The sequence below is a fragment of the Bombina bombina genome, chromosome 3 (genome assembly GCF_027579735.1).
Source record: "Bombina bombina isolate aBomBom1 chromosome 3, aBomBom1.pri, whole genome shotgun sequence".
Lineage (NCBI taxonomy): Eukaryota > Metazoa > Chordata > Amphibia > Anura > Bombinatoridae > Bombina > Bombina bombina.
The window spans coordinates 538,562,626-538,699,540 of NC_069501.1; the positions used below are offsets into that span (position 1 = coordinate 538,562,626).

General features: G+C 38.3%; 1 protein-coding gene across 1 annotated transcript; it reads left to right on the forward strand.

Annotated features, from left to right (window-relative positions):
* The first annotated feature begins 17,904 nt into the window (after positions 1-17,904).
* Positions 17,905-121,459, forward strand: TEKT2 (tektin 2). The gene is made up of 9 exons (XM_053707009.1): positions 17,905-18,061; positions 22,521-22,646; positions 52,127-52,332; positions 59,264-59,407; positions 68,048-68,162; positions 73,575-73,682; positions 113,523-113,666; positions 113,765-113,844; positions 121,158-121,459. Exons 1-9 carry the CDS (start codon positions 17,906-17,908, stop codon positions 121,369-121,371), a joined length of 1,293 nt encoding a protein of 430 aa, XP_053562984.1. The 5' UTR covers position 17,905; the 3' UTR covers positions 121,372-121,459.
* The last annotated feature ends 15,456 nt before the right edge of the window (positions 121,460-136,915 follow it).

Sequence of the window (136,915 nt, forward strand, 5' to 3'; positions counted from 1 at the left end):
GTCTAGAGATGCCTGACACACTGAATGGGTTGATGAAATTAAGCACCACCTTGGACCGAAGGTTACGTGAAAGAAAGGCTGAAAAAGCTTCCTATGAAGTGGTACCCAGACGTTCATATCCCTGTTTTACAACCATGGAAAAAGCTGTTTCAAACCAGGTTCCTATGGAAATTGGAACTATAAGGGGTCCTCTAACCCCAGAGGAAAAAATTAGACGTAGATTAGAAAATCTCTGTCTTTATTGTGGACAAAAAGACCACTCCGTCACAAATTGTCCATCTCTATTGAGACAGAAAAAGGGTAAGGGTAGTTTCAAAAACAATATTTTTCACATTTCTCAAAACCCCCATCTCACTCTCACTTTTTCTTTACAGTGGGATCAGAAAAACGTGCGCTCTAACGCTTTGATTGATTCTGGGGCGTCAGGAAACTATATAGACATAGCATATGTTAAGCTCAATAAAATTCCAACTGTTGTCAAGACACATCCTGTTTCTGTTAAACTTATTGATGGTTCTATTATACAACAGGGCCCCATTACTCATCAGACAATCCCTTTACTCATAACAACTGACCAAGGACATTCTGAATATATTACTTTTGACCTCATACCTATCTACATGCATATTATTATCTTAGGTTTCAACTGGTTACAAATACATAATCCTCATTTTGACTGGTCATCACAACAAATAAAATTTGACTCTGATTATTGTATAAAGACTTGTTTTCCCTATCAGGTAATCTCTACTATAGAACATGAGCTACCACAAATTTATCAGGACCTGGCAGAGGTATTTGACCTCAAGGAGGCAGAAAACCTCCCACCACATAGGGAATTTGACTGTCCCATTGATTTAATACCGGGATCTCAGATACCACATGGTAAGATTTACCCTCTTTCGCAAGAAGAATTGGTATATCTAAGATCATATTTAGATGAAAACTTGCGAAAAGGGTTCATCTCACACTCAACATCCCCTGCTGCTGCAGGATTATTTTTAGTACGCAACAAAGATGGGACAATAAGACCCATTATAGACTACAGGGCATTGAATGAAATAACAATTAAAAATAGGTATCCTTTACCTCTCATACCAGAGTTACTCGAAAGATTAAATGAGGCCACGATCTACTCGAAATTAGATCTAAAGGGCGCTTATAATCTTATTCGCATAAAGGAAGGGCACGAATGGAAAACCGCGTTCAGAACCCGCTATGGTCTTTTCCAGTATAACGTAATGCCCTTTGGTTTGAGCAATGCTCCCGCAACCTTCCAACATTTTATCAACGAGATTTTTCATGATCTAATGGATATCTGTGTCATCATATATCTAGATGATATTCTGATTTATTCGAAATCTCCCATAGAACATGAAAAACATGTTAGGTGGGTTCTTACTCGACTCAAGGAGCATAAGTTATATGCTAAGCTAGAAAAATGTGTTTTTCATGTCTCAAAAATAAAATTTTTGGGTTATATAATTACCCCAAACAAAATAGAAATGGATCCTGAAAAAGTATCCGCTATTAAAGATTGGCCTAAACCCACTACAGTAAAAGCATTACAGCGATTTATTGGTTTCGCAAATTATTACCGTAAATTTATAAAAAACTTCTCCTCAGTGATAAAACCATTAACACAATTAACTAGCATAAAACAGCGATTTAAGTGGTCTGAACAAGCCCAGAAGACTTTTGATAGTCTTAAGGAAATGTTCACAACAGCTCCAATACTAACACTGCCTAAATTTGATCAACAGTTCCTGTTGGAAGTTGATGCATCTAATACAGGCATAGGGGCTGTTCTTTCCCAACAAAATAAGGAGACAGGTGAAGTTCATCCCATTGCGTTCTATTCAAGAACGTTAAATTGTGCTGAAGCTAACTATAGTGTTGGAGACAAAGAACTCCTTGCTATTAAGTGTTCTCTAGAACAATGGAGACACCTACTAGAAGGATCAGTAATTCCATTCCTTATATATACTGATCATAAAAATTTAGAATACTTAAAAAAGAATAAGACTTTAACAGCAAGGCAAGCAAGATGGTCACTCTTTCTAGATCGCTTTAACTTTCTAATAACTTATAAACCTGGGAGTCAAAACACAAAGGCAGATGCACTTTCACGTATTTATGAGTTACTTCCACATGAACAACCTAACTTCACTATTCCACCAGAAAAGATAATAGGTACTTTAACACCTTTAGAAGAAGAGATTTACAACGCTCTAAAACATGATTCAATACCATTACAAAATTGTTCCAAAGATCCTACTACAGGTCTTTTTTATCATGAAGAAAAGTTATACATACCTGAGAAAATAAGATCTTCCATTCTCACACATACCCATGATGACACCATATCTGGTCACCCAGGGATACAGAAAACCATTGAACTTACCCGTCGTAAGTTTTGGTGGCCAGGAATGAATAAATACATTTATGATTATGTCTCTAGGTGTGAGAATTGTGCTAGAAATAAAATTGAACATAAAAAACCCATAGGGTTACTTAGGCCTCTGCCCATTCCAGATAAACCATGGAGTACTATTGCCATGGATTTTATAGTTGAGTTACCTGCATCACAACAATATAACACTATCATGGTAGTAGTCGACCATTTAACAAGACTGGCTCATTTTATTCCACTTAAGGGATTACCAACTGCCATGACTACAGCTAAAGTATTTCTTGATCAGGTTGTAAGACTACATGGTTTACCCTCTAATATTATTACTGACAGGGGTACCCAATTCACCTCTTCGTTCTGGAGATCTTTGTGTAAATTACTGAAAATTGATCATCGCTACACTACTGCTTTTCATCCTCAGACAAATGGCTTGACAGAAAGACTCAACCAGACTATTGAACACTTTTTACGTTCTTATATTTCACATTTACAAGATGACTGGCTAATTTACCTTCCTATGGCTGAATTTACTCATAATAATTCATTCTGTTCCTCAACCAAAACATCCCCCTTCTTCGCAACTTATGGGTACCATCCTAATACTATAACCTTGTCCCACAAAACAGTAAATTCCCCTTCAGCTTTAGATTTTTCTTCCAAGCTTCAAGATCGATTAAGAGTATTGAAAAAACATCTAGCTGAAGCTAAGGAATACCAAAAGAAATACTATGATCGGAAACATTCAATTGGACCTGAATATAAAATAGGTGACCTAGTATTACTCTCTACTAAAAACCTCAAACTTCAGGTCCCTAGCAAGAAATTGGCTAACCAATTTCTGGGACCTTACCCTGTGGAGCAGGTAATAAATCCCAATGTGGTCAAACTCACGTTACCCAAGGACTACAAGTTTCATCCCACTTTTCATATTTCATTACTAAAACCTTTTGATTCAATGACACGTACGACAGTTGATCTTCCACCTCCTATCTCAGTGGATCTTCCAGAGGAATTTGAAGTTGAATCTATATTGGATTCTAGGATTCGACGACAAAGATTAGAATATCTTATCAGATGGAAGGGTTATGGTCCAGAGGATGATTCCTGGCATCTTCATTCGGAAGTTCATGCCCCTCGTCTGGTGAAGTCATTCCATCATCGTTACCCCCTTAAACCTGGTCTGGAATCCCCGGGGGTGATTCCCTGAGAAGGGGGGATGTGATATCCCTTTAAGACTTTCTGACTATCAGCACTTCCTCCTATTTAAGGAAGTGCTTCTCCATTACTCAGTGCCTGAAAATTAAAGTGGATTCTCTCATCCTTTGCTATTGCTCATTTCAAGCAATTTATTTTCCCTTTCAGGTCTAAAGTATTTAATAATTTTTGAAAGCTGTTTGTACTCAAAGTTTGCTGCACTTCTTTCCTGATTCCTTTTTTGGGACCGTTACTTCTAATCATATTCCTACGCTTCCGGAACTCTATCACAGCTGAAGCCGCACTCACACATGCTGCTACCGGACGCCGCTTTCTAATATTCTCCGGTTTAGTATATACTCTGCTGCTAATACCGCTCTCCACGCTTCACCATCGTTTCTGGGGAAATCTGGTCTTATCACCACGCTGGTATTGGTATCGTATTGTATACAAAGTTTAAGGTTTACAAATATAACGCTAAGTGTCATTACTTACCTGAGCTGTATTTTCACTGAATTAACCTCCTCCTTGCTGCTCAATATTGCGTGTGTGTTGGATCATTGTATATATATTTTAGAGTGTTTGTGTGAGTGCGTGAAACTAAAGGAAAGTTATTTGAACATTACTTTACTAAGATTTGAACTTTATCAACTTATTTCATATCCTGAATTTAAAGGAATTTTTTCTCATTTTTTCTTTGATCATAAACGAATCATTGTTTATATAGTAGAAGCTATATAAGCTTCTCACATAAGAATTATTATTAACATTCATAGAGGTATAGTCCATACTTTCATTTCAATTACTAAAGTAAATGCTCACCTTGTGCATGCGAGTATATTAAGTTATATATATTTGCTGTTTACAAGAATAGAGCTACATTCCCTTTATTTTATTTTTCTCTAAAGTTTGTGAGACAAATTTATTCACACATATCACAATTGATTTATAAATATGACACTCTGTTCCCAAAGGGACTAAATTCAGAATTGGACCTCTCCCCATTTTTATTTGAATAGATTAACCCAGCAGCACCTTATTTTCATTTATATAGGCACATCACTTATTTTTAAGAGCGATACGTATTACCACTCTTTTAGCTCTGGAATTTTGAATACACCGCTATATATTCATTCATTCACTCACTCCTAAATATTATGCACTGATATATATATATATATATATATTTTTTATATATAATTCTTTCCCTTTTTTTTACTAAACTCGCTATATAAATACCCCCTTTTTTAACACGTTAGTGCACCCATGGTAGATATTTTATATTTTGCAAAAGTATAATTTTTTTTGGTTTAGAATTATATCTATAAGTGTTTAATCCTACAAATTCAATACGGTTTTATGGTTATGATACCACTGATAGTGATAATGCATTACACAGATATATATATATTTTATGGAAATGTTCTTTTATATTAGACAAGCACAAAGAATCTATAATGACTGAATGGAGCATATACCACCTTAAGTACCTGGAGGGTGTTACCTTAACAACTCAAGAATAACAATCTCAAAGGTGAAAGCAAAAGAGATACCACCTTAATTACCTGGAGGGTGTTACCTTTACAACTGAATCCACCAACCAATCAAAACCAAACTGATCATTTAAAAGGCTCCCAGTTACCTGTCACATGCATCTTGATAAAGCCCAAGGGAGGGCGAAACGCGTCGCTTGCATTTGTGACACTGTGACTTTGAAACAGTAAGGGATATTTCAGTACAGCCTGTACTGCAACTTTAAACCCGGGTTACCAGCATCTTTGAATATCCCAAGGTGAGGGATAACTTGTGCCCCACTATTGTATTGGATCATTAAACATACCTACAGCAGCCAAGTCTGCCTTCACAGAAAGTTCCCACCAGGACACAGCAATCAGCTGCTTTTCCTTTACGCTGCTGGAGCAGCGAGTAACACCCTGAGAGGAGCCGATGAGAAGCCTGTGATGTCAGACGCCGACTCACATGTGCAGAGGTTTGCACACTTCTATCTCCAGGAACGGCAGTTACTGCAGCCGCGGTCCAAGCCTTGACCGAAGGATTTCTTCTCCTCTGTAACACCCTCTGAACACTCTCTTGACTTACGGTACAGTAAACTGTATCTATTTGTGGTACAAGCCGCTATTTTCTTTCCACTGTTCCAATACCGATGCTCATTTGCATACGGCCACCTGCACTGTGTTGATACATATGAACTTGGTGCTTGTCTTTTAAGTTTTATTTTATGATATCACTGTTATGCCATATCTTTTAATTATCATTTTTATGCTATATCATTTTTATGTCATAGATTATCAATTGATATCTGCATTATCCGTCATTTATAGGTTTTAACCTGCTTTTTAATTTGGATTTTTTCCCAGTTGTATTTACATTACAGGGAGACGTCCCTATTTTTAGTGTATATATTTGTGTATCTTATTCTATATGTTTATTAAATTTTCACTTCAATCCCTTATATGGTCTGTATACTTTCAGATTGTTAGCGCACTTTCTCTATCTTGAAGCTTTGGCTTCGCTATTTGGTTGAGAACTAAATCAACTCTTGGGTGTGTTGGTTGAGCACTTTACACACCAGCAGGACACTGCCTCCAGCCTATCATCTGTGGCCAGCACACCAGCAGAAACATCCGAATCTTCTGAAACCAGGAGAACAAGGAAATCCACTACAGTCACCTCAGCTCCCTCATCCAAGAAGCCTAAAAAGAAACAAATATTGTTATAGTTCATCATAATTCTTGTTCTCTGTTATTTACCATATAATTGTCATCCACATTCATGTGAGGTGTGTTTTAGTACAGTAATATTGATAAAACATATAAAAATACCTGTGTGGAAATGTCCACAAAAAGGTAATATTATCATGTTTATGACATATTCATGTTCTATAAACCACATAAAATAGTTGTGTATGAAGGGTACATATAGTAATATTCACTTATAAGATGTAAATCAAGGTTTCTCACATCCAATAGAAATTGACACATGGCTGGGTATATATATATATATATATATATATATATATATATATATATATATATAAATATATATATATATAAATAATAATGTATTTACAGAAGGTGTGAACATAAGATATAAACATCAATTTTCAGTCTTCTTAATGATAGTCAATAAATCATAGTGACCTAAACATGAATTAAACAAATGAGATATTTTCAGTAATTAGTGTGGTTAAGGGAAGGGGGATGTAGTAGTTTCACTTACATGCAGTGGAAATCCGCAGTATGTAATTCTATAACCAGCTGCCGCAGGGGCAGCACCAGGAACAGGGACAGCAGGAGCAGGGACGGCTACAGCACCATGACCAGGGACCTCAGCAGCAACTATAGAATCAGCATGTATAGACAGAACAACAGGGGCTTGTAGGGCTTCCAGCACCCCTTGTGCCCCATGATGCACCCCATGGTGCATTGGCAGGGTTTTTAGGCTTCCTGTTGAGAGGTTGTGCTGTTTGTGATTGGTTCGACACACTTGCAGGGGCAGGACTAATAAATGCTTGGAAGAGGTTTAACTGTTTGAGATCAAGCGGCTGATATGTATGTGATTGAGCATGCGTTTCTTAGGCCTTCAGAGAGTTACGTTGGTTTTTAAGTCAGTGCAAGGGTTGCTGCACCTGCAATTTGTGGCGAGATGAGAATGGAGTAGATTTTCTGAATTCTGCGCGCGTAAGTCCTAACGCTGTATATTGGATACCAAATTGCGCGTCTGTTCTATGTTAGTCTATGGGTAAAAAAAATACGGGCGAAGGGTGAAAAATACGCGCGGAACTTGTATGCTACGCCGTATATGTAATACCAAAATCGCGATAAATCTGGTGTTGCCGGATTTTGTGGGCGACGCTCTATATGTAATGGAGGCCCTTATAGTCACTGCTTCAGGTATTTTTCCTTTTTACATATTTTGGATTATAGTAGCTTTTAGCAACGTTCCTATCTGCTGTGTTTTTTATTTTGTATTTTTATCCTGGGATTATTGCTGGGACAACAGAAGCGTTGGGTTATCACTAATCCAATATCATTTGCAGTTCTTTGTTTCTCTGCCAGAATGCATGATGTCATAAACTGCATCACTGATAACATCATCAACAATTTCCTGCTGAAAACACATACACTAACATTAATAAATCTTGTCCATGTGATATATGTTTTATATCCTTCAAAGCAAACCAAGATACAAAATTCCAGGACTTAAAATGAAAATAAAAATGGAGAACTCAACAAGACAGACACATAAATAAATAATACAAATACATTGTAATGAATCATTTTAAAGTGATGTTAAATCCTAGCATTTTTGAAACGCTAGGATTTACCAGCGCTATAATTCTGTGGACTCTCTGCAGCTACAGCCTCTGCCACAGCACAGGAATCCAACAGAAAGAAATAAGAACATTTAAAAACAGCACCACATCTTTGGACAAAGTCTGATAACAAAACAAGGAGACAAGATACGCCTGGTGTCTGTGACTAGACTATACCTATACTGTGCGGCCCTTATCTGATACTGATTGAGGTAGAAGAGTGTAAGTAAATTCCCGAAAAGACCAGGACCCTTGCCTCCTATCTTCCTCATTTTATTAACTGCCTGTGGATTATATGCAATCTATCCACTTTATATAAACCATTATCTGTTGGGACTCTATATGAACTTTACTAACTCATGTTTTACCTATGCAGACATATATATACTCTTAGTGTATTTGATCACCACTGTTTTGTAATTCGAATAGATTTAGAACCTATAATAATTGTTTTAACTTCTATATGATACTATCTGTGATATATTATTCACACATTACAATTATTGAGATTTTTGTGATTTTGCGCCAATCCACAAACCCCTTTTTTTTTTTTATAATTTTCCTTTGTATTGTGCTTCTGGATTTGAGGGGATTCAGACAACATAATAGGTGGATTTTGGCAGCATATTTTTGCTTTGCAGCACTTATTTCTCAGCGCCCAGGTCACACTACTTTCTTTCTGCTCTAATATATATATATATTGCTTAAACTTTTTACCCCCAAGACACACACAATTTAAAAGAGCAGGTCTTGGAAATCATCTGTCTTGGGGGTTTCTTGTACTTAAGGGAGCTGAGGTTTGAATAGATCCCCTCCCTCTGTCCAGCTCCTTTTAAAGTGCCATTACATGCTCTAATCTGTAATAATGTAATTTTAAGATTATCTACCCTAGATTACTGTTTAGTCCAATAAGCAGCACTAGTTACACATGGACTGTTGATTGGATCAGCCACATTTTCTGTTTGGGACAAGCAGTGCTCTGTGAGTCCCAAGCAGTATTTCTTCCCAGGGGTTAAAAACACAGCAGTCTAAGATCAATCATCTTAAAGGGACAGTCTAGTCCAAAATAAACTTTCATGATTCAGATAGAGAATATAATTTTAAACAATTTTCCAATTTACTTTTATCACCAACTTTGCTTTGTTCTCTTGGTATTTTTAGTTGAAAGCTAAACCTAGGAGGTTCATATGCTAATTTCTAAGCCCTTGAAGGCCGCCTCATCTCTCAGGGCATTTTGACAGTTTTTCACCACTAGAGAGTGTTAGTTCTTGTGTGTCATATAGATAACACTGTGCTCACGCACGTGGAGTTCCAGTGAGCCAGCTCTAATTGGCTAAAATGGATGTCTGTCAAAAGAACTGAAATAAGGGGGCAGTTTGCAGAGGCTTAGATACAAGGTAAACAGAGAGGTAAAAAGTGTATTTATATAACTGTGTTGGTAATGCAAAACTAGGGAATGGGTAATAAAGGCATTGTCTATCTTTTTAAACAATAAAAATTCTGGTGTAGACTGTCCCTTTAAATTTACATGCTCTAATGGATTAGAGAATGTCATTTTTTGACAATTATGGCCCTTTAAGCTTATTTTGTCAGCTTGGCACTTCACGGTTTCTGGGGCTTGGTGATGTCATTGGCATCCCCAGACTACCCTGGCGATCCCAGCCACTTGGCCACCTCGTATGCCATCATGTGTCGTCATCTGCAGTTATTAACGACACTTAAACTCACTTTTATTATAAAATTTACTTTGTTAAAAAGCTTAGGTAAATAGCAGCAGCAATGCATTACTGGGTGGCTACTCACATTTGTCTCTTGTGATTGTCTCACCAGGCGTATTCAGCTAGCTCCCAGTAATATATTACTGCTCTGGAACAGATATTACTTATTTGTTTAATTTCTTTTTAAGTGGTTAAACCATAGCTATAGGCAAGCAATATTGCAATAATAAAATGCTCTAACACAGAGCATTTTCTTTTTGTGCGTTTATGTCCCTTTAATTTCAGATTGGTCACAAAGTCACAATATACTGTACATTAAATATTATGCTCCCTAAATCTTCCCCCTCCATATTCAATCCAAAATCTGAATAAAATGAAAAATAATATATAACTGGTCACCTATTCTTAATTACCCAAAATGTGTGCGTATGTGAGATATATATACAGTATATATATATAGTATATATATAATTTTACTGTACACATAAATATGTACATGTATATGTATATTAAAATATATACTCATTTAGTATTTCAGAATAAATAATAAAATCAGTCCATTCTATTTTATTTCTTCATATTTTAATTATTTAGAAACATATGTATGAATATGTTATAACAATAGAAAGCTGTTTTTGTAGTGCTTAAAATAACAAAAGCAGAAATTCTGGTGTAATCAAAACATATTTTTGAGAATGTTTTTTTCCAATCTAACCCAAGGGGTTAATATACTTTTTTTTTTTCCTTTCTTTTCATGTCTATTTATAAACAGCTCAAATTCTCTATACTAGATTTTGAAATATAATAGATTTTAAGATTATTTATTTAATAGTTTATGCTAGCTCAAATACTATTTCAAAATTGACAGATTTGTATTGCCAAAGGCAACAGTTTCACTGCTATATAAGTTTTCCAAATTAAACCCAGAATCCTTTGCAGCAAGTAATTTGATGTAAGGTTGTTTCTATAACTTTTTGAGCTGTGTTTGGCTGCTTCTGGTTTCCCATGGAGATTGTTACCTTGGAGAGCTGTGTGTGTCTAGCAACCAGTCACACACAGGAGGTGCAGACAGTGCAAAGGCAGGAAGCCAGCAGCTAGGTAAGCTTGGGAGAACATACAGGGGGGTATGGGGTGCTTGGGACACCTTTGCAGGGTTTGCATGGGGAGTAACAGAGTACAAGGCTAGTGGGGGCATCTTAAACACAAGCATTTTGTAGTTGTGTATAAATAGTTGTTTTACCTTCAATACAAATACTCTCAGAAACTAATACAATTAAAAGGCAAGACTGGACAAAACTGAGTCACATATAGTTTGGTTTATTATATAAAAATATATATAAAATGTGTGTTTGTATGGATTTATCCATTGCTTCTATTGAGAGAAACTGGATGATTTTATATATAAAAAAGCAGTATATGTTAAAAAAATCTAACTAAAAGAGAGTTGTGCCTTCATGATGATTATTATGTTCAATGGACTTGCTACTTTGGCTGAATAACTTGTTTTCAGAAATGTATAAGCTCAGTCATATCAACACAAAATTGTGGATATCAGGACCAGGGTGAATAAAAATCAATGATAAAAAATTAATTTAAATAGTATTTTTTTAAATTAAAATGCTTCTTGAGGAAAAATCTAAAGATATTTTTATATTTTAAGGGACACTAAACCCACATTTTTTTCTTTCATGACTCAGATAGAGCATGCAATTTTAAGCTACTTTCTAATTTACTCCTATTATCAATTTTTCTTCATTCTCTTGCTATCTTTACTTGAAAAAGCAGGAATGTAAGCTTAAGAGTCGACCCATTTTTGGTTTAGCATCTGAGTAGCACTTCCTGATTGGTGGATAAATGTAGCAAACCAATCAGCAACTCTACCCAGGTGCTGAACCAAAAATGGGCTGGCTCCTTACCTTACATTCCAGCATTTTCAAATAATGATATCAAGGGAACGAAGAAAAATTGATAATAGGACAAAAATAGAAAGGTGCTTAATATTGCATGCGCTATCTGAATTATGAAAGAAAACATGTGGATTTAGTATCCCTTTAAAGGGACATGAAACCCATATTTTTTCTTTCATGATTTAGAAAGTGCAGTAGCTACAGGCTCAGTAGCTACTGATTGGTCGCTTCACATAGATGCCGCATGTGATTGGCTCTCCCATGTGCATTTCTATTTCTTCAACAAAGGATATCTAAAGAATGAAGCAAATAAGATAATAGAATGGTGTTTAAAATTGTATTCTCTATCTGAATCATGAAAGAACATTTTTGGGTTTAATGTCCCTTTAAGATACATTATAATCTAAAGGTTATTCATTCTGAAATAAGTATTCATTTGAAATATGTAACATGAGGCTGTATATTCATGGCTGTTATGTTAAATATTTTTGGTAAATTAAATCCATTCACAATGTCATGCTTTCCCAGAGGTTTCTGTAAGATAATTGGGCTTTTTTTTCTATAAGATATTATCACATATTCTTGGTTTTGTAGTTCTCAAGAATGTGAATTTGTGTCTGCAGAAATAACCTGCCTCTACTTCACTGAAAAAATGTTAATAAAATGAACATACAGAGTAGAAAATTAGACCCTAAAGGGACATAAACCCAAAAATGTTCTTAATTGATTCATATTGAGCATACAATTTTTAGATTTACTTCTGTTATCAAATTTGCTTCATTCTCTTGGTATCCTTTGTTGATGGAGAACAATGTTCTACTTGGAGCTAGCTGGACACATTGGGTGAGCCAATGACAAACAGCTAGCTCACAGTAGTGCTTTGCTCCTGAGCATACCTATGTATACTTTTAAACCATGGATACCAAGAGAACGAAGAAAATTAGATTAGAGAAGTAAATTGTAAATTGAAAATTAAAAAAATTCTTAAAGGAACACTGAGCCAAAAAAATTTTCTTTCATGATTCAGATAGAGCATGTAATTTTAAGCAACTTTCTAATTTACTCCTATTATCAATTTTTCTTCATTCTCTTGCTATCTTTAAAATCATGAATGTAAATCGTAGCAGCCAGCCCATTTTAGGTTCAGCACCATGGATAGCGCTTGCTTATTGGAGGCTTACATTTATCCACCAATAAGCAAGCATAAACCAGGTTCTTAACCAAAAATGGGCCGGCTCCTATGCATCACATTCCTGCTTTTTAAATAAAGATAGCAAGAGAGCGAAGAAAATTGATAATAGGAGTAAATTAGAAAGTTGCTTAAAATTGCATGATCTATCTGAATTATGAACAAAAAAAGTTGGGTTTAGTGTCCCTTTAAACAAAAAAAAACTTTTTGTAATTGTTTTTTTATTTGTTTTATTTATATATATATATATATATATATATATATATATATATATATATATATATATATATATATATATATATATATATATATATATATATATACTGTATATATATTATGTCCAATGGGAAAACTAAAATGTGACAGCTAATTGATTTAGTGTTAATAGTGACTGACTGAGTATGTTAACAGTTTCCCCCCACTTATTTAATCATATACATTTGTGAATTCTGGGCAATTAACATTGTCATATAATTTTGTGTAATTTTATCAGTGGGAATACACCCCTTCATTTTCAATGCTAGTGCAATATTAAAATAGGAAAATAAAATAAATACACTTGTACAAGGTTCATAGCTTTAAAGTGGGATTTGAGATACATTTTCCAAACCAGGAAATTATTATGTTAATACAGTATTATAATTAAAGGGATATGAAATCCTAAAAAAAAAAAAATATTTCATGATTCAGAAAGAGGATACAATTTTAAACAACTTTCCAATTTACTTATAGTATCAGATTTGCCTCATTCTCTTGACATCCTTTGTTGAAGGAGCAACAACACACTGCTGGGCACTAGCTAAACACATCAGGTAAGCCAATGACAAGAGGCATACTGGTGAAGTCACTAATCAGCAGCTAGCCTCAAGTAGTGCCCTGCTGCTTTTGAGCCTACCTAGGTATGCTTTTAAACAAAGGATAATAAGAGAATTAAGCAAATTATATTATAGAAGTTGGAAAGTGGTTTAAAATTGCATGCTCTATCTGAATCATAAGTTTAATTTTGACTTTACTGTCCCTTTAATAATGACGTGCTAACATCCATAAAATGCCATTCGAAAAGGGGCTGAAACAGGTTTTATTATTAATTTTTATTATTATTATCATTAAATTGGAAAAGGCCAAAAACATGCAAAATGCTGCTTCTAAAAGTGATTTCTGGTGGATTTGTAATGTTGTATCAACTTTTCATGGAGATATAAAGGTTGTTAATGCAATCTAAATGGTCTTTAAAGCGCAGTTGTAAATTGGATTATTGCTGAGTTTCCACATGGATTGGAATACTTTTGCATCTAAAAATCCAATTTAAAAAAGCCATGCAAACACTTTGCACGATGATTCAAATGTAACCTGTGCTAAACAGAGCCTTTTGAACACAAATATATCATACAATATGAAAAACCAGTACAAACTCATAGTTAAATAACACAAATTAAATATTTAGATTTAAAGGAAAATTAAACTTCTGGACTTCAGGGTCAAACTGGGAATAAAAAGTAGCCCTGGAAATATTGAAGACCAGCCCTGTTTTCCGTCGAGTCCGTATAATGCACACACTCTTTTTCTCAAGAGGATTACTGTGTTACACCTTCCCCCAATATTTTTAACAAAATTACATTATATTAGTTTTTAATTAAAACAAATGCTAGATTGTTGTTATATAGACACCCTACAACCCAATCTCACCCATAACCCCCTTTCACAATGTGAAAATTATAATTTATAATGTGATCTGGAGAAGACACTCAAAACTGTGTGTCATTCTGTCTCACAGTGTGAGTTGACTAAACCCTAAGATCCCTTCTAGGGCTACTAAATAGTACATGATCTATGAAATAAAACTTACAAGGAAATACTTTGTAATACCTATAGCTCAGAAGAGAAAAGAGGTGAAACAGCTGCATCGCCTGACCAGCAGCACCACTCCCTTAAAGTGAATGTAAATTTTGATGTTTAAGTGCCCGGTTTTTAAAACTTTGATTAAAAACAGGGGCACTTTAATTCATCAAAATTTACATTTCACTCGTGTTGTGACAAAAAACTTACCTTTTAAACTACACAGCAGCTGCTGCTTCCTCCGGTCTCACAAGCCATTTCTGATGTCAGAAATGATTGATAGGTCATCCTCCAATCACAGATTCCCCCCCGGGGGATTCAGTGTCTGATTCACTGCTCTGATTGGAGGAAGCCAGATACCTCATTTTAGACCCAGGAAGAGGCTTTGAAACAGGTGGAGGAAGCTGGAGCTGCTGTGAAGATTAAAAAGTAAGTTTATTTTCACAACAGGAGTGAAATGAAAATATTGATGAATTAAAGTGCCCCTGTTTTTAATCAAAGTTTTAAAAACCGGGCACTTTAGCATCAAAATTTACATTCACTTTAAATTGTAGCTAGTCAGCCCCAGCTACTGCAGCCCACAGGGAAAGCTCCTGGTATCCTAATAGGCCAATCTGGCCTTGCAGAGAGCAACTACAACAAAATAGTTACTATTTACTGTACTATTGTTTTTGCTCCTGTGCCTGCCGCTCTCTTTAGGGTAATTTTAACCCTTTACAAGTGCCAGTTGGCTCCGCAATTTCATACTGAGCACTGCCATCATGGAGCTTACATATTCTTGCACCGTGACAGAGGTGGTGAACATTTATTAATGTTTCTGTCTTTTTAACAGTTGTTTTGTGCACTTGGGATAACACAGTACAGAGCAAGAGGTTTACAATTTTGCAGTTTTTATACACCGTTTAAAGGTTAAATAACATAACAAAAAGACCACATGAATAATATAGAGCAATGCAACCGCAGCTAACATGTAAAGTTCCTGCTGCTCTGTATATTGCAAACAAAGTACTCAATAATACAGCTGTCAAAAAGCCACCAACATCACTGTTCTGTGAGGGCTCACCTCTTCTGTCACAAGGTGCAACAATACCTAAGCTCAAAGATATGAAGCTTTACCAACCACCACCAATTAAGGGTTCAGTTTAAACCGCTGCTTCATAATTATAAGTTGCAGGCTCAAATGAGCGAGCCTGCAACCGATCGTCTTTTAAAATTATGTGTTTTGTGTCCCATTAAGTTTGTACAATATTCATAGCTTAAAGGGAAAGGAAAGGCAAAATCTACCATTATTTCATTGTTTTGGATGTAATATATTAAAATTGTGCTCCAATACCTTTTGTTGTCAATTTTTATCTGTTTCTAAACTATCTTTATTCAAAAGTGGGTGTATTCCCAAACCCACTGTTAAATTATGGTGACAACCTAGGTTCTATCTAGCTCGTAATTTCCCTGTAGCTCACACGTATTCACACATGCGCTTTGAATAGCGATAGTCTAGTGCATAATATATTATTATACATGTGTTCATATTGCGCAGCCGGTTCGACATGTTTAAAATAAGCATGCGTTAATTTCTTCAAAAATGGTTGGCGGTGCGCATGCGTGACCCGTATGGAACAACTGTGTATGTGTTAGAGGTGCGCCGGGTTAATTTAATATTCTAATTTGGAGGCATCGATAGGCGTTTTACACAACATGTCGGACAGCCCTCATTTGTAGGCCGTCGTTTCAGACGTCACTGTGAAGATAAATATATATCTTTTATACATGTTTGAGGCTTCAGTTTCAAAGAAAAGTAAGTGGGAATTGTTGTATATTTAAAATAATCTGTGGGTTTTAAAATGATCTTTTTAAACTGGGTTTTATAATCCTTTAAAAGTGGGAGTTGAAATATATTTTTCAAACCAGGAAATGTTTATGTTTATCAACATGTAAAATGTTGTTGTTAGAATTAAAGGGATATGAAATAAAAAAATATATTCATGATTCAGATAGAAGATACAATTTTAAACAACTTTCGAATTTATGTCTATTATCAGATTTCCTCATTCTCTTGGAATCCTTTGTTCAAGGAGCAGCAATGCACTGCTGAGCACTAGCTGAACAAATCAGGTTAGCCAATGACAAAAGGCATATTTGTATAGTGTCATGCTGCTTCTGAGCATACATAGATATGCTTTTAAATAAAGGATAACAAGAGAATTAAGCAAATTACATTATAGAAGGTGGAAAGTGGTTTAATATTGCATGCTCTATCTAAATCATGAAAGTTTAACTTCCCTTTAAAAATGACGCGAACATCTATAAAATGCCATTCAAAATCGGAAAAGCCCAAAAATCATACTAAACGGTGCTTCTAAGGGGCCGATTTATTAATGTCTGTCCAACATGAGACGCTGTAGCGTATCACGTTCGCCAGACATCGCTGAATGCAGACAACATTTGCTGTCGGCATTTATCATTGCAGAAGCAGTTCTTGTGAACTGCTTGTGCAATGCCGCGCCCTGCAGATTCGCAGCTAATTGGCCGCTAGCAGGGGGTGTCAATCAACCCGATCGTATAGGATCGGGCGGATTGATGTCCACAACCTCAGAGTCAGCGGGCCAGTTAAGAAGCAGCGGTCTTAAGACCGCTGCTTCGTAACTGCTGTTTCCGGCGAGCCTGATGGCTAGTATGGAAACAGGGGCCATTCGGCCCTTGATAAATCAGCCCCTATAATAAGTGTTTTCGGGTGGATTTGTAACATTGTGTCAAGGCCGGATTAGCCTACCAGGATACCAAGTTGTCAATTGGGTTAGAGGGTGCCTATATATCCATAATTTGGCTTTTTTTTAACACAAACTAATATAATATAATTCAGATAGAAAATATTAGGGGAAGGAGTATCCCAGTATTCTTCTTTGAGACAAATGGGGGGGGGGGGGGGGTGCGCATTATACGGAGTCAACAGAAACTGGTCTCCAATTTTCCAGGGCTGCTTTTTATTCCCAGTCCGGCCCTGTTTGTATTCGAGATATTAAGGTTGTTACTGCAATCTAAATGGTCTTTAAAAAAGCCGCTGTAATGTGGATTTACATGCAGCACAATAAATGGGGAGGAATGGGGTGAAATGTGCTTGACACTGTTATTTTTGCAGTTATTTAACAAGGAAAGTGAAAGTATCTGCATTTCTTTTTTTCATTATACATAGAGGTATTTGCTAACCAACAGTCTAGTCACAAATACACCTTCTTTGGGTTTCGCTCCTGTCCTTTTTATATTAGAGTTGTCATGTTTTTTTACATCTAGCACACAGTGACGACATCAACAGACATGGCCACTCTCAGCATGAAGCCCGGTAGCCGGTACTCGGTGCCAGACTGGCACACCAACAATACTCTCATCGCCACTAATGCTGAGAGGCAGCGTTTATCTTCACATCAAATCCGCCAAGAGGCACGGGTCCTCCGCAATGAGACCAACAATCAGGTACAACAATCCTTTTGCTATTTCTAATCAAGAACTCACCCTTTTTATTTTCTGATGTACTCAAAAGGTCTATGTATCTGAATTCGTATAATTTCCCACCCATGCTCTATATGGAATGCGGATTTTCTTCTACTTTAGGACATTTGCGTGCTTGTCTGATATTACTAAATAACATATGCCAGATATGCTGCTGTACCATGTAGTAGACTACTTGCTGATTGTATAATAGATGCAAATGATGGGTTATTTTGGAGGTTTCAAGGAGAGATGCAAACAATATGCAGAGTTAAAGGGACACTAAACGCAAATTTTTTCTTTAATGATTCAGATAGCGCATGCAATTTTAAGCAACTTTCTAATTTACTCCTATTATCAATTTTTCTTTGTTCCTTTGCTATCTTTATTTAAAAAGCAGGAATGTGATGCATAGGAGCCGGCCCATTTTTGGTTGAGAACCTAGGTTACATTCATGTTTTTCAAATAAAGATAGCAAGAGAACGAAGAAAATGTGACAATAGGAGTACATTAGAAAGTTGCTTAAAATTGCATGCTCTGTCTGAATCATGAAATAAAAAATTTGGGTTCAGTGTCCCTTTAAGTGTGGGATTCACCAAGCAGCAAAGAGTGTGTGGCAAAATGCACTATAGAAAAGGATAACTAAGGCAAACTTAGCAACTGAATCAAGGCACTTTTCAGAGTGATCAACTTTAAAGGTCACAGTCAGGTTTCATAAAGAGACAGGAAACCTCAAATTGTTATTTTGTGATACAGAGCATACAACGTTTCCACTTTACTTCTCTTATTAAATTGGCTTTTTTCTCATCGCATTCTTTATTGAAGAACATAAGTAGGCAAGTAGCGTGCACATGTCTGGAACTCTATATGACAGAAAACACTGCTGCCGTCTAATGCTCTTGAAAATCTATAACATTGATAAATGTATTCTTACAAAACTGCAGCCATAAAGTTCTCCAGACATGTGCATGCTCCTGAGTCCACTTAATTGCTCCTCAACAAAGGATGTCATAAGACTAAAGTAATTTAAAGGGATAGTAAATATCAAAAATGTTATTGTTTAAAAAGATAGATAATCCTTTATTTACCATTCCTTAGTTTTGCATAACCAACACTGTTATATTAATATACTTTTTACCTCTGTTATTACTTTGTATCTAAGCTTCTGCTGACTGCCTCTTTTGACAGACTTGCATTATGGGCAATTAGCATGAGCACAATGTTATCTATATGAAACACATGAACTAACGCCCTCTAGCTGTGAAAAACTGTCAAATGCATTCAGATAAGAGGCGGCCTTCAAGGGCTTAGAAATTAGCATATGAGCCTACCTAGCTTTAGCTTTCAACTAAGAATAACAAGAGAACAAAGCAAATTTGATGATAAAAGTAAATTAGAAAGTTGTTTAAAATGACATGCCCTATCTGAATAATACTATACCATTAATTATAGAAGTTAAAGGGACATTATACACTCATTTTTTCTTTGCATAAATGTCTTGTAGATGATCTATTTATATAGCTCATAAAGTTTTTTTATAAAAATAAATGTATAGTTTTGCTTATTTTTAAATAACATTGCTCTGATTTTCAGACTCCTAACCAAGCCCCAAAGTTTTATGAGAATACCGTCAGCTACCTTCTCCAGCTTACTCCTGTTTGTGTAAAGGGTCTTTTCATATGCAAAAGAAGGGGGAGGGGGAGGGTCTTATTTCCCACTTGCAGTGGGCTTTCCAGCTACCTTTTCAACAGAGCCAAACTGACAGCTTCTAAGTAAGTTTTTTAAACAGTTTTATACTGGATTTTTATATCAGTATCTGTGCATCTTATTCTTTATAGTAGTGTCTATTACATGCAGTTATATGAAAATGAGTGTACACTGTCCCTTTAAGTGGAAACTTATTTCAAATAGTATGCTCTATCTGAATAATTAAATAAGTATTTTGTTTTTTTTTGTTCCTTTAAAGTGATAGTAAAGTAACCCTTATTTTGCAACATTATTTTTAATGCTTTGTTAAAAAAATAGATGTTCTTTCATGAACCACTTACAATTAGACTTTATAGAACTGTTATCGTTATTTTCGTACATTGAAATAATTCACCACTACGACAGCCTCCATGACCTTTTCATTTCTCTACCAGTGACGCTATCCAATCCTACCGGGAGCCAGGTGTCAAAGTCTTGAAGAAGAAAAAAAAAAAAACATTTGTATCTGCGCATGCATTATCCAAGACGTCATCATCTCAGTTACACATTCCTCTGTGCGTGTTCACGATACAGGCATGCACAATTGTATGACAAGTTAAATCCAGTGACATCCGTGACATTATACCTTCAAAATAAATGTATTAGAAATCAGCATCGCTAAATATATTGTTCCCAATCCGAAGCGGCATGGAGATTATAAAGGCTCTCCTTAAAGTGACATTAAACTTAAAATTTAAAATCTCCAATAAGATGTTTCATTATATGAAGTAAAAAAATCTCAAATACTTTGTTTTTGCCTGCCCTCCTGTAACTTCCCCATTACCAGAGAGGTAGGAGTGCATATTGCAGAATCCAATTCTGGCCCTGTAATCACAGAGCACCAATTAAGTCGTTCATTTATATCTGTTGGTAACTGGCCTCAACAGGGAAAATAAGATAATATTTTAGAGTCTTTTCAAAAAGTTTAAATGCTTTTAAAATATGTATTATATTTGCAGATCTTTGGCAATTGTGTTATTCATTTCTGATATACACTATTTATTAAAAATAATATAACGTCCCTTTAAGCAGAGATATATTTGTGTACACCTCCATATAGTATATGTAGCTAAGCAAATATGTGGCATAGTGTGGTGTCTGAGTAACCACTGACTGGGGCGCAACAGATATAAATACAGCTCTGACTATAGGGCAGATAGGTGAGGCTCAGAATTTATAGGGAGAACAGTGTAGTCTGCTGCTGATAGTGCAAAGTAAAGTAGTCTATAGGAGGAAGTGGAAAAAGAATAGGAGTAATAGTGCCCTGTGGGTAAAGTCAGTAGGGAGAACAGCACCACTGTCAGTGCACGGTCAAAGGGAGTTAACTGCAAAACCCCTGTGTAGCACATGAATTCATGAAGGATGCTGGCACAGTGGATAAAAAATATGACTTTATTGAAGACCTTAGTAAAACAAGCAACGTTTCGGGGTTAACCCCTTAATCATGCTATCATGATAGCATGATTAAGGGGTTAACCCCGAAACGTTGCTTAGTGCCCTGTGGGTATCAGGAACATTTGTTTGTAGCTTGGGCAGATCATGTGATAGAGAGAGAATTTGAAACTGTATGTCTGACACGATTTAGCACACACTGTTGGGACCAAGTCATTATCGATCTCTATTTCTTATATTATTCTATTCAATCTTTCACTAAAGTTCCCTAATATCCCCATTCTCTCCCCATTCTCAAATGCACAGATATTTGTGGGAATGAAGCGACTAGAGGAGTTGCTGCAAACCTATTCCACTGTATACTGCAGAAATAAAGTTGTGAGATTTCAGTTGTAAGACATTAATAAAAACATACAATCTTACAGTCGTAGAATGCAATATAGGACTTCAGCTATTACAGATGCTAAATTTCACTAAACATTGATTTCTTTTCACATGCACAATTTCGGAGGTACAAGCTTCTACTGAGCATGTGCAAAGGTTCCTTGTGTATACATATATGTGTCTGTGATTCTCTGATGGCTGTCACATGATACAGGGAGCGGGGAGATGGAAGCAAATTTTTTAATTTGTCGTAAAAAAAAATTACTGCTGATTTGAAATTTAGAGTACATACTATTGCTTTGTCTTGTTATAATGTATTTGTCGATTATGTAAGATTATGTAATTTTACTGTATTTATTGGTCCTTTAAAGGGGCATAATACTCATATGCTAAATCACTTAAAAAGTGATGCAGCATAACTGTAAAAGGCTGACCTGAAAATATCACCAGAACATCTCTATGTAAAAAAGGAATATATTTTACCTCAAAATTTCTTCAGCTCCGCAGAGTAAGTGCTTTGTGAACAGTTATACTGCTATAGCTTCTGTTTGAAAGAAAAAAACAATATCCAATCAGCATCAGCAGTGCTGATGTTATGGACTGCTTTACTGTGATCTCATTAGATTTCACTGATATAATGTGAGATTTCATATTAAACTTCCTTAAACTGAATAGGAAAATAACATAACTGTTCCTGCACATGCCAGATGCACACACCCTTGCAAGTCCTGGGAGTAGCATTCTGATTGGCTGTTTAAAGTCTCTTTACAGGGGGGTATGAATACTTTTTTTTACATAGAGATGTATAGCCGGTGATATGTTCCAGATGGCTTTTTACAGTTATGCTGCATTGCTTTAAAGTACTTCAAAATTTTGATATAATTTAATTCCCATTAAGTTATCGTTATTTCTCCCTGTTTAGACAAAATGGGATGAGCATGATAACAGAACCCGTCTAGCTGATCGTATAGATGACGTAGAAAAGTGGAGGCAGGTGCTGAACAGGTGTCTGGCCGAGGTGGACTCTGAAATAAATGCATTGAGTCTGGTGAGTTCTGTGTATATTCCTTCCTTATGTGATTACATTTTATAATACACCGTAAAATAATAGTACAGGTTGTAATCAAAGAAGCAGACAATAATTTGCCAAACTATTACAACAAAATAGAGTAAGAAAATGTACTGCAATACAATTAATGTTTGATAAAGCCCATAAGGTTTGAAATCAAAATTAAAAAACATATTGATACAATTGTTAAATAAAATAACCTAAACTAAGGTACTAAACAAATATACTTTGGAATACATATGTTAAAAAATAATTCAGGGAACAAAATAGTTTGAAAAGAAAAAAATGTTCGTAGTCAAAAGTACTTAGTGAGTCCTTGATTGAGATGAAAGATATCCAAAATATACAAACAAACAAAAAAAGTGCTGAGTTCTAAGGCCACTTGTTTATAGAATCTCCAATATTAGTGTGCAAAAAAAAAAAAAAACATAGGAGGAGTTAAAAAGCTCTTTGGGTAATAAGAGTTAGGTGTGGATATTTTCCTGCAAGAGTATAAGCCACAGGATAATACAAGTTTACCTATAAGATCCACTGGTTTCAGGTTTTGCTGTACGATAGAACTCATCAGCTGTCTCTGTTTACCTTTACCGGATAGGTTTGGTTATCATTCTGTGTCTCGCAGTTGGCACTCTTGCTCCAAGTAAGCTGGTATTTCTTTCATGTTGTCTCCTAGGAAACACGTGAAAGAAATACTGGCTTATAATATTATTTTTTTGTGTAGGTTTGAAAAACTAAGACTAAAATGTGTTGTCATATGGTAACTTTCACCATATTTTAAGTTCTGCTAGTTCTTCCTATTTTCTCTCTTGTGGTTAGTCACTTGATATAAAAAAGAGATATATCAAAAGCGGAAGATATAATAATGTATTATTGTAACATTATGTGATCTTTCTAGAGTTGTAAAACTCAAAATATAATTCTTCATTGGATAAGGTAAGATAATTGTACTGAGAACTTCTTTCTAGGTTCAAAGCCTTAGTTCAGATTTGGACTATGGACGAGATTTATTTTACGAGGCAAATGCCCTGATCGGTTGTAGGCTCGTTCATTTGAGCCTGCAACTGATAATTATGAAGCAGCGGTTTAAACCTTCATAAACCCTCTCCACCAAACTATAGTTGGCCGATGAAAAACACCCCAGATTCATTTGATTGGGGTGATTGACAAGCCCGACTCACACAATTGGTTGCGTGAGGTTAGGGGGTGGTATTGCAAAATTGTTCTCTCGTGCATTGATAAATATGGGGTACACATTTGCCCCACAATTTGCGTTGAGAAGCAAACATGTGAATCTTGCCCGCTTGCAGACTGATAAATCTTGCCCTATGTATCAGATAGCACTATGTTTATTTTTTACACATCTTTTGTAACTCAAAGTTTTATTTTTTGTTTATTGTCATTCTTGACAAATTTGATTGTGAAATAAGATATCACTGTTGGCACATACATTTTGAAAAAGTAAAAAAAAGCTACAAAATAACAAATGCAAGTCTTAATACAATAAAAAAATACAATATAGATTGGTCATTTGACTTGCTTTTGTTGTAAAATAAATTTGGGTGTGGTGCTTGCTACACAGTGATTGTTAACATCAGAGCACAAGATCATTTATATCTCTCCCTTGTTGGCCACAGCAAATGAGATTAATGGCCTGATGATCTAAAGCTCTCTGCTCTAGCGATATATCTAAAAAGACTTGTCAGTACTGTGAGGTCCCTCAAACAAGTACAAAGGCAATTTAAGCTTGAGAGTAGCTTATTTCACTATGCAGGTTCCAGTTGTAAAAAAATGACACCTACATTACAAAGTAATGCTCAAAATAAGCCCACAAAGATTTTGTGTGTTTTCTCTCCATGCCAGAGAGGGCCTGATGATCAAAAGCTTGCAAGCATGCACAGAAATCTTACAAATACTTTGTTTAGCATTCAAGGGACATGAAACACAATATTTTTCTTTCATGATTCAGATAGATCATACAATTTTAAATATAATGTACTACATGGATCTAGCGGAACAGATTGGTTAACAAATGACAAGCGGCATATATGTGAGGCCACCAATAAGCATTTAGCTTTTAGCTCCTGAGCCTACCTAGGTATTGTTTCCAGATTGAAGTGGGGCATCAAGCCTAATATAATTATACCAAGTGCTAAGTTTATAGCTCTGAAATGTGGGTAGTTGTCTTGCAATGGATTATTTAATTTTATATGCACTACTGCGCAATTGTTTCTCTTCTACTCTTGGAGATTTTGCCAATCCTAAATGGGGTTGTCTGGAATAAGTCTACACCTTACTGGATTTATTGTGACTATATCATTATTTATGTGCACAGGGTTTACACTAAATTGTTTTGTGCTTTTATATATATATATATTTATCTATACTATAATCTCGTTTGTAACGCGTCCGTCTGTGTCGCCAGTTGCGCACGCATCCTTAAAGGAATGTTGGCTGCTCGGCACATTCAACAGAATCCAGCTGGATGCAGTGAAGCTGCATCCCGGTGGATTCTGAAAATGGCATGGTCGTGAAAGAAACAACGAAAAAACGTGTAACCGCCCGCAAGAAATCTAACCACCTGCACGAAGTATAACAAAAAAAACCTAACCTCCCGCACAAAGTATTATCAAACACCTAAACCGCCAACCCCCACATCGCAAAATATTAAAGTAATTAACCCTTAATCTGCAAATAACATAACTAAAACATTAACCCCTAACCCGCCAACCCTCCCACATCGCAATAAACCTAATCAACCTATTAACCCCTAAACCCCCTCATCGCAATAATCATAATTAACCTATTAACCCCTAAGCCACCAAACCCCCACATTGCAATAAACCTAATTAACCTATTAACTCCTAAACTGCCAACCCCCACAATGCAAATAACTAACGGCTAGATTACAAGTTTTGCGTTATGAGTAAAAAAGAAGCATTATGGTTATAACGCTGCTTTTTCACTACCGCTGCTATTACGAGTCTTGTGGGTACAGCTGTACCACAAACCTTTTTGGCCTTAACTCAAATTAACTTACGCAATTTGCGTAAAGTCTTTTTTCAATGGAACTTCCATAGCGCCGATATTACAAGCTTTTTCTGGGAGGCCAAAAAGTGAGCGGTACAGCCTATCCCGCAAGATTCGTAACGCATTCTAAAGTCAGTAGTTATGAGTTTTACGTTACAAAGCTGTAGCATAAAACTCATAACTAAAGTGTTAAAAAGTACACTAACACCCATAAACTACCTATTAACCCCTTAACCGAGGCCCTCCCGCATCGCAAACACTAAAATAAAATTATTAACCTCTAATCTGCTGCTCTGGACACCGCCGCCACTAGAATAAACATATTAACCCGTAAACCGCCGCACTCCCGCATCACAAACACTAGTTAAATATTATTAACCCCTAATCTGCCGCCCCAACACTAAAGTTATTAACCACTAAACATAAGTCTAACCCTAACACCCCCTAACTTACATATAATTAAAATAAATCTAAATAAAACCTACTATTAATAACTAAATAATTCCTATTTAAAACTAAATACTTACCTATAAATTAAACCCTAAGCTAGCTACAATATAACTAATAGTTACATTTACCTGATAAATTCATTTCTTTCATATTGGCAAGAGTCCATGAGCTAGTGACGTATGGGATATACAATCCTACCAGGAGGGGCAAAGTTTCCCAAACCCCAAAATGCCTATAAATACACCCCTCACCACACCCACAATTCAGTTTTACAAACTTTGCCTCCTATGGAGGTGGTGAAGTAAGTTTGTGCTAAGATTTCTACGTTGATATGCGCTTCTCGGCATTTTTGAAGCCCGTTTCCTCTCAGAGTACAATGAATGTCAGAGGGATGTGAAGCGAGTATCACCTATTGAATGCAATGGTTTTCCTCATGGGGATCTATTTCATAGGTTCTCTGTTATCGGTCGTAGAGATTCATCTCCTACCTACCTTTTCAGATCGACAATATACTCTGATATTCCATTACCTCTACTGATAACTGTTTCAGTACTGGTTTGGCTATCTGCTATATGTGGATGGGTGTCTTCAGGTAAGTATGTTTTCATTACTTAAGACACCTCAGCTATGGTTTGGCACTTTATGTATTTATATAAAGTTTTAAATATATGTATTGTACTTATATTTGCCATGATTCAGGTTTCAGTATATTTCCTTTTGCAGACTGTCAGTTTCATATCTGGGAAATGCATGTTTTAGAAATGTATTTCTTACCCGGGGTGTAGTCTTTTTTTCAATTGACTGTCATTTTTCTAAATCGCGGGCAGAATTAGGCTTGCGAGGGCGCAAAATGCTTACGTTTATTGCGTCATTCTTTTTGCGAGATTTTTTTGGCGCAAAGTTACGTTCGTTGACGCAAATTTGTCATTTCCGGCGTCTTAGTTGACGCCGGGTCCTTTCACAAGGTTGCGTCATCTAATGTTTTTCCCATTCCTGAAACTGCCATATAAGGAAATTGATCATTTTGCTTTATATGTTGTTTTTTTCTCTTACATTTGCAAGATATCTCAATCTGTTTCTGTCTCAGAATTCACTGCTGGATCCCTGCTGCCTGATAACAGTTCTACCAAAGCTAAGTGCATTTGTTGTAAACTTGTGGAGATTATACCTCCAGCTGTGGTTTGTAATAGTTGTCATGATAAACTTTTACATGCAGATAATGTATCCATCAGTAGTAGTTCATTACCTGTTGCTGTTCCCTCAACATCTAATGCACAAGATATACCTGTAAATTTAAAATAATTTATTTCTGATTCTATTCAGAAGGCTTTGTCTGCCATTCCGCCTTCTAATAAACGTACAAGGTCTTTTAAAATTTCTCATAAGGTTGATGAAATTTCAAATGACCAGCAACATACTGAATTATCCTTCTCTGTTGAGGATCTATCTGATTCAGAAGATCCTGCCTTAGATATATTGACACTGATAAATCCTCTTATTTATTTAAATTGGAGTATATTCGTTCTTTGTTAAAAGAAGTGTTGATTACATTAGATATGGAGGAAACTAGTCCTATTGATATTAAAACTAATAAACGTTTAAATTCTGTTTATAAACCTCCTGTGGTTATTCCAGAGGTTTTTCCAGTTCCTGATGCTATTTCTGATATGATTTCTAGGGAATGGAATAAGCCTGGTACTTCTTTTATTCCTTCTTCAAGGTTTAAAAAATTGTATCCTTTGCCAGAAGTTAGATTGGAGTTTTGGGAAGAGATCCCCAAAGTTGATGGGGCTATCTCTACTCTAAGAGTAGTACTCTTGCTAAACATACTACTATTCCTAGGGAAGATAGTACTTCTTTTAAAGATCCTTTAGATAGGAAACTTGAATCTTATCTAAGGAAAGCTTATTTATATTAAGGTCATCTTCTTAGGCCTGCAATTTCTTTGGCTGATGTTGCAGCTGCTTCAACTTTTTGGTTGGATACTTTAGCGCAACAAATATCGGATCATGATTTGTCTAGCATTGTTAAGTTGATTCAACATGGTAATAATTTCATTTGTGATGCCATTTTTGATATTATCACAATTGATCTTAAATCTATGTCTTTAGCTATTTTAGCTAGAAGAGCTTTGTGGCTCAAATCTTGGAATGCTGATATGACTTCTAAATCCAGATTGCTATTTCTTTCTTTCCAAGGTAATAAATTATTTGGTTCTCAGTTGGATTCAGTAATTTCAACTGTTACTGGGGGGAAGGGAGTTTTTTTGCCTCAGGATAAAAAACCTAAGGGTAAATCTAAATCTTTTAACCGTTTTTGTTCCTTTCATCAAAATAAGGAACAGAAACATAATCCTTTCCCCAAGGAATCTGCTTCCAATTGGAAACCTTCTTCAAATTGGAATAAATCCAAGTCATTTAAGAGATCAAAACCAGCCCCCAAGTCCGCATGAAGGTGCGGCCCTCATTCCAGCTCAGCTGGTAGTGGGCAGATTAAAATTTTTCAAAGATGTTTGGATCAATTCGGTCCAAAATCATTGGATTCAGAGTATTGTCTCTCAGGGGTACAGAATAGGATTCAGAGTAAAGACCGCCTGTGAGAAGATTTTTTTCTCTCACGCATTCCGGTAAACCCAGTAAAGGCTCAGGCTTTTCTGAAGTGTTTCATACCTGGAGTTATCAGCGGTAATCATGCCAGTTCCGTTTCAGGAACAGGGTCTAGGTTTTATTCAAATCTATTCATTGTCCCAAAGAAAGAGAATTCATTCAGACCAGTTTTGGATCTAAAGATTTTGAATCGATATGTAAGAGTACCAACTTTCAAAATGGTGACTATAAGGACTATTCTGCCTTTTGTTCAGCAAGGGCATTATATGTCCACAATAGACTTACAGGATGCATATCTTCATATTCCGATTCATCCAGATCATTATCAGTTCCTGAGATTCTCTTTTCTAGACAAGCATTACCAATTTGTTGCTCTTCCTTTTGGCCTAGCGACAGCTCCAAGAATCTTTTCAAAGGTTCTAGGTGCCCTAATCTCTGTAATCGGAGAGCGGGGTATTGCGGTGTTTCCTTATTTGGACGATATCTTGGTACTAGCTCAGTCTTTACGTACTGCAGAATCTCACACAAATCAACTAGTGTTGTTTCTTCGAAGACATGGTTGGAGGATCAATTTACCAAAAAATTATTTGATTCCTCAGACAAAGGTAACCTTTTTAGGTTTCCAGATAGATTCAGTGTCCATGACTTTGTCTCTAACAGACAAGAGATGTTTGAAATTGGTTGCAGCCTGTCAGAACCTTCAGTCTCAGTCATTCCCTTCAGTAGCTATGTGCATGGAAGTTTTGGGTCTCATGACTGCAGCATCAGACGCGATCCCCTTTGCTCGTTTTCACATGAGACCTCTCCAGCTTTGTATGCTGAACCAATGGTGCAGGGATTATACAAGGATATCACAATTAATATCCTTAAATCCCAATGTTCGACTTTCTATGACTTGGTGGTTAGATCACCATTGTATAATTTTAGAGGCCTCTTTTGTCCGTCCAACCTGGACTGTGATCACAACAGATGCGAGTCTTTCAGGTTGGGGAGCTGTTTGGGGATCTCTGGCAGCACAAGGAGTTTGGAAATCCCAAGAGGCGAGATTATCAATCAATATTTTGGAACTCTGTGCGATTCTCAGGGCTCTTCAATTTTGGCCTCTGTTGAAGAGAGGACCGTTCATTTGTTTTCAGACAGACAATGTCACAAATGTGGCATATGTCAATCATCAGGATGGGACTCACTATGAAAGAAGTATCTCGGATACTTGTTTGGGTGGAATCCAGCTCCTGTCTAATTTCTGCGGTTCATATCCAAGTATAGACAATTGGGAAGCGGATTACCTCAGTCATCAGACTTTACATCCGGGAGAATGATCTCTCCACCCAAATGTGTTTTCTCAAATTGTTCAGATGTGGGGGCTTCCAGAAATAGATCTGATGGCATCTCATCTAAACAAGAAACTTCCCAGGTACCTGTCCAGGTCCAGGGATCCTCAGGCGGAAGCAGTAGATGCATTGACACTTCCTTGGTGTTATCAACCTTATTATATTTTCCCGCCTCCAGTTCTTCTTCCAAGAGTGATCTCCAAGATCATCATGGAGCAATTGTTTGTGCTGCCGGTAGCTCCAGCATGGCCTCACAGGTTTTGGTATGCGGATCTTGTCCGGATGTCCAGTTGCCAACCTTGGCCACTTCCGCTAAGGCCAGACCTTCTATCTCAAGGTCCGTTTTTCCATCAGGATCTCAAATCATTAAATTTGAAGGTATGGAGATTGAACGCTTAGTGCTTAGTCATAGAGGTTTCTCTGACTCAGTGATTAATACTATGTTGCAGGCTCGTAAATCTGTTTCTAGAAAGATTTAATATCGAGTTTGGAAGACTTACATTTCATGGTGTTCTTCTCATAAATTCTCTTGGCATTCTTTTAGAGTTCCTAAAATTTTACAGTTTCTTCAGGGTGGTTTGGATAAAGGTTTGTCTGCAAGTTCCTTTAAAGGACAAATCTCTGCTCTTTCTGTTTTATTTCACAGAAAGATTGCTAAACTTCCTGTTATTCATTGTTTTGTGCAGGCTTTGGTCAAGCCTGTCATTAAATCAATTCTCTGATTTTTCATCAGGATAAGGCGGTTTTGCGGACTTCATTTAAATTCTTAACTAAGGTTGTGAATTCTAACAACATTAATAGAGAAATTGTTGTCCCTTCCTTGTGTCCTAATCCTAAGAATTCTTTGGAGAGATCCTTACATTCTTTGGATGTGGTAAGAGCTTTGAAATATTATGTTGAAGCTACTAAAGATTTCATGAAGACTTCTAGTCTATTTGTTATATTTTCTGGTTCTAGGAAAGGTCAGAAGGCTTCTGCTGTTTCCTTGGCTTCGTGGTTAAAGTTTTTGATTCATCAAGCTTATTTGGAGTCGGGTCAAGCCCCGCCTCAGAGAATTACAGCTCATTCTACTAGATCAGTCTCTACTTTGTGGGCTTTTAAGAATGAAGCTTCAGTTGATCAGATTTGCAAAGCAGCAACTTGGTCTTCTTTGCATACATTTACTAAATTCTACCGTTTTGATGTATTCTTCAGAAGCAGTTTTTGGTAGAAAAGTTCTTCAGGCAGCTGTTTCAGTTTGATTCTTCTGCTTTTGATTTAAAGGGACAGTCTAGGCCAAAATAAACTTTCATGATTCAGATAGAGCATGTAATTTTAAACAATTTTCCAATTTACTTTTATCACCAATTTTGCTTTGTTCTCTTGGTATTCTTAGTTGAAAGCTTAACCTAGGAGGTTCATATGCTAATTTCTTAGACCTTGAAGGCCACCTCTTTTCAGAATGCATTTTAACAGTTTTTCACCACTAGAGGGTGGTAGTTCATGTATTTCATATAGATAACACTGTGCTCGTGCACGTGAAGTTATCTGGGAGCAGGCAATGATTGGCTAAACTGCAAGTCTGTCAAAAGAACTATATAAAATAAAGGGGCAGTTTGCAGAGGCTTAGATACAAGATAATCACAGAGGTTAAAAGTATATTAATATAACTGTGTTGGTTATGCAAAACTTGGGAATGGGTAACAAAGGGATTATCTATCTTTTAAAACAATAACAATTCTGGTGTAGACTGTCTCTTTAAGTTTTTTCTGTTCATTTATGAGAATAAACTTATTTTTTGGATTGTGGATTTTTTCAGCGGAAAATGGCCGTTTCTATTTTTATCCCTCCCTCTCTTGTGACTCTTGCGTGGAGTTCCACATCTTGGGTATTGCTATCCCATACGTCACTAGCTCATGGACTCATGCCAATTACATGAAAGAAAACATAATTTATGTAAGAACTTACCTGATAAATTAATTTCTTTCATATTGGCAAGAGTCCATGAGGCCCACCCTTTTTATTATTGGCTATGATTTTTTTGTATAAAGCACAATTATTTCCAAATTCCTTTGTTGATGCTTTTTACGCCTTTCTTTTTCACCCCACTACTTAGCTATTCGTTAAACTGAATTGTGGGTGTGGTGAGGGGTGTATTTATAGGCATTTTGAGGTTTTGGAAACTTTGCCCCTCCTGGTAGGATTGTATATCCCATATGTCACTAGCTCATGGACTCTTGCCAATATGAAAGAAATTAATTTATCAGGTAAGTTCTTACATAAATTATGTTTTTTATTTTACAGCTAAGTTTGTATTTATTTTAACTAGGTAGAATAGTTACTAAATAGTTATTAACTATTTACTAACTACCTAGCTAAAATAAATACAAATTTACCTGTAAAATAAAACCTAACCTGAGTTACACTAACACCTAAACTTACACTACAATTAAATAAATTACCTAAATTAAATACAATTACCTAAATTACAAAAACAAAACACTAAATTACACAAAATAAAAAAAGAAATTATCAGATATTTAAACTATTTAACCTAATCTAATAACCCTATCAAAATAAAAAAGCCCCCCCCCCCAAAATAAAAAAAACCCTAGTCTACAATAAACTACCAATAGCCCTTAAAAGGGCCTTTTGCTGGGCATTGCCCCAAAGATATCAGCTCTTTTACCTGTAAAAAAAAAAACACCCCCCAACAGTAAAACCTACCACCCACACAACCAAACCCCCAAATAAAAACCTAACTAAAAAAACCTAAGCTCCCCATTGCCCTGAAAAGGGCATTTGGATGGGCATTGCCCTTAAAAGGGCATTTAGCTATTTTTCAATTGCCCAAAGCCTAATCTAAAACTAAAACCCACTGATTTCTTTGGGGCAATGCCCCGCAAAAGGCCCTTTTTTTTTTTTTTTAAGTTTTCAAAAGAGCTTTATTGATGCTTATCAAAGTTAACAATATAATTTCTCCAGTTGCAAACAAAATACAATACATTTGTACATGTTAACATTTTTCTTATTCTTTTAACAGTAATTGTTTTATACATAAATTATTTAAATTCCTAAATATGATTGGTATATTTTAGTTATCAAAGTTGTTGCAGTCCAAGAAAATAGTCAAGAAGTTTCTGAAAGAGAGGGGAGAGGAAAGGGGGAAGAGAAAAAAAAGAGGGGGGGTATGTATGGGGCATAGCTTCCTTAGATAGTTTTGTTCCAGATTGCCAAGATCATTTCATAGGTGTCTAGTTTTTCAATTTTAAGGTAATGGTATCTTTCCAGGGAAACCAGGTCGGACACCTGCTGTTTCCAGTCCGATATAGAAGGAATACATTGCGTCTTCCATCTTTTAGGTATTATTTTTTTGCGCCGGTTAGCATAATCAGGAGGAGTGCTAATTTAGCAGGGTTTGTTATCTTGGGGATCGAGCTAAACAGAATACATTCTGGATTATTTGGTATTTGTATATCTAATAGATCCGAGATGAAGGAGAGTACACCCTCCCAGTAGGATTGTAGTCTAGGGCAGTACCACCATATGTGGAGGAGGGATCCCTCCTCTCCACATCCCCTCCAACATTTATTGCTCAGCAAAGGGAATATTTTGTGGAGCCTAGAGGTAGTAAGATACCAACGGCTCATAAGTTTTATATGAATTTCTTGCATAGTGGCCGAAACTGATGACCGTTTTGTGAGTGCAAAAGCTTTTATCCAGGAGTCGAATTCCATCCTTAGAGGTAGTTCTCTATTCCACGCTAAAGTGCAAAAGGCCCTTTTAAGGGCTATTGGTAGTTTATTGTAGGCTAGGGTTTTTTATTTTATTTTAGGGGAGCTTTTTATTTTGATAGGGCTATTAGATTAGGTGTAATTAGTTTAAATATCTGATAATTTCTATTTTTATTTTGTGTAATTTAGTGTTTTTGTTGTTGTTGTAATTTAGGTAATTGTATTTAATTTAGGTAATTTATTTAATTGTAGTGTAACTCAGGTTAGGTTTTATTTTACATGTAAAATTGTATTTATTTTAGCTAGGTAGTTATTAAATAGTTAATAACTATTTAGTAACTATTCTACCTAGTTAAAATAAATACAAACTTGCCGGTAAAATAAAAATAAACCCTAAGCTAGATACAATGTAACTATTAGTTATATTGTAGCTAGCTTAGGGTTTATTTTATATGTAAGTATTTAGTTGTAAATAGGAATTATTTAGTTATTAATAGTAGGTTTTATTTAGATTTATTTTAATTATATTTAAGTTAGGGGGTGTTAGGGTTAGACTTAGGTTTAGGGGTTAATAACGTTAGTATTGTGGCGGCGAAGTTGGGGACGGCAGATTAGAGGTTAATAACTGTAATGTAGGTTGCAGCGATGTTAGGGCGGCAGATTAGGGGTTAATAAGTGTAAGATTAGGGGTGTTTAGACTCGGGGTTCATGTTAGGGTGTTTGGTGTAAACATAAATTTAGTTTCCCCATAGGAATCAATGGGGCTGCGTTTTCGGAGCTTTACTCTGCTTTTTTGCAGGTGTTAAGCTTTTTTTCAGATGGCTCTCCCCATTGATGTCTATGGGGAAATCGTGCACGAGCATGTAAAACCAGCTCACCGCAGCTTTCAGCAGCGCTGGTATTGGAGTGCGGTATGGAGCTCAATTTTGCTCTACGCACACTTCTTGCCTAATAACGCCGGGTTTCTGAAAACCTGTAATACCAGCTCTGTAGGTAAGTGAGCGGTGTCAATAACGTGCAAATTAGCACCGCACCCCTCATAACGCAAAACTCGTAATCTAGCCTTAATTTAATTACTAAGCTCCCTAACCTAACACCCCCTAACTTAACCCCAATACTAAGTTACACTTAAAATAATAAAACCTAACAAATAATAAATAATAAAAAACTTTAAAATGAAAGAAAAAATAAACAAAATTATCAAAAATAAAAAAATTAAACCTAATCCCTATGAAAATAAAAAAGTCCCCCAAAATAAAACACCCCCTAATCTAAACTAAACTACCAATAGCCCTTAAAGGGCCTTTTCTAGGGCATTGCCCTCAGTTAAACAGCTCTTTTACATTTAAAAAATATTAAGTCCCCCCTAACAGTAACCCCCCCCCACCCACCATACCCCTCAAAATAAAATACCTGAAACTAAAAAAAACCTAAACCACCTATTTCCCCCTAAAGGGGCATTTGTATGGACATTGCCCTTAAAAGGGCATTCAGCTCTTTTACAGCCCATTAAATCCCTAATCTTAAAAAAAAAAAAAAAAAAAAAAAAAATTAAAAAAAATCCTAAAACTAAGCCCCAAATAGGTACTCACCGTTCCTGAAGTCCGGCGGAGAAGGTCTTCTTCCAGGCAGCTCCATCATCTTCTATCTTCAACTGGAGTGAAGGCGGAGCGGAGCTTGCTTCCCCGGTGCCCGGATCTTCAACGGCGGCAGTCCTCAGCGGCGTGGAGGCTCCTCTGCATGTGATCGTCCATCACGCACTGAAGATTGAATGCAAGGTACCCCATATTTATTGGAGTACCTTGCATTCCTATTGGCTGAAATTTTTAAATCAGCCAATAGGATGAGAGCTACTGAAATCTTATTGGCTGATTTTGAACAGGCCAGCAGGGGGAGTAGTGCAAAATAACTAATTACATCATGGAATTTTTGCACTATAATGTCCCTTTAAAGGACCACTTAATATGTGTTTTTTAGAAAATTGTTATTATTCTGATTTTTTAATTAACAGAAAAGTCAGGTTACTTTTAAATTAATGTCAACTTTCATGATAAAGTGCCCGTTTTAAAAAAAAAATAAAAAAATATTAAAAACAGGGGCACTTTCATTCATGAATGTTTACAGTGCACCAGACTTTACAAATACTTACCTTCTTCTCCTGAAACGCCGGATCGCCGATCCCATGCCTGCAGGTCCTCTGTACTTTGTCAGCAATGATGAAACTGGCTCTCTCCAATCACAGCTTCCCCCCCAGGAGCCTTCATCTGGTGAGGCTACGCCGAGATTGGAGGAAGCTGGTTTCGTCATTGCTGTGTAAGTACAGCAGGAAGAAGCAGGCGGGGATATCGGTGATCTGGCGTTTCAGGATAAGAAGGTAAGTATTTGTAAAATCTGGTGCAATTTAAACTTTTCTGAATGAAAGTGCCCCTGTTTTTAATAGTTTTTTTTTTTTAAATCGGCACTTTATCATGAAAGTTGACATTCACTTTAATACTGGTTTGTGTGATAGAAGCTCACAGGTTTATAGGGAAAACTCCTTTAACTTTATAGGTAAACAATGGCATGCTTTAGAAATGTAAACAAGAAAAAGGAATAACTCCTGGACAAAGTAAAGTTAAAATGTAAAGTAGACATGTGCACCGCTAAAAAATTCGGTTAGTTTTCGGTTCGGATCGATTCGGACTTTTAGAATTTCGTTTCGGATCGAATCTGATTCGGCAAAATTTGAATAAATTCGTTTCGGATTTATTCGGATCCGAATAAATTCGTTTCGGATTTATTCGGATTCGGCTGAATTCGGTTCTATTCCGTTCCGAAATTCGGTATGTTTTTACTACACTAACACCCATTTAGTACACTAAGGCCTAGATTTAGAGTTCGGCGGTAAAAGGGCTGTTAACGCTCCGCGGGTTTTTTTCTGGCCGCACCATAAATTTAACTCTGGTATCGAGAGTTCAAACAAATGCTGCGTTAGGCTCCAAAAAAGGAGCGTAGAGCATTTTTACCGCAAATGCAACTCTCGATACCAGAGTTGCTTACGGACGCGGCCGGCCTCAAAAACGTGCTCGTGCACGATTCTCCCATAGGAAACAATGGGGCTGTTTGAGCTGAAAAAAAACCTAACACCTGGAAAAAAGCAGCGTTCAGCTCCTAACGCAGCCCCATTGTTTGCTATGCGGTAACCCTTCCTACGTCTGCACTTAACACTCTAACATGTACCCCGAGTCTAAACACCCCTAACCTTACACTTATTAACCCCTATTCTGCCGCCCCCGCTATCGCTGACCCCTGCATTACACTTTTAACCCCTAATCTGCCGCTCCGTAAACCGCCGCCACCTACGTTATCCTTATGTACCCCTAATCTGCTGCCCTAACATCGCCGACCCCTATGTTATATTTATTAACCCCTAATCTGCCCCCCACAACGTCGCCGACACCTACCTACACTTATTAACCCCTAATCTGCCGACCGGACCTGAGCGCTACTATAATAAAGTTATTAACCCCTAATCCGCCTCACTAACCCTATCATAAATAGTATTAACCCCTAATCTGCCCTCCCTAACATCGCCGACACCTACCTTCAATTATTAACCCCTAATCTGCCGACCGGAGCTCACCGCTATTCTAATAAATGTATTAACCCCTAAAGCTAAGTCTAACCCTAACACTAACACCCCCCTAAGTTAAATATAATTTTTATCTAACGAAATAAATTAACTCTTATTAAATAAATGATTCCTATTTAAAGCTAAATACTTACCTGTAAAATAAATCCTAATATAGCTACAATATAAATTACATTTATATTATAGCTATTTTAGGATTAATATTTATTTTACAGGTAACTTTGTATTTATTTTAACCAGGTACAATAGCTATTAAATAGTTAAGAACTATTTAATAGTTACCTAGTTAAAATAATTACAAATTTACCTGTAAAATAAATCCTAACCTAAGATATAATTAAACCTAACACTACCCTATCAATAAAATAATTAAATAAACTACCTACAATTACCTACAATTAACCTAACACTACACTATCAATAAATTAATTAAACACAATTGCTACAAATAAATACAATTAAATAAACTATCTAAAGTACAAAAAATAAAAAAGAACTAAGTTACAGAAAATAAAAAAATATTTACAAACATAAGAAAAATATTACAACAATTTTAAACTAATTACACCTACTCTAAGCCCCCTAATAAAATAACAAAGACCCCCAAAATAAAAAATTCCTTACCCTATTCTAAATTTAAAAAGTTACAAGCTCTTTTACCTTACCAGCCCTGAACAGGGCCCTTTGCGGGGCATGCCCCAAGAATTTCAGCTCTTTTGCCTGTAAAAAAAAACATACAATACCCCCCCCCCCCAACATTACAACCCACCACCCACATACCCCTAATCTAACCCAAACCCCCCTTAAAAAAACCTAACACTAAGCCCCTGATGATCTTCCTACCTTGTCTTCACCATGCCAGGTTCACCGATCCGTCCTGGCTCCAAGATCTTCATCCAACCCAAGCAGGGGCTAGACATCCACTGAAGAAGTCCAGAAGAGGGTCCAAAGTCTTCCTCCTATCCGGCAAGAAGAGGACATCCGGACCGGCAAACATCTTCTCCAAGCGGCATCTTCTATGTTCTTCCATCCGATGACGACCGGCTCCATCTTGAAGACCTCCAGCGCGGATCCATCCTCTTCTTCCGACGACTAGACGACGAATGACGGTTCCTTTAAGGGACGTCATCCAAGATGGCGTCCCTCGAATTCCGATTGGCTGATAGGATTCTATCAGCCAATCGGAATTAAGGTAGGAATTTTCTGATTGGCTGATGGAATCAGCCAATCAGAATCAAGATCAATCCGATTGGCTGATCCAATCAGCCAATCAGATTGAGCTCGCATTCTATTGGCTGATCGGAACAGCCAATAGAATGCGAGCTCAATCTGATTGGCTGATTGGATCAGCCAATCGGATTGATCTTGATTCTGATTGGCTGATTCCATCAGCCAATCAGAAAATTCCTACCTTAATTCCGATTGGCTGATAGAATCATATCAGCCAATCGGAATTCGAGGGACGCCATCTTGGATGACGTCCCTTAAAGGAACCGTCATTCGTCGTCTAGTCGTCGGAAGAAGAGGATGGATCCGCGCTGGAGGTCTTCAAGATGGAGCCGGTCGTCATCGGATGGAAGAACATAGAAGATGCCGCTTGGAGAAGATGTTTGCCGGTCCGGATGTCCTCTTCTTGCCGGATAGGAGGAAGACTTTGGACCCTCTTCTGGACTTCTTCAGTGGATGTCTAGCCCCTGCTTGGGTTGGATGAAGATCTTGGAGCCAGGACGGATCGGTGAACCTGGCATGGTGAAGACAAGGTAGGAAGATCATCAGGGGCTTAGTGTTAGGTTTATTTAAGGGGGGTTTGGGTTAGATTAGGGGTATGTGGGTGGTGGGTTGTAATGTTGGGGGGGGGGTATTGTATGTTTTTTTTTACAGGCAAAAGAGCTGAAATTCTTGGGGCATGCCCCGCAAAGGGCCCTGTTCAGGGCTGGTAAGGTAAAAGAGCTTGTAACTTTTTAAATTTAGAATAGGGTAAGGAATTTTTTATTTTGGGGGTCTTTGTTATTTTATTAGGGGGCTTAGAGTAGGTGTAATTAGTTTAAAATTGTTGTAATATTTTTCTTATGTTTGTAAATTTTTTTTTATTTTCTGTAACTTAGTTCTTTTTTATTTTTTGTACTTTAGATAGTTTATTTAATTGTATTTATTTGTAGCAATTGTGTTTAATTAATTTATTGATAGTGTAGTGTTAGGTTAATTGTAGGTAATTGTAGGTAGTTTATTTAATTATTTTATTGATAGGGTAGTGTTAGGTTTAATTATATCTTAGGTTAGGATTTATTTTACAGGTAAATTTGTAATTATTTTAACTAGGTAACTATTAAATAGTTCTTAACTATTTAATAGCTATTGTACCTGGTTAAAATAAATACAAAGTTACCTGTAAAATAAATATTAATCCTAAAATAGCTATAATATAAATGTAATTTATATTGTAGCTATATTATGATTTATTTTACAGGTAAGTATTTAGCTTTAAATAGGAATCATTTATTTAATAAGAGTTAATTTATTTCGTTAGATAAAAATTATATTTAACTTAGGGGGGTGTTAGTGTTAGGGTTAGACTTAGCTTTAGGGGTTAATACATTTATTAGAATAGCGGTGAGCTCCGGTCGGCAGATTAGGGGTTAATAATTGAAGGTAGGTGTCGGCGATGTTAGGGAGGGCAGATTAGGGGTTAATACTATTTATGATAGGGTTAGTGAGGCGGATTAGGGGTTAATAACTTTATTATAGTAGCGCTCAGGTCCGCTCGGCAGATTAGGGGTTAATAAGTGTAGGCAGGTGTCGGCGACGTTGTGGGGGGCAGATTAGGGGTTAATAAATATAACATAGGGGTCGGCGATGTTAGGGGCAGAAGATTAGGGGTACATAGGGATAACGTAGGTGGCGGCGATTTGCGGTCGGAAGATTAGGGGTTAATTATTTTAAGTAGCTTGCGGCGACGTTGTGGGGGGCAAGTTAGGGGTTAATAGATATAATACAGGGGTCGGCGGTGTTAGGGGCAGCAGATTAGGGGTACATAAGTATAACGTAGGTGGCGGTCGGCAGATTAGGGGTTAAAATTTTTAATCGAGTGGCGGCGATGTGGGGGGACCTCGGTTTAGGGGTACATAGGTAGTTTATGGGTGTTAGTGTACTTTAGGGTACAGTAGTTAAGAGCTTTATAAACCGGCGTTAGCCAGAAAGCTCTTAACTCCTGCTATTTTCAGGCGGCTGGAATCTTGTCGTTAGAGCTCTAACGCTCACTGCAGAAACGACTCTAAATACCGGCGTTAGGAAGATCCCATTGAAAAGATAGGCTACGCAAATGGCGTAGGGGGATCTGCGGTATGGAAAAGTCGCGGCTGTAAAGTGAGCGTTAGACCCTTTAATCACTGACTCTAAATACCAGCGGTAGCCCAAAACCAGCGTTAGGAGCCTCTAACGCTGGTTTTGACGGCTACCGCCGAACTCTAAATCTAGCCGTAAGTCACTAACACCCATAAACTACCTATGAACCACTAAACCGAGGCCCCCCCACATCGCAAACCCTATAATAACATTATTTAACCCCTAATCTGCCGATCGGATATCGCCGCCGCCTACATTATAGCTATTAACCCCTAATCTGCTGTCCCTAACACCGCCGACCCCTACATTATAGTTATTAACCCCTAATCTGCCTCCCCCAACGTCGCCGCAATCTAACTATAAGTATTAACCCCTAATCTGCCGACCCCATATCGCCGCCGCCTACATTATAGCTATTAACCCCTAATCTGCTGTCCCTAACACCGCCGACCCCTACATTATAGTTATTAACCCCTAATCTGCCTCCCCCAACGTCGCCGCAATCTAACTATAAGTATTAACCCCTAATCTGCCGACCCGATATCGCCGCCGCCTACATTATAGCTATTAACCCCTAATCTGCTGTCCCTAACACCGCCGACCCCTACATTATAGTTATTAACCCCTAATCTGCCTCCCCCAACGTCGCCGCAATCTAACTACAAGTATTAACCCCTAATCTGCCGACCGCAAATCGCCGCCACTATAATAAATGTATTAACCCCTAAACCGCCGCACTCCCGCCTCGCAAACACTATAATACATTTTATTAACCCCTAATCTGCCCTCCCTAACATCGCCGCCACCTACCTACAATTATTAACCCCTAATCTCCCGCCCCCATCGTCGCCGCTACTATAATAAGGTTATTAACCCCTAAACCTAAGTCTAACCCTAACACTAACACCCCCTAACTTAAATATAATTTAAATAAAACGAAATAAGTTTACTATAGTTAAATAAATGAATCCTATTTAAAACTAAAGACTTACCTGTAAAATAAACCCTAAGATAGCTGCAATATAACTAATAGTTACATTGTAGCTATTTTAGCATTAATATTTATTTTACAGGCAACTTTGTATTTATTTTAACTAGGTACAATAGTTATTAAATAGTTAATAACTATTTAATAACTACCTAGCTAAAATAAATACAAATTTACCTGTAAAATAAATCCTAACCTAAGTTACACTAACACCTAACACTACACTATCATTAAATTAACTAAATAAATGAATCATATTTAAAACAAAATACTTACCTGTAAAATAAACCCTAATATAGCTGCAATATAACTAATAGTTACATTGTAGCTATTTTAGCATTTATATTTATTTTACAGGCAACTTTGTATTTATTTTAACTAGGTACAAAAGCTATTAAATAGTTATTGACTAATTAATAGCTACCTAGTTAAAATAATTACAAAATTACCTGTAAAATAAATCCTAACCTAAGTTACAATTAAACCTAATTAACTACAAGTACCTACAATTATCTACAATTAAATAAACTAAAGTACAAAACCCCCCCACTAAATTACAAAAAAAAACAAACACTAAATTACAAAAAATAAAAAAATATTACAAGAATTTTAAACTAATTACACCTAATCTAAGCCCCCTAATAAAATAACAAAGCCCCCCAAAATAAAAAAAATGCCCTACCCTATACTAAATTACAAAAGTTAACAGCTATATTACCTTACCAGCCCTGAACAGGGCCCTTTGCGGGGCATGCCCCAAAGAAAACAGCTCTTTTGCCTGTAAAAAAAAAAACACAATCCCCCCCCCACATTACAACCCACCACCCACATACCCCTACTCTAACCCAAACCCCCCTTAAATAAACCTAACACTACCCCCCTGAAGATCTCCCTACCTTGAGTCGTGTTCACCCAGCCGGGCCGAAGTCTTCATCCGATGGGGCAGAAGAGGACATCCAGACCGGCAGAAGTCTTCATCCAAGCGGGGCAAGAAGAGGTCTTCCATCCATCATACAAGTACCAAAATACAAACAAACACTAAATTACAAAAAATAATAAAATATTACAATAATTTTAAACTAATTACACCTAATCTAAGCCCCCTACTAGCTATTAATATAGCTTCAATATAACTAATAGTTACATTGTAGCTATTTTAGGATTTATATTTATTTTACAGGCAACTTTGTATTTATTTTAACTAGGTACAATAGCTATTAAATAGTTAATAACTATTTAATAACTACCTAGCTAAAATAAATACAAATTTACCTGTAAAATAAATCATAACCTAAGTTACAATTACACCTAACACTACACTATCATTAAATTAACTAAATAAATGAATCCTATATAAAACTAAAGACTTACCTGTAAAATAAACCCTAATATAGCTGCAATATAACTAATAGTTACATTGTAGCTATTTTAGCATTTATATTTATTGTACAGGCAACTTTGTATTTATTTTAACTAGGTACAATAGCTATTAAATAGATATTTACTGTTTAATAGCTACCTAGTTAAAATAATTACAAAATTACCTGTAAAATAAATCCTAACCTAAGTTACAATTAAACCTAACACTACACTATCATTAAATAAATTAACTACAAGTACCTACAATTAAATACAATTAAAAAACTAAACTAAAGTACAACCCCCCCCCCCCACTAAATTACAAAAAATAAAAAAATATTACAAGAATTTTAAACTAATTACACCTAATCTAAGCCCCCTAATAAAATAACAAAGCCCCCCAAAATAAAAAAAATGCCCTACCCTATACTAAATTACAAAAGTTAACAGCTCTATTACCTTACCAGCCCTGAACAGGGCCTTTTGCGGGGCATGCCCCAAAGAAAACAGCTCTTTTGCCTGTAAAAAAAAACACAACCCCCCCCCCACATTACAACCCACCACCCACATACCCCTACTCTAACCCAAACCCCCCTTAAATAAACCTAACACTACCCCCCTGAAGATCTCCCTACCTTGAGTCGTGTTCACCCAGCCGGGCCGAAGTCTTCATCCGATGGGGCAGAAGAGGACATCCAGACTGGCAGAAGTCTTCATCCAAGCGGGGCAAGAAGAGATCTTCCATCCATCAGAAAAGTACAAAAAAACAAACAAACACTAAATTAGCAAAAATAATAAAATATTGCAATAATTTTAAACTAATTACACCTAATCTAAGCCCCCTACTAGCTATTAATATAGCTACAATATAACTAATAGTTACATTGTAGCTATTTTAGGATTTATATTTATTTTACAGGCAACTTTGTATTTATTTTAACTAGGTACAATAGCTATTAAATAGTTAATAACTACCTAGCTAAAATAAATACAAATTTACCTGTAAAATAAACCCTAACCTAAGTTACAATTACACCTAACACTACACTGTCATTAAATTAACTAAATAAATTAATCCTATATAAAACTAAATACTTACCTGTAAAATAAACTCTAATATAGCTACAATATAACTAATAGTTACATTGTAGCTATTTTAGCATTTATATTTATTTTACAGGCAACTTTGTATTTATTTTAACTAAGTACAAAAGCTATTAAATAGTTATTGACTAATTAATAGCTACCTAGTTAAAATAATTACAAAATTACCTGTAAAATAAATCCTAACCTAAGTTACTATTAAACCTAACTCTACACTATCATTAAATAAATTAACTACAAGTACCTACAATTAAATACAATGAAATAAACTAAACTAAAGTACAAAAAAAACAAACACTAAATTACAAAAAATAAAAAAAATTACAAGAATTTTAAACTAATTACACCTAATCTAAGCCCCCTAATAAAATAACAAAGCCCCCCAAAATAAAAAAATGCCCTACCCTATACTAAATTACAAAAGTAATCAGCTCTATTACCTTACCAGCCCTGAACAGGGCCCTTTGCGGGGCATGCCCCATAGAACACAGCTCTTTTGCCTGTAAAAAAAAACACAATACCCCCCCCCCCACATTACAACCCACCACCCACATACCCCTACTCTAACCCAAACCCCCCTTAAATAAACCTAACACTACCCCCCTGAAGATCTCTCTACCGTGTCTTCACCCAGCGGGCCGAAGTCTTCATCCGATCGGGCAGAAGAGGACATCCAGACCGGCAGAAGTCTTCATCCAAGCGGGGCAAGAAGAGGTCTTCCATCCATCAGAAGTCTTGATCCAGGCGGCATCTTCTCTGTTCATCCATCCGGAGCGGAGCGGCAGCATCCTGAAGACATCCCACGCAGAGCATCCTCTTCTTTCTTGATCCGACGACTAGGTGACTGTACCTTTAAGTGACGTCATCCAAGATGGCGTCCCTTGAATTCCGATTGGCTGATAGGATTCTATCAGCCAATCGGAATTAAGGTATGAAAAATCTGATTGGCTGATTCAATCAGCCAATCAGATTCAAGTTCAATCCGATTGGCTGATCCAATCAGCCAATCAGATTGAGCTCGCATTCTATTGGCTGATCGGAACAGCCAATAGAATGCGAGGTCAATCTGATTGGCTGATTCCATCAGCCAATCGGATTGAACTTGAATCTGATTGGCTGATTAAATCAGCCAATCAGATTTTTCCTACCTTAATTCCGATTGGCTGATAGAATCCTATCAGCCAATCGGAATTCAAGGGACACCATCTTGGATGACGTCACTTAAAGGTACAGTCACCTAGTCGTCGGATCAAGAAAGAAGAGGATGCTCTGCGTGGGATGTCTTCAGGATGCTGCCGCTCCGGATGGATGAACAGAGAAGATGCCGCCTGGATCAAGACTTCTGATGGATGGAAGACCTCTTCTTGCCCCGCTTGGATGAAGACTTCTGCCGGTCTGGATGTCCTCTTCTGCCCGATCGGATGAAGACTTCGGCCCGCTGGGTGAAGACACGGTAGAGAGATCTTCAGGGGGGTAGTGTTAGGTTTATTTAAGGGGGGTTTGGGTTAGAGTAGGGGTATGTGGGTGGTGGGTTGTAATGTGGGGGGGGGGTATTGTGTTTTTTTTTACAGGCAAAAGAGCTGTTTTCTATGGGGCATGCCCCGCAAAAGGCCCTGTTCAGGGCTGGTAAGGTAATAGAGCTGATTACTTTTGTAATTTAGTATAGGGTAGGGCATTTTTTTATTTTGGGGGGCTTTGTTATTTTATTAGGGGGCTTAGATTAGGTGTAATTAGTTTAAAATTCTTGTAATTTTTTTTATTTTTTGTAATTTAGTGTTTGTTTTTTTTGTACTTTAGTTTAGTTTATTTCATTGTATTTAATTGTAGGTACTTGTAGTTAATTTATTTAATGATAGTGTAGAATTAGGTTTAATAGTAACTTAGGTTAGGATTTATTTTACAGGTAATTTTGTAATTATTTTAACTAGGTAGCTATTAAACAGTAAATATCTATTTAATAGCTATTGTACCTAGTTAAAATAAATACAAAGTTGCCTGTAAAATAAATATAAATGCTAAAATAGCTACAATATAACCATTAGTTATATTGTAGCTATATTAGGGTTTATTTTACAGGTAAGTATTTAGTTTTATATAGGATTAATTTATTTAGTTAATTTAATGATAGTGTAGTGTTAGGTGTAATTGTAACTTAGGTTAGGGTTTATTTTACAGGTAAATTTGTATTTATTTTAGCTAGGTAGTTATTAACTATTTAATAGCTATTGTACCTAGTTAAAATAAATACAAAGTTGCCTGTAAAATAAATATAAATCCTAAAATAGCTACAATGTAACTATTAGTTATATTGTAGCTATATTAATAGCTAGTAGGGGGCTTAGATTAGGTGTAATTAGTTTAAAATTATTGTAATATTTTATTATTTTTGCTAATTTAGTGTTTGTTTGTTTTTTTGTACTTTTCTGTTGAATGGAAGACCTCTTCTTGCCCCGCTTGGATGAAGACTTCTGCCAGTCTGGATGTCCTCTTCTGCCCCATCGGATGAAGACTTCGGCCCGGCTGGGTGAACACGACTCAAAGTAGGGAGATCTTCAGGGGGGTAGTGTTAGGTTTATTTAAGGGGGGTTTGGGTTAGAGTAGGGGTATGTGGGTGGTGGGTTGTAATGTGGGGGGAGGGATTGTGTTTTTTTTTTACAGGCAAAAGAGCTGTTTTCTTTGGGGCATGCCCCGCAAAGGGCCCTGTTCAGGGCTGGTAAGGTAATAGAGCTGTTAACTTTTGTAATTTAGTATAGGTTAGGGCATTTTTTTTATTTTGGGGGGCTTTGTTATTTTATTAGGGGGCTTAGATTAGGTGTAATTAGTTTAAAATTCTTGTAATATTTTTTTATTTTTTGTAATTTAGTGGGGGGGGGTTTGTACTTTAGTTTAGTTTTTTTAATTGCATTTAATTGTAGGTACTTGTAGTTAATTTATTTAATGATAGTGTAGTGTTAGGTTTAATTGTAACTTAGGTTAGGATTTATTTTACAGGTAATTTTGTAATTATTTTAACTAGGTAGCTATTAAATAGTCAATATCTATTTAATAGCTATTGAACCTAGTTAAAATGAATACAAAGTTGCCTGTACAATAAATATAAATGCTAAAATAGCTACAATGTAACTATTAGTTATATTGCAGCTATATTAGGGTTTATTTTACAGGTAAGTCTTTAGTTTTATATAGGATTCATTTATTTAGTTAATTTAATGATAGTGTAGTGTTAGGTGTAATTGTAACTTAGGTTAGGGTTTATTTTACAGGTAAATTTGTATTTATTTTAGCTAGGTAGTTATTAAATAGTTATTAACTATTTAATAACTATTGTACCTAGTTAAAATAAATACAAAGTTGCCTGTAAAATACATATAAATCCTAAAATAGCTACAATGTAACTATTAGTTATATTGAAGCTATATTAATAGCTAGTAGGGGGCTTAGATTAGGTGTAATTAGTTTAAAATTATTGTAATATTTTATTATTTTTGGTAATTTAGTGTTTGTTTGTATTTTGGTACTTGTATGATGGATGGAAGACCTCTTCTTGCCCCACTTGGATGAAGACTTCTGCCGGTCTGGATGTCCTCTTCTGCCCCATCGGATGAAGACTTCGGCCCGGCTGGGTGAACACGACTCAAGGTAGGGAGATCTTCAGGGGGGTAGTGTTAGGTTTATTTAAGGGGGGTTTGGGTTAGAGTAGGGGTATGTGGGTGGTGGGTTGTAATGTGGGGGGGGGATTGTGTTTTTTTTTTACAGGCAAAAGAGCTGTTTTCTTTGGGGCATGCCCCGCAAAGGGCCCTGTTCAGGGCTGGTAAGGTAATAGAGCTGTTAACTTTTGTAATTTAGTATAGGGTAGGGCATTTTTTTTATTTTGGGGGGCTTTGTTATTTTATTAGGGGGCTTAGATTAGGTGTAATTAGTTTAAAATTCTTGTAATATTTTTTTATTTTTTGTAATTTAGTGTTTGTTTTTTTTTGTAATTTAGTGGGGGGGTTTTGTACTTTAGTTTATTTAATTGTAGATAATTGTAGGTACTTGTAGTTAATTAGGTTTAATTGTAACTTAGGTTAGGATTTATTTTACAGGTAATTTTGTAATTATTTTAACTAGGTAGCTATTAATTAGTCAATAACTATGTAATAGCTATTGTACCTAGTTAAAATAAATACAAAGTTGTCTGTAAAATAAATATAAATGCTAAAATAGCTACAATGTAACTATTAGTTATATTGCAGCTATATTAGGGTTTATTTTACTGGTAAGTATTTTGTTTTAAATAGGATTCATTTATTTAGTTAATTTAATGATAGTGTAGTGTTAGGTGTTAGTGTAACTTAGGTTAGGATTTATTTTACAGGTAAATTTGTATTTATTTTAGCTAGGTAGTTATTAAATAGTTATTAACTATTTAATAACTATTGTACCTAGTTAAAATAAATACAAAGTTGCCTGTAAAATAAAAATAAATCCTAAAATAGATACAATGTAACTATTAGTTATATTGCAGCTATCTTAGGGTTTATTTTACAGGTAAGTCTTTAGTTTTAAATAGGATTCATTTATTTAACTATAGTAAACTTATTTCGTTTTATTTAAATTATATTTAAGTTAGGGGGTGTTAGTGTTAGGGTTAGACTTAGGTTTAGGGGTTAATAACCTTATTATAGTAGCGGCGACGATGGGGGCGGGAGATTAGGGGTTAATAATTGTAGGTAGGTGGCGGCGATGTTAGGGAGGGCAGATTAGGGGTTAATAAAATGCATTATAGTGTTTGCGAGGCGGGAGTGCGGCGGTTTAGGGGTTAATACATTTATTATAGTGGCGGCGATTTGCGGTCGGCAGATTAGGGGTTAATACTTGTAGTTAGATTGCGGCGACGTTGGGGGAGGCAGATTAGGGGTTAATAACTATAATGTAGGGGTCGGCGGTGTTAGGGACAGCAGATTAGGGGTTAATAACTATAATGTAGGGGTCGGCGGTGTTAGGGACAGCAGATTAGGGGTTAATAGCTATAATGTAGGCGGCGGTGATATCGGGTCGGCAGATTAGGGGTTAATACTTGTAGTTAGATTGCGGCGACGTTGGGGGAGGCAGATTAGGGGTTAATAACTATAATGTAGGGGTCGGCGGTGTTAGGGACAGCAGATTAGGGGTTAATAGCTATAATGTAGGTGGCGGCGATATTCGGTCGGCAGATTAGGGGTTAATAAAATAATGTAGGTGTCAGCGATAGCGGAGGCAGCAGATTAGGGGTTAATAAGTGTTAGATTAGGGGTGTTTAGAGACTCGGGGTACATGTTAGGGTGTTAGGTGCAGACTTAGTGTTTCCCCATAGGAAACAATGGGGCTGCGGTGTTAGGTTTTTTCTCAGCCGAAACTCCCATTGTTTCCTATGGGGAAATGCCGAATCTTAACGAGCTAATTCGGATTTATTCGGAGATACGGCAGCTATTTCGGATTCATTCGGTAGATTCGGAAGTATTTTAATTCGGAAATCCGAATCGATCCGAATCTCCGAATTTACCGAATTTACCGAATTTCCGAATTAATCCGAAACGAACCGCACATGTCTAATGTAAAGCATAAGTGTGTTAAACAACGTACCATGCACAGCCTTAGTAAGAGGTTAAATTAATCATTTATTGGTATGCATTAAAACGGATAACTCAGAGTAGCTACATCATTTGACGCTTTTCGTGCGTGTCTGGTGCTTTCTCAAAGATCGGCTAGGACAGGTGCACTTGGACTTACATACCTGTTTGGTCCTGCCCCCTAGCTGTGACGTATTGTGCTGGGATTGCACTCAATCGGAAAGAAGCACACATTCAAAAGTCTGTAATTGATGGGCTTCTATAGTAGTTAACTCTTTAGATTCCGTTGAGTGCAATGACAGCGGATACATGATTAAAATCTAGACAAAAGAACTATTAAAAATAAAAAATACAAATGTTTACATATATATTGAAAAAGAACAACATAATTTCTTGGAAAAAATGGATTCCAATGTGCTACAGTGTAGTATTGTGTTTTGCTATTAAAGTGAAGGCAAAATTTGATGAATGAAAGCGCGTTTTTTAAAAATACTATTAGAAACAGGGGCACTTTCATTCATCAAAGTTTACAAAGCAGCCGTTTTGATTAAAAACTTACCTCTCTTCTTTGCACAGCCAGAGCAGCTTCCCTCACCCGGAGATCCTCTCTTCACACGTCATCAATGACTAATCCAGCTTCCTCCAATCACGGCTTTCCCCCCAGGGTAGTCATTGCCTGAGGCCATGCCGTGATTGGAGGAAGCTGGATTAGTCATTGATGACGTGTGAAGAGAGGATCTCCGTGTGGGGGAAGCTGCTCTGGCTGTGAAAAAAACAAAGGTAAGTTTTTAATCAAAACGCTGTACAAGAAAGGAAAAAAGAAGCACAGCGCATCCGCAATTCACAGTATCGTTTATTCACCGGACAAATGACACATAATACAAATACACTTACAGGATACAAGTCTAAGGAAAACATTTTGGCATAAAGCCCACTCGTGTAGACTGTTGTAGTCGTCGAGGGGATTCCAGAGAGTGCATTGGGACTAAGCTAAGTGTGTATGGTCTCCATACATGTTCTACATATTTTAACTACAATATTTTGTTGTTTTATAATTTTGTGTCATAAGTTTATTTCTATTATGTCTATTTTCATCATATTTATCTATAGCGCGTTTTTCCTGAGTCTGATTGCGCTATTTATTGTTTTTCAAGTTTTTAATCAAAACGGCTGCCTTCTAAACTTAGATGAATGAAAGTGCCCCTGTTTTTAATAGTATTTTAAAAAATGGGCTTTCATTCATCAAATTTTACCTTCACTTTAACCTGACACTAGTTACATTTTTTAAACTTTGTTTCATTTGTTCTGTTATATTGGATTTTTTTCCACTTTCACTATTTCAAAAGAAACAATTACAAAAGTGCACATTAAATTAGTAAGTTCTATGTTTAAAAGGATAAACATAGAACTTATTAATTTAATGTGCACAATAAAACACAGAACAAAATAAAAAAATTGAACTAGTGTCGGGTTAATGGCAAAACACAATAATACACTGTAGCACATTGGAATATTTTTTTTTCCAATAAATGATGTTATTTGTCAATATATATGTAAATATTTGTATTTTTTTGTTTTTAATAGTTCTTTTACCTAGATTTTAATCATGTAACTGCTGTCATTGCACTCAACGGAATCTAAAGAGTTAACAACAATAGAAGCCGATCAATTACAGACTTTTGAATGTGTGCTTCTTTCAAATTGAATGCAATCACAGCACAATACGTCACAGCTAGGGGCAGGACCAAACAGGTATGCAAGTCCAAGTGCACCTGACCTAGCCAATCCTTGAGAAAGCGACAGACACGCGCGAAACGCGTCAGATGACGTAGCTCCCAGCTAACCGCTACTTTGTGAATTATTATTATTATGCATACCAATAAATGATGAATTTAACATCTTATTAAGGCTGTGCATGGTACGTTGTTTAACAGACATATGCTTTACATTTTAACTTTAACTTGTCCAGGAGTTATTCCTTTTTCTTGTGTTATATATACACCGCCAGTAGACCCTAATACGGCAACGGAGGAAGCCGCGGAGGCTGCTGGAGGTGGTTGTGGCATGGAGGGATGACACGCCTACTCCGTATACACAAGGTATTACCTTTGCTGCTAACTCTTTCTGTACTGTGTACCCTGTGGTGTCTAGGGTACACTCTCTGCATTTAGAAATGTAAATACAGTTTTTTATCAGTAAAAAAATCATCCATCTTACTAAAAAATAAACTGTTATTTATTTTAAAATGCCCTCTTTTAGATGGAACATAAGAAAAACATTACTTTAACCTCCTTTAAAATAATGTTTGGTGTTTTAGGTAAAAGAGGAAGCAGAACGCACCTTGCAGGCAAGCAATGTCCCACTGGATGTGGCCATTGAGTGTCTGAACTTTCGTGAGAGTCGGCGAGATATTGACCTTGTGAAGGATCCTGCTGAGGATGAGCTGCATAAGGAGGTGGAAGTGATTGAAGGTGTCCGCAAGGCCTTGCAACAGAAGATCAGTGAGGCATTTGAGCAGCTGTGGTAAGAAGGTCTTAAAGGGTATCTCAGTACCTGCTTGCTAGCAAGGGACATTTTTATGCAAAAATGACATGTTCATATTTTCTGATCCTCATAAGCATGTCCCGGGGCACTACCCTTCCAGCATAATGGCTGGCCTCCTCATGTGACCCCTCCCCAACTATGACCATGTTTACCAGTATAGTGTTTTCCCACCACCCCTTCACCTGTAGCCTCCCATGGCACACCCTGACCCAGACAAAAAATGGGGGGTTTGTGTGCAATTTTTATCCAATAATACATATACGCAGTCAATATAGACCAAAAGTTCTTCATCCAGCAAAATACCCCTCCGGCAATGCAAACATCAGAGCAAATTAGCAGTATGTATATAATGTCCCCTTTAGTAGACTCACACTTTTTGATGTGGTAGGAGGACCTCCGCTACTCCAGCGGTGCAAAGAGAGACTTACTCCCTACCTCCCTCACCTTCACCTACAGCGCGTCTCTGTGTCTCTGTATGGGGTTGCATCTGTTTCCTTTCTGGGCGCTCCGATGATGTCACTGTTAGTGCCTGGGGCCTGTGAGGGGAAGCTGGTGGTACTGGCAATTACCGGTCTGTTGCTTAAACAGAGTATCTGGATCTAATGGGAAATTCAAATCCACTCCCAAATGTAAAATTAAAACATCCAAACTTTATTCATAGCGTTTAAAAATGATGCTGGGAAGCACCTTACAGAGCAGTGTCAGAGCAGGCGCAGCACTAGGCTTACGTGTTTCGGCTTAGAGAGCCGTAATCATAGCCTGGTGTGCTAAGCCTTCTCTTACAATTTAAAAAGCAAAAGGTATTTTACTATTGGCTCTTAGAGTAAGATCCAGGTAATTGATCTTAACCGGATTTGTTTAGAATGTAAACCGCAAACCTATGTCATTGACATTAAGAAATTCTATGAAATTGGGTATTAATTTGTGGTCACCTGTCCAAATAAATAGCAGATCATCAATGAATCTGTGATATAGCTTGATGTTGTCTCTGAAGGGGTTGCCATCTCCAAAAATGCGGTACAGCTCCCACCAACTGAGATATAAGTTGGCATATGATGGGGCAAACTTAGCACCCATGGCTGTGCCGCACTTCTGGAGATAGCAAACCCCCTCAAACTTAAACAAAATGTGGGCTAACAGAAATAAAACAGTCCTGACTATATACCTTTGAAATTCATGTGAGTAATCTGTACATCTGTCAAGGAAGAAAGCAAATGCCTGCACTCCCTTATCATGTGGTATGGAGGAATAGAGTGCAACAGCATCAACTGTGAGCCATGTACTCGATTCCTCCCATCCACATCCTGCATTATGTTAATAACATGAGTCGTATCTCTGAGGTAGGCCGGTAGTGATGTCACTAAGGGTTGCAAAATACAATCAACCCACTGTGAGAGGTGCTCTAGAAGAGAGCCAATTCCACTCACAATGGGCCTCCCCTGGACCTGATACAAGGATTTTTGTACTTTTGAAAGATGGTGGAACCAGGGCATCATAGGATGTTGCACATCTTAATAATCAAAAGTCTGTTTGTCTAAGAAGCCCTGGTCCCTACCATCATCCAATAACTGCCTCAAACCTTCCCTGAATTCATTAGTTGGTTCCTTTCTGAGAATTTCATAATCATTAGGGTTATGCAGTTGGCGTAAGGCCTCAACCACATAATCCTCTACATGGCTACAACCGCCTCCCCCCTCCCCTTGTCAGCTGTACGTATCACCAGGTTATCATTTTTCTGTAAGGCAATGAGAGCCTTTCTTTCATTGTTTGTTAAATTCTGGGTTGGTTTCTCCATCTCTTGTGCCAATTGAACTATATCTTTCTCAACTCTCTGTTGGAATGTCTCTAATATTGACCCTCTGCTGTGTATGGAATAAAATTTGGACTTGTTCCTAAAACTAGTGCCCCTATTGATTTGTAATGAGATTAAATCACATGCCTCATGAAAACCAGACAATTTATTCTCTTTAATTATGGCTTGTGAAACATCAGTATCTATCACTTGCTCATTACCACCATAGTGTTTTTTAAGTGTTAGGTTCCGGATTAGGCGAATAACATCTAATAATGTCTGGAACACATTTAAGTTGGAAGTAGGTGAAAAACTCAAACCATAGCCTAATACACTCAATTGTTCTGGGGTCAATTCCATGGAGGATAAATTAATAACATTGTTTTATTTGTATTTTGTCTGGGGACGTGAGCCTCTTAATTGATATCTACCTTGTGTTGTTTCCCCCTGCTGTGTGTTGTCTTCTAGACCCTGGACCTGTGGAAAAACCTTCTCTAGGTCTGTAACTTGAGTAGTAAACACTTTTTATTTAGGTCTAACTACTCTTTGTTCTAGAGCAGGAGTACTGAAATTTTTAAGAATCCCTGTAGTAGGAGGGGAGACTACAGACCCCGAGGCTTTACCTTCATCTGAAGAATACTCAGTATCACTTCCTGAGAAGGATACATTCTTGTTATTATTTCTTCTACCCCTCTGCTTCTGTGGCCTCCCCTTCGAGAATTACAACTGAATTGATTTTTCCTAAATTCCCCTCTCTTTTTTCTATTCCAAATATATACAGAATTGGTTTGGTAGTCAGATCTATCCCTTAGGAATTTAGTGTGTTTATTTTCCATTATAATGCTCTTACTTTTAGCTACTATATTTCTCAATATACCATAAAATTTTTCAAATTGAGACTCATTTATACGTTTGTCCATTTCACATTGCAAATCCTTAATCTCTAATTTTACATCAGATAGTTGAGAAACCTTATAGTCTCTAAGTATAATTATTAACCTAGATGAGCAATCAGATAATATATCATTCCACCCTGACCCAGCTCATGACATGTCACGATTCTGCCCACAACACACCTGCTGGTCCTCCCGTCCCATTATGACCCTGCCCGCAACACACCTGCTGCTCCTCCCTTCCTGTCATGGCTCTGCCCACAACACACCTGCTGCTCCTCCCTTCCTGTCATGACCCTGCCCACAACACACCTGCTGCTTTTCCCTTCCTGTCATGGCCCTGCCCACAACACATCTGCTGCTCCTCCCTTCCTGTTATGGCCCTGCCCACAACACACCTGCTGTTCCTCACTTCCTGTCATGGCCCTGCCCACAACACACCTGCTGCTCCTCCCTTCCCATCATGGTCCTGCCCACAACACACCTGCTGCTCCTCCCTTCCCATCATGGTCCTGCCCACAACACACCTGTTTCTCCTCCCTTCCTGTAATGGCCCTGCCCACAACACACCTGCTGCTCCTCCCTTCCTGTCATGGCCCTGCCCACAACACACCTTCTGATCCTCCGTTCCTGTCATGGCCCTGCCCACAACACACCTGCTGCTCCTCCCTTCCTGTAATGGCCCTGCCCACAACAGACCTGCTGCTCCCCCCTTCCCATCATGACCCTGCCCACAACACACCTTCTGCTTCTCCCTTCCTGTCATGGCACTTCCCACAACACACCTGTTGCTCCTCCCTTCCTGTCATGACTCTGCCCACAAAACACCAATGGGGCTTCCAGAAATGTTGGGAGGGATGTTTATTATATAAATTAGGTCTTGGCAATGGCTCCTCTAATTATAGCCCCTGCAAAATGTGTCACATTTCACTTTGTATAAAGTTGCACTTAAAGGGACACTCAAGTCAAAATTAAACTTCATGATTCAGATACAGCATGCAAGTTTAAACAACTTTCCAATTTACTTCCATTAACAAAATGTGCAGTGTCTTTTTATATTTACACTTTTTGAGTCACCAACTCCTACTGAGCATGTGCAAGAATTCACAGCATATACGTATATGCATTTGTGATTGGCTGATGACTGTCACATGATACAGGGGGAGTGGAAATAAACATAATTTTGCAATTTATTTAACAAAAATTTACTACTAATTTGAAGTTCAGACTAAGTGCTATTGCATTGTCTTCTTATCATGCATTTGTTGATTATGCAAATCTACAGTGTTGACTGGTCCTTTAATTTATGGGTCATTATAGTGAAAAAATGTATGTTCTAATTCACTAGAGCATGTAATTTTAACACCAGCGACACTGCAATACTATGTGTTTAACCCTGCAGAAGTGATAAACACATAATTAATATACCATTCAGGAGCCACAGAGTACTGCAGGTCCAAAATAGACATCACCACTGACTCAATCAGCAACAATAGTCGCCTAACCCAGCTGTGTGACTTGTTTCGGCTTTGGAACATCAGTGCTCTGCTACTTTTGAGTGTTACTTTAACTATGTGTTAACCCATTTGTAGTAGTTAAACACACAGCATTTCAGGGTCACAAGTGTTAAAATGCCCCAATTAATTTTCCCACTATAATGGCCCTTTAAATGTTACATAAGGGCAGGGTCTTCCTAACCTTTTCTTCCAAGTTTTGTGTAAATCTATAATGTCAAATGCATGTAAAATTCTCTATAAAAAGATAATAAAACTATTTAAAATTATAGCAAACACTACTTTCCACACATTCGGCTAGATTTGGAGTTTTGTTGGTAACGACCCGAAAATCTAACGCCGGCTTTTTTCTGGCCGCACCATAAAAATAACTCTGGTATTGAGAGTCCACATAAAGGCTGCGTTAGGCTCCAAAAAAGGAGCGTAGAGCATTTTTAACGCAGCTTCAACTCTCGATACCAGAGTTGCTTACGCAAGCGGCCAGCCTCAAAAACGTGCTCGTGCACGATTCCCCCATAGGATACAATGGGGCTGTTTGAGCTGAAAAAAAACCTAACACCTGCAAAAAAGCCGCGTTCAGCTCTTAACGCAGCCCCATTGTTTGCTATGCGGAAACACCTCCTAAGTCTGCACCTAACACCCTAACATGTACCCCGAGTCTAAACACCCCTAACCTTACACTTATTAACCCCTAATCTGCCGCCCCCGCTATCGCTGACACCTACATTTGATTTTTAACCCCTAATCTGCCGCTCCGTAAACCGCCGCTACTTACATTATCCTTATGTACCCCTAATCTGCTGCCCCTAACACCGCCGACCCCTATATTATATTTATTAACCCCTAATCTGCCGCCCACAACGTCGCCCCCACCTGCCTACACTTATTAACCCCTAATCTGCCGAGCGGACCGCACCGCTACTATAATAAAGTTATTAACCCCTAATCCGCCTCACTAACCCTATAATAAATAGTATTAACCCCTAATCTGCCCTCCCTAACATCGCCGACACCTAACTTCAATTATTAACCCCTAATCTGACGACCGGAGCTCACCGCTATTCTAATAAATGTATTAACCCCTAAAGCTAAGTCTAACCCTAACACTAACACCCCCCCTAAGTTAAATATAATTTAAATCTAACTAAATAAATTAACTCTTATTAAATAAATTATTCCTATTTAAAGCTAAATACTTACCTGTAAAATAAATCCTAATATAGCTACAATATAAATTATAATTATATTATAGCTATTTTAGGATTAATATTTATTTTACAGGTAACTTTGTATTTATTTTAACCAGGTACAATAGCTATTAAATAGTTAAGAACTATTTAATAGCTAAAATAGTTAAAATAATTACAAAATTACCTGTAAAATAAATCCTAACCTAAGTTACAATTAAACCTAACACTACACTATCAATAAATTAATCAAATAAACTACCTACAATTAACCTAACACTACACTATCAATAAATTAATTAAATACAATTCCTACAAATAAATACAATTAAATAAACTAGCGGTCGGCAGATTAGGGGTTAATTATTGTAGGTAGCTGGCGGCGACGTTGTGGGGGCAGGTTAGGGGTTAATAAATATAACATAGGGGTCGGCGGTGTTAGGGACAGCAGATTAGGGGTACATAAGTATAACGTAGGTGGCGGTCGGCAGATTAGGGGTTAAAAAAAATTAATCGAGTGTCGGCGATGTGGGGGGGCCTCGGTTTAGGGGTGCATAGGTAGTTTATGGGTGTTAGTGTACTTTAGAGTACAGTAGTTAAGAGCTTTATAAACCGGCGTTAGCCCAGAAAGCTCTTAACTACTGACTTTTTTCCTGCGGCTGGAGTTTTGTCGTTAGATGTCTAACGCTCACTTCAGACACGACTCTAAATACCGGAGTTAGAAAGATCCCATTGAAAAGATAGGATACGCAATTGACGTAAGGGGATCTGCGGTATGGAAAAGTCGCGGCTGAAAAGTGAGCGTTAGACCCTTTTTTGAGTGACTCCAAATACCGGAGGTAGCCTAAAACCAGCGTTAGGAGCCTCTAACGCTGGTTTTCACGGCTAACGCCAAACTCCAAATCTAGGCCATTGAATTTACAAGTGTGATTGCTTAGTTGGATGTGGTTTTATTCTGTTCTACTTTTTCCTATTACACTTATTGGAATATAAAATTGTGAGTTTAATTGTTGTAATAAAAAGATACATACTAAGCAGTGGGTTATATTTAATATTGCAATATGTATTATTAATCATTTTAAAATGATTTTACCTTTTATTTTTTAATTTTTTTTTAACTTAATTTGTACAAGGTACATTAATTCATGCCACAGCCCCACAAGGGGGCTGTTGTCTCTACAGTAAGGTAATGGAGAAGCTTTTCCTTTGATATGGTTGCTAGGAGACACCTGCTCTAACTTTAGTCAGTTTCTTTCCCATGCTCAGTAGAGGACTAGTGCTGCAAAAATCATGTGAGAGTAGAACTTAAGTTTTTTTTAATGTCAGCTCTCAGTGGCTACACTGAGTATTTCTCATTGCTCATTTAGCAAACTTGCTAAAGTTGTTTGCTGTTTTTTTTAAACTTAATCTGTCTTTTTTTTCATTTACTTTGCTTTTTTTTTTTTTAACTAAAGGAACATTATTTTATTTCCCTTTAAAGAGAAAGCTTAGATGGATAAAATAATCATATAATTTCTCTCCCAGTCTCTTGCAGGAATCCCGTCACCAAATGAACTGGGACCAAAGAAACAAGACAGAGACAGTAGAGATTGATCGGACTTGCCTATCTCTGAATACAAACTCCCCAAACATCTCACTGAAAATTGACCCAACACGTGTACCACATGGGTATGACAGTAAACACAGATAGACAAGCCATAGGCGCCTAATGTCTGCGCATTGTGCATTAGAATGCTTTGTCAGTCATATGTGTAAGATATTAAGGCATTTATATTGTACTAGTCCTACAGCCCGTTCACACGGGCCATTTTTTGCAGTACAGCGGTCCCACCCCTTGCTCTCTCTCTCCCCCTCTGTTTTGTGCTCTCTCCCCTTCTCTTTTGCGCTCTCTCCCCTTCTCTTTTGCGCTCTCTCCCCTTCTCTTTTGCGCTCTCTCCCCCTCTCTTTTGCGCTCTCTCCCCCTCTCTTTTGTGCGCTCTCTCGCTCCACCTTTGTTTTGCTCTCTCTCTCTCTCCCCTCTCTTTTGCTCTCTCCCCCCTCTCTTTTGCGCTCTCTCCCCTTCTCTTTTGCGCTCTCTCCCCTTCTCTTTTGCGCTCTCTCTCCCTCCACCTCTCTTTTGCTCTCTCTCTCCCCCTCTCTTTTGCTCTCTCTCTCCCCCTCTCTTTTGCTCCCTCTCTCCCCCTCTCTTTTGCTTTCTCTCTCCCCCTCTCTTTTGCGCTCTCTCTCCCCCCTCTCTTTTACGCTCTCTCTCTCCCCCCTCTCTTTTGTGTTCTCTCTTTTGTGCTCTCTGTCTTCCATGGTTTTCTTTGTTAAAGAGAAACCTAGGTAGGTGTCGGCTGCACTACATGGCAGGAAATAGTGCTGCTATCCAGTGCTCTTGCAAATGGATAACATTCTGCTGCCATATAGTGTACCTGGCAGGTGTACACTGAGCTTATATCCCTGCTTTTCAACAAGATACCAAGAGAAGAAACAAAATGTGGGATTCATGTCCCTTTAACAGCTCATGATTTCAGGAGTACAGGTAGTTCAGTGCAAATAAATTATTAAGCAACTCAGTGGCGGACCTAATGAACAGAGGGCCATGGTGCAAGATGTATACATATGAGTCTTTGATTGGCTGATGACTGTCACATGATACAGGCAGCCAGCAACTTGAAGTACATTTTGAAATTTATCAGAAAAAAAATCTACTGCTCATTTAAAGTCATAGGGGCCGATTTATCAAGCTCCATACAGAGCTTGATGCACAGAAGTTTTGAAGCAGTGGTCTTAAGACCGCTGCTCCATAACTTGTCCGCCTGCTCTGAGGCCGCGGACAGAAATTAACCTGATCAAATAGGATCGGGTTGATTGACACCCCCCTGCTAGCGGCCGATTGGCTGCGAATCTGCAGGGGGCGGCATTGCACCAGCAGTTCACAAGAACTGCTGGTGCAATGATAAATGCTGACAGCGTATGCTGTCGTCATTTATCGATGTGTGGCGGGCATGATACTTGTAATGTCCTTACATAGCAAACATTAACTCTTTATATGAATGATGCACTTGCAACTTCTAAATGTAAACTGGCACTTTATTTACTGCATGACATAGCAAGGTGCTCCTGTAGATTTGCACACAGTAATATGGATATTTACACATATATAGTCCTTTATAATGAATGGCTGCTGCACTCCTTATATTAGCAGTCCTGTACACTGTGTATGCAGCACTATAGTAAACCAGGGTAACTGATAACTGTATAACTGTTAACTGTATAACTGCAATATAACTTATAATGTGTAACTGACAGTTCTTACTCTTCCTGACTGGCTGATGCTGTATCCTCTGCAGTGATCTGTAGCTGACATTACATTTATTAGTATCAGCAATTGTCCAAGCTCAGGTTCAATCCTTGTACTTTATAACTGCATCACAAACTGTCACAAGATGGCTTCTCTGAACTGTACTGATTCTAAGCACAGCCCACTTGATGACATCATCTTTGTATGGAAGCCTCAATGTGCCCTTTGACCAAACCAGGAAGTAAGCACAACACTACATCTCCTTTCCTACTTATTTTTTTTTATTTATTTTTTTAAATAAACTTAACTGCACAACAACAACCGTAAGATAAATCAGTCTTCTCCAGCATCCTCTTGTATTGTGGACGTGAAAGCTGCTTCTTGTTTCTTACGTTGACGAAAGTTTCTCTGATATGTTGCATGTTGTCTCCGGCGAGTGTCTCTGAGATTAACTTCAGGAGACCAACGAACAACAGGTGTTCGTTGCCTGGGAGTACGAGCATGACTATTGTGGTCCTGGATAGAATTTCCTGACTCATCATTACAAGGTTCTTCTACTGAAGCTGGTATTTATGAGTCATCTTCTGTAGTTGAGTCAGAGCCTGTGTTTGGATCATGCCAAACACCACCCCAGATATCAAAGTCATTGTCTGATTGCATTTTTATGTGATGGTCCTCACCAGCCTGTTTTCTCCTCTCTAGCCGTGGTCGTAGTTGGTTCACATGGCGGCGACACACACCTGATGGAGTGGTTATAACATACATCTTTGGGCCCTCAACCTGGGCAACAACACCTGGTGCCCATTTTTCCTCTGTATGGTACACCCTATACCAAACCAAGTCTCCTTCTGTATAGGTCCGTGAAGGTTTTCCCACTCTCATTTTATCTTGCATGATTCGGACTGTTTCTGCTACATCTGGTGTCATTAAATCCAGCTTTGTACGGATCTTCCTGCCAAACAATAGTTGAGCTGGGGAAACTCCCGTGGTGGGGTGTTGAGTAACCCTATATTGTTGCAAAAATTGTAAAATGTTTTTAGTATTAACCTGCTTCTCTGCTTTTAGCGCTTTCAGTGCCCTTTTAAAGGTTTGGACAAATCTCTCTGCTTGCTCGTTGGTGGCTGGGTGATATGGTGCCGTCCGATGATGGTGAATTCCATTCGTATGTAAAAAATTCTGGAAGTCTTGTGACACAAACTGGGGACCATTGTCTGTGACCAGTTTTCTTGGCAACCCAAATACTGAAAACAGTCTTTCTAATGCTGATATGACTTCAGTAGTTGTAGTCCTTGTCATTGGAATTACTTCTGGCCACTTAGAGTGTGCATCAATTATGATTAAGTATGAGATACCATCAATAGGACCGGCAAAGTCCAAATGTAGTCTCTCCCAATGAGTAGTAGGCCAGTCCCATGGTTGTACAGCTCCTCGTGTAAGCTGTCCTTGAGCTTGAACACACCCCTTGCATGCCATAACATAGTTCTCAATGTCCTTATCAATGGCCGGCCACCAAACATGACCCCTAGCCTTCTGTTTCATTCTGACAATGCCTGGGTGTCCTTCATCAAGGAGTTTTAACGTAGCTTGCCGTAGCCCATTAGGAACCAGAACTCTCTCACCCCATAAAATACATACATTTCTGAGTGTGAGTTCTTTCGCTCGTAGTATGTATGCTCGCTGCACATCACAGCCAGTTCTTGGCCAGCCATCTCTCAAATACTTTGCCAGAAGTTGTAATTCAGTATCACAAGCTGTCTCCTTTGCAATTTGTTTGGCATGTACTATACCCGTAAAACACACACTTGGAAGGCTTTCTTGAACAACTGGTAAGGAATTCATTAGTGGTAGCCTGGACATGGCATCAGCATTGCCATGGAAATCATGGGCCCGGTATTTGATGCAGTAATGATATGCCCCCAAAGTTAGAGCATACCTTTGCAATCTAGCCGCTGTAGTGGTTGAAATTCCTTTCCTTGGATTAAAGATGGTCAGCAGTGGCTTATGGTCAGTTAAAAGAGTAAATTGTCTCCCATAAATATAGTTATGGAACTTCTTAACAGCCCATACAATGGCCAATGCTTCCTTGTCTAATTGGGAATAGTTCTTCTCTGCCGTCGTTAGAGAACGGGAAGCAAAGGCTACCGGTCGGTCTGTCCCATCTGGCATTGTGTGTGACAATACAGCCCCTAAACCATAAGGTGAAGCATCACATGCTATCATGAGTGGTTTCTGAAGATCATAGTGCATTAACATGCGGGAACACAGGAGTAGGTTCTTGGATTCCTGGAAGGCTTTATTGCATTCACTGCTCCACAACCAGGATCGATTTGTCTCAAGAAGCTGATGTAGTGGGTGTAACGTATGGGCTAGCTGGGGAAGAAAACGGTGGTAATAGTTAAGGAGACCAAGGTATGATCGTAGTTGTGATGCATTCTGTGGTATAGGAGCTTCTTGCAAGGCCTTGACTTTGTCATCAGCAGTGTGTAGACCATGACAATCTATAACATGGCCACAAAATTCTAATTTTTCACGCATGAAAGCACACTTCTCCAAGTTGACCTTCAACCCGTAGGTCATTAGCCGCTGCAGTACCCTCTCTACATTGTGTCAATGTTCTTCCTCCGTCCTGCCCGTGATTAACATGTCATCTAAAAGGCATTGGACATAGGGTAGTCCATTTAACAGTTCTTCCATGGTGCGTTGCCAGATGGCTGGTGCAGGAGCAATGCCAAAGACCATACGATTATATTGAAATAAACCACGGTGAGTATTGATGGTGAGTAACCTGCGGGAATCTGGATGTACTTCAAGTTGAAGGTAAGCATTTTTTAAATCAATCTTTGTGAAATGTTGTCCCCCAGCTAAGTTAGCAAAAATCTCTTCTGTTCTGGGTAATGGATACTTATCCACTGCTAACTGTTCATTCAACACCATCCTAAAGTCTCCACATATTCAGATCTGTCCATCTTTCTTTCTTACCGGTACAATAGGAGAAGCCCACTCACTACGATGCACTGGGGTTATAATCTTTAACTCTTCTAACCTCCTCAGTTCAGCATCAACTACTGCCCTTAAAGCAAATGGCACATGGTTATAACATACATCTTTGGGCCCTCAACCTGGGCAACAACACCTGGTGCCCATTTTTCCTCTGTATGGTACACCCTATACCAAACCAAGTCTCCTTCTGTATAGGTCCGTGAAGGTTTTCCCACTCTCATTTTATCTTGCATGATTCGGACTGTTTCTGCTACATCTGGTGTCATTAAATCCAGCTTTGTACGGATCTTCCTGCCAAACAATAGTTGAGCTGGGGAAACTCCCGTGGTGGGGTGTTGAGTAACCCTATATTGTTGCAAAAATTGTAAAATGTTTTTAGTATTAACCTGCTTCTCTGCTTTTAGCGCTTTCAGTGCCCTTTTAAAGGTTTGGACAAATCTCTCTGCTTGCCCGTTGGTGGCTGGGTGATATGGTGCCGTCCGATGATGGTGAATTCCATTCGTATGTAAAAAATTCTGGAAGTCTTGTGACACAAACTGGGGACCATTGTCTGTGACCAGTTTTCTTGGCAACCCAAATACTGAAAACAGTCTTTCTAATGCTGATATGACTTCAGTAGTTGTAGTCCTTGTCATTGGAATTACTTCATCAGCAGTGTGTAGACCATGACAATCTATAACATGGCCACAAAATTCTAATTTTTCACGCATGAAAGCACACTTCTCCAAGTTGACCTTCAACCCGTAGGTCATTAGCCGCTGCAGTACCCTCTCTACATTGTGTCAATGTTCTTCCTCCGTCCTGCCCGTGATTAACATGTCATCTAAAAGGCATTGGACATAGGGTAGTCCATTTAACAGTTCTTCCATGGTGCGTTGCCAGATGGCTGGTGCAGGAGCAATGCCAAAGACCATACGATTATATTGAAATAAACCACGGTGAGTATTGATGGTGAGTAACCTGCGGGAATCTGGATGTACTTCAAGTTGAAGGTAAGCATTTTTTAAATCAATCTTTGTGAAATGTTGTCCCCCAGCTAAGTTAGCAAAAATCTCTTCTGTTCTGGGTAATGGATACTTATCCACTGCTAACTGTTCATTCAACACCATCCTAAAGTCTCCACATATTCAGATCTGTCCATCTTTCTTTCTTACCGGTACAATAGGAGAAGCCCACTCACTACGATGCACTGGGGTTATAATCTTTAACTCTTCTAACCTCCTCAGTTCAGCATCAACTACTGCCCTTAAAGCAAATGGCACAGTTCGTGCTTTGAAAAACTTTGGCCTTGCTCCAGGTTTTAACTGTAACCGTACCCTTTTGTTCTTAACTTTTCCCAGAACACTTTCAAACACCGGGGCATATTTGGTCTTAATGTTCTGAATCCACTGGGCACGATCAACTCCAATATGATGAACTTCACTGTTTTTGAGGCTCTCAGGCATGCCAAGGGCCCGTATCCAGTCCCTTCCATAAAGAGGTGGGCCACCTGATTTTAGTATATATAGTGTAAGATTGGCAGTTTTACTGTTTGTACACACAGATACAGATGCACACCCCAGTGGCGTCAAGACTTCTCTGGAGTATGTTTGTAGCTTCAAGGTAGTGGGCTGCAGCAATACTGGAATTTTCAGCTGTTTCCAATCTTTAATTGTCATAACTGAAACTGCAGCCCCAGTATCTAAGTCCATGGTCAAATCTTTTCCTTCAATATTAACATGAACGGTCAAAGGCTCAGACCCTGCTGTCATGGTGTATACAGTCAAACTCTGAACAGTCATTTCCTCTTCTGAATCTGATGTGGCTCCCTTATAAGCCATGTGGTAATTTCCCTTCTTATGAGTTTTGCTTGAGACACTCTGCTGAGATCCTCTGCAAGCCTTCTTTAAGTGTCCTATTTCACCACAGCCATGACAACGAGCATTTTTAAATCTGCATTCAGAAGCTGCATGATTCTGTGCTCCACATCTGTAACAGTTAATAGGCGATGCTGCTTTTGCTGAATATTTACTGGCTGGTTTAGTCTGTTGCTTCACATTAGAGAAAAATACCTGTTCTTCCTTAGTGTGAGAATGCGTCTGCAGTAAACTAGTGTCTCGTGTGGCCTGTTCCAAAACAGAAGCAATCTCTAGTGCTTTATGGAAGGTCAGGTTCTCCTCTGTCAAAAGTCGCCTTTGAATAGATTCTGTACTGATACCCATAACAAACTGATCTCTAAGGGCAATATTCAGATACTCCCCAAAAGCACAGGTGCTGGCCAATTTCTTTAAACTGATTGCAAATGTAGATACAGTCTCTTGTACCCCTTGGCGCCTGCTATAAAACTTGAACCGCTCAGCAATCTCTAATGGCCGTGGTTGGAAATGTTGTGTTAATATCTGTATTATTTCAGACAAAGACTTGGTGGCTGGCTTTTCTTGGTGTAGCAGATCTTTTAGAATCTCATATGTTTTAACACCAATAGTTGTCAGACAGACAGCAACAGACTTAGTATCTCCAATGTCATTGGCAAGTAAATACTGCTGTAACCTTTCAGTCCAGGAAACCCAGTTATCTGTGTCAGGGTCAAATTCATTCAATGCTCCAAATACAGCCATTATAGCGTGAGTTTGTGGTAGTATACTCGTCACCAGATGTAATGTCCTTACATAGCAAACATTAACTCTTTATATGAATGATGCACTTGCAACTTCTAAATGTAAACTGGCACTTTATTTACTGCATGACATAGCAAGGTGCTCCTGTAGATTTGCACACAGTAATATGGATATTTACACATATATAGTCCTTTATAATGAATGGCTGCTGCACTCCTTATATTAGCAGTCCTGTACACTGTGTATGCAGCACTATAGTAAACCAGGGTAACTGATAACTGTATAACTGTTAACTGTATAACTGCAATATAACTTATAATGTGTAACTGACAGTTCTTACTCTTCCTGACTGGCTGATGCTGTATCCTCTGCAGTGATCTGTAGCTGACATTACATTTATTAGTATCAGCAATTGTCCAAGCTCAGGTTCAATCCTTGTACTTTATAACTGCATCACAAACTGTCACAAGATGGCTTCTCTGAACTGTACTGATTCTAAGCACAGCCCACTTGATGACATCATCTTTGTATGGAAGCCTCAATGTGCCCTTTGACCAAACCAGGAAGTAAGCACAACACTACAATACTCTACATCGTATCATGTCCGCTCGCACATTAATAAATATGCCCCTAAGAGTAAGTTCTATTGCATTGTCTTTTATATTATACACTTGTTGATTATGCAATTCTACTGATTAATGGTCCTTTAAATTACAGGAAATAGGGCAAAATAAATAATGAACGTATATTGCAATGTTGTTATACTGCATAATTAAAGATGTAAAGTTTCATGAATGAGTGCCTGTTTTTTAAAAATACTATTAAAAACAGGGGCACTTTCATTCATGAAACTTTACATTGCAGCATTTAAAAAAAATAAAAAAATACTTAATGTTTCTTTAGCAAACCCAGACCGCGATTCTCCGCCCGCAGTTCCTCTGTATTTAACACTTCAATGACGAAACCGGCTTCCTCCAATCACGGCGTGGCCTCACGAGATGTATGCTCTGGGGTGCACGCCATGATTGGAGGAAGCCGGTTTCGTCATTGCTGAGGTAAGTACAGAGGAGCTGCAGGTGGGGGATCGCTGGTCCGGGTTTGCTAAAGAAAAGGTAAGTATTTAAAAAAAAATGCTGCAATGTAAAGTTTCATAAATCAATGTGCCCCTGTTTTTAATAGTATTTTTAAAAACTGGGCACTCATTCATGAAACTTTACATTCAAGCATTTTATATAATAATCTCAAAATGTTTAATGTATTGATCAAGTCTTTGCTACACCTAAATAAATAAACTATTTTGATTGTGTGTTTTAGTAATTTATAAAGTGCAGTGAAATATAATAACAAATCAAACTAAAGAAAAGTTATTGGGAATAGGAACCTGTCATTTACAGTCCCTAATATCAGCTTCTACCCTCCTATCAGGACAAGCACTCCTCAAGAGTGGGAGCAGTACAGCCGTTACAGCAAAGACAGAGCAGAGGCGGAGATCAGAGCCTCTTCACAGCTAAGAGAAGTCATTGCTAACACAATTGCCCAGGTAACTATGAACCACATGATTTATAAGAGACAGTGAAGTCCAACTTTTTTGTTATGCATTATAAACATATTTAAATATGAGAATTTAAAAAGACAACATCTGAAAATGTTATATTTTGTTATGACAAACTCATATTTATAAATGCATGTCCAAATCCAATCTGTTTTGTTCAGTGCTGTCATAAGTAAATTAGCTAATCATTAAGAGCAGTTGTCTCCAACTTTGCCAACAGGTCAATAATTGAGGATATTTTCAATTGACCATGTGTAGTCCAGCTGTAATCATGGAGACAAAATAAATCCCAAGCAGTGCTTTTTCCCCATCTAATTCCCTCCTGTTGACATGAACTGTGCACTAAAGTTGGGAACCACTACTGTAGAGGGATTAAATATAAAAACATTGCGTGTGTAGCTCCTCTGGCAGAATCTTCATAGCAAAGGTTGCAATTGTTAAGAAAAACAGTGTTTTTCATATATCTACTTCAAAGGGGTTTTCTGGGTGGCTGTTGTAGGCTTATTGCCCAGGGCTTTGGACCTTGTCTTTTGGATTTCATATTCCCTCATCTTATTTATGTTCCCTGGATCCTATTGTTGTATCCTACAGATCTGTTTCATGAATCATGTCTTCTGCCAGCCATTCATGTAACCTGTCCTGTTCTCTTTATTCTGTCTCTTGATTCTATTCTGTTATATTTCTACTTCAAACAATTTGGAAAACAGCACACCTATCCTTTGTTGAGGGGCACGGAATGTCAGACTTGCCAGGTCTACTTGTACAGTCAAATAACAAAATGTATTCCAGCCTCCAAGTTGGTAGAAAAAGCCTTTATTCTTTCATATAGGGTCCAAAGGAAAAAACATACGTTTCAGGCTTGCTTTTAGGCCCTTAGTCATCTTTACATGACTAAGGGCCTAAAGCAGGCCTGAAACATTGTATGTTTTTTCCTTTGGACCCTATATGAAAGAATAAAGGCTTTTTCTACCAACTTGGAGGCTGGAATACATTTTGTTATTTGACTATTTCTACGTCAGCCTTGTTTTTAGATGGTCCTGTTGCTAGTTTTGTTCCAATTCTTGGTTATGCCTGATTATGGTGCACTCTTCCTGGTTCATTCACAATTATGGGCAATCCCATTTCTGCACCTCACCTTTTATTAGGCTATTAAAAGGGACAGTAATGTCATAATTATAAAGTCATGATTTAGATAGAACATACAATTTTAAACAACTTTCCAATTTACTTCTATTATTTAATTTGCTTCCTTCTCTTGTTATCCATTGCTGAAAGGTTTATCTAGGAAAGCTCAGGAACAGCAAATATCCTAGGTTCTAAATGCTGATTGGTGGCTGGCTGCATATATATACTGATTGTCATTGGCTCACCCATGTGTTTTGTTAGAAACCAGTAGTGCATTGCTGCTCCTTCAACAAATTATACTGTATAATGTATTTTCTACCTAAATCATGAAAGAAAAAAATGTGGGTTTCATGTCCCTTTAATTATATGTCCTGTATAATACAAATAACATCATTTGTACCCTCCTAGGACCCCATAAAGATTAACGGAAGTGCCTTTATTCAAAAGACTGTAAACCTAATTAGACCATTACAAAGCTATTAAAAACATGCATATTACAATAGAACAGAGAGCAGATAATACTCATAGCATCTATAATCCAATGAGTTAGCTTTTATTTTTATAGTGGCTGGCTAAGTTTGGCCTGGTCATATTTCTGCTACTTTGGAACAGCCCAATTCATGCTCATTTTCTATTTTCTTTTCCCATTTACTTAATGTTTCTTGCCAATTGTATCTAGTAAAGATAAAAGATGCTGGTGCAATTGTGTTTGGATTTTTAAGATATTAAAAGGACCAACACTAACAAATATACACTCCAAGCTCTTACACTTATATCTGCATCCTTTTCTCCATCTCATCACTTGCCACATGCCTACTCCAGCACTTCAGTTAGTCTATTATTCTTCCAATCAATCACTACTTTTACAAATGTGGATTTTGTGTAGGGCACACAATATTCCCCCCTGCATATTTATCCCTTTAATACATTTATTAATGAAGCATTACAGAATGTTACTAGAATATGTATATTTTTCTTAGATGTTTTTGACATTACATATTCTCAAATAATTTAATGAAGTTTAATATGTTGTTTAAATGAATAAAGAGAAAAATATTATGAACTGGTTTGGCTCACAGGTGTCCAAAAACTCAACGTGAATGTGAAAAAAGAATATCAGCTGGAATGTTGTCTGGTATTCCACTAAACTGATGATAGCGGTGTAATATTAATGACAGGTTTAGATGGGTTTTTAAAATATATTTTCTGTTTGATACTTGTTTTTTAAATACATGCTGGCATGAATATAGCATATAAAACATAACAAATTGTAAAAATTGGTCTGGAGTCAATTTATTTAAAGTTGCCTGAAAACCTGGCACTGCTACTGTGAAAGAACATTAACAGTTGGATTCATGTATTGCATTCCATTAAATTGGATATTTATATATATATTTATTTTTTTTATTTTTTTTAAATAACTTTTATTGAGTTTTCATAATAAAACATTTTGATACAAATCAAATTATTAACAAAACTAGTTCAGTCTGTAAAAGTGTCATAAGCAAAATACAAATATCGGGATTTTACTCCGAATAGTGTTTCTCAATAAATCAGATATGCATCACAACATTCCACCACGTACATTGGATACCACATCTCACATTATATTTCCTCCAATCCTTTCCTTCTCTTTGGAATTCGGTCTCATCCGCCTTACCCCTTCAATATACATAATGCATGGTTCCCAAAGATCAATAAAACGATCTTTAGTGTTTAATAATTCTGCCGTAGCGCTTGACATAGTGTAATGATATTCTATTCTCTTTTCGATATAATCAAAGGAGGGGACATCAGTTTTCCAAAATTTAGCTATACACAAGCACGTGACAGTACAAATTATATTAACTAATTTGGAGTGCCTCTTTAGAGGTCCGTCTAAGGGGAAATGTATTAAAGCCTGCTCTGGGGAGAGGGCGATATCTGCTTCTAATATTTCACTTATAAGGGCCGAGACATGATCCCACACCCGCTTGACCCTGTCACAGTGCCACCACATATGTAAGTAGGTACCTATTTCATTGCATCCTCTGTAGCAATGATGATGTTCCCTGTCCTCTGCCTTGGCCAATCTAGTAGGGTAAAGATACCACCTATGTAGTACTTTTAAGAAGTTTTCTGATATTTATATATTTTATAGTTACTTTGTATGCCTGTGTTGGCAAGGTTATAGCATACAGAACCTGGTGATTTCATATATATATATATATATATATATATATATATATATATATATATATATATATATATATATACACAAAAAGGTAGTAGTGATACAATATTTGATGATATACTGTCAAAATAAGTTGATTGTAAATTTCAGTCAACAAAAATATATAATCAAATATACATATACTCCCATCATAATAAAAACTTTATGAGAGGGTCTTATAATCACAGCATTTACGCTCAATCTAAATGAGGTAAATAAAGCAGGTTTTTTAATCCTCCTGTGGATCTTTTAATACCCTCAAACAAAAATGAGATGTGTAAAAATTCTGAATTAAATGGTAACATCCGTAATACTGACAATCAAAGAATGTATCAAAAAATATTTACAAGAGTGATCATTTCTGCTATTTAAGCAGCTTTAGAGTATGTTAATAGATGTTGTCTAACATTTTTCCTTAAATATGTCTCCTAATATTATATCTTCTTTTGAAGAAGGCTTGGTCCTTTGAAACACATTAGGAGATATATTAAAGGGACACTGAACCCAAATTTCTTCTTTTGTGATTCAGATAGAGCATGCAATTTTAAGCAACTTCTAATTTACTCCAATTATCAATTTTTCTTCATTCTCTTGCTATCTTTATTTAAAAAATAAAGCATCTAAGCTAAGGAGCCAGACAATTTTTGATTCAGTACCCTGGACAGCACTTGTTTATTGTTGGGTTAATGTATCCACCAATCAGCAAGAACAACCCAGGTTGTTCACCAAAAATTGGCCGGCATCTAAACTTACATTCTTGCATTTCAAATAAAGATACCAAGAGAATGAAGAAAATTTGATAATAGGAGTAAATTAGAAAGTTGCTTAAAATTGCATGTTTTATCTGAATCCCGAAAGAAAAAATTTGGGTTCAGTGTCCCTTTAAGATGAACTTTCAATGGAACTAAGGGTCCTAGCCCAAACCCTAAAAAACACCCCCAGAGCAATATCTCTTACCCACCAAACTTTACAGTAGGCACTATGCATTCTAGTAGGTAGGTTCTCCTGGCATCCACCACACCAAGTTTCTTCTATCAGACTGCATAAATACCGTGTTATCAGATACCATTTGGGGATACCTTTTCTTGTTCCATCATAACTGTGCCCTTGTGCACAAAGCAAGGTCCATGAGGACACGAGTGGCTTGCACAGACTTCTGACCTCAACCCCACTGGACATCTTTGGGATGAATTGGAAGGCCTAGTGCAAGTCAGATCTTCTTATCCAACATCAGTGTCTGATGTCACAAATGCTTTTTTGGCTGAATTGGCACAAATTCCCAGACACACTGTAAAATCTTTTGGAAAGCATTCACAAAATAGTTGTGGTTGTTATAACCATAAGGGGGAGGGGGACAACTTCATATTAATAAGCATAGTTTTAGAAGGGATAGCCAAAAAGCTCATATAGGTGTGATGGTCAGGTGTCAACATACTTTAGGCCATATAGTGTATTTTCGGAAGTGTGTATATATATATATATATATATATATATCATCTATCTATTTAATATATATTTATATATATATATATATATATATATATATATATATATATGAACCCCAGAAACCCATCACACTAGTATACAATCTGTTTAAATTGGTGTGGATGGAGCATAAGTTTAAAGGGATAGTAAACCCCAAAATTTTCTTTTATGATTCAGATAGAACATTCCATTTTAAACAACTTTCTAATTTAATTCTATTATCAAATGTTCTTCATTCTCTTGTTATCCATTGCTGAAGGGACAGCATTGCACAACTGACAGGAAGCTGAAAATATCTATTTAGCCAATCACAAGAGACAAATGTGTGCAGGCACCAATTAGCAGCAGCTCCCACTAGTGTATGATATGTGCGTATTCATTTTTTAACAAGGGATACTAAGAGAATGAAGCACATTTGAAAATAGAAGTGAATTTTAAAGTGTCTTAAAATGACATGCTCTATCTGTATCATGAAAGTTTAATTTTGACTTTCCTATCCCTTTAAAAATGGCTGACATTTGCCATTTTGAGTTTCTAAAGCACAAGTAATAATATGTATGTTTCTTCACCTCGTATAGGCTAATAATGAGTTGGATGCTCAGAGGGTAGCTGTGGAATTTGCCTTAAGGAAAAGAATTCATGAGTTTGAGAGAGCTCTAAACGAACTAAAATGGCAAGAGAAAAATGTAAGTATTGTTCTGCATTTATTCTGTAGGGTTCTCAGTAACACACATTGGGACAGGGGTAATTCTAGATACTAGGGCCTAGATTTGGAGTTCGGCGGTAAAAGGGCTGTTAACGCTCAGCGGGCTTTTTTCTGGCCGCACCATAAATTTAACTCTGGTATCGAGAGTTAAAACAAATGCTGCGTTAGGCTCCAAAAAAGGAGCGTAGAGCATTTTTACCGCAAATGCAACTCTCGATACCAGAGTTGCTTACGGACGCGGCCGGCCTCAAAACGTGCTCGTGCACGATTCTCCCATAGGAAACAATGGGACTGTTTGAGCTGAAAAAAAACCTAACACCTGCAAAAAAGCAGCGTTCAGCTCTTAACGCAGCCCCATTGTTTCCTATGGGGAAACACTTCCTACGTCTGCACCTAACACCCTAACATGTACCCCGAGTCTAAACACCCCTACCCTTACACTTATTAACCCCTAATCTGCCGCCCCCGCTATCGCTGACCCCTGCATTACACTTTTAACCCCCCTAATCTGCCGCTCCGTAAAACGCCGCCACCTACGTTATCCCTATGTACCCCTAATCTGCTGCCCTAACATCGCCGACCCCTATGTTATATTTATTAACCCCTAATCTGCCCCCCACAACGTCGCCGACACCTACCTACACTTATTAACCCCTAATCTGCCGAGCGGACCTGAGCGCTACTATAATAAAGTTATTAACCCCTAATCCGCCTCACTAACCCTATCATAAATAGTATTAACCCCTAATCTGCCCTCCCTAACATCGCCGACACCTACCTTCAATTATTAACCCCTAAACTTCCGATCGGAGCTCACCGCTATTCTAATAAATGGATTAACCCCTAAAGCTAAGTCTAACCCTAACACTAACACCCCCCTAACTTAAATATAATTTTTATCTAACGAAATAAATTAACTCTTATTAAATAAATTATTCCTATTTAAAGCTAAATACTTACCTGTAAAATAAACCCTAATATAGCTACAATATAAATTATAATTATATTATAGCTATTTTAGGATTAATATTTATTTTACAGGCAACTTTGTAATTATTTTAACCAGGTACAATAGCTATTAAATAGTTAAGAACTATTTAATAGTTACCTAGTTAAAATAATAACAAATTTACCTGTAAAATAAATCCTAACCTAAGATATAATTAAACCTAACACTACCCTATCAATAAAATAATTAAATAAACTACCTACAATTACCTACAATTAACCTAACACTACACTATCAATAAATTAATTAAACACAATTGCTACAAATAAATACAATTAAATAAACTATCTAAAGTACAAAAAATAAAAAAGAACTAAGTTACAGAAAATAAAAAAATATTTACAAACATAAGAAAAATATTACAACAATTTTAAACTAATTACACCTACTCTAAGCCCCCCTAATAAAATAACAAAGCCCCCCAAAATAAAAAATTCCCTACCCTATTCTAAATTAAAAAAGTTACAAGCTCTTTTACCTTACCAGCCCTGAACAGGGCCCTTTGCGGGGCATGCCCCAAGAAAATCAGCTCTTTTGCCTGTAATTAGTTTAAAATTGTTGTAATATTTTTCTTATGTTTGTAAATATTTTTTTATTTTCTGTAACTTAGTTCTTTTTTATTTTTTGTACTTTAGATAGTTTATTTAATTGTATTTATTTGTAGCAATTGTGTTTAATTAATTTATTGATAGTGTAGTGTTAGGTTAATTGTAGGTAATTGTAGGTAGTTTATTTAATTATTTTATTGATAGGGTAGTGTTAGGTTTAATTATATCTTAGGTTAGGATTTATTTTACAGGTAAATTTGTTATTATTTTAACTAGGTAGCTATTAAATAGTTCTTAACTATTTAATAGCTATTGTACCTGGTTAAATAATTACAAAGTTGCCTGTAAAATAAATATTAATCCTAAAATAGCTATAATATAATTATAATTTATATTGTAGCTATATTAGGATTTATTTTACAGGTAAGTATTTAGCTTTAAATAGGAATAAGTTATTTAATAAGAGTTAATTTATTTCGTTAGATTTAAATTATATTTAACTTAGGGGGGTGTTAGTGTTAGGGTTAGACTTAGCTTTAGGGGTTAATCCATTTATTAGAATAGCGGTGAGCTCCGGTCGGCAGATTAGGGGTTAATAATTGAAGGTAGGTGTCGGCGATGTTAGGGAGGGCAGATTAGGGGTTAATACTATTTATGATAGGGTTAGTAAGGCGGATTAGGGGTTAATACATTTATTATAGTAGCGCTCAGGTCCGCTCGGCAGATTAGGGGTTAATAAGTGTAGGCAGGTGTCGGCGACGTTGAGGGGGGCAGATTAGGGGTTAATAAATATAATATAGGGGTCGGCGATGTTAGGTCAGCAGATTAGGGGTACATAGGGATAACGTAGGTGGCGGCGATTTGCGGTCGGAAGATTAGGGGTTAATTATTGTAAGTAGCTGGCGGCGACGTTGTGGGGGGGCAGGTTAGGGGTTAATAAATATAATATAGGGGTCGGCGGGGTTAGGGGCAGCAGATTAGGGGTACATAAATATAACGTAGGTGGCGGTCGGCAGATTAGGGGGTTAAAAATTTTAATCGAGTGGCGGCGGTGTGGGGGGACCTCGGTTTAGGGGTACATAGGTAGTTTATGGGTGTTAGTGTACTTTAGGGTACAGTAGTTAAGAGCTTTATGAACCGGCGTTAGCCAGAAAGCTCTTAACTCCTGCTATTTTCAGGCGGCTGGAATCTTGTCGTTAGAGCTCTAACGCTCACTTCAGAAACGACTCTAAATACCGGCGTTAGAAAGATCCCATTGAAAAGATAGGATACGCAAATGGCGTAGGGGGATCTGCGGTATGGAAAAGTCGCGGCTGTAAAGTGAGCGTTAGACCCTTTAATCACTGACTCCAAATACCAGCGGGCGGCCAAAACCAGCGTTAGGAGCCTCTAACGCTGGTTTTGACGGCTACCGCCGAACTCCAAATCTAGGCCTAGATGGGGCTTAAAGCTTGACAACAAAGCAGAAGGTACAGGTGGGGAACCTCCTGTTATACTACATCATATTAGCTTTATTTCTCTTGTAAAGGTGTATCCAGTCCACGGGTTCATCCATTACTTGTGGGATATTCTCCTTCCCGACAGGAAGCTGCAAGAGGACACCCGCAGCAGAGCTGTCTATATAGCTCCTCCCCTAACTGCCACCCCCAGTCATTCTCTTGCAGCTCTCGACAAGAAAGGAAGTATGAAGAGAGATGTGGTGACTTAGTGTAGTTTTTACCTTCAATTAAAAGTTTGTTATTTTTAAACGGTACTGGCGTTGTACTGTTTTTACTCTCAGGCAGAAATTGGAAGAAGATTTCTGCCTGGAGGTTTGATGATCTTAGCGGTTTGTAACTAAGGTCCATTGCTGTTCTCACACATAACTGAAGAGTATGGAAAGAAAACTTCAGTTGGGGGGACGGTCTGCAGATTGCCTGCTTTGAGGTATGTTCAGTATATTTTTTTCTAGAGAGATGATAAGGTCTAGAATATGCTGACAGTGCCTGGTATATTTAAGGTAAGCCTGATACAGTGATTTAACAACAACTGGGATCATGCTTGCAAAAAGGGATAATATTCATGTTAATACCTATATTACTTAGTGTAAAAACGTTTGCATGATTTATAAATAAAAACGTTTTTTCTCTGAGGGTGATAAATCTTTATTTGGGGCCTAGTTTCCACATGGCTTGTTAGATTACTCCTAGGAGTACTTTTTTAAGGCCCTCTAACTTTGAGTGCATGGTGGGAGGGGCCTATTTTCGTTTTCAGTCTGAGACATCCAGCTTCCCTGAAGGAGTCCTCTTGCTTATAGGACCTCTATAGAGGGTTTTGTTCCTGCAAAATCGTTTTTAAGGGCAGGTAGGAGCCACAGCAGAGCTGTGGCAGTGTGTTTGACTGTTTGTTAACAGGTTTAATGTTTTTCTAATTCGTTTTTGGGCCTGAGGGGTTAATCATCCATTTGCAAGTGGGTGCAATGCTGCTTTAGTCCCTTGTACACACTGTAAAAATTTCGTAGAGTTTACTACTTTTTTTCACTGTTTTGCAGTTTATGTGGTAGTTTTTTTCTCTTTAAAGGCACAGTACCGTTTTTTATTATTGCTTTTTTCACATTTATTAAAGTGTTTTCCAAGCTTGCTGGTCTCATTACTAGTCTGTTAAACATGTCTGACATAGAGGAAACTCCTTGTTCATTATGTTTAGAAGCCATTGTGGAACCCCCTCTTAGAATGTGTACCAAATGCACTGACCTTTCTATAAGTTATAAAGACCATATTATGGCTTTTAAAGATTTATCACCTGAGGTTTCTGAGACTGACAAAAGGGAGGTTATGCCATCTAGCTCTCCCCACGTGTCAGAACCTATAACTCCCACTCAAGGGACGCTAAGTACATCTAGCGCGTCCAATGCCTTTACTTTACAAGACATGGCGGCAGTTATGAATCATACCCTCACAGAGGTATTGTCCAAACTGCCAGGGTTACAAGGAAAGCGGGACAGCTCTGAGGCTAGAACAAATACAGAGCTCTCTGACGCTTTAGTAGCTATGTCTGATATACCCTCACAATGTGCAGAAGTTGAAGCAGGAGAGCTTCTATCTGTGGGTGACTTCTCTGATTCAGGGAAGGCATTACTTCAGTCTGATTCTGAAATGACAGCATTTAAATTTAAGCTTGAACACCTCCGCGTGTTGCTCAGGGAGGTTTTAGCGACTCTGGATGACTGTGACACCATTGTAGTCCCAGAGAAATTGTGTAAAATGGACAAATACTTTGCAGTGCCTGTTTACACTGATGTTTTTCCAATCCCTAAGAGGTTTTCAGAAATTATTACTAAGGAATGGGATAGACCAGGTGTGCCGTTCTCTCCCCCTCCTGCTATTAAGAAAATGTTTCCTATAGATGCCGCTACACGGGACTTGTGACAGACGGTCCCTAAGGTGGAGGGAGCAGTCTCTACGCTAGCTAAGCATACAACTATTCCTGTCGAGGACAGTTGTGCTTTCCTTAATCCTATGGATAAGAAATTAGAGGGTTTCCTTAAGAAAATCTTTATACAACAAGGTTTTATTCTCCAGCCTCTTGCATGCATTGCCCCAGTCACTGGTGCAGCGGCTTTCTGGTTTGAGTCTCTGGAGGAGGCTTTACAGGTAGAGACCCCATTGGATGATATCCTTGACAGGCTTAAAGCTCTTAAGTTAGCCAATTCATTTATTTCTGACGCCGTTTTTCATTTAACCAAGCTAACGGCTAAAAATTCAGGTTTTGCCATTCAGGCTCGTAGGGTGCTATGGCTTAAATCCTGGTCAGCTAATGTCACTTCAAAGTCTAAACTTCTCAAGATCCCCTTCAAAGGGCAGACCCTATTTTGGCCTGGACTGAAGGAGATCATTTCTGATATTACTGGAGGAAAAGGCCACGCCCTTCCCCAGGATAGGTCCAACAAGTTAAGGACCAAACAGACTAATTTTCGTTCCTTTCGAAACTTCAAGAGTGGCGCAGCTTCATCTTCCTCTTCTACAAAACAAGAGGGAAATTTTGCCCAGTCCAAGCCAGTCTGGAGACCTAACCAGGCTTGGAACAAGGGGAAACAGGCCAAAAAGCCTGCTGCTGCCTCTAAGACAGCATGAAGGAGTAGCCCCCGATCCGGGACCAGATCTAGTGGGGGGCAGACTTTCTCTCTTCGCCCAGGCTTGGGCAAGAGGCGTCCAGGATCCCTGGGCTCTGGAGATTGTTTCCCAGGGATATCTTCTGGATTTCAAAGCTTCATCTCCAAAGGGGAGATTTCATCTCTCACAATTATCTGCAAACCATATAAAGAGAGAGGCATTCTTACATTGCGTTCAAGACCTACTAGTTATGGGAGTGATCCACCCAGTTCCAAAGGAGGGACAGGGGCAGGGCTTCTATTCAAATCTGTTTATAGTTCCCAAGAAAGAGGGAACTTTCAGACCAATTTTGGATCTCAAGATCCTAAACAAATTTCTCAGGGTCCCATCCTTCAAGATGGAGACTATTCGAACCATCCTACCTATGATCCAGGAGGGTCAATATATAACTACCGTGGATTTAAAGGATGCTTATCTACATATTCCGATACACAGGGATCATCATCAGTTTCTCAGGTTCGCCTTCCTAGACAGGCATTACCAGTTTGTGGCTCTTCCCTTCGGGTTAGCCACGGCACGAAGAATCTTTACGAAGGTTCTAGGGTCCCTTCTGGCGGTTCTAAGACCTCGGGGTATAGCAGTAGCCCCTTACCTAGACGACATCCTGATACAGGCGTCAACTTTTCATATCGCCAGGTCCCATACGGACATTGTTCTGGCATTCCTAAGGTCTCACGGGTGGAAGGTGAACGAAGGAAAGAGTTCTCTCTCACCTCTCACAAGAGTTTCCTTCCTAGAGGTCAGGTTGTCAAAACTTCTAACTTCCTGCCGTGCTCTTTATTGCATTTCTCGTCCGTCAGTGGCTCAGTGTATGGAGGTAATCGGATTAATGGTAGCGGCCATGGACATAGTTCCGTTTGCCCGCCTACATCTCAGACCACTGCAACTTTGCATGCTCAATCAGTGGAATGGGGATTACACAGATTTGTCCCCTCTACTAAATCTGGATCAAGAGACCAGGGATTCTCTTCTCTGGTGGCTATCTCGGGTCCATCTGTCCAAGGGAATGAGTTAACGCAGGCCAGAATGGACTATAGTAGACAGATGCCAGCCTTCTGGGCTGGGGTGCAGTCTGGAACTCCCTGAAGGCTCAGGGTTCGTGGACTCAGGAGGAGGCCCTCCTTCCGATAAACATTCTGGAACTAAGAGCGATATTCAATGCTCTTCAGGCTTGGCCTTAGCTAGCTGCGGTCAGGTTCATCAGATTTCAGTCGGACAACATCACGACTGTAGCCTATATCAACCATCAGGGGGAACAAGGAGCCCCCTGGCAATGTTGGAGGTTTCAAAGATAATTCTATGGGCAGAGGTTCACTCTTGCCATCTCTCAGCTATCCATATCCCAGGAGTAGAGAACTGGGAGGTGGATTTTCTAAGTCGGCAGACTTTTCATCCGGGGGAGTGGGAGCTCCATCCGGAGGTATTTGCCCAGTTGATCCAACTTTGGGGCAAACCAGAACTGGATCTCATGCCGTCTCGTCAGAACGCCAAGCTTCCTTGTTACGGGTCCAGGTCCAGGGATCCCGAAGCAGCGCTGATAAATGCTCTAGCAGCGCCCTGGTCCTTCAGCCTGGCTTATGTGTTTCCTCTGCTCCCTCGTCTGATTGCCAAGATTAAGCAGGAGAGAGCTTCGGTGATTTTGATAGCCCCTGCGTGGCCACGCAGGACTTGGTATGCAGATCTGGTGGACATGTCATCCTTTCCACCATGGACTCTACCGCTAAGGCAGGACCTCCTACTTCAAGGTTCCTTCAAACATCCAAATCTAATTTCTCTACATCTGACTTCTTGGAGATTGAACGCTTGATTCTTTCAAAGCGTGGTTTTTCCGAATCGGTCATTGATACCTTAATTCAGGCTCGAAAGCCTGTCACCAGGAAAATCTATCATAAGATATGGTGTAAATATCTTCATTTGTGTGAATCCAAGGGTTACTCATGGAGTAAGGTCAGGATTCCTAGGATATTATCTTTTCTCCAAGAAGGATTGGAGAAGGGATTGTCAGCTAGTTCCTTAAAGGGACAGATTTCTGCTCTGTCTATTCTTTTGCACAAACGTCTGGCTGAGATTCCAGACGTTCAGGCGTTTTGTCAGGCTTTAGTTAGAATCAAGCCTGTGTTTAAACCTGTTGCTCCCCCCATGGAGTTTAAATTTAGTTCTTAAAGTTCTTCAAGGGGTTCTGTTTGAACCTTTGCATTCCATAGATATTATTTTGGAAAGTTCTATTTTTAGTAGATATCTCCTCGGCTCGAAGAGTTTCGGAGTTATCTGCTTTACAGTGTGATTCCCCTTATCTGATTTTCCATGCAGATAAGGTAGTGTTACGTACCAAACCTGGGTTTCTGCCTAAGGTGGTATCTAATAAGAATTTCAATCACGAGATTGTTGTTCCTTCCCTATGTCTTAATCCTTTATCAAAGAAGGAACGTCTATTACACAATCTTGATGTGGTTCGTGCTTTAAAGTTTTATTTACAAGCTACGAAAGATTTTCGTCAAACATCTGCTTTGTTTGTTGTCTACTCTGGACAGAGGAGAGGCCAAAAGGCTTTGGCAACTTCTCTTTCCTTTTGGCTAAGAAGCATAATTCGCTTAGCTTATGAGACTGCTGGCTAGCAGCCTCCTGAAAGAATTACAGCTCATTCTACTAGAGCAGTAGCTTCCACATGGGCTTTTAAACATGAGGCCTCTGTTGAACAGATTTGTAAGGCGGCGTCTTGGTCTTCGCTTCATACCTTTTCTAAATTCTATAAATTTGATACTTTTGCTTCTTCGGAGGCTATTTTTGGGAGAAAGGTCTTACAGGCAGTGGTGCCTTCCGTTTAAGTTTCCTGCCTTGTCCCTCCCTTCATCCGTGTCCTAAAGCTTTGGTATTGGTATCGGTATCCCACAAGTAATGGATGAACCCGTGGACTGGATACACCTTTACAAGAGAAAACAAAAACACAATTTATGCTTACCTGATAAATGTATTTCTCTTGTGGTGTATCCAGTCCACGGATCATCCATTACTTGCGGGATATTCTCATTGGAATATATCGAGGGAGAGAGAGAGCGCTGAAACAGTTCACCTCAAAGTACACAGGTTGATATCAAAAAATCCCCAGATAAAATTGATGATTAAAAATCTATATGAATTGTCTTCCTGCGCTAAAGGCCAGGTTATGTGGTCCTAAAGCTAAAACATTTGAGGTGACACTGAATAGATGGAAATAATCACTCAGGACATAAAATATGTTAGATATAAGCTAATATTTATTATTGATAAAAGAGATGATTAAAATATATTCTATGACAATTTATTTTTTAAAAATTTTATTAAAAAATTGATTGAAAATTGAATTTAATTGAATTTGTATTAAAAAGCTGATATATTAAAATTTATTCGGCAAAAATAACAGAGGCAAAAAGATAAAAATATAAAATATAGGTGAGGTGAGTGTACTGAGCAGAGGATATAGTTAGTATACACAGCACATATAATTAGTATGTTAGTATAGTTAGTGAGGTTATTATAACAACAGGTGTAATGAGTGCAGTGGATTTGATTGAGGTTAAAGTGTAAACTATAAAATGTGTCAGCTAAAGGTGTATAAGCTAAAGGTGTGTGTGCTAAAAATATATTATAAACTAAAATAGTGTAAGCTAAACAGCTATAGAATGAATACACCTAAATTCATGTAGTAGACAGTTGTGCAAAAAAGCAATGTAAATAGAGCTTGAAAATCAGAAGTTTGAGAAAGGTCCACGACCGAAACGCGTTACTTCTTTTTGGCCAATTTGAGCCACCGTAGTCTGTGACGTCAGACTACCATCAGCAGGAAAAAGACCGGACGAAAATTACTCTGCTTCCAGACACGGAAGCCCCACATCAACGCCACAACAGTCCTGTATGCTGCTCGAAATTCAAAGTGGTAACCTGGCTTTACCATAAAGGACAAGGAAAGAAAGAAATAAGGTATTATATTCACAACCTGACAGATGCTTCCTTGAAAAAAGCAGCTTAAGGTAACCTGGTATTACCTGAACTTCGGATTACTTCACTTGCGTTTACTATAGGATTGAACTACAAAACAGACTTTGAGTCTGATCTTACAAGGTACTTTTAATATAAAAAGGAGACGGCACTGAAAATTTCACTTGCCCAACATTTTGCATATGCCAACACTCTTTATCTGTGCACAGAAAAGAACTTTTTTAGAACTTTAGATCCATTTTACAGTTCTATCACAATTGTGTTTGAAATGGCTATTCTTTATACTAAATTTTAGTTATATTGTTCTAGCTTTATTTACTTAGCTTTATTAACTTTACCTTTTAACCTAAGCTCTATTTACATTGCTTTTTTGCACAACTGTCTACTACATGAATTTAGGTGTATTCATTCTATAGCTGTTTAGCTTACACTATTTTAGTTTATAATATATTTTTAGCACACACACCTTTAGCTTATACACCTTTAGCTGACACATTTTATAGTTTACACTTTAACCTCAATCAAATCCACTGCACTCATTACACCTGTTGTATACTAACCGCATCTGTTGTTATAATAACCTCACTAACTATACTAACATACTAATTATATGTGCTGTGTATACTAACTATATCCTCTGCTCAGTACACTCACCTCACCTATATTTTATCTTTTTATCTTTTTAATACAAATTCAATTAAATTCAATTTTCAATCAATTTTTTAATAAAATTTTTAAAAATAAATTGTCATAGAATATATTTTAATCATCTCTTTTATCAATAATAAATATTAGCTTATATCTAACATATTTTATGTCCTGAGTGATTATTTCCATCTATTCAGTGTCACCTCAAATGTTTTAGCTTTAGGACCACATAACCTGGCCTTTAGCGCAGGAAGACAATTCATAGGGATATTCTCATTCCCAACAGGAAGTTGCAAGAGGACACCCACAGCAGAGCTGTAATATAGCTCCTCCCCTAACTGTCATAGCCAGTCATTCGACTGAAAACAAGCCGAGAAAGGAGGAGCCATAGGGTGCAGTGGTTACTGTAGTTTAAATTAAAAAATTACCTGCCTTAAAATAACAGGGCTGGCCGTGGACTGGATACACCACAAGAGAAATAAATTTATCAGGTAAGCATAAATTGTGTTTTCTCTTGTAAGGTGTATCCAGTCCACGGATCATCCATTACTTGCGGGATACCAATACCAAAGCTAAAGTACACGGATGAAGGGAGGGACAAGGCAGGAACTTAAATGGAAGGAACCACTGCCCGTAAAACCTTTCTCCCATATATAGCCTCCGAAGAAGCAAAAGATCAAATTTGTAAAATTTTTAAAAAATATGAAGCGAAGACCAAGTCGTCGCCTTGCAAATCTGATCAAAAGAAGCCTCATTTTTAAAGGCCCAAGTGGAAGCCACAGCTCTAGTGGAATGAGCTGTAATCCTTTCAGGAGGCTGCTGTCCAGCAGTCTCATAGGCTAAGCGGATTAAGCTTCTTAGTCAAAAAGAAAAAGAGGTTGCCGAAGCCTTTTGACCTCTCCTCTGTCCAGAGTAGACAACAAACAAAGCAGATGTTTGACGAAAATCTTTAGTAGCTTGTAAGTAAAACTTTAAAGCACGGACCACGTCCAGATTGTGTAACACAAGGATGGAACAACAATCTATTGATTGATATTCTTGTTAGATACCACCTTAGGTAAGAACCCAGGTTTGGTACGCAGGACTACCTTATCCGTATGAAAAATCAGATAATGAGAATCACATTGTAAGGCAGATAGCTCAGAGACTCTACGAGCCGAGGAAATAGCTACCAAAAAAAGAACTTTCCAAGATAAAATGATCTTTATTGCATAAAATGAAATCAGTACATTTGGTACACATTCTAAGAGGGGGTTCCACCATGGCTTTTAAACATAATAAACAAGGAGTTTCTTCTATGTCAGACATGTTTATACAGAATAGCAATGAGACTAGCAAGCTTGGAAAACACTTTAAATCAAGTTAACAAGCAAATATAAAAAACGGTACTGTGCCTTTAAGAGAAACAAATTTTGTCAGAATTTGAAAAACAGTGAAAAAATGCAGTAAATCAAACAACATTTTTACAGTGTGTATAATAGGCTAACAGAGCATTGCACCCACTTGCAAATGGATGATTAACCCCTTAGTTAAAAAAACGGATCAAAAAAACGAAATAGACGTTTTTTAACAGTCACAACCAACTGCCACAGCAAGCTGTGGCCCTACCTTCCCCAATAAACGACTTTGGAAAGCCTTTGGGCCCTTTAGAGATGTCCTATAGCATTCAGAGGGCCTTTGAGGGAAGCTGGATGTCACAGTTTGTAATTTTAACTGCACCAACTGTAACTTTTATACTACAACAGTGGAAATTGTTTCTAGTCAAAATTTAAGCCAGCCATGTGGAAAAAACTAGGCCCCAATAAAGTTTTATCACCAAAGCATATATAAAAACGATTAAACATGCCAGCAAACATTTTATATTGCAATATCATAAGGGTATTACCCCTGGGAGTAAGCATGATACCAGTCATTATTAAATCACTGTATTCAGGCTTAACTTACATTAATCCGGTATCAGCAGCATTTTCTAGTGTTTTCCATCTCTAGAAAAAATTATAACTGCACATACCTGATAGCAGAATAAACTGCACGCCATTCTCTCGCTGAAGTTACCTCATCTGTGTAATCCCCTCAGACATATGTGAGAACAGCAATGGATCTTAGTTACAACCTGCTAAGATAATAGAAACCTCAGGCAGATTCTTCTTCTATTTACTGCCTGAGATAAAATAGAACAACTCCGGTACTATTTAAAAATAACAAACTTTTGATTGAAGAAAATAAACTAGCTATATTTAACCACTCTCTCCTACAACGTCCTTGCTTGTTGAGAGTTGCAAGAGAATGACTGGCTATGACAGTTAGGGGAGGAGCTATATTACAGCTCTGCTGTGGGTGTCCTCTTGCAACTTCCTGTTGGGAATGAGAATATCCCGCAAGTAATGGATGATCCGTGGACTGGATACACCTTACAAGAGAAATTTATGCTTACCTGATAAATTTATTTCTCTTGTGGTGTATCCAGTCCACAGCCCGCCCTGTCATTTTAAGGCAGGTGTTTTTTTTTATTTTTAAACTACAGTCACCACTGCACCCTATAGTTTCTCCTTTTTTTCTTGCTTGTCTTCGGTCGAATGACTGGGGGTGGCAGTTAGGGGAGGAGCTATATAGACAGCTCTGCTGTGGGTGTCCTCTTGCAGCTTCCTGTTGGGAAGGAGAATATCCCACAAGTAATGGATGAACCAGTGGACTGGATACACCACAAGAGAAATAAATTTATCAGGTAAGCATAAATTTTGTTTTTTAAATCGCACTATTCTCACCTTTACCGCTTTGCACAGAGCCCTTGACATGTTAAAAAGGCACCTAGTTGCTGTTTAAGTTTAATTTTGGAATTATCACATTTAATTGAGAACTTAAAGGGACAGTCAAGTCAAACTTAAACTTTCATGATTCAGATAGTGCATGCAATTTAAACAAATTTCCAATTTACTTTCATTAACAAAATGTTCTCAGTCTTTTTATATTTACACACCAGCTCCTACTGAGCATGTGCAAGAATTCACAGAATATACGTATATGCATTTGTGATTGGCTGATGGCTGTCACATGATACAGGAGTGGAGGAAATAGGCATAACTTTGAAATTTGTCTGAACTAAGGGGCATATTTAACAACGTGCAAGCGGACATGATACAAAGTAATGTATCATGTCCGCTGCACATCGCTGCCCATGGATAAATGCCGACAGCATACGCTGTCGGAATTTATCATTGCACCAGCAGTTCTTGTGAACTGCTGGTGCAATGCCGCCCCCTGCAGATTCGCGGCCAATCTGCAGGGGGTGTCAATCAACCCAATTGAATTCGATTGGGTTGATTTCTTTCCGCCGGCCTCAGAGAGAGCAGACGGACAAGTTATGGAGCAGAGGTCTTTAGACCGCTGCTTCATAACTTCTTCATAACTTCTGTGTCCTGAAGGCTCGCCGGAAACAAGGGGCATCAAGCTTCATACAGAGCTTGATAAATATGCCCCTAAATCTACTACTCATCTGAAGTTCAGAATAAGTGCTATTGCATTGTCTTTTTATTATTTGAACTCTGTACATACATACGTGGACTTCATTGTAGAGTTAAAGCATTCATTATAGTATCGCTGAACAATATGGTTAAACGTTACTTTTAGGGATATGAAAAACTCACCATTATGGTTTTTCGTTTATGATTGAGATATATATGTGAATGAGTGAAACACTCAACACATGCTTTACCTACATTTTAATTGCTATTTTGCATGCTTTCTGGTATTTTTTATAATCGGCTTTTTGTATATATATATATATTGAGATTTATAACAAATAGTACAATTATCACAGGAAACAAATATCACCAGTCACATTTTGTCATTTAGAATATATGACAAATCTACAAATAGAAGAATATCAGTAGCTGCCAGAATAGCCAATCTAGGCACACATTTAACAAATATATTCTACACGTGCATATCCCTTATAGCCACATTTATTAGCAATGACATTACTAAATCTTATTTGTTTATAAGATTTGAGCAATAAAGGTATGGTGCATAACAGAAATACAACATTATAGCCTGTACCTTACTGTATAACAGAGCCTCCTAGTTCCATAAGAAGTCACTTGTGGACTTCAACTTAAAGAGACAGTCAACTCAAAAATGTTTATTATTTAAAAAAGATAGATAATCCTTTTATTACCCATTCCCCAGTTTTGTACAGAAAGCATGGTTATATTAAAACACTTTTACCTCTGTGATTACCTTGCATCTAATCCTCTTCTGACAGTCCCCTGGCCACATGACTTTTTTATTATCTATTGACTTGCATTTAAGCCAATTAGTACAGTGTTATGCACAACCCACGGGCATGAGCACAATGTTATCTATATGGCTCACATTAACTAGCACTCCCCTGTTGTGAAAAGCTAATAAAAAAGTATATGATACGAGGCTGTCTTTAGTGGCTTAGAAACAGGCAGAAATTTAGAGGTTTAAATGTTATAAAGTATATTAATATAACAATGTTGGTTGTGCAAAGCTGGGAATGGGTAGTAAAGGCGTTATCTATCTTTTAAAACAAGAACAATTTTTGTGCTGACTGTCCCTTTAAATGATACATTAACTGGAGGACATGATATATGAAATAGGCTACTTGTAGAACTTGAATAGCATTATGAATTCTAGGAACATACTATATTATAAAAGGCCAGGTATGTTTGTCCAATGCAGTCATGCACAGTAGAGACTGCAGCACGAGACAAACATACCTGGCCGTAAGGAAGGATGAGCAGTGACCGCCGTGAGGATCAGACAGCAGAGAGGGTGGATGGGGCGTGGCTGGCCGGGCCGCTGTACTGCAGAAAATGGCCCATGTACACAGGCTTTAGGAACTATATATAAAAGATTTAAATTTGTCACTTATAAGAAGAACAATGTAATTGAGACATAGGGGCACATTTATCAAACTCCGAACGAAGCTTGTGGGCCCGTGTTTCTGGCGAGTCTTCAGACTCGCCAGAAACACCAGTTATGAAGCAGCGGTCTGATGAGGCGGACAGGAATCGCCGGAATTCAACCCAATCGAGTACGATCGGGTTGATTGACAGCTCCCTGCTGGCGGCCGATTGGACGCGAGTCAGCAGGGGGCGGCGTTGCACCAGCAGCTCTTGTGAGCTGCTGGTGCAATGTTAAATGCGGAGAGCATATTGCTCTCTGCATTCAGCGAGGTCTTGCGGACCTGATCCGCACTGTTGAATCAGATCCGCAAGACCTTTCATAAATAGGCCCCATAGGGGCCAATTTACTAAAGTGCAGACAGACATGATACGATGTAGCGTATCATGTCCGCCGCACATCAATAAATGCCGACGGCATACGCTGTTGGCATTTTGATAAATGCCAACAGCGTATGCTGTCGGCATTTATTGATGAACTGCTTGTGCAATGCTGCTCCCTGCAGATTTGCAGCAAATCTGCCGCTAGCAAGGGGTGTCAATAAGCCCGATCGGGCGGATTGAAGACTGCAGCCTCAGAGGCAGCGGACAAGTTATGGAGCAGCGGTCTTTAGACCTCTGCTTCATAACTAATGTTTCCGGAGAGCCTGAAGACTCTCGCTGAAAAAGGGGCATCAAGCTCCATTCGGAGCTGGATAATTCGGCCCCATAGTATCTCGAGAGAACAACTACAATTTATAGCTAGAACATTTCTCTGGCTTCAGACTATATCAGCTTTTTTATAAATTTGCAAATTCTGTTTACATTGCACATTCTTTACAGATACCGTAAAATCATCAATAACAAAAATCAAGAAGTCCAGAATATATTACTTTTGTTGTATTGGGTTAATAATAGTATTACGAAAGAAACATTTGACCATGAGTGGTAACTGCTCACACACAAGTTGTACAAGCAAATTATCCTTTAAAATGATCAGTTCTTTTTTGTATGTCTTGCTTGCACCTCTCATACAGTAAAACAAAGATGTTATTAACCATGTAAAAGCAACTTCCGTACTACGCATTTTGATTGAATTTAAAGAAGCTTTTGAACTGTGTTGCCAAAGCTTTCTATGTAAAATTAAATTTGGGCCGTGATAAATCAGCCCCATAGGCTCAATTAATTTACCCTTACGTTATCATTTTGTGTTAATATATGCTTAAAATTATAATAACAACTATTTAGATGTTTAAATGACATCTAAATTTACATATTTAATTATTATTTTATGTGAGCATTATCAGATTATTTATCCCTTAAAGGGCCAGATTACAAGTGGAGCGGTATTTAACACTCCCGCTCTCACGCTAACTACGGGTAGCACTCGTATTACAAGTTGAAAGTAGAAAGTTTTCGCTTGCACGCTAACCGGATGCACGCAAAATGCCAAAGTTAGAATATCGCCACCACATTAACGTATTCCCCCATAGAAGTCAATAGAGCAAAAAAAAATTGGAAAAAACCTAACATCCTACACACGCGCAAACCCGATCACATATTCTCAAGAGCGCTAACCAGACATGAAAATATAAATATTTCACATTCCAATATTCTTCACATAGCAGAATATGTTCTATTTATTCATAAATACATATTTATACATATATCTGATGGTATTTTGGTACAATATATATCTATACCTATATATATAGATGATTATATATACATATAGATATATGCAGATATATATATAAATATATATATATATATATAGGTATATCTATTTAAAAATACATAGAACATATTCTGCCATGTGCAGAGCATTGGAATGTGAACTATTTACAGTAAATACACAGTATAACACTTTATTATTAAACATGAATATTGCAGCTACTTGCCTGCAAAAGGGCTCCAATGCATATATATATGTATATATGTTTATATATATATGTAAATACATGTATGTAAATGTATAAATACATAAATACATACAGATGAAACTCGAAAAATTAGAATATCATGCAAAAGTTAATTTATTTCACTAATGCAACTTAAAAGGTAAAACTAATATATGAGATAGACTCATTACATGCAAAGCAAGATAGTTCAAGCCGTGATTTGTCATAATTGTGATGATTATGGCTTACAACTCATGAAAATCCCAAATCCACAATCTCAGAAAATTAGAATATTACATGCAATCAATAAAACAAGGATTGTACATACCGGTAGAACAATATCGGACCTCTGAAAAGTATAAGCATGCATACTGTATGTACTCAGTACTTGGTTTGGGCCCCTTTTGCAGCAATTACTGCCTCAATGCGGCGTGGCATGGAAGCTATCAGCCTGTGGCACTCCTGAGGTGTTATGGAAGACCAGGATGCTTCAGTAGCGGCCTTCAGCTCTTCTGCATTGTTCGGTCTCATGTCTCTCATCTTTCTCTTGGCAATGCCCCATAGATTATCTATGGGGTTCAGGCCAGGCGAGTTTGCTGGCCAATCAAGCACAGTAATCCCACAGTCATTGAACCAGGTTTTGGTGCTTTTGGCAGTGTAGGCAGGTGCCAAGTCCTGCTGGAAAATGAAGTCAGTATCCCCATAGAGCTCGCCTGCGGAAGGAAGTATGAAGTGCTCCAAAATCTCCTGGTAGACGGCTGCATTGACCCTGGACTTAATGAAGCACAGTGGACCAACACCAGCAGATGACATGGGTCCCCAAATCAACAGTCTGTGGAAACTTCACACTGGACTTCAAGCATCTTGCAGTGTGTGCCTCTCCATTCTTCCTCCATACTCTGGGTCCTTGGTTTCCAAATGAGATGCAAAATTTGCTCTCATCAGAAAACAGAATTTATGCTTACCTGATAAATTACTTTCTCCAACGGTGTGTCCGGTCCACGGCGTCATCCATTACTTGTGGGAAATATTCTCCCCCACAGGGAAAGGCAAGGAGAGCACACAGCAAGAGCTGTCCATATAGCTCCCCCTCTGGCTCCGCCCCCCAGTCATTCGACCGACGGTTAGGAGAAAAAGGAGAAACTATAGGGTGCCGTGGTGACTGTAGTGTATAAAGAAAAAAAAATTTCAACCTGATTAGGAAACCAGGGCGGGCCGTGGACCGGACACACCGTTGGAGAAAGTAATTTATCAGGTAAGCATAAATTCTGTTTCTTTCATGTAATTAACAAGAGTCCATGAGCTAGTGACGTATGGGATATACATTCCTACCAGGAGGGGCAAAGTTTCCCAAACCTTAAAATGCCTATAAATACACCCCTCACCACACCCACAAATCAGTTTTACAAACTTTGCCTCCAAGGGAGGTGGTGAAGTAAGTTTGTGCTAGATTCTACGTTGATATGCGCTCCGCAGCAAGTTGGAGCCCGGTTTTCCTCTCAGCGTGCAGTGAATGTCAGAGGGATGTGAGGAGAGTATTGCCTATTGAATGCAGTGATCTCCTTCTACGGGGTCTATTTCATAAGGTTCTCTGTTATCGGTCGTAGAGATTCATCTCTTACCTCCCTTTTCAGATCGACGATATACTCTTATATTTACCATTTCCTCTACTGATTCTCGTTTCAGTACTGGTTTGGCTTTCTACAAACATGTAGATGAGTGTCCTGGGGTAAGTAAGTCTTATTTTCTGTGACACTCTAAGCTATGGTTGGGCACTTTATTTATAAAGTTCTAAATATATGTATTCAAACATTTATTTGCCTTGACTCAGAATGTTCAACTTTCCTTATTTCCAGACAGTCAGTTTCATATTTGGGATTATGCTTTAAATTATCATATTTTTTTCTTACCTCAAAAATTTGACTTTTTTCCCTGTGGGCTGTTAGGCTCGCGGGGGCTGAAAATGCTTCATTTTATTGCGTCATTCTTGGCGCGGACTTTTTTGGCGCAAAAATTCTTTTCCGGCGTCATACGTGTCGCCGGAAGTTGCGTCATTTTTGACGTTATTTTGCGCCAAAGATGTCGGCGTTCCGGATGTGGCGTCATTTTTTGCCGCCAAAAGCATTTAGGCGCCAAATAATGTGGGCGTCTTATTTGGCGCCAAAAAATATGGGAGTCGCTTTTGTCTCCACATTATTTCAGTCTCATTTTTCATTTGCTTCTGGTTGCTAGAAGCTTGATGTTTGGCATTTTTTTCCCATTCCTGAAACTGTCTTATAAGGAATTTGATCTATTTTGCTTTATATGTTGTTTTTTCTCTTACATATTGCAAGATGTCTCACGTTGCATCTGAGCCAGAAGATACTACAGGAAAACCACTGCCTGCTGGATCTACCAAAGCTAAGTGTATCTGCTGTAAACTTTTGGTAGCTATTCCTCCAGCTGTTGTTTGTAATAATTGTCATGACAAACTTGTTAAAGCAGATAATATTTCCTTTAGTGATGTACCATTGCCTGTTGCAGTTCCCTCAACATCTAAGGTGCAGAATGTTCCTGATAACATAAGAGATTTTGTTTCTGAATCCATAAAGAAGGCTTTGTCTGTTATTTCTCCTTCTAGTAAACGTAAAAAGTCTTTTAAATCTTCTCTCTCTACAGATGAATTTTTAAATGAACACCATCATTCTGATTCTTTGGACTCTTCTGGTTCAGAGGATTCTATCTCAGAGATTGATGCTGATAAATCTTCATATTTATTTAAGATGGAATTTATTCGCTCTTTACTTAAAGAAGTACTAATTGCTTTAGAAATAGAGGATTCTAGTCCTCTTGATACTAATTCTATACGTTTGGATAAGGTTTTTAAAGCTCCTGCGGTTATTCCAGAAGTCTTTCCTGTTCCTAATGCTATTTCTGCAGTAATTGCTAAGGAATGGGATAAATTGGGTAATTCATTTACTCCTTCTAAACGTTTTAAGCAATTATATCCTGTTCCGCCTGACAGGTTAGAATTTTGGGACAAAATCCCTAAAGTTGATGGGGCTATTTCTACCCTTGCTAAACGTACTACCATTCCTACGTCAGATGGTACCTCGTTTAAGGATCCTTTAGATAGAAAAATTGAATCTTTTCTAAGAAAAGCTTATCTATGTTCAGGTAATCTTCTTAGACCTGCTATATCATTGGCTGATGTTGCTGCAGCTTCAACTTTTTGGTTGGAAACTCTAGCGCAACAAGTAACAAATCGTGATTCTCATGATATTATTATTCTTCTCCAGCATGCTAATAATTTCATCTGTGATGCCATTTTTGATATTATTAGAGTTGATGTTAGATTTATGTCTCTGGCTATCTTAGCCAGAAGAGCTTTATGGCTTAAGACCTGGAATGCTGATATGGCTTCTAAATCAACTCTACTTTCCATTTCTTTCCAGGGAAACAAATTATTTGGTTCTCAGTTGGATTCTATTATTTCAACTGTTACTGGTGAGAAAGGAACTTTTTTACCACAGGATAAAAAGTCTAAAGGTAAAAACAGGGCTAACAATCGTTTTCGTTCCTTTCGTTTCAACAAAGAACAAAAGCCTGATCCTTCGTCCTCAGGAGCAGTTTCAGTTTGGAAACCATCTCCAGTCTGGAATAAATCCAAGCCTGCTAGAAAGGCAAAGCCTGCTTCTAAGTTCACATGAAGGTACGGCCCTCATTCCAGTTCAGCTGGTAGGGGGCAGGTTACGTTTTTTCAAAGAAATTTGGATCAATTCTGTTCACAATCTTTGGATTCAGAACATTGTTTCAGAAGGGTACAGAATTGGTTTCAAGATGAGACCTCCTGCAAAGAGATTTTTTCTTTCCCATGTCCCAGTAAATCCAGTGAAAGCTCAAGCATTTCTGAATTGTGTTTCAGATCTAGAGTTGGCTGGAGTAATTATGCCAGTTCCAGTTCCGGAACAGGGGATGGGGTTTTATTCAAATCTCTTCATTGTACCAAAGAAGGAGAATTCCTTCAGACCAGTTCTGGATCTCAAATTATTGAATCGTTATGTAAGAATACCAACGTTCAAGATGGTAACTGTAAGGACTATATTGCCTTTTGTTCAGCAAGGGAATTATATGTCCACAATAGATTTACAGGATGCATATCTGCATATTCCGATTCATCCAGATCATTATCAGTTCCTGAGATTCTCTTTTCTAGACAAGCATTACCAATTTGTGGCTCTACCGTTTGGCCTTGCTACAGCTCCAAGAATTTTCACAAAGATTCTCGGTGCCCTTCTGTCTGTAATCAGAGAACAGGGTATTGTGGTATTTCCTTATTTGGACGATATCTTGGTACTTGCTCAGTCTTTACATTTAGCAGAGTCTCATACGAATCGACTTGTGTTGTTTCTTCAAGATCATGGTTGGAGGATCAATTTACCAAAAAGTTCTTTGATTCCTCAAACAAGGGTAACCTTTCTGGGTTTCCAGATAGATTCAGTGTCCATGACTCTGTCTTTAACAGACAAGAGACGTCTAAAACTGATTACAGCCTGTCGAAACCTTCAGTCTCAATCATTCCCTTCGGTAGCCTTATGCATGGAAATTCTAGGTCTTATGACTGCTGCATCGGACGCGATCCCCTTTGCTCGTTTTCACATGCGACCTCTTCAGCTCTGTATGCTGAATCAATGGTGCAGGGATTACACGAAGATAAATCAATTAATATCTTTAAAACCGATTGTTCGGCACTCTCTAACGTGGTGGACAGATCACCTTCGTTTAATTCAGGGGGCTTCTTTTGTTCTTCCGACCTGGACTGTAATTTCAACAGATGCAAGTCTCACAGGTTGGGGAGCTGTGTGGGGATCTCTGACGGCACAAGGAGTTTGGGAATCTCAGGAGGTGAGATTACCGATCAATATCTTGGAACTCCGTGCAGTTTTCAGAGCTCTTCAGTTTTGGCCTCTTCTGAAGAGAGAATCGTTCATTTGTTTTCAGACAGACAATGTCACAACTGTGGCATACATCAATCATCAAGGAGGGACTCACAGTCCTCTGGCTATGAAAGAAGTATCTCGAATTTTGGTTTGGGCGGAATCCAGCTCCTGTCTAATCTCTGCGGTTCATATCCCAGGTGTAGACAATTGGGAAGCGGATTATCTCAGTCGCCAAACGTTGCATCCGGGCGAATGGTCTCTTCACCCAGAGGTATTTCTTCAGATTGTTCAAATGTGGGGGCTCCCAGAGATAGATCTGATGGCCTCTCATCTAAACAAGAAACTTCCCAGGTATCTGTCCAGATCCCGGGATCCTCAGGCGGAGGCAGTGGATGCGTTATCACTTCCTTGGAAGTATCATCCTGCCTATATCTTTCCGCCTCTAGTTCTTCTTCCAAGAGTAATCTCCAAGATTCTGAGGGAATGCTCGTTTGTTCTGCTAATAGCTCCGGCATGGCCTCACAGGTTTTGGTATGCGGATCTTGTCCGGATGGCATCTTGCCAACCATGGACTCTTCCGTTAAGACCAGACCTTCTGTCACAAGGTCCTTTTTTCCATCCGGATCTGAAATCCTTAAATTTAAAGGTATGGAGATTGAACGCTTGATTCTTGGTCATAGAGGTTTCTCTGACTCCGTGATTAATACTATGTTACAGGCTCGTAAATCTGTATCTCGAGAGATATATTATAGAGTCTGGAAGACTTATATTTCTTGGTGTCTTTCTCATCATCTTTCTTGGCATTCTTTTAGAATACCGAGAATTTTACAGTTTCTTCAGGATGGTTTAGATAAGGGTTTGTCCGCGAGTTCTTTGAAAGGACAAATCTCCGCTCTTTCTGTTCTTTTTCACAGAAAGATTGCTATTCTTCCTGATATTCATTGTTTTGTACAAGCTTTGGTTCGTATAAAACCTGTCATTAAGTCAATTTCTCCTCCTTGGAGTTTGAATTTGGTTCTGGGAGCTCTTCAAGCTCCTCCGTTTGAACCTATGCATTCATTGGACATTAAATTACTTTCTTGGAAAGTTTTGTTCCTTTTGGCCATCTCTTCTGCTAGAAGAGTTTCTGAATTATCTGCTCTTTCGTGTGAGTCTCCTTTTCTGATTTTTCATCAGGATAAGGCGGTGTTGCGAACTTCGTTTGAATTTTTACCTAAAGTTGTGAATTCCAACAACATTAGTAGAGAAATTGTGGTTCCTTCATTATGTCCTAATCCTAAGAATTCTAAGGAGAAATCATTGCATTCTTTGGATGTTGTTAGAGCTTTGAAATATTATGTTGAAGCTACGAAATCTTTCCGTAAGACTTCTAGTCTATTTGTTATCTTTTCCGGTTCTAGGAAAGGCCAGAAAGCTTCTGCCATTTCTTTGGCATCTTGGTTGAAATCTTTAATTCATCTTGCCTATGTTGAGTCGGGTAAAATTCCGCCTCAGAGAATTACAGCTCATTCTACTAGGTCAGTATCTACTTCCTGGGCGTTTAGGAATGAAGCTTCGGTTGACCAGATCTGCAAAGCAGCAACTTGGTCCTCTTTGCATACTTTTACTAAATTCTACCATTTTGATGTATTTTCTTATTCTGAAGCAGTTTTTGGTAGAAAAGTTCTTCAGGCAGCGGTTTCAGTTTGAATCTTCTGCTTATGTTTTTTGTTAAACTTTATTTTGGGTGTGGATTATTTTCAGCAGGAATTGGCTGTCTTTATTTTATCCCTCCCTCTCTAGTGACTCTTGTGTGGAAAGATCCACATCTTGGGTAGTCATTATCCCATACGTCACTAGCTCATGGACTCTTGTTAATTACATGAAAGAAAACATAATTTATGTAAGAACTTACCTGATAAATTCATTTCTTTCATATTAACAAGAATCCATGAGGCCCACCCTTTTTTGTGGTGGTTATGATTTTTTTGTATAAAGCACAATTATTCCAATTCCTTATTTTATATGCTTCGCACTTTTTTTCTTATCACCCCACTTCTTGGCTATTCGTTAAACTGATTTGTGGGTGTGGTGAGGGGTGTATTTATAGGCATTTTAAGGTTTGGGAAACTTTGCCCCTCCTGGTAGGAATGTATATCCCATACGTCACTAGCTCATGGACTCTTGTTAATATGAAAGAAATGAATTTATCAGGTAAGTTCTTACATAAATTATGTTTTTCTCCAACATTGGTGTGTCCGGTCCATGGCGTCATCCATTACTTGTGGGAACCAATACCAAAGCTTTAGGACACGGATGAGGGGAGGGAGCAAATCAGGTTACCTAAATGGAAGGCACCACGGCTTGCAAAACCTTTCTCCCAAAAATAGCCTCCGAAGAAGCATAAGTATCAAATTTGTAGAATTTGGCAAAAGTGTGCAGAGAGGACCAAGTCGCTGCCTTACATATCTGATCAACAGAAGCCTCGTTCTTGTAGGCCCATGTGGAAGCCACAGCCCTAGTAGAGTGAGCTGTGATTCGGTCAGGAGGTTGCCGTCCGGCAGTCTCATAAGCCAATCGGATAATGCTTTTCAGCCAGAAAGAGAGAGAGGTAGCAGTAGCTTTTTGACCTCTCCTCTTACCAGAGTAAACGACAAACAAAGATGAGGTTTGTCTAAAATCTTTTGTTGCTTCTAAGTAGAACTTTAAAGCACGAACAACATCTAAATTGTGTAATAAACGTTCCTTCTTTGAAACTGGATTCGGACACAGAGAAGGAACAACTATTTCCTGGTTAATATTCTTGTTGGAAACAACTTTTGGAAGAAAACCAGGCTTAGTACGCAAAACAACCTTATCTGAATGGAAAACCAGATAGGGTGGATTACATTGCAAAGCAGATAATTCAGAAACTCTTCTAGCAGAAGAAATAGCAACCAAAAACAGAACTTTCCAAGATAATAACTTAATATCTATGGAATGTAAAGGTTCAAGCGGAACCCCTTGAAGAACTGAAAGAACTAAATTTAGACTCCAAGGAGGAGTCATGGGTCTGTAAACAGGCTTGATTCTAACCAAAGCCTGAACAAAAGATTGTACATCTGGCACAGCTGCCAGTCGTTTGTGTAACAAGACAGATAAAGCGGAAATCTGTCCTTTTAGAGAACTAGCTGACAACCCTTTATCCAAACCTTCTTGGAGAAAGGAGAGAATCTTTGGAATTTTAATCTTACTCCAGGAGAATCCTTTGGATTCACACCAGCAGATATATTTTTTCCATATTTTATGGTAAATCTTTCTAGTCACAGGCTTTCTGGCTTGGACCAGAGTATCTATCACAGAATTCGAGAACCCACGCTTTGATAAAATCAAGCGTTCAATTTCCAAGCAGTCAGCTGCAGAAAAACTAGATTTGGATGTTCGAATGGACCTTGTACTAGAAGGTCCTGTCTCAAAGGTAGCTTCCATGGTGGAGCCAATGACATATTCACCAGGTCTGCATACCAAGTCCTGCGTGGCCACGCAGGAGCTATCAGAATCACCGAGGCCTTCTCCTGTTTGATCCTGGCTATGAGCCTGGGAAGGAGAGGAAACGGTGGAAACACATACGCTAGGTTGAACGACCAAGGCGCCACTAATGCATCCACTAGAGTCGCCTTGGGATCCCTGGATCTGGACCCGTAGCAAGGAATCTTGAAGTTCTGACGGGACGCCATTAGATCCATGTCTGGAATGCCCCATAATTGGGTTAACTGAGCAAAGACCTCCGGGTGGAGTTCCCACTCCCCCGGATGGAAAGTCTGACGACTCAAATAGTCCGCCTCCCAGTTGTCTACTCCTGGGATGTGAATAGCAGATAGATGGCAGGAGTGATTCTCTGCCCATTGGATGGTCTTGGTTACTTCCTTCATCTCTAGGGAACTCTTTGTTCCCCCCTGATGATTGATGTACGCAACAGTCATTATGTTGTCCGACTGAAATCTTATGAACCTGGCTTCCGCTAGCTGAGGCCAAGCCAGGAGCGCATTGAATATTGCTCTTAGTTCCAAAATGTTTATCGGGAGAAGCGACTCTTCCTGAGACCATAGGCCCTGAGCTTTCAGGGAGTCCCAGACCGCGCCCCACCCCAAGAGGCTGGCGTCGGTCGTGACGATGACCCACTCCGGTCTGCGGATACTCATTCCCTGAGACAGGTGATCCGGGGTCAACCACCAGAGAAGTGAGTCCCTGGTCTACTTGAATTTGGGGAGACAAGTCTGTATAGTCCCCATTCCACTGATTGAGCATGCACAGCTGTAATAGTCTTAGATGAATTCGAGCAAAAGGAACCACGTCCATTGCTGCAACCATTAGTCCTATTACTTCCATGCACTGAGCTATGGAGGGTTGAGGAATAGAATGAAGAACTCGACAAGCGTTTAAAAGCTTTATCTTTCTGATTTCTGTCAGGAAGATCTTCATTTCCACAGAATCTATTATTGTTCCCAGAAAAGGAACCCTTGTGGATGGTGACAGTGAACTCTTTTCTATGTTCACCTTCCACCCGTGAGATCTAAGAAAAGCCAACACAGTGTCTGTGTGGGCCCTTGCTTTGGAAAGAGACGATGCTTGGATTAGGATGTCGTCTAGATAAGGTGCTACAGTGATGCCCCTCGGCCTTAGGACCGCTAGAAGGGACCCTAGCACCTTTGTGAAAATTCTGGGAGCGGTGGCTAAACCGAATGGAAGAGCCACGAACTGGTAATGTTTGTCCAGAAAGGCGAACCTCAGGAACTGATGATGAGTTTTGTGGATTGGGATATGCAGATACGCATCCTTTAGATCCATGGAAGTCAAATATTGACCCTGCTGGATTGTCGGCAAGATTGTCCGAATGGTTTCCATTTTGAAGGATGGAACTCTGAGGAACTTGTTTAATATCTTTAAATCCAGAATTGGCCTGAAAGTTCCCTCTTTTTTGGGAACCACAAACAGGTTTGAGTAAAAACCTAGACCTTGTTCCCTGGAGAGGACTGGGTTTATCACTCCCATCTTTGATAGGTCTCTTACACAATGTAAGAAAGCCTGTTTCTTTATCTGGTCTGAAGATAAGCGAGACAGGTGGAACCTTCCCCTTGGAGGAAGTCCCTTGAACTCTAGCAGGTATCCCTTGGAAACTATCTCTAGTGCCCAGGGATCCGGAACATCTCTTGCCCAAGCCTGAGCGAAGAGAGATAGTCTGCCCCCTACCAGATCCGGTCCCGGATCGGGGGCTACCCCTTCATGCTGTCTTGGTAGCAGCAGCAGGTTTCTTGGTCTGTTTACCCTTGTTCCAGCCTTGCATGGGCTTCCAAGCGGGTTTGGGCTGGGCCGCGTTACCTTCTTGTCTAGCGGCAGTGGAGTTATTAGCCGGTCCGTTCCTGAAATTGCGAAAGGAACGAAAATTAGACTTGTTCTTAGCCTTAAAAGGCCTATCCTGTGGGAGGGCATGGCCCTTACCCCCAGTGATGTCTGAAATAATTTCCTTCAATTCCGGCCCAAAAAGGGTCTTACCCTTGAAAGGAATATTAAGCAACTTAGTCTTGGACGACACATCTGCCGACCAGGATTTTAGCCAAAGCACCCTCCGCGCTACTATAGCAAAACCTGAGTTTTTCACCGCCAATTTCGTTATTTGAAAGGCGGCATCCAATATAAAGGAATTAGCTAATTTTAATGCGTGAATTCTGTCCATGACTTCTTCATAGGAAGTCTCTTTCTGGAGCGACCTTTCTAGTTCCTCGAACCAAAAGGACGCCGCTGAAGTGACAGTAATAACACACGTAGCTGGTTGAAGGATGAACCCTTGCTGAACAAAAATCTTTTTAAGCAATCCTTCCAATTTTTTATCCATAGAATCTTTGAAAGCGCAGCTGTCCTCTATAGGAATAGTAGTGCGCTTCGCTAGTGTTGAAACAGCACCCTCAACCTTCGGGACCGTCTGCCATGCGTCCCTTCTAGGGTCTACTATGGGAAACATTTTCTTAAATATAGGAGGTGGGGCAAAGGGTACACCTGGCTTCTCCCACTCCTTTTCCACTATGTTCGCTACCCTTTTGGGTATTGGAAAGGCGTCGTCGTGCACTGGGACCTCTACAAATTTGTCCAATTTGCACAACTTCTCTGGTACTACCATAGAATCACAATCATCCAGAGTAGCTAATACCTCCTTTAGCAAAGCGCGGAGATGTTCTAGCTTAAACTTAAATGCTACTATATCAGGTTCTGCCTGTTGAGAAATTTTTCCTGAGTCTGAAATTTCACCCTCAGACAGCCCTTCCTTCACAGCCAATTCTGATTGATGTGAGGGTAAAATAGATAAAGCATCGTCAGCGTCTGATTGTTCATCCCTTTTATCTGTATTTAAATCTGAACAATCACGCTTTCTCTGAAATGCTGGCAGTTTGGATAAAAGATTTGCTATAGAATTATCCACTACTGCTGTTAATTGTTGCATAGAAATAAGCACTGGCGCGCTAGGTGTCGCCTGCGCGGGCAAAGCTGGTGTAGACACAGAAGGAGAGGATGTAGAACTATCCCCACTACCTTCATTAGATAAATCATCTTGGGCAACATTATGAAATGTAACAGAGCTGTCCTCATTTTGTTTGGACGCTATGGCACAATTATCACAAACACTTGAAGGGGGAACCACATTTGTCTCTACACACACAGAACATAGGTTATCTGATGGCACAGACATGTTAAACAGATTTAGGCAGGCAAACAATGCAATAAAAACGATTTTAAACAAAAACGTTACTGTCTCTTTAAATAATAAAATGACACACTTTATTTCTGAATGTTCAAAAAACTATGAAGGCAATATCCGATTTTTCTGAAATTTGGACCCCAGTGTCTTAATGCTTAGAAAGTATTGCACAGCAAATATGGAGACTCTAGCTCTTAAAACAAGCAAACCGGAGCTAAATGTTGGATTTAACGGTTTTTATACACCACAATCCCAGCTACAGCATGCTGTAGCTTTTACCTTCCTTAGGGGTCAACCATCCACAGAAATAAGCCTTCTGGAGTCACTTTCTGAGCCACAGGACCCTCTCACATGAAACTGCATGCACTGCCTTAAAATCTACTGCGTAGCTGAAGTGCTAAAATGAGGCCTCCTCCCTCAGTACACTAGAGTGAAGGGGCCTTCCTGACTAGATTTAGGTGTCTAAAGCAAGCCAGATCAATAAAAAACGTCCCCAAGTGTAAATGAGCTTATAAAACATTTCAATTGCCATCATATTGTAATAAAAACCAATCGATTTGGCCCCTAACAGTGTCTACCAGCATAAAAATCAAAAAGGGGAAGCCTGTTATCTTTTTTACTGAGGTGAAAGAAAAATGGCTTACCGTTTTCCCTGAGGGGAAAAATGACTGTCATCTAGCATTAGCCTGTGTTGTTAGAAGGAGACTAGTCATACCTGAAGCAGATGAGTCTGCAAACTGTTACCCCCAACTGAAGTTCTCTGGTTTCAACAGTCCTGCGTGGTAACAGTAATGGATTTTAGTTAACACCACAAACTCCTCACCATCCCCGTGGAGATGCTACTTGTTCAGAGCGGCAAGGAGAATGACTAGGGGGCGGAGCCAGAGGGGGAGCTATATGGACAGCTCTTGCTGTGTGCTCTCCTTGCCTTTCCCTGTGGGGGAGAATATTTCCCACAAGTAATGGATGACGCCGTGGACCGGACACACCAATGTTGGAGAAAAGGGGACTTTGGACCACTGAGCAACAGACCAGGTCTGTTTTTCTTTAGCCCAGGTAAGGCGCTTCTGATGTTGTTTGTTGTTCAGGAGTGGCTTGACAAGAGGAATACGACATTTGAAGCCCATGTCCAGGATCCGTCTGTGTGTGGTGGCTCTTGATGCACTGACTCCAGCCTCAGTCCACTCCTTGTGAAAGTCCCCAACACTTTTGAATGGCCTTTTCCTGACAATCCTCTCCAGGCTGCAGTCATCCCTGCTGCTTGTGCACCTCTTTCTTCCACACTTTTCCCTTCCACATAACTTTCTATTAATGTGCTTTGATACAGCACTTTGGGAACATCCAACTTCTTTTGCAATTACATTTTGAGGCTTTCCCTCCTTATGGAGGGTGTCAATGATGGTTTTCTGCACAACTGTCAGGTCAGCAGTCTTTCCCATGATTGTGATTCCTACTGAACCAGACTGAGAGACCATTTAAAGGCTCAGGAACCCTTTGCATGTGTTATGGCTTAATTAGCTGATTAGAGTGGGACACTTGGAGCCTAGAATATTGCACCTTTTCACCATATTCTAATTTTCTGAGATTGTGGATTTGGGGTTTTCATGAGCTTTAAGCCATAATCATCACAATTATGACAAATCACGGCTTGAACTATCTTGCTTTGCATGTAATGAGTCTATCTCATATATTAGTTTCACCTTTTAAGTTGCATTAGTGAAATAAATTAACTTTTGCACGATATTCTAATTTTTCGAGTTTCACCTGTATGTCTTGATGTGTTTTGTGTCACTTTTTTGTTTTGTCAAACAGTTAACCAGAGCTCTGAGGTTATGGTAATCATTTTAGCGTGAATCGCAATTGCTCACACGTTCGCGTTTACTTTCAACTTGTAATACAAGTGCTACATCTGATATTGCTTGTGTGTAACTGTTAGCAAACCACTGGTAAGCTGGCCCATAATTGAAATAATGGGGAATGTTCTTTATATTACAGACAATTTAGAATAAACGTATATATTAGCACTATCTGGATAATATACAAAAGCGTTCTGAATAAAATGAAATCTTCCCCAGCGGGTTTATATGTACCCCATTTATAATGTGATTCATAAATTACACGTGAAAATGTAATTTAATAGTGAACAAATAATAGAAATATTGGAACCTGCAATCAGCAATAATAAATCATATGTGGGAATAATTGAGAAGTGTATGCTACATCAGAATAATGTAACAAATGTAATTATGCAATTTTCACTATAAATATCAGTATAGCAAGATATTTCATAATAAAACACAGTAGAACATTAACTATCAGACTCATATTACTTGTACCACACTAAGCAAAATATGGAGAAAACAATTGCAATAACTTTATTAAAATAGTGAGCAAACCAAGTACTATGGATATAAGAGAATGTAGTGTGTAATCCTTGGTTAAAGGGACACTGAACCCAATTTTTTTCTTTCATGATTCAGAGCGAGCATGCAATTTTAAGCAACTTTCTAATTTACTCCTTTTAGCAAATTTTCTTCATTCTCTTGGAATCTTTAATTGAAAACCAAGAATGTAAGTTTAGATGCCGGCCCATTTTTGGTAAACAACCTGGGTTGTTCTTGCTGATTGGTGGATTGATTTAAACGACCAATAAACAAGTGCTGAACCAAAAAAAATACTTAGATGCAAATAAAGATAGCAAGAGAAAGTAGAAAAATTGATAATAGGAGTAAATTAGAAAGTTGCTTAAAATTGCATGCTCTATCTGAATCATAAAAGAAAAAATTTGGGTTCAGTGTCCCTTTAATTGAAACTTGTTGATGCTTTTTGTGTTCTGTTCTGACAGCACTGTGAGATATGGGTCTTGTGTTAAAGGGATATGAAACCTAAACATTTTCCATGTTTCATATGGAGCATACAATTTTAAACAAATTTCCAATTTACTTACTCAGGGGTCAACAAAACTGTTTAAAATTTAGGAGCCAGTAAGAATATTTAAGAGCAAGACATACTTTTTGGAGCCGGACAGTGGAATATTATATAAATTTATGGAGCATAACCCAAAATGTTAGGAGCCAGGGGTTAAATTCTAGGAGACAGTGGATCCTTGGCTCCTAGGTTTGTAGAGCCCTAAATTATATTATCAAATTTGTTTAATTCTCTTGGTATCCTTTGTTGAAGGAGCAGCAATGCACTACTGGGAGCTAGCCGAAGACATTTGGTTAGCCAATGACAAGAGGTATATATGTGCAGCCACAAATCAACAGCTAGTTTCCAGTAGTGTATTGCTGCTCCTGAGCTTACCTATATATGCTTTTCAATCAAGGATACCAAGAGAGTAAAGCAAATTTGATAATAAAGGTAAACTGGAAAGCTCTATCTAAATCTTGAAAGAAAAAAATGGGTTTCATGTTCCTTTAAGTTTAAATACATTTTTATAAATATTAATAACGTTATAAAAATTAAATTTTTTTGTAAATACTTGACTACAAAATCGCACTGAATGAGCGTAATTAATTGCTTCTTGCCACTTAAATTAATAGTTGTAGGATATGTCACATATTTCCTTGTTATAAGCGCATTTTCGTAATGTAGATTATAAATTTACAGAAATGTTTGTTTTAAAAAACATAATTTATGCATGGCAGAAACTGTTCAATTGTATTTATCCAATAAAAAAGAGATAGGGAGACGTATCCAACACAGGCCTTGTACACACATATGGTATGTTGTTGGCAATATAACCATATGAAAATTATTATATAAATATAATATATTTGAACAAATAGGCCTCCTGATGTCCTAAAAAAGAAAGAAAGAATGCTGGCAGAAAACGCAGATCTGCCCAAGTCCTTGATTCCCTTCCAAGATTGTCTGCTTTCTATACTTTATTGATCTTTGAAGATGACTTCCATAAAATTATGTCAGTGTGAATTGGAAATCTGACAGAACACCATGGTGGATATCAAACATTACATGCCAAAACTATGTACCAACAAGATGGCCCAAGATGACCCTTTAATAGGCCAGAAACAACAGCAGAAATAATAGAGTACATTTTTCCAACGTTAATACAAACTGGGTTGATATATGCAGCATCAAAAGATTTACCATAAAATAGTGGGATGCTTTGTGGTATCAATGACAGAACAAATTTGCAGAATGCCCTGATTATTCAAGCAACTCAAAAACCATGTCTTGCTTTGGCATGTCATCAGTACAAAGACAAAGGGGCCTATTTACTATGGTGCGAGCGGACATGATCCGATATAGCGGATCATGTCTGCTGCACATCGATAAATGCCGACAGCAATACGCTCTTTAGACCGCTGCTTCAAAACTTCTTTAGGCTCGCCGGAAACATGGGGCATCAAGCTCGATATGGAGCTTTATAAATATGCCCCAAAGGATTTAAACCACTGAATGTAAATCACCACCACCAGTACAAAGTTGGTGAACCCTATACTACTGCTTCAAATACAAACAGTTCAAAATTGTGAAACTGCACTTTTCCAATTACAAATTAAATACATTATCTGAAACTAATAATCATCATTCTAAAACTAAACTTGGGAAATCCATCTATATAAACAAACTGCTCATTATTCTTTATCTAAAAATTTATTTAGTGTCGCATACCTCATACTCTTTATACAGCATACCATTGGTCTGAAATTACCAGATACATCCATGTTGTTATATGTTACATGACAAAAGCAGTTTTGCTGGGATCAGGGTCTGATTTATTTCTAATAAATTCCAATATTAAAGGGATATGAAACCCAATTTCTTTCATGTAATTAGCAAGAGTCCATGAGCTAGTGACGTATGGGATATACATTCCTACCAGGAGGGGCAAAGTTTCCCAAACCTTAAAATGCCTATAAATACACCCCTCACCACACCCACAATTCAGTTTTACAAACTTTGCCTCCTATGGAGGTGGTGAAGTAAGTTTGTGCTAGATTCTACGTTGATATGCGCTCCGCAGCAGGTTGGAGCCCGGTTTTCCTCTCAGCGTGCAGTGAATGTCAGAGGGATGTGAGGAGAGTATTGCCTATTTGAATGCAATGATCTCCTTCTACGGGGTCTATTTCATAGGTTCTCTGTTATCGGTCGTAGAGATTCCTCTCTTACCTCCCTTTTCAGATCGACGATATACTCTTATATATATACCATTACCTCTGCTGATTTTCGTTTCAGTACTGGTTTGGCTTTCTACAACATGTAGATGAGTGTCCTGGGGTAAGTAAGTAAGCTTATTTTCTGTGACACTCTAAGCTATGGTTAGGCACTTTTTTATAAAGTTCTAAATATATGTATTCAAACATTTATTTGCCTTGACTCAGGATGTTCAACATTCCTTATTTTCAGACAGTCAGTTTCATACTTGGGATAAATGCATTTGTTTCAATCCTTTTTTCTTACCTTAAAAAATTTGACTTTTTCCCTGTGGGCTGTTAGGCTCGCGGGGGCTGAAAATGCTTCATTTTATTGCGTCATTCTTGGCGCGGACTTTTTTGGCGCAAAATTTTTTTTCTGTTTCCGGCGTCATACGTGTCGCCGGAAGTTGCGTCATTTTTTGACGTTTTTTTGCGTCAAAAGTGTCGGCGTTCCGGATGTGGCGTCATTTTTGGCGCCAAAAGCATTTAGGCGCCAAATAATGTGGGCGTCTTTTTTGGCGCTAAAAAATATGGGCGTCATTTTTGTCTCCACATTATTTAAGTCTCATTATTTATTGCTTCTGGTTGCTAGAAGCTTGTTCACTGGCATTTTTTTCCCATTCCTGAAACTGTCATTTAAGGAATTTGATTAATTTTGCTTTATATGTTGTTTTTTCTTTTACATATTGCAAGATGTTCCACGTTGCAACTGAGTCAGAAGATACTTCAGGAAAATCGCTGCCCAGTGCTGGAGCTACCAAGCTAAGTGTATCTGCTATAAACTTTTGGTATCTGTTTCTCCAGCTGTTGTTTGTATTGCATGTCATGACAAACTTATTAATGCAGATAAAATTTCCTTTAGTACTGTTACATTACCTGTTGCTGTTCCGTCAACATTTAATTTTCAGAGTGTTCCTGATAACATAAGAGATTTTATTTTTTAAATCCATTAAGAAGGCTATGTCTGTTATTTCTCCTTCTAGTATACATAAAAGTCTTTTAAAAACTTCTCTTTTTTCAGATGAATTTTTAAATGAACATCATCATTCTGATACTGATAATGGTTCTTCTGGTTCAGAGGTTTCTGTCTCAGAGGTTGATGCTGATAAATCTTTGTATTTGTTCAAGATGGAATTTATTCGTTCTTTACTTAAAGAAGTATTAATTGCATTAGAAATAGAGGATTCTGGTCCTCTTGATACTAAATCTAAACGTTTAAATAAGGTTTTTAAATCTCCTGTAGTTATTCCAGAAGTGTTTTCTCTCCCTGATGCTATTTCTGAAGTAATTTCCAGGGAATGGAATAATTTGGGTAATTCATTTACTCCTTCTAAACGTTTAAGCAATTATATCCTGTGCCATCTGACAGATTAGAGTTTTGGGACAAAATCCCTAAGGTTAATGGGGCTGTCTCTACTCCTGCTAAACGTACTACTATTCCTATGGCAGATAGTACTTCATTTAAGGATCCTTTAGATAGGAAAATTGAATCCTTTCTAAGAAAAGCTTACTTATGTTCAGGTAATCTTCTTAGACCTGCTATATTTTTAGCGGATGTTGCTGCAGCTTCAACTTTTTGGTTAGGAGCTTTAGCGCAACAAGTAACAGATCATAATTTTATAGCATTATTATTATTCTATAAAATGCTAATAATTTTATTTGTGATACCATCTTTTGATATCATTAGAGTTGATGTCAGGTATATGTCTCTAGCTATTTTAGCTAGAAAAGCTTTATGGCTTAAAACTTGGAATGCTGATATGTCTTCTAAGTCAACTTTGCTTTCCCTTTCTTTCCAGGGTAATAAATTATTCGATTTTCAGTTGGATTCTATTATCTCAACTGTTACTGGAGGGAAGGGAACTTTTTTACCAAAGGATAAAAAAAAAAAAAAAAAATCTAAGGTAAATTTAGGTCTAATAATCATTTTCGTTCCTTTCCTCGCAACAAGGAACAAAAGCCTGATCTTTCATCCTCAGGAGCGGTATCAGTTTGGAAACCATTTCCAGTTTGGAATATATCCAAGCCTTATAGAAACCTATAGCCAGCTCCTAAATACTCATGAAGGTGCGGCCCTCATTCCAGCTCAGCTGGTATGGGGCAGTTTACGTTTTCTTCAAGGAAATTTGGATCAATTCCGTTCACAATCTCTGGTTTCAGAACATTGTTTCAGAAAGGTACAGAATTGGCTTCAAGTTAAGGCCTCCTGCAAAGAGATTTTTTTTTTTTTCTTTCCCGTGTCCCAGTAAACACAGCAAAGGCTCAGCATTTCTGAAATGTGTTTCAGATCTAGAGTTGGCTGGAGTAATTATGCCAGTTCCAGTCCTGGAACAGGGGCTGGGGTTTTATTCTATCTCTTCATTGTACCAAAGAAGGTCAATTCCTTCAGACCAGTTCCGGATCTATCTATATTGAATCGTTATGTAAGGATACCAACATTCAAGATGGTAACTGTAGGACTATCCTGCCTTTTGTTTAGCAAGGGCATTATATGTCTACAATAGATTTACAGGATGCATATCTGCATATTCCGATTCATCCAGATCACTTTTAGTTTCTGAGATTCTCTTTTTAGACAAGCATTACCAGTTTTGTGGCTCTACCGTTTGGCCTAGCGTCAGCTCCAAGAATTTTTTTCAAAGGTTCTCGGTGCCCTTCTGTCTGTAATCAGAGAACAGGGTTTTGGTATTTCCTTTTTTTGAACGATATCTTGGTACTTGCTCAGTCTTTACTTTTTCGCAGAATCTCATACGAATCGACTTGTGTTGTTTCTTCAAGATCAAGGTTGGAGGATCAATTTACTAATCAGTTCATTGTTTCCTCAGACAAGGGTAACCTTTTTAGGTTTCCAGATAGATTCAGTGTCTATGACTCTGTCCTTGTCAGATAAGAGAAGTTTAACATTGATATCAGCTTGTCAAAACCTTCAGTCACAATCATTCCCTTTGGTAGCCTTATGCATGGAAATTTTAGGTCTTAGGACTGCCGCATCGGATGCGATCTCCTTTGCTCATTTTCACATGCGACCTCTTCAGCTCTGTATGCTGAACCAGTGGTGCAGGGATTACACAAAGATATCTCAATTAATATCTTTAAACCGATTATACGACACTCTCTGACATGGTGGACAGTTCACCATCGTTTAGTTCAGGGGGCTTCTTTGTTCTTCCGACCTGGACTATAATCTCAACAGATGCAAGTCTTACAGGTTGGGGAGCTGTGTGGGGGTCTCTGACGGCACAAGGGGTTTGGGAATCTCAGGAGGTGAGATTACCGATCAATATTTTTGAACTCCGTGCAATTTTCAGAGCTCTTCAGTCTTGGCCTCTTCTGAAGAGAGAATTGTTCATTTGTTTTCAGATAGACAATGTCACAGCTGTGGCATACATCAATCATCAAGGAGGGACTCACAGTCCTCTGGCTATGAAAAAAGTATCTCGAATTTTGGTTTGGGCGGAATCCAGCTCCTGTCTAATCTCTGCGGTTCATATCCCAGGTATAGACAATTGGGAAGCGGATTATCTCAGTTGCCAAACGTTGCATCCGGGCGAATGGTCTCTTCACCCAGAGGTATTTCTTCAGATTGTTCAAATGTGGGAACTCCCAGAAATAGATCTGATGGCTTCTCATCTAAACAAGAAATTTCCCTGGTATCTGTCCAGATCCCGGGATCCTCGGGCGGAAGCAGTGGATACATTATCACTTCCTTGGAAGTATCATCCTGCCTATATCTTTCCGCCTATAGTTCTTCTTCCAAGAGTATTCTCCAAGATTCTAAGGAATGCTCGTTTGTCCTGCTGGTAGCTCCAGCATGGCCTCACAGGTTTTGGTATGCGGATCTTGTCCGGATGGCCTCTTGCCAGCTGTGGACTCTTCCGTTAAGACCAGACTTTCTGTCGCAAGGTCCTTTTTTCCATCAGGATCTCAAATCCTTAAATTTTAAGGTATGGAGTTTGAACGCTTGATTCTTGGTCAAAGAAGGTTTCTCTGAATCTGTGATTAATACTATGTGACAGGCTCGTAAATCTGTATCTAGTGAGATATATTATAGAGTCTGGAAGACTTATATTTCTTAGTGTCTTTCTCATCATTTTTTCTTGGCATTCTTTTTGAATACCGAGAATTTTTCAGTTTCTTCAGGATGGTTTAGATAAAGGTTTGTCCGCAAGTTCCTTGAAAGGACAAATCTCTGCTCTTTCTGTTCTTTTTTCACAGAAGGATTGCTAATCTTCCTGATATTTCATTGTTTTGTACAAGCTTTGGTTCGTATAAAACCTGTCATTAAGTCAATTTCTCCTCCTTGGAGTTTGAATTTGGTTCTGGGGGCTTTTCAAACTCCTCCTTTTGAACCCATGCATTCTTTGGTCGTTATATTACTTTCTTGGAAAGTTTTGTTTCTTTTGGCCATCTCTTCTGCCAGAAGAGTCTCTGAATTATCTGCTCTTTCTTGTGAGTCTCCTTTTCTGATTTTTCATCAGGATGAGGCGGTGCTGCGAACTTCTTTTGAATTTTTTACCTAAGGTTGTGAATTCTAACAACCTTAGTAGAGAAATTGTGGTTCCTTTATTATGTCCTAATCCTATGAATTCTAAGGAGAAATCATTGCATTCTTTGGATGCTGTTAGAGCTTTGTATTATTTGTCATCTTTTCCGGTTCTAGAAAAGGCCAGAAAGCTTCTGCCATTTCTTTGGCATCTTGGTTGAAATCTTTATTTCATCATGCTTATGTCGAGTCGGGTAAAACTCCGCCTCTAAGGATTACAGTTCATTCTACTAGGTCAGTTTCTACTTCCTGGGCGTTTAGGAATGAAGCTTCGATTGATCAGATTTGCAAAGCAGCAACTTGGTCCTCTTTGCATACTTTTTCTAAATTCTACCATTTTGATGTGTTTTCTTCTTCTGAAGCAGTTTTTGGTAGAAAAGTACTTCAGGCAGTGGTTTCAGTTTGAATCTTCTGCTTATGTTTTTCATTAAACTTTATTTGGGTGTGGATTATTTTCAGCAGGAATTGGCTGTCTTTATTTTATCCCTCCCTCTCTAGTGACTCTTGTGTGGAAAGATCCACATCTTGGGTAGTCATTATCCCATACGTCACTAGCTCATGGACTCTTGCTAATTACATGAAAGAAAACATAATTTATGTAAGAACTTACCTGATAAATTCATTTCTTTCATATTAGCAAGAGTCCATGAGGCCCGCCCTTTTTTGTGGTGGTTATGATATTTTTGTATAAAGCACAATTATTCCAATTCCTTATTTTATATGCTTTCGCACTTTTTTCTTATCACCCCACTTCTTGGCTATTCGTTAAACTGAATTGTGGGTGTGGTGAGGGGTGTATTTATAGGCATTTTAAGGTTTGGGAAACTTTGCCCCTCCTGGTAGGAATGTATATCCCATACGTCACTAGCTCATGGACTCTTGCTAATATGAAAGAAATGAATTTATCAGGTAAGTTCTTACATAAATTATGTTATTTTTCTTTCTTGAGTTAGACAGAGCATGCAATTTAAAACAACTTTCTAATTTACTCCTATTCTTAAAAAAAATCAGGAATCCAAGCTAAGGATCCGGCCCATTTTTGGTACATTTAGACACCAATCAGCAAGCGCTACCCAGGTGCTGAACCAAAAATTGACTGGTTCCTAAGCTTACATTCTTGCTTATTCAAATAAGGATACCAAGAGAACGAAGAAAATTGATAATAGGAGTAAATTAGAAAGTAGCTTAAAATTGTATTCTCTGTCTGAATCATGAAAGTTTCATTTTGACTAGACTATTCCTTTAAGGTTGCATTTCAAATATTTTTATATCAAATTGTAAATTACAGTAACTCATGAAAGTGGCTGTCTTCTTTTGCTTTAACCTTTCCATATCCCTCTTTACACAGACTAGGGAAGAGATAGAAGACACAGAGCAGGATATCAGGCGACTGGAACAGGATCTTAAAGACAAGAATGGACCACTGAAGCTGGCTCATACGCGCCTGGAAACTCGCACTTATAGACCAAATGTGGAGCTCTGTAGGGATCAGGTACAAGACAGCAATTAATGCTGTAAAATGAAGAGATAACTATTTACCTAAGACTTGGTTCAATCATCTCAATCATTGTTGACCCTTACTTTACCCAGGTGCAATATGGCTTGACGGATGAAGTTCACCAGCTGGAGGGTACCATTGCTGCCCTGAAGCAGAAACTAGCTCAGACACAGTATGTTTTCATCTCATAGATTACTACTAACAAATAAGTGGGGGTTGTATATCTGTAGAATACGACAAAAAGATGAAGGTAGCACTCTTAGCAACAGGAAAACACCTTTAATAGGAGCAATGTTTCGTTGCTCCTATTAAAGGTGTTTTCCTGTTGCTAAGAGTGCTACCTTCATCTTTTTGTCCTATTTGATTCCTTCAGATCTTGGTTGGGGTCTGTGAAGGTTTGAGCACCTATTTCCTGCAAATCCTGCAGTGTTATATATGGAGGGGATGACCCAGGAGTGCTGATCCTAACATCACTTTATCTATATCTGTAGAATACATAAGTGCTCACTCATCATTAAACTTTGTTTGGAAAATATCTCTAGGTTTTCCATATCATCAGTTTATAACATATGAGGGAATTTGTATTATTAGTATTAATATGATTTGATTCTGTGATATTTTTTTTAAAGTTGGAACATTGATGAAGAATTGTCCACAGCTCTATGCATTAGAGATCTACTTTTTTTCTTTATGTTAGTTTTTGCATGACAAAAATATGTGTTAATGAGTTTTACTAAAGTAACCAATATAAGAAACAGTGAAAAGTGAAGGTTATGAAACACCCAGGAGGTGGCGCACTAAAAATAACTAGTGAAAAAAAAGTGAATTGGTAGAAATGTTTGTAATGTGAAAAAATGTTACAAACATTTTTTTGGGTTTTGAAAGGTGTATGAATGATAAGTGGACTCTCAGGAATGAGGAAAAATTAGTGAAATGGTAAAATATTATTTAACATGCTAAAGTAATAAATTAATACATTCTGGTGACAAATCTGAAATTGGTTAACCTTAATAAATGACAGAAATAGTGTTCATGTTAAAGAAACAAAAGTTCAATTGCTGAATTTTTTTTCAATCCAAGTAAAAAAGGAGTATATCAGGCAGCTCCACTTGGGGGAATGATCTCCGTTCACCTCAATGATCTAGGTTAGATCATTTCTAAGCTTAACCAATATAAGGTTCATATTCTGCTGAGATAGAAGCTAATGGAAAGACGCCGTAGCCTTACATTAAAAAAAAAAAAAGATATTGTATCATATTTACAAAATGTTTCTCAACATTATTGGTAATAATTTTCTCTAAAGATAACCTTTTTAAACATTGAAATGTTATTCCTAATATAAATCAGATTACTGAACATATTGATTATTTTAAGATTTATTTACTTTTAAATTTATACCATAGCTGACATATTTTTTTGAAATATATATTTTACTAATAACCATGATGTGCAGCAGGTATGTACAAACATGCCAAAAATGCTGAGAGCAACAGAACAATCAAATAGTTGATTTCTCTTGTAAGGTGTATCCAGTCCACGGATCATCCATTACTTGTGGGATATTCTCCTTCCCAACAGGAAGCTGCAAGAGGATCACCCACAGCAGAGCTGTCTATATAGCTCCTCCCCTAACTGCCACCTCCAGTCATTCTCTTGCAGCTCTCGACAAGCATGGAAGCAGTTAGAGAGATGTGGTGTAATTTAGTTGTTTTTCTTCAATTCAAAAGTTTGTTATTTTTAAATGGTACCGGAGTTGTACTATTTTGGTCTCAGGCAGAAAATAGAAGAAGAATCTGCCTGTGGTCTCTAATGATCTTAGCAGGTTGTAACTAAGATCCATTGCTGTTCTCACACATAACTGAAGAGAGAGGTAACTTCAGCTTGGGGAATGGCGTGCAGGGTATCCTGCTATGAGGTATGTGCAGTCTAAATTTTTCTAGAGAAATGTATATGCTAGAAAATGCTGTTGATACCGGATTTATTTAAGGTAAGCCTGATTACAGTGATTTAATAACGACTAGTATCATGCTTACTATTAGAGGTAACACTCTTATTATTTTTTCAAATTACTGAAATATAAAACGTTTGCTGGGAGTGCTTAAACGTTTTTTATATGCTTTTTGGTGATAAAACTTTATTGGGGCCCAGTTTTTTTCCACATGACTGGCTAAAATTTGCCTAGGGATAGTTTTGTTAGGCCTCTCACTGTGTAGACAGGAGTGGGAGGGGCCTAATTTCGCACCTAAATGTGCATTAGCTTTTGCAGACTGAGACATCCAGTTTCCCTGAAAGAGTCCCCTGAATGCTTAGGACCTCTCTGAAGGGTTTTGGTGCTTTCCAAAGTCGTTTGTATGGCAAGGTAGGGCCACAGTAGAGCTGTGGCAGTTTGTTGTGACTTTTAAAAAACGTCTATTTCGTTTTTTGATCCGTTTTTTAAACTAAGGGGTTAATCATCCATTTGCAAGTGGGTGCAATGCTCTGTTAGCCTATTATACACACTGTAAAAATTTCGTTTGATTTACTGCTTTTTTTCACTGTTTTTCAAATTCTGACCTTTTTTATTTTTCTTAAAGGCACAGTACCGTTTTTATTTTTGCTTGTTAACTTTCTGTAAAGTGTTTTCCAAGCTTGCTGGTCTCATTGCTAGTCTGTTTAAACATGTCTGACATAGAGGAAACTCGTTGTTCATTATGTTTAGAAGCCATGGTGGAACCCCCTCTTAGAATGTGTACCAAATGTACTGATTTCACTTTAAGTTATAAAGACCATATTCTGTCTTTAAAAGATTTATCACCAGAGGAATCTGACAAGGGGGAAGTTATGCCGACTAACTCGCCCCACGTGTCAGAGCCTTTGACTCCCGCTCAAGGGACTCACGCCCAAGAGGCGCCAAGTACATCTAGCGCGCCCATGGCGTTTACTTTACAAGACATGGCGGCAGTCATGGATAATACACTGTCAGCGGTATTATCCAGACTACCTGGGTTACGAGGAAAGCGAGACAGCTCTGGGGTTAGAATAAATACAGAGCACACTGACGCTTTAGTAGCTATGTCTGATACCCCCTCACAATATGCAGAAGCTGAGGAAGGAGAGCTTCTTTCTGTGGTTGGCTTCAACCTGATTCTGATATGTCAACATTTAAATTTAAGCTTGAACACCTCCGTGTGTTGCTCAGGGAGGTTTTAGCTGCTCTGAATGACTGTGATACTATTGCAGTGCCAGAGAAATTGTGCAGATAGGATAAATACTATGCAGTGCCTGTTTACACTGATGTTTTTCCAATACCTAAAAGGTTTTCAGAAATTATTACTAAGGAATGGGATAGACCAGGTGTACCGTTCTCTCCCCCTCCTATTTTTAAGAAAATGTTTCCAATAGATGCCACCACACGGGACTTATGGCAGACAGTCTCTAAGGTGGAGGGAGCAGTTTCTACCCTAGCTAAGCGTACTACTATCCCCGTCGAGGACAGTTGTGCTTTCTTAGATCCAATGGATAAAAAGTTAGAGGGTAACCTTAAGAACATGTTTATTCAACAAGGTTTTATTCTACAGCCTCTTGCATGCATTGCCCTAGTCACTGCTGCGGCGGCCTTCTGGTTTGAGTCTCTGGAAGAGGCTTTACAGGTAGAGACCCCATTGGACGATATACTTGACAAGCTTAGAGCACTTAGGCTAGCCAATTCATTTGTTTCTGATGCCATTGTTCATTTGACTAAACTAACGGCTAAGAATTCTGGTTTTGCTATTCAGGCGTGTAGGGCGCTATGGCTTAAATCATGGTCAGCTGACGTTACTTCAAAGTCTAAGCTTCTTAATATTCCCTTCAAGGGGCAGACCCTATTCAGGCCTGGATTGAAGGAGATCATTTCTGATATCACTGGAGGAAAAGGTCATGCCCTTCCTCAGGACAGGTCTAATAAATCAAGGGCCAAACAGACTAATTTGTGCCTTTCGAAACTTTAAGACGAGCGCGGCATCAACTTCCTCTAATACAAAACAAGAGGGAACTTTTGCCCAGTCCAAGTCGGTCTGGAGACCTAACCAGGCTTGGAACAAAGGTAAGCAGGCCAAAAAGCCTGCTGCTGCCTCTAAGACAGCATGAAGGATTGGCCCCCGATCCGGTAACGGATCTAGTAGGGGGCAGACTTTCTCTCTTCGCCCAGGCTTGGGCAAGAGATGTCCAGGATCCCTGGGCGTTGGAAATTGTATCCCAGGGATATCTTCTGGACTTCAAAGCTTCCCCTCCAAAAGGGAGATTTCACCTTTCACAATTATCTGCAAACCAGATAAAGAGAGAGGCATTCTTACATTGTGTTCAAGACCTCCAAGTTATGGGAGTGATCCACCCAGTTCCAAAGGAGGAACAGGGACAAGGCTTCTATTCAAATCTGTTTGTGGTTCCCAAGAAAGAGGGAACCTTCAGACCAATCTTAGATTTCAAGATCGTAAACAAATTTCTCAGGGTCCCATCATTCAAGATGGAGACTATTCATACCATCCTACCTATGATCCAGGAGGGTCAATACATGACTACAGTGGATTTAAAGGATGCTTATCTTCACATTCCGATACACATCATCGGTTTCTCTGGTTTGCCTTCCTGGACAGGCATTACCAGTTTGTAGCTCTTCCCTTTGGGTTAGCTACAGCTCCAAGAATCTTTACGAAGGTTCTGGGGTCACTTCTGGCGGTCCTAAGGCCGCGGGGCATAGCAGTGGCCCCTTATTTAGACGACATTCTGATACAGGCATCAAATTTCCAAATTGCCAAGTCTCATACGGACATAGTTCTGGAATTTCTGAGGTCGCATGGGTGGAAAGTGAACGAAGAGAAGAGTTCTCTATCCCCTCTCACAAGAGTTTCCTTTCTGGGAACTCTGATAGATTCTGTAGAAATGAGGATTTACCTGACAGAGACCAGGTTATCAAAACTTCTAAATTCTTGCCGTTCTTTATTCTACTTCTCGCCCTTCAGTGGCTCAGTGTATGGAAGTAATCGGCTTAATGGTAGCGGCAATGGACATAGTGCCGTTTGCCCGCCTACATCTCAGACCCCTGCAACTCTGCATGCTCAGTCAGTGGAATGGGGATTACACAGATTTGTCCCCTCTACTAAATCTGGATCAAGAGACCAGGGATTCTCTTCTCTGGTGGCTATCTCGGGTCCATCTGTCCAAAGGTATGACCTTTCGCAGGCCAGATTGGACAATAGTAACGACAGATGCCAGCCTTCTAGGCTGGGGGGCAGTCTGGAACTCCCTGAAGGCTCAGGGATCGTGGACTCAGGAGGAGACCCTCCTTCCGATAAACATTCTGGAACTAAGAGCGATATTCAATGCTCTTCAGGCTTGGCCTCAGCTAGCGACAATGAGGTTCATCAGCTTTCAGTCGGACAACATCACGACTGTGGCTTACATCAACCATCAAGGGGGAACAAGGAGTTCCCTAGCGATGTTGGAAGTTTCAAAGATAATTCGTTGGGCAGAGATTCACTCTTGCCACCTATCAGCTATCCATATCCCAGGTGTAGAGAACTGGGAGGCGGATTTTCTAAGTCAACAGACTTTTCATCCGGGGGAGTGGGAACTCCATCCGGAGGTGTTTGCACAATTGGTTCAACGTTGGGGCAAACCAGAACTGGATCTCATGGCGTCTTGCCAGAACGCCAAACTTCCTTGTTACGGATCCAGGTCCAGGGATCCCAAGGCAACGCTGATAGATGCTCTAGCAGCGCCTTGGTCCTTCAACCTGGCTTATGTGTTTCCACCGTTTCCTCTGCTCCCTTGTCTGATTGCCAAAATCAAGCAGGAGAGAGCATCGGTGATTTTGATAGCACCTGCGTGGCCATGCAGGACTTTGTATGCAGATCTGGTGGACATGTCATCCTTTCCACCATGGACTCTGCCTCTGAGACAGGACCTTCTACTTCAGGGTCCTTTCAACCATCCAAATCTAATTTCTCTGAGACTGACTGCCTGGAGATTGAACACTTGATTTTATCAAAGTGTGGCTTCTCCGAGTCAGTCATTGATACCTTAATTCAGGCACGAAAGCCTGTCACCAGGAAAATCTATCATAAGATATGGCGTAAATATCTTTATTGGTGTGAATCCAAGGGTTACTCATGGAGTAAAGTCAGGATTCCCAGGATATTATCTTTTCTCCAAGAAGGATTGGAAAAGGGATTGTCAGCTAGTTCCTTAAAGGGACAGATTTCTGCTCTGTCTATTCTTTTGCACAAGCGTCTGGCGGATGTTCCAGACGTTCAGGCGTTTTGTCAGGCTTTAGTTAGAATCAAGCCTGTGTTTAAACCAGTTGCTCCGCCATGGAGTTTAAATTTGGTTCTTAAAGTTCTCCAAGGGGTTCCGCTTGAACCTCTTCATTCCATAGATATCAAGCTTTTATCTTGGAAAGTTCTGTTTTTGGTAGCTATTTCCTTGGCTCGTAGAGTTTCCGAGTTATCTGCCTTACAGTGTGATTCCCCTTATCTGATCTTCCATGCAGATAAGGTAGTTTTGCGTACCAAACCTGGGTTTTTACCTAAGGTGGTATCTAATAAGAATATCAATCAGGAGATTGTTGTTCCATCATTGTGTCCTAATCCTTCTTCAAAGAAGGAACGTCTATTGCACAATCTTGACGTGGTTCGTGCTTTAAAGTTTTATTTACAAGCTACTAAAGATTTTCGTCAAACATCTGCTTTGTTTGTTGTCTACTCTGGACAGAGGAGAGGCCAAAAGGCTTTGGCAACTCTTTCATTTTGGCTAAGAAGTATAATACGCTTAGCTTATGAGACTGCTGGCCAGCAGCCTCCTGAAAGGATTACAGCTCATTCTACTAGAGCTGTGGCTTCCACATGGGCTTTTAAAAATGAGGCTTCTGTTGAACAGATTTGCAAGGCGGCGACTTGGTCTTCGCTTCATACTTTTTCAAAGTTTTATAAATTTGATACTTTTGCTTCTTCGGAGGCTATTTTTGGGAGAAAGGTTTTACAGGCAGTGGTACCTTCCGTTTAAGTACCTGCCTTGTCCCTTCCTTCATCCGTGTACTTTAGCTTTGGTATTGGTATCCCACAAGTAATGGATGATCCGTGGACTGGATACACCTTACAAGAGAAAACATAATTTATGCTTACCTGATAAATTTATTTCTCTTGTGGTGTATCCAGTCCACGGCCCGCCGTGTCATTTTAAGGCAGGTATATTTTATTTTTAAACTACAGTCACCACTGCACCCTATAGTTTCTCCTTTCTCTGCTTGTCTTCGGTCGAATGACTGGATATGGCAGTTAGGGGAGGAGCTATATAGACAGCTCTGCTGTGGGTGATCCTCTTGCAGCTTCCTGTTGGGAAGGAGAATATCCCACAAGTAATGGATGATCCGTGGACTGGATACACCACAAGAGAAATAAATTTATCAGGCAAGCATAAATTATGTTTTTTATTGTACAGGTGAAAAGCATCTCTTTTCTCTTCCAATAGGGATGCCCTGGATGCACTGTATAAGCATCTTGCTCGTATAGAAAGTGATATCAAGTGCAAGGAGCACTCTCTCAACATGGATAAAAAATGTATGGATACCCGCCAGAAACTTACCCAGCCTGCTGACAAATATGCGGTGACCTTGGACACATTTAACCGAACCGCTAACCGCAATCTTTCACCCCTGAAGAGCCGCCAGCTAGAACTCTGCTAGAGTTGAGAAAGGGATGTCCAGCTATTACAGCCTTTTGCAACATACCACTTTAACCTCCAAGATGCTAGAAATAAATTCGTAATGATTACACTGTGTGCTTCATTTCTTAGAAAAAAAAACAAAAAACTGCAAAACATTGTTTTAGACAAATGTATCACTTTGCAAAGACTTAAATATATTAAAACTAACAAAAGGGATCCACATTTTCTTAAATAAGACATATATAACATATAAAAACAGTATACTAAGGCCTAGATTACAAATGAAGCGCAATCAATAGTCCAGGGTGCTTTATCTTGCACTTGGTTGTGTGATAAGAATAACACATAATCTGGTATTACAAGTGGACAGTTACAAATTTTAACCAGTACATCTTAACATAGCCAGATTATTTTAGCCTGTCCTATACTTTTAATGGATAGCACAGGGAGTACTATTAAAGTACTCATTGCACTCATAATACAAGAAGGGTTGCCAGTTTTTCTTCATAAAAATACCAGACAACCTATAGGTGTTAGGGCAAGGGTGGTAGGCTGGTACCCTCAAAAGCTCAACCTTAGGCCCCACCCTTGATCCCACATGTATATTTTTCACAACTGAGCAGTAATTTTATCCCCTTGGTTGCCAATAACACACGCTTCAATAATTTTACATTTCTAGTTGCCAGTAACTCATATACGCAGTAGTGATTTGAACCCTTTACTGCCAGGAGCACACAGACACACAATGATTTAACATCCCCATGCTGCCTGTAACACATATAATAGAAAATGCAGTGTGTCAATTCTTTTAGGGTCATACTTATAAAGCAAAGAGGTATAGGAGTCATTTTACATTTAGCGGATACTTAGGGGACATTTAAATGTCCAGTATTTTTGTATAGATTTTACAGGACAGCCTGCTAAAAAACTGGTCTGGACACCTGGCAACCCTAAATACAAGTAGTCAGTTAAATGGTACGCTCAAACACAATCCAAAATACAGCTGTAAAATTTTGCGCTTTTTTGAGACCATATGTAAACCATTATTATTAAAAGTATAGCACAGAACTACCTGAAGAACTCCAATACTTGGCCATCATCTGCTTAGTGCACCCTCACCTTAACGCACTTTTAGCTTAGCACTCAAGCAATATCCAACATGAATTTTACTGCGGACCCCTATAGAATACTCACACCTGCACTATCCAACATCCTGTTAGTACGCTCAAGTCTTTTGCTCGAGCAATTAAAAATAATATGAGCGCAAACATTGAAGCACTATTGGTTGCACAAGTGATGTTGATGCACAGTAGACCTAATATTTCTTTCATGTAATTAGCAAGAGTCCATGAGCTAGTGACGTATGGGATATACATTCCTACCAGGAGGGGCAAAGTTTCCCAAACCTTAAAATGCCTATAAATACACCCCTCACCACACCCACAATTCAGTTTTACAAACTTTGCCTCCGATGGAGGTGGTGAAGTAAGTTTGTGCTAGATTCTACGTTGATATGCGCTCCGCAGCAAGTTGGAGCCCGGTTTTCCTCTCAGCGTGCAGTGAATGTCAGAGGGATGTGAGGAGAGTATTGCCTATTTGAATGCAGTGATCTCCTTCTACGGGGTCTATTTCATAGGTTCTCTGTTATCGGTCGTAGAGATTCATCTCTTACCTCCCTTTTCAGATCGACGATATACTCTTATATATACCATTACCTCTGCTGATTCTCGTTTCAGTACTGGTTTGGCTTTCTACAAACATGTAGATGAGTGTCCTGGGGTAAGTAAATCTTATTTTCTGTGACACTCTAAGCTATGGTTGGGCACTTTATTTATAAAGTTCTAAATATATGTATTCAAACATTTATTTGCCTTGACTCAGAATGTTCAACATTCCTTATTTTTCAGACAGTCAGTTTCATATTTGGGATAAATGCATTTGTTTCAATCATTTTTTCTTACCTTAAAAAAATTTGACTTTTTCCCTGTGGGCTGTTAGGCTCGCGGGGGCAGAAAATGCTTCATTTTATTGCGTCATTCTTGGCGCAGACTTTTTTGGCGCAAAATTTTTTTTCTGTTTCCGGCGTCATACGTGTCGCCGGAAGTTGCGTCATTTTTTGACGTTTTTTTGCGTCAAAAATGTCGGCGTTCCGGATGTGGCGTCATTTTTGGCGCCAAAAGCATTTAGGCGCCAAATAATGTGGGCGTCTTTTTTGGCGCTAAAAAATATGGGCGTCATTTTTGTCTCCACATTATTTAAGTCTCATTATTTATTGCTTCTGGTTGCTAGAAGCTTGTTCACTGGCATTTTTTTTCCCATTCCTGAAACTGTCATTTAAGGAATTTGATCAATTTTGCTTTATATGTTGTTTTTTTCTTTTACATATTGCAAGATGTTCCACGTTGCAACTGAGTCAGAAGATACTTCAGGAAAATCACTGCACAGTGCTGGAGCTACCAAGCTAAGTGTATCTGCTATAAACTTTTGGTATCTGTTTCTCCAGCTGTTATTTGTATTGCATGTCATGTCAAACTTATTAATGCAGATAAAATTTCCTTTAGTACTGTTACATTACCTGTTGCTGTTCCGTCAACATCTAATTTTCAGAGTGTTCCTGATAACATAAGAGATTTTATTTTTTAAATCCATTAAGAAGGCTATGTCTGTTATTTCTCCTTCTAGTTTACATAAAAGTCTTTTTAAAACTTCTCTTTTTTCAGATGAATTTTTAAATGAACATCATCATTCTGATACTGATAATGGTTCTTCTGGTTCAGAGGTTTCTGTCTCAGAGGTTGATGCTGATAAATCTTTGTATTTGTTCAAGATGGAATTTATTCGTTCTTTACTTAAAGAAGTGTTATTTGCATTAGAAATAGAGGATTCTGGTCCTCTTGATACTAAATGTAAACGTTTAAATAAGGTTTTTAAATCTCCTGTAGTTATTCCAGAAGTGTTTTATCTCCCTGGTGCTATTTCTGAAGTAATTTCCAGGGAATGGAATAATTTGGGTAATTTATTTACTCCTTCTAGACGTTTAAGCAAATTATATCCTGTGCCATCTGACAGATTAGAGTTTTTTGGGACAAAAATCCCTAAGGTTATGGGGCTGTCTCTACTCCTGCTAATGTACTACTATTCCTACGGCAGATAGTACTTCTTTTAAGGATCCTTTAGATAGGAAAATTGAATCCTTTCTAAGAAAAGCTTACTTATGTTCAGGTAATCTTCTTAGACCTGCTATATTTTTAGCGGATGCTATATGTTTAGCGCAACAAGTAACAGATCATAATTTTATAGCATTATTATTATTCTATAACATGCTAATAATTTTATTGGTGATACCATCTTTTGATATCATTAGAGTTGATGGCAGGTATATGTCTCTAGCTATTTTAGCTAGAAAAGCTTTATGGATTAAACTTGGAATGCTGACATGTCTTCTAAGTCAACTTTGCTTTCCCTTTCTTTCCAGGGTAAATAATCATTTTCGTTCCTTTCCTCACAACAAGGAACAAAAGCCTGATCCTTCATCCTCAGGAGCGGTATCAGTTTGGAAACTATTTCCAGTTTGGAATATATCCAAGCCTTATAGAAACCTATAGCCAGCTCCTAAGTACCTATGAAGGTGCGGCCCTTATTCCAGCTCAGCTGGTATGGGGCAGATTACGTTTTCTTCAAAGAAATTTGGATCAATTCCGTTCTTAATCTCTGGTTTCAGAAACATTGTTTCAGAAAGGTACAGAATTGGCTTCAAGTTAAGGCCTCCTGCTAAGAGATTCTTTTCTTTCCCGTGTCCCAGTTAACACAGCAAAAGCTCAGCATTTCTGAAATGTGTTTCAGATCTAGAGTTGGCTGGAGTATTTATGCCAGTTCCAGTTCTGGAACAGGGGCTGGGGTTTTATTTTATCTCTTCATTGTACCAAAGAAGGTCAATTCCTTCAGACCAGTTCCGGATCTATCATTATTGAATCGTTATGTTAGGATACCAACATTCAAGATGGTTACTGTAGGACTATCCTGCCTTTTGTTTAGCAAGGGCATTATATGTCTACAATAGATTTACAGGATGTGTATCTGCATATTCCGATTCATCCAGATCACTTTTAGTGTCTGAGATTCTCTTTTTAGACAAGCATTACCAGTTTTGTGGCTCTACCGTTTGGCCTAGCCTCAGTTCCAAGAATTTTTTTCAAAGGTTCTCGGTGCCCTTCTTTCTGTAATCAGAGAATAGGGTTTTGGTATTTCCTTATTTGGACAATATCTTGGTACTTGCTCAGTCTTCTCATTTTCGAAGAATCTCATACGAATCGACTTGTGTTGTTTCTTCAAGTTCATGGTTGGAGGATCAATTTACCAATCAGTTCATTGATTCCTCAGACAAGGGTAACCTTTTTAGGTTTCTAGATAAATTCAGTGTCTATGACTCTGTCCTTGTCAGACAAGGGAAGTTTAACATTGATATCAGCTTGTCAAAACCTTCAGTCACAATCATTCCCTTTGGTAGCCTTATGCATGGAAATGTTGGGTCTTAGGACTGCCGCATCAGATGCGATCTCCTTTGCTCGTTTTCACATGCGACCTCTTCAGCTCTGTATGCTGAACCAATGGTGCAGGGATTACTCAAAGATTTCTCAATTAATATCTTTAAACCGATTTTACGACACTCTCTGACATGGTGGACAGATCACCATCGTTTAGTTCAGGGGGCTTCTTTGTTCTTCCGACCTGGACTATAATCTCAACAGATGCAAGTCTTACAGGTTGGGGAGCTGTGTGGGGGTATCTGACGGCACAAGGGGTTTGGGAATCTCAGGAGGTGAGATTTCCGATCAATATTTTGGAACTCCGTGCAATTTTCAGAGCTCTTCAGTCTTGGCCTCTTCTGAAGAGAGAGTTGTTCATTTGTTTTCAGATAGACAATGTCACAACTGTGGCATACATCAATCATCAAGGAGGGACTCACAGTCCTCTGGCTATGAAAGAAGTATCTCGAATTTTGGTTTGGGCGGAATCCAGCTCCTGTCTAATCTCTGCGGTTCATATCCCAGGTATGGACAATTGGAAAGCGGATTATCTCAGTCGCCAAACGTTGCATCCGGGCGAATGGTCTCTTCACCCAGAGGTATTTCTTCAGATTGTTCAAATGTGGGAACTTCCAGAAATAGATCTGATGGCTTCTCATCTAAACAAGAAACTTCCCAGGTATCTGTCCAGATCCCGGGATCCTCAGGCGGAGGCAGTGGATGCATTATCACTTCCTTGGAAGTATCATCCTGCCTATATCTTTCCGCCTCTAGTTCTTCTTCCAAGAGTAATCTCCAAGATTCTGAAGGAATGCTCGTTTGTTCTGCTGGTAGCTCCGGCATGGCCTCACAGGTTTTGGTATGCGGATCTTGTCCAGATGGCTTCTTGCCAACCGTGGACTCTTCCGTTAAGACCAGACCTTTTGTCTCAAGGTCCTTTTTTCCATCAGGATCTGAAATCCTTAAATTTAAAGGTATGGAGATTGAACGCTTGATTCTTGGTCAAAGAGGTTTCTCTGACTCTGTGATTAATACTATGTTACAGGCTCGTAAATCTGTATCCAGAGGGATATATTATAGAGTCTGGAAGACTTATATTTCTTGGTGTCTTTCTCATCATTTTTCTTGGCATTTTTTTTAGAATACCGAGAATATTACAGTTTCTTCAGGATGGTTTAGATAAGGGTTTGTCCGCAAGTTCCTTGAAAGGTCAAATCTCTGCTCTTTCTGTTCTTTTTCACAGAAAGATTGCTATTCTTCCTGATATTCATTGTTTTGTACAAGCTTTGGTTCGTATAAAGCCTGTCATTAAGTCAATTTCTCCTCCTTGGAGTTTGAATTTGGTTCTGGGGGCTCTTCAAGCTCCTCCATTTGAACCTATGCATTCATTGGATATTAAATTACTTTCTTGGAAAGTTTTGTTCCTTTTGGCCATCTCTTCTGCCAGAAGAGTTTCTGAATTATCTGCTCTTTCTTGTGAGTCTCCTTTTCTGATTTTTCATCAGGATAAGGCGGTGCTGCGAACTTCTTTTGAATTTTTACCCAAGTTGTGAATTCCAACAACATTAGTAGAGACATTGTGGTTCCTTCATTATGTCCTAATCCTAAGAATTCTAAGGAGAAATCGTTGCATTCTTTGGATGTTATTAGAGCTTTGAAATATTATGTTGAAGCTACTAAGTCTTTCCGAAAGACTTCTAGTTTATTTGTTATCTTTTCCGGTTTTAGAAATGCCAGAAAACTTCTGCCATTTCTTTGGCATCTTGGTTGAAATCTTTAATTCATCTTGCCTATGTTGAGTCGGGTAAGACTCCGCCTCATAGGATTACAGCTCATTCTACTAGGTCAGTTTCTACTTCCTGGGCGTTTAGGAATGAAGCTTCGGTTGATCAGATTTGCAAAGCGGCAACTTGGTCCTCTTTGCATACTTTTACAAAATTCTACCATTTTGTTGTATTTTCTTCTTCTGAAGCAGTTTTTGGTAGAAAAGTACTTCAGGCAGCGGTTTCAGTTTGAATCTTCTGCTTATGTTTTTCATTAAACTTTATTTTGGGTGTGGATTATTTTCAGCAGGAATTGGCTGTCTTTATTTTATCCCTCCCTCTCTAGTGACTCTTGTGTGGAAAGATCCACATCTTGGGTAGTCATTATCCCATACGTCACTAGCTCATGGACTCTTGCTAATTACATGAAAGAAAACATAATTTATGTAAGAACTTACCTGATAAATTCATTTCTTTCATATTAGCAAGAGTCCATGAGGCCCGCCCTTTTTTGTGGTGGTTATGATTTTTTTGTATAAAGCACAATTATTCCAATTCCTTATTTTATATGCTTTTGCACTTTTTTCTTATCACCCCACTTCTTGGCTATTCGTTAAACTGAATTGTGGGTGTGGTGAGGGGTGTATTTATAGGCATTTTAAGGTTTGGGAAACTTTGCCCCTCCTGGTAGGAATGTATATCCCATACGTCACTAGCTCATGGACTCTTGCTAATATGAAAGAAATGAATTTATCAGGTAAGTTCTTACATAAATTATGTTTTTTGTGCTCCACTTGTAATCTAGGCCTATAGCTGATATCAAGTATATAAGAGTTAAAAAAAAATAGCAATCTAAAGCATTTTGGCCATTAGCTTAGCCATAGTCAAATACTTTTTCTCAATTTTTCAATAAAAATATAAGGTCTTAAGTGTAATTCCTATTAAATTAAACAAAATGTGTTACCATTTAACCATACTACAAGGAATAAATAAGGATGCCCCTTTTTACTGTTCAGCTTTTTCCAGTATACTGTAATATATTAAAGGAATAGAAATGTCAAAATTGAAATGTGCAATATACAGATAACTGCTACATACATAAAAGTAGGCGACTCATTGCAGTGTTACCTTGAAAAATGCATTATTTTGCATAAAAAACTCACTTCCCATTATAATGAGCCTCCGGCCGCCTTTTTTTTTTTTTTTTTTACCCCTTTATGGGCAGGCGGGTGGTAGAGCCAATAGCAAGTGCACCTCCAACCCTAGGTCTTTCTATAGCAGCTCTGTCTCATGCTGCTGCTAGCTGCATATAACAGATGTTGCTGAGATATTTGTTATATGCAACAACCAGCAGCATGAGAGAGCGCTGCTATAGAAAGTCATAGGGTGGGTAGTACGCTTGTTATTGACTGCACCAACCGCTGTCAGCTGCTGACAACAAAGGAGTTAGAACGGAGGAGGCAAGAGGCTCATTATAATAGGAGTAGCTAAGTGAGTTTTTTTATGCAAAATAATGTATTTTAAATGTGACAATGCAATGCATATCTAACACATTTTAAGAATATTATTTTAGATTATGAAACCTGGTTTCATAAAGTTTACCATAACCTTAATGGAACACTAAAGTCAACATAAAACTTTCATGATTCAGATAGAGCATGAAAGTTTAAACAACTTTCTTTTCATATGAACATTTTCGGAGATACCAGCTCCTACTGATCATGTGCACAGTATATATGCACATGTATATTTTGTGATTGGCCAATGGCTGTCACATGATGCAGGGGGAAGTAAAATTAAATTTGTCAGAAAAAAAACTACTACTCCATTTGAAATTCAGACTACGTGCTTTTGCATTGTTTTTTTTTTATTTTTATGCACGTGTTCATTGTACAGTTCTACTGTATTTGATGGGCCTTTAAGGGAGTACATCCAACCAGCTGTTACTGATTTGATGTCTGTTATGCCTCTAGCTGTTAAATGCAAATGCTTGTGTGGAGCAGACGGTGCTCATTCTCAGACTTTTAGCTTTTTAGGGATATTCCTTTAAGGTAACTCCTTACAATTCCCCTCTGAAACATGGGGTACATTTGAATTAGAAGATTCCTCTTCTGATGATAGATTATCATAAACTCAGGACCCTCTCCCTGAATGAGTGGCAGAGGTTGCTTCATGTAATTTAAGATTTGAACATATTCATGCACTTTTACAAGAAGTGTTACTTGCCTTTGATGTGGATAATGCTCCTGCTTTAGACTAACAACCTGTTAAAAGAATTGATAAATTCTTTAAGGCAGCACCCAAACAACCTTTCACATTTCCTGTACCTGAGTTAGTTTGATATAATTTCTAAAAATCAAGCAGACTAAGAAGTCTACTCCTGCCTCCAAGTTTGCATGTCGATGCGGCCTCCAGACCAGAGTCTGTCTGGGGGCAGACTCATTCTTTTTCTGGAGGCTTGAGGAGGGTCTTTTCAGGATCCTTGGGTATTTAAAATTATTTCTCAAGAGTATCCAATAGGCTTTTGATCAAATCCCCAGAGAGAAGAAGATGCCTCCTGCTTGAGTTCTTCGAGATCTCCTAAATGGAAACATGTTCCAGGCTTGTGCAAAGGATTTGGAATCTATGGTATGAGTTATTGGTCCAGTTCCAGACTCAGAACTGAATTAAGGATTTTACTCCAATCTATTTATAGTCCCAAAGAAAGAGTATGCTTTTGGCCTATCCTTGATCTGAAGACCTTGAACAAATTTCTAAAGTACCCATTTTCAAGATAGAAACAATAGGCACTATACTTCCTTTAGTGGAAGAGGGTCAATTTATGTTTACAATAGAACTAAAAGATGCTTATCTATATATTCCTATTCAGAAGGATCAGGTAAATTCTTAAACAAGCATTATCAATTTGTGTTGCTACAATTTAATCTGGCCACAGCACCCAGAGTGTTTACCAAGGTTCTGGGAATCTTATTAACCATGGGCAAGCACATGGAATCTCTGTAGCTCTTTATCTAAACAATAGTCTGGTACAGCCACCTTCTCTTCAACTGGCTGTGACTCACACTTGGCAGTCACAATTGGACTCACATTAAATTTCTGGGGTTCATCATCAACAATCGTTAACAGGACAATGCTGACTCAAGTTGGACTGGATAAACGGTTCAGAGCACTTTCAGTCAAGGAAGATATAAAGTAGACTAATGGCACCACTTGTATTTTGTTATTTGTTCATTTGCAACATCTCAGTTACCAGACAACATAAAAATATGGTGTCAGACTCTCTAATCTCTTGTTCAGGGAATATCCTTTCGTTAGCCAGTTTAGATTGTGATTTCTACAGACAACAGCTTAAAGCTTTGGGGAGTGATCTTGGGGTCCCTGAGAGCACAAGAAGTTTGGTCTCCTTTGGAGGTGAGGTTACCAATAAACATCCAGGAACTAGACACAATCTTCAGGGCTCTTCAGAGTTAGCCCAACCTCAGGCAGGAATCCTTATGATTCCAGTCGGGCAACAATACTACCGTGACTTATATATGTTAACAGCAAGGAACTTGTAGTTCCTTGGCAATGAAGGAAGTGTCCTACATTCTAACCTGGGCAGAACATCTCCATTGTCTGATTTCATTCACATACTGGAAGTAAACAATTGGGAGGCGGTATTTCTCAGTCGCCGGTGTCTACACCCCGAAAAATGGTCTCTAAATGAAGGAGTATTTAACCAGATAGTATGATGTAGGGGTCTTTAAATTTCATTTATTTTTTCCTCCATTTGTGTTGCTATCCAGGGTGATAAGTAGCATCAAACATAAATGAGCATCGGCAATTCTGATTGCTCTGGTGTGGCCTTGCAGTACTTGGTTTGCAGACCTAATTCAAGGATACTGTTGGAATTCTTTTATAATTCCTACAATTTCTTCAGGACAGTCTAGAGAAAGTTTTATATCACAAGAAAACTGTTAAGATTCCTAATATTTAGACATTTGTACATTATAATTAAAGCAGTTATTAATCCAGTAACTCCTCTATGTAACCTTAATATGGTTTTGAGTCATTCAATCCCCTTCATTTCAACCTATGCATGGTTTAGACTTCAAACTTTTATCCTAGAACATATTTTCAGTCAGAAGAGTTTCTGAACAGGATTTGCCTTTCAAACATCCATTCCTGATTTCGCATCAGAACAAAGCAGTTATTCGAACCAAGTATTCTATTCTTCTCAAAGAAGTATCCACAAATACTATACATATATTTATCTGAGGAGTTTTTCATATCCTTAATGTAATAAAGGGATTACAGCTTTATGTTGAGGCCACACAAGAATTTACACTTTCTCCTTCAGTATTCGTCGATTTTTCTGGGCTTCACAAAGAACATAAAGCTACAGCAGTTAACTTAGCTGCTTGGCTTGGTTTTTTTAATTTATATTTTAAATTTTTTTGAGTTTTACAGAGTTACAGACAATTGAGTGTAAGGGAAACATCATTACATTCATTAACATAGTTTTCCTCTTACATATTAGATATCAAACAATTTGAATTGTCTACTAAGGCTATCAAAAATCTGTAAAACCTCATTTTACAATAAGAGTGGTCTTGATAAAACCATAGCAAATGTACATTAATACACAAATTATACAACTTGTTATAATGGAACCTGTTGTATTTATATAGAGACATTCTTGGACTCTCAAATCTGTATAGAAAAATAAACTACAGTAGAAGGTATGTAGTATTTAGTATTAGATAAAAGAATACTACTAACTGATTACTATAAGGATTGCTTAACTACTTATAATGTAATGGCAAAATGTGTATGGAAATGAGCATCAAAAGGTATCTTGACAAATATTTATATATATACTAGATACGAATAAAACTATCTATAGAACATCAGCAAATAACATAAATTTGCAAGATAAGAAAAGCTTGAACGTTATAACAACCAATAGAGCTATATAACGTATGTATGAATGGAATATTTGGGTTATCCCATAGAGAAGCTGATTACTACATCCTTTGCTATACACTTGTGCGTGGCGGAAAAATTAGTTTCGGTTCATTTCGATTTGGATTTTTTCTAATTTCGTTTTCGGATCGATTCGAATTCAGATACATTCGGATTCAAATAAATTCGGATGTATTCGGTTTGGATTTGATTCATAAATTCGGAAGTTCGGTATGTGTTAGGTGAGATGTGCTGTGTATTAGACTAGTATTATGTACTGTATATTAGGTGTAACCCATCTGAATCAACATAAGTACCAACCCCACAGGTACCAGCTACACAATATGCACAGAGCTAGCAGAGGTATATAACCTAATATACAGTACATAATACTAGTGTAATACACAGCACATCCCACCTAAGTACCAACCTCACAGGTACCAGCTACACAATATGCACAAAGCTAGCAGAGGCATATAACCTAATATACAGTACATAATACTAATGTAATACACAGCACATCCCACCTAAGTACCAACCTCACAGGTACCAGCTACATAATGTGCCCTGCACAAAGCTAGCAGAGTGATATAACCTAATATACTGTACAATACTAATGTAATACACAGCACATCCCACCTAAGTACCAACCTCACAGGTACCAGCTACATAATGTGCCCTGCACAGAGCTAGCAGAGTGATATAATAACCTATTATACTGTACAATACTAGTGTAATTGTGATTAGTCCATGGCCATTCGAATGTAACAAATAAATCTGAACTAATTTGGATTTATTTGTTACAAATGCATTCAGATTAGTTTTGTTTCGTTGCTAGGGTAATTCGGAAATTCGAATCGATCCAAAGCTCCGAATTTGACAAATTCGTCCGAATTTTGATTCGGGAAAAAAACGAAACGCACATGTCTACTTTCCTGTATGTGGTTCACTCTAGGATTGTGTAGCGGTCTTAAAACTAACTTTTTTATAACAGTATAAATCTGCATATTATGAAAAAAAAGAGAGATAGTAAAAGTTGAAGTTCTATAGATTAGAAGGGGTTTATAGTCATCCAAGGACTGCAGCCTAAATAAGGGCCAGATTCTGAGTGGCGCGCTAACAGTTGCACACGAGCAATATCGGTTTATTGCGGCTGTTTGCGCTTCGGAAATAGTGTGCATATTACAAGTTAAAAATAAATGTTTTTGCTCAGGCGCAAATTTAATTTAACACAAGTCAGGTTAGCGCAACCTCAGCTCTGGTTAACTGTTACACTCAAATAAAAAGCTGCACAAAAACCATTAAAAATACATTTTAAAAGAACAATTACACTCATAACACTGTCAATCAAAATTAATTTAAAGAAAAAAAAAACAAGTTTCATGATACAAATATGGCATGTCATAAACAACTTTCCAATTTACTTTTATCACCAATTTTGCTTTGTTCTCTTGGTATTCTTAGTTGAAAGCTAAACCTAGGAGGTTCATATGCTAATTTGTTAGACCTTGAAGGCCGTCTCTAATCTAAATGCATTTTGACAGTTTTTCAGCACTAGAGGGCGTTAGTTCATGTGTTTCATATAGATAACATTGAGCTGTGTTGGTTATGCAAAACTGGGGAATGGGTAATTAAGGGATTATCTATCTTTTAAAACAACATTTTTGGTGTTGACTGTCCCTTTAAAATAACTTAAAGGGATACTAAACCCACATTTTTTTGTTCTTGATTCAGAAAGAGCTTGCAATTTTAAGCAACTTTCAAATGTACTCCTATTATCAATGTTTCTTCGTTCTCTTGCTTTCTTATTTAAAAAGCAGGAATGTGATGCATAGGAGCCGGCCCATTTTTGGTTGAGAACCTGGGGTATGCTTGCTTATTGGTGGATAAATGTAAGCCTCCAATAAGCAAGTGCTATCCATGGTGCTGAACCTAAAATGGGCTGGCTGCTAAGATTTACATTCATCATTTTAAAATAAAGAGAATGAAGAAAAAATGATAATAGGAGTAAATTAGAAAGTTTCTTAAAATTGCATGCTCTATCTGAATCATGAAAGAAAAAAATTGGGTTCAGTGTCCCTTTAAAAAACAATTGCAATAAAAAGTTATAAGAGCTCAAAGAGATGAGGGCTCAGGTGTTAGAAAAAAAGTCTGCAAAGGGCTTTAACATAGAAATACATAAACACAAATGTATTTCTTTCATATAGGTGGCGAGAGTCCACGAGCTGTTACGTATGGGATATACATTCCTACTAGGAGGAGACAAAGTTTCCCAAACCTCAAAAGCCTCTAAATACCCCTCCCACCTCCCATATACCCTCAGTTTAAACATTGCCTTATTTGAAGGTGGTTGAAGTATGATATGCTTGATTTCTTCAGTGAAAGGCGCTTCCGAGCATATTGAATCCCGGTTTCCCTCAGAGTACAGTGCTTGTCAGAGGGAAGTGTAGGGAGTACTGCCTCATGACACCATGTTTTCTCTTCTTGGAAATCTTCATGGGCTCTCTATAAATTCGGTCGCAGGGATTTATCTTCTGCCTCCCTTTACAAATCGACATTATACTCCTATTCCATTACCTCTGCTGATATGCTTCAGTACTGGTTTGGCTGTCTGCTTTCAGTGGGCAAGTCTCTTGAAGGTAAGTATTAATTTTATTACTAAGGACATTCATAGCTATGGACTGGGCAGTTATTACAGAAGTTTTTACTATATACTATTTTTATATCTAGTTCCCAGGGACAGGTTTTATTCCCCTTTATGTTTGCTTGTTTCTATGTACAAACATACAGCACAAGTATCTTAGAGCTTATACACACGTTGTTATGGGGGGTTTTGTTTTGAGGATTATATTATAGATTTGGCACCTTAACTGATTCTATGTTTTTTTTTCACACGTGTGCGTGCTCGCCACATCGCACAAAATATCAATCTTTATGAGACGTCATTATTATGCACACTAATTTCCTGCCAAAAATGTTGGTGCCAAAATATACCTTAAAATACCCGCCCCTTTTGCCGTGTGGTCTCAAACTCGTCAAGGGCTTCATATTATCTAGATGGCTTTTGTTTGATACTCTTCAATTCACATAGCAATTTTTTAATTACATGTGTTTTTTAAAGTATTATTAGCAAATGTTTTTTAAAGCAATCTTTTCCATAACTTTAAGCTTGTTTATTTAAAAAAAAGGATTATATTAATACTTTATTGCATATTTTAATTTTTTTTTTGCCATAATGTCACAGCCCCATCTTGTCCCTGAAGTTACCATAGAAACTGAGCTGGCTGAACTCCTTTCTACCGAATCTAAGTGTGCTTATTGTAGAAAAACAGAAGTAGCTTCTTCAGTTAATTTATGTGACTCATGTTTAGAAATGTTATTGTATACCGATCAATCTAATGATGTTTCTATGCGTACACATGCACCAACTGTTTCTTACATGCAGATGGCGTACCCCCAGCAATGAAAAAGTTTATTGCTACTGCCATTGAGAAGGCCCTGACTGCACTTCCGCCTTCAAATAGTTCTAGTATTACCGTCTACTAGTAATATTAGTAGTGAAGTATATTCGAATGATGAGGATTCCTCTAACAGTGAGGCTCCCCCATCGGACGTAGAACCTGATAATTCCTCATTTTTATTTAAAATTGAACATATTCATTCTCTTTTGAAGAAAGTCATAGTCACTTTAGGGATTGAAGAAGCTAAACCTTCTGATGATAAACCCTGTAATCGTTGAACTCAGTATATAAAACTGTTGTCAATCTCCCTGAGATTTTCGCTATACCTGATGCTGTCTCTTATATGATTGCTAAGGAATGGTCTAAAGCAGGTGTCTCTTTTAACCCTTCTTCAAGGTTTTAAAAGCTTTATCCTATACCTACTGCTAACATAGAGTTATGGGAAATGATTCCCAAGGTTAATGGGGCCATTTCCACTCTGGCTAAACACACTACAATTCCTCTAGAAGACAGTATTTTTTAGATACCCTTTAGAAGGAAAACTTAAATCTTATCTAAGAAGAGCATATTTACATACTGGCTATATACTTAGACCAGCTATATCTGTTTCTGACGTGGCTGCTGCTTTTACTTTCTTGTTAAGCAGTCTTGCACAGCAGTTTTCCACTGACCCCGAATATTATAATTTATTATTTGTGATGCAGTTCGATATTTGATATTATGTAAATCCACATCAAAAGCATGTCTCTAGCTATTACCAGAAGAGCCTTATGGCTGAAATCCTGGAATGCTGACACAATGTTTAAAACTAGACTATTGTCCCTTTCTTTCCAAGGAAAGAAATTATTTGTGCCTCAACTGATTTCTAT

Excerpts from the sequence above, each read along its gene's own strand:
- TEKT2 (XM_053707009.1), top strand. The coding sequence starts at position 17,906 with ATGGCCACTCTCAGCATGAAGCCCGGTAGCCGGTACTCGGTGCCAGAC. Across the intron at positions 22,647-52,126 it reads AAATAAATGCATTGAGTCTG|GTAAAAGAGGAAGCAGAACG; the intron begins GTGAGTTCTGTG and ends TTGGTGTTTTAG. Across the intron at positions 59,408-68,047 it reads CCAACACGTGTACCACATGG|GACAAGCACTCCTCAAGAGT; the intron begins GTATGACAGTAA and ends CCCTCCTATCAG.